At 38.8% G+C, this 125,377-nt stretch overlaps 3 protein-coding genes across 5 annotated transcripts; 2 read left to right on the top strand and 1 right to left on the bottom strand.

Annotated features, from left to right (window-relative positions):
• Positions 1-14,294: 14,294 nt before the first annotated feature.
• LOC146308230 (uncharacterized) lies at positions 14,295-42,340 on the bottom strand. Its single transcript, XM_084746546.1, has 11 exons — positions 41,719-42,340; positions 39,238-39,315; positions 38,558-38,642; positions 38,054-38,089; positions 37,587-37,726; positions 36,429-36,552; positions 35,201-35,345; positions 35,005-35,115; positions 30,510-30,637; positions 21,231-21,318; positions 14,295-14,599 (listed from the first exon to the last, which is right to left on the bottom strand). Exons 1-11 carry the CDS (start codon positions 41,906-41,908, stop codon positions 14,438-14,440), a joined length of 1,287 nt encoding a protein of 428 aa, XP_084602672.1. The 5' UTR covers positions 41,909-42,340; the 3' UTR covers positions 14,295-14,437.
• A 6,166-nt stretch (positions 42,341-48,506) lies between these two features.
• LOC146308229 (5-hydroxytryptamine receptor 4) lies at positions 48,507-103,658 on the top strand. Of its 2 annotated transcripts, XR_014772616.1 has the most exons (8): positions 48,507-48,745; positions 67,350-67,431; positions 68,507-68,680; positions 70,189-70,389; positions 71,541-71,694; positions 73,970-74,631; positions 102,966-103,254; positions 103,382-103,658. XR_014772616.1 is itself a non-coding variant. In XM_084745748.1 (7 exons), exons 2-7 carry the CDS (start codon positions 67,409-67,411, stop codon positions 103,057-103,059), a joined length of 1,308 nt encoding a protein of 435 aa, XP_084601874.1. In that variant the 5' UTR covers positions 48,507-48,745; positions 67,350-67,408; the 3' UTR covers positions 103,060-103,658. The 2 variants fall into 2 exon arrangements, 1 of the variants encoding a protein (XP_084601874.1); XM_084745748.1 differs by having other exon boundaries at positions 102,966-103,658.
• Positions 103,659-111,921: 8,263 nt separating this feature from the next.
• Positions 111,922-124,995, top strand: slc26a1 (solute carrier family 26 member 1). Of its 2 annotated transcripts, none has more exons than XM_084746439.1 (8): positions 111,922-112,061; positions 118,877-119,369; positions 120,088-120,288; positions 120,950-121,196; positions 121,323-121,554; positions 121,947-122,130; positions 122,693-122,980; positions 123,163-124,995. In XM_084746439.1, exons 2-8 carry the CDS (start codon positions 118,953-118,955, stop codon positions 123,742-123,744), a joined length of 2,151 nt encoding a protein of 716 aa, XP_084602565.1. In that variant the 5' UTR covers positions 111,922-112,061; positions 118,877-118,952; the 3' UTR covers positions 123,745-124,995. The 2 variants fall into 2 exon arrangements, with proteins under 2 accessions (XP_084602565.1, XP_084602564.1); XM_084746438.1 differs by lacking the exon at positions 111,922-112,061 and adding an exon at positions 114,243-114,413.
• The last annotated feature ends 382 nt before the right edge of the window (positions 124,996-125,377 follow it).

Raw genomic sequence — 125,377 nt, 5'->3', positions numbered from 1 at the left:
CGTGTGCACACACATATAGCATACACACGCATACGGTAATCTCAAAGCACATGTGCATGTAAAGACAAAGCATGTCAAACTCATGTTGACCTGCGTCTCATGCAACTATTTTCTGCTCATTTTCCCAGAAATCAACATGAAGGACAGCTGACCAGTGATGGAGGGTACAAGGGGAGGAGGAGGAGGAGGAAGGGGGAGAAGAGGAAGACAGGAGATGAATGGGGGAGGAACAAGAGGAAGCGGCGTGTCCTTGTTAATGTGACACGGTCACATTTAAGTGATTGAATTTCCTCTGTGTGAGTGTGTTTGTGTATAAGTGCATGGCCGCGAGTCAATTGCCCAACTGCTTGACAACCAACATGACTAGAGTTACACAACACACACAACTGAAACGTTTCCCTCCTCACCCCCTGCCGTGCCTGCTGGAGGCTCAGAATGAAGCTCGGGGCTCGAGGTGTTCTCTCAATCTGCCACAGCACAGCGAAACTGAATCATATTATGTGTTGTAACGTTTGACAAGCTTTCCCTTCCTGCCTGCTTCCTGCTCTCATGCTCTACTCAGCTGTGAATATGTGGCAGAGAAGTCAAGGTGAAATGTAAGATGGAGATTGTTACCAAACTTTCACTTAAACCTTGCGACGGAAACTGAACCAAACAGCCGCTTGCATGCTTAATTTTTGCCAACTTTATCTCATAGTTATGAGGATATTCTGTTTCTTTTACTGGCAGAAATGGGCATCAATACTGTTTTCATCATTTGTATAACTCACAATTTTTGAACAGCATTTCTGTGAATACAGATTGTTTAATTTACCTGGTTACCCCATATTGTTTCCTTGTAAGGACGAGATACTGTACATTATTGTTTCCTGGTACATTTGATTGCTGTGTAATGTTCAATCTTGTGCATCTGGTGTTACACCTTCTCAATAGATTATATTAGTTAGACAGGCACCTCTAATAGTACATAATGAGTCCAATAATGGAGTACTAATCCATTAGGGGTACACATACTGTACATATTTGTGTAATTTTGTCTATCACTGAGAGCTGCTCTCATACGTGCTGCTTGCCAGAATATTTTACTTTATTCTCCACAACTACCTGGTGACCCCCAGAAATTATTATTATTATCATTATACAGAAAATCTACAATAATTGGGGATCTGCACATATTAAACATTAACATGTAAGCAGATTAGTTTGTAGTAATATCAGCTGAACCAGCTGAATCCAACAAGAACGGCACTGGTCCAATAACACTAAAACACTTGACCATTAAAATTCATTAATTTCACTAGAAACCAGTAGACCTGCGATTACGGTAAATGCCTCTCACGGATTGTTTATCAAATTACAGGAAATGTTGCCTGAAAAGCAAACACACACTGTTGTGTAACGCTGCCTGAAGGAAAACTAACTCACAGCCACGTGTGAACCTGCTAACAATAGTCTGCTAACAGAACTAACCTGCCAGCTGCTGCCCACAGACACAGTGTGGGTGGACATGGTGGACCAAACAGTCTTTTGTTAACAGTACTTGCTCGTCAGTAAATGGAGGTTCATAGAGCATGAGGAAAACATAAACAGCTAATCGAGCTGATGTCAACAGAAGACGTGCATTTAACCATATTTTGGCAAATATATGTGTATTTTAGCATAAAAGATCTAAGTTTGTGAGAGTGACTGCAGCTGCTATCCTCGGTGAACAAGCAATAACATTTAAAAGACAGTTTTAGTATTTCTTTAAACTAACTAAACTAAACTAACTAACATCTTATTGTTTAGGTACTTCAAACAAAAGATATAAGACAAAGACTGACAGCTGGAATAGATTAGAACTAAATCTAATCATTAAATATTAATACATCTTTTGTTTGTATCTTTGAAAGAGAGAAGGGTGAAATGTAACTCTGGAGACAAGCTTTGTTTTCACCAGTTTTGCGTCAGAGCTTGGTTCATATACAGGAAAATACATCTATTGTTTTTTCCAGGGATAGCAATTGTTTCATGTATTCTGTAATATGACTACTGATTTCTGGGGAATGATGTGATTATTAAAGCAAAATGTATCAGCAACACACCTTGTCTAAACCAAGCACGTTGTTCAGTTTCATTTGAGCAAGTCTCTCCATTGATGCGGGCTGCTCCCTACGTCAGGTGTGTTTCTACATAACACAAAAAAATGTGTCAAGTACAACTTTAAATCATCGTACAAAGCAGGTGGTGGGGAATTGGGCTTGTAAGCTGCAAGATTAAGTTTGAATCCTTGGGACGATAAAAATACTGAGAAGACGGAGGCGAGGGCTGCACAGTCATGGCTCTGATGCAAGTATTTTATTTTTAATTCTGTGAATCAATGTCTCAGCACATACTGCCTTCTTCGGGACAGAAAATAGAAACACGACTCTTCAATCCTATAAAAAAATAGATTTTATTTCAGTGGTATTGGAAGACATAACTGGATGACATTTTCATACTGTTCCAAGATCAACTTGTTGCCTAATTAAATTTCCTAAAGACTTTTTCTGGGTTTATGTGGTTGTATGTGTATAAATAGATGCACGTTTCTGTTATATAATTTTTTCATTATTATATAATTAACTTGTAAATAAATAAATATTGTTTGCTGGTTCATAAAATGTGGACATAAAGATAATGATTAACTACCTGTATCGACTGTTTCTATCATACTGTCCAGTGAGTTCATTGATCTGATCTGATCTGTTCATTCTATTGTGCTTTTTATGTCCTGTAGAAAACAATATGTGCTCAAACACTGATTCACAGAATTACATAATGTCAATGTGCAGCTCCCTCCTCATCCACAAACATCTACCTGTAAAACCAGCACCTCACTGGAAAAATGGTGTTTCTTTCCCTTCAGTTCTTCATAAAATCCTGGGAAGGATACAGATGAAGCTGTTTCCTCCATCAACAAATAAACCTGCACAATAGACCTCAGCTATATTTCTATCTCGGTTCCAGTTTTGGGAAAGCTACTTTAAAGCTGTAGTTTACCTGCAACCTACTTCCCGGTGAAAGGCAAGCTAGTGAAACTAAATGTTAACTATCCTTGTAGCTTGTCAACTATTTTCAAAAACTACATCTAAGCTACATCACCTGAAATCAACTCAACCTGAGTCTGAAAAATAAAATAAAACCTTAATTCACCAAGGTAGATGTAAAAATATTGAGAGAAGACAGAAAACTACTAAAGTCTTCTTAAATGTAGATAAACCACCATTCAACTATTGCAAATTGTATTTAAACTAGTAACTGAACTACATGTTGTTTACTACACTCCAACTCTGGTTGGTTCACTGTCACACTGTTCTAGTTTACTGGGACACTCGGATAAAACAGAGCTGTTGTTAATATTATTAGTATTGAAAGATGTTAGTGTGTTTTTCCTACCAAGACAAGTCAAAATGTCTGCTATGAAAAAGACAGATGGTAGTATAATAAGGCTGCGTTCAACTTTTTGGCTTTTCTGTGAAAGAACATACTGTACACAGCGCGCCAAGTCAACTGTTCCATACTTCATAAAGGTCAGATTGCACTCTGCTGTCACAGGTTACAGCAATGTCACATCGTCTGAAAATCACTTTCTTACTCTGTTTAATTAAGTTGGACTCTGGACTCTTTCCTGCTAAAGTAACTTCTAACCAGACCACTAAATATCTTTATATTTCAGGTAATCTCATTGTGCTGTTGCTGATGTGACATGATATTTTGCTCTTTTAAAGCACACTGCACTGTCTACATTGACTGTATCGTGGATACCCACTGTCTGTTTATGCTGCAAGCAATACTGCCCATGCCCTTTGCTTGAACACGCTGTCTATAAATAGCCAACTCTTGGTAAAGAGCAACGTTTGGACAATATTTACTGGAGAGTTGGCCAAGAGGAACTTACATAATATTGAGGGTGGAACCATTTCTGGGAGCCAAAGATAGTTTGGGTGAATTTATTTTTTAAAGAGGACTGTATAATCCATATCAGATATGTCCTACTAACCAGCTCCCATTCAAGCTGCAGGGGAAATGCCTCCTTAGTTCAAAATGCTTCCCATGAATTATGCCTGAAGCCTGTCACGCATTTGCCTCAGCGCTGTGCTTTTATGGCGCTGAAACTTGTGGTTGCCAGGAAACGCTTGATAGTATTTTGGGATGTGTGCATCATTTGTTGTGTACTGCTGGTAATATTCTCCGTCATCACTTCGCTTGAACATCACCTTGTTTATCACATCCAGGAATACTATTGTGAGCAGTCCATTAAAACTTTATCTCATGTTCAAATCCCTCAACCATCAAACAAGGAACTTCACTTGAACTCAGTCTCATGGAAAAACATGGAGGCATGGAGGACTCAGTGATGTATCATCAAATTAAGACAACACTCTTACAAGTCTCAGGGCTTTTATGTCCAGAGAAGAACTGATTTGGTTATAACTGAACCTAAGTTTACGGGGTGACCATCAAGGAAGATCAACACCTTATTGTGGCTGGGATGCGCTAACAAAGATTAACATTTAAGACCAATTAAATTATGGCTAATATAGCTAATGCATCAAAACTCCGTAAACTTACACTTGAGCAGGTTTAACTTTTGTGGCTGCCTTTTTGAGATGCATTGGGCAATATAATTAAGTTGCTCAGCTGATCTCTTTAAACAATCCCTTTTCTTTTTTTAATCTTTTCAAATTTTGCCATATTTCTTTATTAATTAAGCCAGCTGTACTGCTGTGACATATTTGCAATCCATCTTTATAGGAAGTAGGGTACTGTATTTAAGTCTTCTATGCTCTGACCATTCTCTTGCTCTGCCATGCCAGCTGCTGCCCTGCTCACCTGAAAACTTGGCTACCACTACTGCTACTACCACCACTCATTTTTCATAAGCTACAACTTCCCATTCCCCTGGGGGAAAGTTATCATCAGCAAGTTTGTCGCATCTTTGCAGGGAGTATCGAATACCGACTGTACATATTCTGCATTCACAGAAGTATCCATTCCACATGAGTTGGCTGACTGAGTCAAAGACTGCAGCGAACTCGAGATGATGAATGGCTTGTTTCTAAACTCTGCACGTGAATTCTAATAGATAACATTATATCTTAAATAATGTGTGTTTGTACGTGACCCAAAATATTCTGCTTGACAAACACTTTGCTTGTTTGCTTACTTGAATGAACAGCTAAGTTCACTGTGTGTAATTCATGGTCAGGAGTGAAAGGGGGACTATTAGAAAACGGCCTGACCTCTTAATTCAAACTGTGTGAGCACGGCTAAAGCTGTAGAAGAAACAGACCTGCTATTGTTGTCTCTCTATCTGAGCGTGTTGGGAAGCCAGCTTTCCTAACAGCTGAGGATAAACATACTGAACTCTCTAACACCAAGCAAACGGCACAGATTGAGGGTAAGAATGCAGTGTGTCTGGATGGTGCCCTGGTCTGCTCGGCTGCTCGCTCAGTGTGTCTGCACAAGTGTGCATGACGGCTGACCAAGGTTTTTATTTTTCAGCTTTCATTTAATACAGGGGGCGGAAGTTAGATTTCCAGAACATGACCTTGATGACAGCAAAACGCAAACCAAAACACATATATCATCTGTCATACATGCTAAATAAGAAAAATCAGCTCCCAACAGTAAAGTTGTAGGTTGCTATGGTTGTCAAAAAACCCTCTACCATGTCTGTTGCTCCATCAGTTCCTACTGAAGATGTAAATCTTTAAAAACATGTCATGAATATATACTTTCATTTTAATAAAAGGTTGAAATCATTTGGGTACTGTAGTTTTTATCCAACATATTAAAAAACAAAAGTAAATAGTGCATTTGTTGGGGACAACTTTCAGAAACCGATTAATCCACATTTGGTCGGTTAGTGAGTCAGACTCAGTCTTTACCAGAAAAACAACTGTATGGGTTGTCTGTGCTGTCTGTGCAAACAGCTTATTGCGACCCATATTTACAGTCAGGCTTATTGTTAGGCAGTGACCTTCAGTGGCTGTAGTAATTATGATGGGAGCAAAGAAGGAGGTCAGATGAAGCAGTATAAAGAGCAACAAAGTATTTTTTTGGACGGACCTGAAACATGGCTTGGTGACATGCTGGAGCCACATAACGACAAAGGTCCAGCACGCCTGTTGTTGGTATTAATTTAAGTACATGTTGGGTAAGTATTTAGGCCGCAACACCAGGGCCCTATTTCAGAAAGCAGGTTTAATGAAAACACTTGAGTTTGTTAAGTCTTAGATGAAGAAAACTCTGGGTTTTCTGTTTCAGAAAGAGGCTTGAAATGTTGGTCAGCTACCATGGCAACTGACTCAATCAAATTAACCTATCATTATCACTTTATCCAACACTTGAGAAAACTTATGTTGTGTAAATGATGAATTAGAGGGCAACACTGAAGAATATGTAATAGAGTTAGCTTCTTCATTAACTTCTCCCATGTTTTATAAGATATAAATGTCATGGTCGGCGCTGGCTCACAATCAGATTTCTACCTCCACTGGTCGAAGGTGGAGGCTCTGCCTTTTACAGCCCATTGCCATGGTGAATCATAGTACCGAAGCTCCAGTGATGATTCTGATCAGCTGTTCTGAAACCGAAAACTCTTGATTTTTCAACCCTGAGTTTAGGATTAGAGTCATTGTTTACTGAACCTGCTTTTTGAAGGACAGTTCACTCAAAATAACGTTAAGTTTAATTACTGATTTATTTAAAATGGTTGATTTCTGAGAAAGGTCCTTGTGACCAAAAATAAATCAATGCAAAGTTTGTAAGTATGTGCAGGAATTGATTTTTTTTTCCCTTCAGAATTAGATTTTTGAGGGATTTGATCCCTACAACACAAAAGAGACCAAGCAAGTTGTGTGGGTGTGTTGCAATCCACAATGAAAGAAACATGTCTAGTGCACCAGTGTGGTGTTAGTGTGTTTTTAATTTTTTTTTGGACACAAAAGCAGTCTATGGTAAACCCCCGACCTCTCCCCTCATCTCATTCCTTCCATCCTTCTGCCTTTCTCCTACAAATTCCACCCCCTCTTCTTCTTCCCAAGTGCACGTCACCGGAGACAGAGCCATTACCCCGGCAGCTAAAAACGGGTCAAGTGTTGTTCCGTGATGCCGAAATTAATGACTGCAAGTCCAAAAGAGAGTTGAGGGGGAGAGATGGAGGGGAGCGATACGAGAGACAGAAGAGGAGGACGAGTGGTTGAAAGTGTTTAAAAGACAGAGTATGTCAATGAGAGAGGGTGGAGGCAGTTTGGAGAGGGATGCTTTTACTCAACTGTATTCCCAACCACTCAACCGACTCTCCTATTTCCTCTCTGTCTTTCACATTACAATTGCAACGTCATGGAACAACGCTTGATTTTAATTTTGAAATTATAATGGAAGTCATAAGAGGATGACAGCTGGTCCTGAAATAGTCCACATACATAGTAAGCTGTTGAGTTGTTTCAGTGTCAAGAGCATTTGGGTCAAGATAATGTCCAATGAGAACTAAAAGTAGCAGTTACCTTAGCTTAACTTCACCTAAATGACTTCTGTGGGTTTATATTTTGTGTAATTAAAGCATTTGACCATTTAGTAGTAAAATAACATAGTCTGTGATGATAGCAATTTATTTTGAATTTGGTTTAAACCAAATTTCTCTCAGCCTGGCTACCCACACGTCCATGTTTCTTGCTGTAAGACAACGTTTTAATTAAAAAACATCCTATTGCAATGATCTCAGCTCAGAAAATGCCTTTGGTAGTAGAAAGTGAAGGAATATGAGGGTAAACAAATGATGAACTGGGACTTTGTTGACCTGCAACTTGATAAACATAATTTATGTGATTAATGGCACAATTCAAAGAGTATCAAGAAATTTATTTGTCTCTCACCATTGACTGCAGTTAGACATATGTAATACATTTTGTTGAACTGTGTACTTATATTATCCCAAATGTTTACAACAATGTTCAAACGCAGATAACTCCATAATTTGTTCAAGGTAAAGACGCATTTTCTGCGAGTGGTGTCTAGCTAGTTGCTGTAACTTCTGGACAAAGGATGTTCACGAACATGAGTAAAGGTAACATGAATAAAAGCGTAGTATTACCTCATCCATGAACATGATTTCTGCCTGAGTCACGTCAGATAGATTTTCATCAGCTATGGTGGTTGTTGAAAAGTGAAGATAACAACTCCCATGATCCCACGCAATTCTGGTGTCATCAAACTACTCCATTTTGTTAGTGTATTAATGTGAGAGAAATCCCTAACAGAAGAATAAACACAAATTTATTGCATTCAAAAAAGTAAGCGTGGATAAACTGATTTTAAAAAACAAATAAAAAAAAATATTTTGCACTTTTTTTTTTTCAAAAATAAACATAGGCCCTACTACTCTACATGAAGGCGGTCACTTCACATTCACTTCACTATAGATTGTGTACTGTGTCCGTCCACTCATCCATCAACTTCCTCAGGAAGTCACAGGAAGTTCATTAATATTCTATGGAGCTGAGTGACCTGAAACTCAACTGATGTTACAGAACATCCGGCATCTAGCTGACCACTTCTCAGATTCTATCAGAGACACTTACATCAGAAGATATAGGACCACTAGCTGCAATAAATGATCATATACTTATATTTGGCGGAGTGCTCTGCTCCTGAGGGCTCCCTGGTGAATGTGAGCAGCAGCGCGGAGTTCAGCAGCTCAGGGAAGATAAATGAGACAATTAAACAGTGCTTGATGGCACCTCAGTGACTAATGGCTTTTCCTTCCTGCTTGTCAGAGCACAGACAAACACAGTAGTAAGCAGCGAGGAGTGTGTGTGTGTGCTACAATGACGGACACATGCTTGTGTGTCTGTGTGGGCTGGCGGTTTGTTGCAGGAATTGCCAGATAGATAAACACTTGTGGACATCAAAACTATGAGACTGAGATGATATGAAGGAAACACAAAGGCTGCACAATTTTCATTCAAAAACTAGGTAGCTATGCATAAGACTAAACCCTTTTCCTGTGTTTTCTGCTCTAACATAAACTGTCTTTTAGCATGATATGAAGAACATATAGAAATGAGGTTGCTCTTGTCTACCTCTGTCTAAAATCAAGAACCCTATCATTTCAGAAAGTTCAAAGAATCCATACTGGTGAATCTGCCACCGTTATTAACATCTGTGCAAGACTGCAGATGCTAAATTACATGTCCTTCTATGGTGAAGGCATGACCTGTCTTACTCTGTCTCTGATTGGCTCGTAGTACTCATTGCCTCCATTGGATTGGCTGATGAGGTTTAGGCATGAGGAGTTATGAGTGATCTGGGTTAGGGTGACAATATCAGGGTAAGCCAATTAGAGGCAAACTAGGCAGGTCATGCCTTTGCCATAGTCACATTTTAAAACTTTAAGACTGGAAGGCTTGACAGTGCTGATGGAATTAGCTAAACGTTATTAGCACATTAATATTCAACGCTTCATTTTAGATCTAATGTGCCAGAGTAAAGGCCCAATATAACAAATGTGTCCCTGTCAAAATGCTTGCAAGCTCGCTATAATTATACTATACAGTATACCAAGAGTGGAAGTAACAAATGGCAAGTACTCAGATCACTCAGAGTATATTTTCAATTCTGTATTTTTACTCTTATTTAAGAATGCAAACCCTTATGTACTTTGATTCTTTTACACTAATTTTGAGGGTTGATCAGGCTGTAATTTAGACTAAAGATTTGAAGAAACAGAGACTCCTTTGATAAAACACATAACTAATACTTTGAACAAGAAACTAATACTCTGCGTAGTTGTTGAGCAGAATACTTTGTACTTTAACATTACTATTTTTAACACCAGTAGTTTCACTTGTAGTTGAGGAATATTTCAGTAATGTAACAATATTTGTACTTGAGCACAGAATTTAAGTGATCTTTCCACTTCTGCTATATACTCTACATAGGACGTGAGTGTTTACATCTCTGTACGGTCTATTTTCACAGTCGACTGTGTGTGTAAAAATGTGCTGGGTGCATCTAACACACTTTGTTTACAGTGACTACTACAGTATATGTGTGTGTCCCGGCATGTGTGTATGTGGCAGGGGAAGGGAATGAGCCTTTACTTCCTGTTGTATACTATTAGAGGCCAACAGTCCACTGAGAGTGGACAGATAGGACAGTCATGTGGTAATTAGCTCTGCTCATTAAAACTGACCTCAGGCTTTGTTCTGCCATCTGGATACATTGTCCTACCTCCTGTTAGACAACTGTGTGTGTGTGTGTGTGTGTGAGAGTGACTGACATGATTTCCTTTTTCTCACAATCCTGCATTGAAAATGACTCCACCTGTAGTGTATTCTTCATTTCTAACTTCTAACTTTATTTCTAACTTATGTTTACTGATCTGTTCCTTCATTAAACATCACCTGGCAGACAGATTAGAAGTTCTCTGTCCTAGGAAAACAATAAGCCCACACATTTGTATCAATATAATTAATTTAAACCTTACACATCTTAGTTTTAATTGAATTAATTGTGTATGTAATGAATGAAGCATCCTGTGCACATAATAAACACTTAAGCATTTTGTTGTCATCTACACACAGGAAAGAGGAAATATGCCGCCTCATCGCATTCTTGAAATGCATTAACATGACATTCACGAGAGCAAATTCACAAGGCCATTGTTTGTGGGCACATGGTCACCTGATTGTTAAATTATGTTTTAAAATGTGAAGACGTGGACCACGAGGAGGCACGCAGACAGTTGGCTTAGCTGGAATGCAGGAGGTATGCCACAATGAAATGCTGACCTGTTCATCTGGTGACTTAAATTTCTTGTCTGACGTCAGTAATTACAGGTCCATATTTTACATGTTTTAAAACAGAATTTTCCAAACTGCACATATATGCGGCTAAACCCCCTAAAAATAGGCAACTGATCCATTTCCCACTGCTAGCAGATGAGTTTGCCTAATGTATGCTGGAGAAGTGAGACTAAACTCCTGTCCCTGCAGGAGAAGAGAAAGAAAAGCGTTTTTAAATGGCTCTCTTTGTAGCTTCTAACTTAATGTGGTTTGAAGTTTAATTTCTCTTCTACCAACATTTCCTGATATTGCTAGTTTGTAATAAAAGCTTTTCAACAGCAAAATAGCAAGGGGACTTTTATTGGGGGACCCTTTCCTATTGAAGACAAAAGGCAGATGTTAGTGGTTGTTATTGGGTGTTTTGTCCAGTGTAAAAGGGGCTTTAGGGTGGCAACCCAAAATGGATCACAGACCCATTCCATTGGGTCACCTATTAGGAGAGTAAAATGCATACTGTACTGACCAGCGCCTTTATTTACCTCGACATCAGGAGGTGTCATTCCTTTATTTGAACAGGCTTATAGAAGAAGGCTTAATTTCTGATTCCCTGATATATTTGTTGGAAATGTTTGGGATAGTACATAACTCAACAAAATCCATGTCCACAGTTTTTAGTCATTTTAATGTGTAAATGCATCATATTATAGCTTTAACTTAAATATGTGAGTGGTAATGATCCTCTCAGCCAACTCAAGAAAGCAAATTAATATATCCCAAAATGTTGAATTATCTCTTAAGTCCCTATAGTCAATAGCTGATATAATATTAACCCATTCAAGAACATTTAAAATCTCAGCAAGTGTATTTTTCACCATACAGGCAGGAATCTAAACATGCTTTACAAAACAGCATGACCTGCAAGAATATGTGATTTGTAGATAATGAGCTAAAACAATAAGTACTGGTACTTCAAGTGTTAAGTCTGCCAGTGTCATCTCAGTGTTTTACACCAGATCTGAAACAAGTTAAAGGGACCAATGACACGAAACACACTAAAATAAATCAAACAGAGCCACATGTCTCTCAAGGAGGTTTCACAGTAAGTTGCTTTTGCCTGTTGTGAACTGTTGTGAAGAGGAGCAGCAGCTAATGGACAAGTACAGGGAGAGCAAGCAGTGACTCATACCACTCTGTTCACAAGAACCCCATTTTCTGCAAGATCCTGTGTGATGTACGTATGTCTGCAAGTGTGTGTGACAGAAACAGAGACAACGGCTAGTTTTGTGTGCGTGTGAGAGAGAGAGAGAAAGAGAGCGGTACAGAGAAACACAGTAGGTTTGTTGAGTAGCTCTGCAGGACAAAAGTATCTTTCTGAGACACATGCCTATAGCTGATTATGCAGACAGCAGACAGCATTAACAGCATAGCTCACATTTTTATACATGTAACACCCTCCAGACTGTGTTCACACTGTACTTCAACATGTTCTGGTTCAGATTGACCATATTCTTTCTTCTGTGATGTCTTCAAGACTATATAAAATACTTTATGCTGCTGCTCATATTTATTACGTTTGTGTAGGTGGTCATGTTTTCGATAACATTTATTTGTTTATCAGCAGGATTACAAAAAAAAACCTACTGGCCTGATGTATTTTAACTATATTTTATGCTGTTTTACTGTGCTTACAATAGGTTTTGCTGGAGAATAATTTGTTAAATTTTGTAATTTAAATAAAATATCCATTAAAGAAAAAGATAATATTGTTTAATTTCAGCTGGCTTGTGACACCTTAAAATGAATTTTTTCATCACATTATGCAGATGTATTAAGTTGTGAGCAGTTCAACCAAAGAGGAACTTTTCTTGCTTAGATAGTGAAGGACTTCTACAGTGTTTGTTTTTTTAGGGCTATACGATACGGTATTAAAATCATATTGTGATTATTTTGACAGCTATTGCAATTCCTTTACAATTCATGATTATTGATGTGATTGATATATGATTCATCACAAATTTCATTTTCACAAAAAAAAAAAAGAATAAATAAAATCATGATGATGTGCTATTTGTTAGAGTCTGTACCAAACAAATGTTTTTACATACATCTGGGAAACAAGATTTGAAGACCAGGACATCTTTGCAGCACTACAGTACTTCATTGCTGTTTTGTCATGTATTTTTCCATTAGCAAAAAATTGCAGTTTCTGTGATTTGGATATTGTGCTTCGCCATATTGTGGCATATTGATTTCTATAATATTTATATTAACTGTGCAGCCCTTTTACAAAAGAAAAAGAACAAATTAAAGAAAATTCATCCATCCAACCACCCATCCAGAAGAAAAATCTGAAAACAAAAAATATTTTTTTTTGTGACTTTTTTTTTTTAAATATATCACACAGGCTCACAAAGTAACAATGCAGCAAGATAGCTGGAATATCATATAGTCTCAAAAAATGTTGTGCAATTGAATAACATTTCATGAAATCAGACACTTTCTCAAATCATATGAAAATATAAAAAAAGACATTTAACAATTACAGCACTTAAATGACTGACACATTCACAACATGTAACATAATACAAAGAATGTGCACTTCATTTGAATATTAATAAATTAGAAGTTAAAATAATTATTCTATGAATGAAGCAGACAGAATAAATCTACTTTAGTTTATGATTCATGGGCTAAAAATCATTCAGGTTGCTGAGATTATTAAAAACATAGTTGTGCGCTCTGAAACACCTTGTGGCATCATTTACATGTGATTCAGATGGTGTGCGTATCACTGCCAACTGCTTTCAAAAAATAACCAGGTTAGTGTGTATGTGTGTGAGTGTGTGAGACTTGCATACTAAAAGGAATCGAGTCAGTGTCGGTATGACGAACTGTTGCTAAGCAGTGGTGGTTGCTAGGTGGTGGAGGGGGGGAGGGGAGACAGGCTTGCAGTCAGTGATGGAATCTGAGGGGTTACCTCCGTGTGTGCACGTGTGTGTGCGTTACCTCGGATTATTTGGTTTGAATATTGATACTGCAGTGTGGAAATAAAGACTGCAGTTAATACCACATACAAGCTGCCGTTTTGGAGGTAATTTCAATTTACATTCACATCAAATTTCACCATAAAAAAATGGAAAAAAAGGAAGGTGTATCTCATCCAGCCTCAAAGCAATGTCCGTGGTGAATCTTTTTAAACTGAAACAAATTACTCATTAAAAGCACAGTCCAAAAATCGCTGTCTAGCAGTGTTAGATTCAACAATGGAAGAATGAGTCATTTATTTTTGTCTTGTGCTGCAGATTCATCAAGGAAAGCTGCAGAGTATCTGGCAGAGGAACACACAGAGTGAAACCAGAGCAGTCCTCGGCTTCCCCCAGGACGATTACTGTATTATACGCAGCGGGGGAAAGCCTCACAGTTTGCTGGCTTCCCTCTGTGTGTGTGTGTGTGTGTGTGTGTGTGTGTGTGTGTGTGTGTGTGTGTGTGTGTGTGTTTGTTTTCACAGATTTTTCAGCTCACATTCTAGACAGCCATATTTGGCCTCAAGCTACAGTTTTTAGTGCTTTTTTTTTTACCCTCCAACAAATTATGATCAGGTACATCACTGAACATACTGTGCATCCCTAGCTGGTGTCACTCCTGTCAGATCTGGTCTGATCCAGTTGGGTGAAGGAGATGGTGGGGGGGTTAGCAGGGCGAGACACAGGCAGCCACTTGTACTCCAGGTCCTGCGATGGAGGGTCCAAACACCAGTCGTAGTGCTTTAACAAGTACATGCACGCTTCCTGGAATCAAACAAGAAAAAAAATCTCCATGTATAACTTCAGTATCTTTCTGAATAAACATAAACACAACTTAATTTCTTATGGAAGCCCATCTCAACCAGTGTGATGGAAAAAAAAAACATCCTGTAAGTCATTATAATGAGAAACTTAATATCGCGAAATAATAAGCTAGTGTCTCAAAATATTGACTTATTGTCTCAAAGTAATCACTTAGTATCTCAATATAATGATTTTGTTTCTGAAAATGACTTAAAATTCCCAAATAATTACATCTCAAAATATTGAGTTAGTATTGCAAAATAATGATTTAGTACCATAGTCATTACTCTGATAAGGTTTCTCATAATAATGATTTAAAAGATCTGTTTTTTGGCATCACACTGGCAGACAGAGGATATTCAAAGTGAAAAGCAGTGGGGGTGTAAGTGACAATTTAATAATTTTTTGCAGCAATGTAAAAAAAAAAAAAAAAGAGGTAAACTAGAAGGCAGTTGGCAGAGTGAGAGCCTCCGCCAACGCTGAATATGCCTCTAACTTGTAAAGCTACAGCCTTCATAACACCGTACCGTTTGTCTGTCCGTATGTTGCTTGCAATGCAACACCTTTTAGCAGCCAAGATGAAACAGAACATTAGGTCCTTGGTTGAGGGCAGAAACAACTCAAATCATAAACGCTGTCTTTATATCTGATCATTTGACCATCTTATGTGATTAGTGTAGAAAAGTGTCATTTTCCAAAACTTGGCATCCTATTTTATGTAAAAGTTCAACTGTGATGCTAGAAGACAGGAAAAACATGATTTTCTGTTCTATTTTATTCTGCACACTAGTGCTCACAGAGCTCCATGGCTGGTGATATCACAGGCAGCGTTCGCCATTGGCTGATTCTCAGCCAAAGGGCCAACCAATTGCATCCAACAACCCCAGTTGCCCCGCCTCCCTCCATTTTATGAATGAAGATTTTCCCGATAGAGGGGGAGGAGCAGGATGAATGAACGGGGACGGAGGAAGGGAGGAAAGAAGTGAGGGAATGGAGGAAGGATGATGAGTGTGGGGGTGTGAGGAAGGAGGGAAGGGGAAGGATGGAGCAAGACGGCGATGAGTCACATCTCTGACCTAGATCCCTGCGGTCTACTTTCTACTCTGGTCACGCCCTCCTCTGTGTGTGTGTGTGTGTGTGTGTGACGGTATGTGCAAGTGGTCAGTCCATTGAGAGCGAACCAGCCAAATGGTCTGGCCGGTAATAACAGTTACAGTTTTTCAGTGAGAGATGAGGTTCAACGTGTGCGTCATTACTGCAAAATAAATCTTTACAAAGTTGTAATAATTTCTTGTAAATGATCACACACAGTGTTGGGTCAAACACTGCAGATGCTTCTCAGTGCTGCAGAGAGCTACTTTTGCTAAGGGACTCAGTGAAGTCCTGTACTAGGAGATGGAGTGGGGTTGACCCCGTTGCTATGGGTGACATCAGTTTTCTGAAATAGTTTAGTCTACAGAGATTGGCTGACAGCAGGTGACTGGCCTGCATCAGTGAATGTGAAATTAAATATTTATCAACACCTAGGAGTGTGAAAAAAAATAGACTAGATTGGATTATATTCAATTATATAAGATAATTTTTTTTATTATATTAAAAAATGTATGTAAATAAAAATATGAATTGAATTAAAGTGACATCAAGCTAATAAACTTGGGTATGACATCAAGTTTGATGTATGTAGACTGTTAAATGATTGCATCTACTGAATCATATAGATGCAAGTCAATATACAAGAAAACGTTGCTATAGTAGTATTTGTGTACGGACAAATATCCAAAAACAAGGAGAAGGAGACTGTGGACCAAGTTATGGCTAGGAAAAGGCGCCAACTAGGGATGCCAATTTTGCAAAACATGCTTGAGGTAAGTATTTGTAGTATGCTAAGTATGCTAAAACAGCATACATAAATATATATTTGTTAATTCCCAGGCTATCTTTGGTCACAAGACCATGTCTATTTTATATACACATCACTATACCTCTGATGTTCTCCTGTGCAAAGAGATTAGCAACATCGTGCTACAACAAGTGTGCTAACTTTTGGTTTTACTTCCAAATTAAGTTGGATGATCTGGATAAATTATTGTTATTTTTACAAGCTCTCTAATCACCACACTGATCATATTTGTTGCCCTGTTGCACCACTGTTTCCCATTATTACAGAGATGATCCACAGTACTTACTAATAGAACTGAAGGCCTGAGCTACTGTATGAAAATGAAACCCAAGATATAATTAACACTAGTTCTCCTTCAAATATTTATTTGTACAGATTTATTTGGTACTTTCTGTGGCTCTGTTATTATCTCATGTTGCTTTGGAAAGCCACATATCACAGAGTACACCAGCTGACACATTTTATTAAATGGTATTCAACCACACCTTTATAACAGGGTTTTAGCAATTAATTTACTTCAGAGTTTAAGCCCTCCTCCATGAGACATTAAAATGATTTTATGAGTGATGAGTCAGTATTAATACATCTTTAAATGATCTAAACAGTCTGCTGTTGACCTGAGAATGAAATCCATCACATCTTTCTCTAATATCACACTCTTGCATACAGTATAACCTGATGAAATGATGACTTAATATGTGCACACTTTTGACTAAGGTGTGCACATGAATTATTGTAACAGTGTTACAACATGGGTTAATTATTTCAACCTCAATTATAGCATTCCTATATATAGATACACATATATGCAAAAAGATGATTAGCCATTGTCCATCTGGAGAGCGTGAGTATGAGAGCAATGTTCTGCCTACATTATCTCCATTCATGGCGCATGCTTAAGCAATAAAACACAAGCAGCCTGTGGTTATCTGGAATAAGTAATCCAATTCTAAATAATGAGATATGATTGTCCTGCTCAACAATGAGGAGAGCTGAATGAGGAGAGAGCAGACCATTAAACCGCTTTGGACATTTCACCTGAGCTCCATTCAATCAGGACCAACGCTTAACAGTGACTCATGTGTGTGTGTGTGTGTGTGTGTGTGTGTGTGTGTGTGTGTGTGTGTATGTGTGTACGTGCCTGCGTGTGCTTGTGTGTGTCTATGTGTGTGTGTGTATGTGTGTGAGTCATCCCTTGCTGTGGCATGTTGGATAACACCCCCATCCATACTATGTTATATACGTATGTGTTGCTGTTTTTGTTCTTTGATAACCTGAGAAGAAGAACATCTTGATGCAGTCTGACTGACTGTAATCTACCAGCGAAGGTTAAATAACAGACTTTTAGTGTGTTAGTTAACAGTCTGAGTCAACGGATATGAACTGCTGAGATAAGCCTCTCATTGGCTGACTGGTGCAATCTGTTTCCTTCCCTCTGCTCGCTCGTCCGGTCTCTCTTGCCATGTCTATTGAGAAACAGCATTGATAAGCAGTTAATGGGGCGGCGAATGAAGTCATGAAAACAAGACTGTGCAGCCCATCGGTTCAAAATAAAAAAAAAGAAGTACATACTCACGCACACCTTTCTATTTCCCCATATTTCAATGAGATTAAAAATACTTTTCCACTTTTCTGATGTTTGTATGAGTTTTAAAAATATTTTCCTACTTTTTTGGCCCAATGAGATTGAATATACATATTAAATATGTTCCTGCCTTTTCCATGGGTTCATGATATTTACAAATCAATTTGCACAAGATTAAAAATATTCTGCTTATCCATGTGATTTAAAAAAAAAATCTGATTCTTAAGGGTTTATGAGATTTTAAAACATTTTTTTTCTATTTCATTCTTATTTATGTCAATATCTGTATTTGCAGTTTATCACAGATTGTGAATAGCCGCTGGTGAGAGCGGGATGTGCCCTCTAATGGGTTAAAATCTGTTACGCAGAGGTCCCTGATTGGCTTCACCCAAGTAGGTGTTGGCTTCATCTACCTGAAATGTTCTTTGTTTCTATGTTTTACCTGAAGAAGTTTTAAGGCCCAAACTTTGTATCCTAATAGTTTATTGCAAGTAAAGGATAGTGCGCAGGAACCGTCTCTTCTTTTGCCCAAGAGGTGGTGGCGAAAAATAGGCCTAATGGTCGAATTAGGCAAGCATTGTGAAATAAAACACACGCTCTTCAAAACTGACCTTTTGCAAAAGACGTCCTTGTGTGACTCACAGGAAGTAGGCTGTTAGAATAAGCCTGCCATTCGCCAACTACTTCAGTTGGCAATCACCTCCCCTTTCGCCATCTGCGTGTTACCATTTTAAAGTCCCTGTCATCACGTGAATCAACATCCTCTGAGCTAGCAACCTACACGCTGAAAATGTCAAGTTACCCTAACTAACTAGCAGCTGTTACCTTTTCTTTAGCTATTTTTAATACGTGGGCTCACCTCCTTGTGTAAAAATGTTCCACTAAATAAGTTAACCACATCACTGTTTCGCAGGGGCACAGTCGCTGCATCCTGGGCTTAGTATCACTCAAGATGATTGTGGTTGTTTTAAAGAATATTGGCTATTCAAGACTACAAACCTCCCAACAGCAAAAGGTTAGCATAAATGCTGCTATAACATCAGTTACATCAGAGCTAGAAATTATTTCTTCATTGCATTTTGCATGTTAAATAAAAGCCCCACCACTGTACAGCAACATTTCCCCACTGTGTTTAGACTGGTCTTGGATGGTGGATTTTGAAAGTGAATGTCAATAAGTGAAATACGCCATTCTACCCTCTGTCATCTTCACGTTTGTAAGCACTGAAACAGTTATTTCTGAATGAAATAACAGTCAGAATTTCTATTTTTCGTCATCATACATACAGAATACTGGGACTTAATGGGCTACCTTGACTGTGAAGAACAAGAACAATGTTTCTTTATTTCTACAGCTTCCACACTGATCATCATCTTGTGAGGATGTTGACTTTTTGCCTTGGATGTTTTTAGCATGATGTCATCTGTGTCGCTATCAAGAACTAATTAAGACTCTTTTAAATGGTTCTCCTTTCAAAAAGAGTCACCTGGAAACCCTTAGAAGGCAGCCAGACAACTTTTTTAACCAACTTATGGTGTTAGCTTAGCTACCTTGCTAGGAATAGCTGATAAAAAAAACAGCGAGCAAAAAAAGTAGTTGATAAAACTGCTCTCTTTATCACTGTAAACAGCATATATGCTGTGCAAGAAGTTTGCAACACTTAATATGGAAGGTGGGGCTTCAGAAAGAGTCCATTAAGTTTGTTAAAACAAAATTAAATATTCTATGCTTTTATCGGAGGTTTGGCTATGATTACTGAAAATCAGAGGGGATCCTTGCAAAAGTTTCCAATTAAAACAATGGGAATCCACTGGTTCACAGAGGTTGTTTTCACGCTGGTGTCACCCCCTACTCCCCAGTGTCAAGGCTCACAACACACACACAGCTGTTCCCAGAGGGAACATCCTCACATGGGAACTAAATCTCTCTCCTTCCTGTTGTCACACCTGTAACACACCTGTCTCTTTCTGGTGCCTTCCATAGAGTGTGTATACACATGTGTGTGTGTCTCTCTGGAGTATATAGGCAGTGGTGGCTATGGTGAGTGCTATCGTGGGGACTGGCAGGTGGTTCAAACAGGACAGTCTGTACCTGGGCTCTTTAGCACCCGGTCTGATATCTCAAATAAACAAACACACACACAAACACACCCTCACACAGCCAAGCATTTCATCATTCCCACGAGCAGTGCCCTTTTTACTGAATGACTGGGGATGGTTCACCTCTCTCTTTGTCACTGTTGGTTTCTCTCTTATTTGATTAAGTGGGTGTTAAACTTTAAAACTCTGAACTAATTAGACTGACTTGATTCTTTCTTCATATTCCGTATCATGTCAGTCATTGATAGTTACAGTAGTGTTGTGCCTTCAAGATTCTGAGTGAGATATTCAGCTCTAAAAGAAAATACTAATATGGACAGTTAACCCAGTTCTGTTACTATTACATTGAGTGTGAAGAGAACGTGTTCACACATGCAGGTGGAATGTAAATATATTAATGCATTGTATTTTTGTTTGGTCGCAACTAAACACAAGTATTTGGGGCTTCAAAGGCTCATGCTAATGATAACTGTTCTGCTTTGTTAACAACACGTGCTGAAAACATCTTTTTTCCCTCAGGTCGGCAAGTCTGATTACAGGCGCATGTAAAATTTTTTAAACAAAGAGAGGTTTGTTACATTGGTTTAATTACTGTGGACTAATGTGGACAACCTAACTAGTTGCCTCCATCTCACCCAAGTGTTATCGTTTGTATTTCAGTACTGTTTCTACTAATTTAAACTACACAGTCGACATTTTTTCAGCTTTGTTGCTTCCTCTCCTCCCTCCCTGGAGAGGATCAGCACATCAGAAGTAAATTTTCCATCAACCTTTCACTCAGTCCAGTGAGTAAACTTCCCTCCAAATGTGACCCAGAAGCTCAAAATGAAAAATGCAGAGCTGAGGCTGATACACCACAAATAAGCTAAACAGCATTCATTTAATGCAAGTCAGAAATAAAGTGGAAAAAATAAGACAATTTTATAGACTGAGTGAGACATGGCACTAATGAGAGTGTGTGTACATGTATGTATTTATTTGTGTTTTGAGCAAAGAAAATGGAGTCACCTTAAGGAAGACATCGGCAAGTTTCATCCCAATGCAGCTTCTGGGCCCACTGCCGAACGAACACAGAAGGTGCTCCTGGCCTGCATTCCTGCAGAAACAAAAACATAAGGTACATGGTTACACACTAATGAAAAACGTGTGCAAAGAAATCAGAGACGAATAAATCAATAATCTGACGAATCAGAGCGCTCAACAGGACAAAACCTGAATTCCATCCATTGTCTGTTCTCAGCAGAATAATGACCACTTCATGTTTCTGTTTTGCGAGTCTAACAAAAGAAGGCACTGTTCAGATCAGGTGATGACGGGCAGACATCACGTCTCTCAACCAATGATACAACTCAAAGGGTAGCCAGTGGTCACTGAACAAATAAGTAAACACTGTTCATATATAATTTATAACTGCATGCAGATGTGATCAGATCAGGCACAGTAGAGGGTGCATGTCTTGACACAAACAACAGCGCTTTGACTGTTTCATATCGTCAAAGTGTTGGTCTGTTGGTCAGTCGACCTCTTTGATCCAGACTGAAATATCTCGACAACTATTAGATCGATCCCACTGAATTTTGCACACATTCATGGTTCCCAGAGGATGAATTTTAATAACTTTGGTGATCCCTTGACTTTTCATGTGGCACCAACATCAGGTCCAATATTCCAATTTGTCCAATACTTTGTTATTGCTAATTAGCAAATGCTAGCATACTAAACCCATGCTAAACTAAGATGGTGAATGTGGTTGTCAAGTTGTCACAATAGCAGAATTTTAAACTCAGATACAACGCTACTATAAAAAATATAGTAGCACACAAAATATGACACTTTTTTTTTCTTGTTTTTTCAAGGTCTGTAACAAAACAGTTACTGAACACTGTCTGGCTTTGCTATGGTGCAAGTCGAATTCCAGGCAAGACAATAAAGACTGAGCTTTTTTTTTTTACTTAAAAAATATGTATAAATAAATGAAAATAAATACCTCATTGTACCAGAGGCAATAATTATCCATCAAATCAAACCATATCCATGATTCTGTGGTTAAAATGATCTATTTAATTAATTCTGTACCAGTTAATATAGTTTCCAAGCCCGTATAACCCACTGCATTATCTTGGCAAAACTTAATATGCACACAGTACCAATCATCTATCCTTTTAAAATCTCCTCAGAAAACATAGCTGGCATGCAAATACATGCTACACACAGAGTCTGTTTTGCAGGTAACAATCATTGTTCCCCAAGTTTTGTTTACACTCTATACTTTTTTAAATGTATTTTTAAAATATAAACTATGTTTTAAAACTGGTTTTGTGTTTTATGCTGACTTTAAGTAGCAGCCATCAAACTCATGGCACACATGAACGTACCTGTCCAAATTTGATTCTGGTGGAACCAGAGAATTTAAATGTGCCCTGTGCAGTTTTGTTTAAACAAACAAAAGTTATGATTGCATTCAGTGTAACAAAACACAATTAATTAAAATATGTTTTAAATATTTTCTTCATAAAAGCCATTTTATGTCTATATGTGCTAGCTTGCAGTTTTCTTTAACCATCTTTGTATGCAAACTGCTCTACTGTTCCTTCCACAGACAGAATAGCATTAAAACAACAGGAATGTGCACCATCCATAATACAAATGTAACATGGATCAACATTGCTCCATAGTGTTACTAGAGGTCAAAAACGCCACAGGGTACTCTTAAGTGTCAAAGCTCAAGGACTCAAAATTGTACCCATCTGAACTGGAAATGCATTTTCGAACAACAAACATCAACCTCTGACCTCTCTGTGGCATCAGAGCCAATAAAATGATAACCTCTCTTGTGGAAATCAAGAGAAAATCACTTGGGCTCTGTATAAAATGAATGAAGTCTGAGGGTGCACGACAACACAACGGGGACCTGAATCATCGTCACAACTTGACACAGTGATGTCTGTCTGACTCTCCCTGCCATACCTGCTGTATCTCCTCTAAAAATATACTTAAAATAAAGAGATGCTGGTTGTTTCCAGCCGACAGGTTTGTCAACAGCCTGATAATGCAGGCCATTTCTCCCCTCTCACCACTAATGCATCCTGTCTTCCTGAAACCTGAGCTCTGATTAAAGGCAAACAGGAAGCATTAGTGGTGTGTATAGTCTGGGTCCAGTGTGTGTGTGAGGGCTTTGTGTGTGTGTGTGTGTGTGTGTGTGTGTGTGTGTGTGTGTGTGTGTGTGTGTGTGTGTGTGTGAGAGAGAGAGAGAGAGAGAGAGAGAGGAGAATATTAGTGTTCTCTGTCTGATGGTTTAATGTTCTATTAGGCTCATCCTGAAACAAGATGTGCAGTGTACAATGTAGTCCTGTAATAGTGAGACACAGAGAGCGGGGAAGTCTTACCACGCAGACCAGCACGAGGCTGTATCAAATATGCTGAATGGACAGGAAGTAAATCAGAGAAGTATTATCTATTGTACAGTATAATTAATTTTTCTACTGTAACTTGTAATGAGAGAGGAGTCTGAAACGCCATGACCGAGCTCTGAGCCCAATTCATCCATTCAAGCGTGAGTTTTAATCGAAGGGCTACAGCTGAACACTAAAAATCTTTTATTTCTGGCTGCTCGCTGTTGTTCAGGGGTGTATTTGCTTCTGTCTTCATGTCCCATGTTTAACCTGCTGAACATGAATGCGTCTCACTGATATTCAGTCTGAACATTAGTGAACAGAGAAGAAGAAGCAGTTTCTGCTGTCAGGAATACAGCTGACATGAAAGAATATTTACAACTTGCTCGAATGAAAATCATTTCTGAAGACCTCTGTCAATGCAGACGCCCAAGGTGACCGGTTTAGGTTTGCTGCCAATTGACAAACAACTGGTTTTATTCCTCTATTTCTTCTACTCTATTTATTAATGTAGCTTATCCCACCAACTTCTGACAAAACTACGCTTTGGGTGGCCTAGGTCATTCACTAAATGTTAGCTTTTTTTTTTTTTTTCCTTTGATGTGGCATTTCAAAAGTTTGCTTCACATTTACTTGCAAATTCTTTGGAAACATGACTAATGTGAAAAATGTTAAATGCTTGTAGCTTGAAAATGACTTTGGTGGGATGAAGAGGTCACATGTTATTGATTATGTCCAGTAAGAAATTGTCTAACATGAACACAATTTGGTGCTAAATGAATAAAAAGAACAGAAAAGGGAAGGTGATAAAACACTGAAAAGGGATTTGAAAGAGGATTTTTCTAGAAAATGTTTAGAGTGTGGGATACCAAACTAAAAATCTGTAAAAACATGTTCCTTTGCATTTTAAATTTTTTTTAATTACAATAAACAGATTGTATTTCCATCTTCTGGGTACCAAAAGCAGTTTACTGATAATGCATTAAACATCAATGGTTAAACTGGAACTAATACTCTGTGTTGTTCTTCAGAAGTATACTTTCTACTTTTACTTAAGTATTTTTCTAACACTAGTACATTTACTTGTAACTGAGTAATATTTTATGTAACAGTACTTGTACATGAGTATTTTTTCCAGTACTCTTGCCACTACTGTAATTTGTAACTTCTGAGGTAAAACAGAGTGGGATCATCTGCTAGACTTCCAATTAATTCCAAATGCAAAACTAGCATCATCTTGAAACTTTATCTCAGTGCACAGCTGAAGGTCACAGAAGACAATGTCAAAACATCAATTTGAGTACAACCAAACATTCAATTGGGCATATAGACCTTTTGGCATTAGGTTTATGATTATAAATGAATTATGAATATGTACTTACATGGGTTTAAATTGAGCAGCTCTTTAAAGGAAATTCATCTGGAACCATGAGATTAATCTTGAACTAACTAAAATAATGCACATGTTCAAAACACTGTTTTTCCTGTAATTACTGAGCCAAGTTACACACTTATTTCTGGGAAAGTTTTACATAATTTTAGCAATTATAACAAATCATTTAATCTACTACCAAAACAACAGTTTGAATCAATTAAATGAGCCTGTAATGTCACCATGACGTACACAAACACCATGACAAACAGGCCTGAAGTTATCTTTATGGACTTATATGATTTCTTAGCATTCATACATTTTCAATCTATCCCAATGGAGAAAATGCTAATCTAGCAACCTCACTCTAATCTGAAGATTTGCAGTTCAAATGAAAACGTGTGTCAGTATTTTTGTTGACAAGAAGGAAACTCCCTGTTCTTAGATTTATCTGAAACTAGCAACACGACCCGCTGCAGTAGCTCGGATTTTTATCTGTGTTTGGTAGCGTTTCCGATTCATTTATCTACAGCCAGAGCCTGTGTGGGCGTCTGGCTGATAGGACGTTAACTTGCCAGCTCCGCTATTTGCTTCCAACTGGAAAAGCACACACACACAGAGGCTGACAATATGTACTGGGACACACACTGCGGACAATATATCACACAGAAACACACAAACACAAACAGACGACGTGGTTAAACTGTTGTTACTGTAGGTGGGCTCATTATGTAACAGGACTGCAGTCATTAAATTAAACAGGCAGGTGGCGAGGAGAGAAGCCGGGCAACTATCAAGGCAGACAGGGAAAAAAATCTCCAGGAAGACTGACAGATGGAGAAGCAGAGAAAGAAGCAGGTAGGAGGAAAAGGAAACAGACCGGAAGATAAATGGAGGGTTGGAAGGGTAGCTAAAGCAAACAGACAGGCATACGGAAAGACAGTTATAGACAGACAGACAGCTAATTTATTCAGCTTGATGGAAATTTACACATGATAGTATACACATACTCAAATCAAAACATAAAATTTTATACAGTTAAGTAAATATATTAAAAACGTGTCACTAACACAACAGATTTTGTTTTAAATTTGAATCTGGTGCACTGGTGAGTACTGATAGAAGCAGGATGGTGTTTGTGGGATCTTCTCAAAATAAACTACATGAAGGATTATGTCATCCAGTGTAACGAGTGACCCTGTGAGTGATCTCCATTTTTAACACAATGGAGACCTGATGCATGGTATAGATAAATAAAGCCACGCTGCAGCTCAGATCTACTTGAATCAACCCAGTTTTGGTATTAGAGTCTTTTCTTAATTGAAAGAAATTTAATTTCCAACTGTTTTGATAATCGATTAATCATTCCAGTCATTTTTCAAGCTAAAATGCTAAATATTGGTTCCAGCATTTTAAAGGTGAGGATCTGCCAAACAGAGTAATGTCTGCACTTCATCACTTGACCACGGTGTGGTTTTGTGGGCAAATTACAGTCACAATTTGTGGTTGATGTGCAGGATGTTCATGTCGTGCGAGTCCTTCTCTTTGACCATTCAGTGTTCTGCAGTGTTTTCACTCCACCTTTTAGTATCACTTGGAACCTCGATCGAGGGGATACCAGTAAAAGTATAGTGTACCAGGTATTATCCACAACTTGTGCCATGCAGTGGAAAAAGAGCATTAACTTTATTACTCGATAGTGGAATAAATTTATTTTTGGTTCAGTATTGTTGACTGATTACTTGCATATAGAGACACTACAATTCACCAACTGTGCAATATCCAATGCTTTTGTTTCATGTGTGTGTGCACCACTAGAATTGCTACTAAATTTTGTTGTATTCTGTGCAATGATAATAAGGGACTTCTGTGTTTTTATTCTTTTCTATTCTACACAGAATTACCAGATTCCAAGACTTACTCTTTACTGCCCAGAATGCTCACATGCTTCATTTCTGTATTTCCTTTTTGGTTTATTTGTATTATATGTTAGAAACTTGATTTTACATCATCTTGTCTGAAGGAAAATCTCCTATGACTCATTCCTTAACTCCATCTCATCCGGCAGAGCGCACACACACACACCCACACACACACACACACACACACACACACACGCACACACACACACGCACACACAAGCTGCAGAGGGAATCCCCATTGGTAAAAAGGGGTGTGAGGTGGCCAGTTACTATGGCAGCAGCACCTGTCTGTTCATTCATAGATTTTTCTTCAGCTGAGTGTTCTGTTGCTTTTATGCACACTTCAGTCAATGTAAAATGGCACTCATTACTAAGTTAACACTGTGTTGTATATGAGCAGATCATCAAAAACGTATTTGAGATCAACTGTCTTTAAATATTACAGTTTAAAAATGAATGTCATTTGTTTAATCTAATGTATAAATCATATGCAGTAGTGTTTACTTCAGGAGAATTGATGATGTAACCATAAAGATTTCCCTGAATGAGGTAAAAGAATGAAGCTTTACCCTTGATAAATCCACAAGGTCATGCAGTGGATGTTTCTGCTGTAGGAAAAAAAAATTAGAATAAAATAATAAAGCAGTATTGCACAGCAACACTTCACAACCAGACAAATCAACTGAGAAATTTAGAGTTTGACTATAAAAATAAATAATTTCATGACCTTGAGAAATGACTTTGTGACAGAGTTGTACAAGGTAATCAGAGACTGCTTTGTGTTCATGTTTGCAGCAGCAAAACAAGAAAAAAAAGAGGGTAATCCTTCCTTTGAAATTGCTTAAACTGATGCAGCGTGCTAGTGTGTCTGTTTTATTCATCAGTTTGTCAGTTCCACTAAAAGGGTTTTATAATGGTGGTTATATTTAACCGATAGAGGGAAGCCCCAAACAAAAAGAGGACTCTCCCTCATTTTGTTCTCACACACACGCACACACAAGAAGCAGGATCAGATCTTCTGACTCATTTCTCTATTTCCCCCCAGGACATTTTTCTCCCCCACCCTGCGCACGCACGCATACACACACACACACACACACACACACACACACACACACACACACACACACACACAGGGGGAATCCCTATTGGTAAAGATGGTGTCAGGTGACCTGTTTCCATGGCAGCAGCTACCTACATACATACATTCATAGACTTTTTTCCCCCTCTTCTTCTCTGTCACCTGAATGAATGAACAAGCATGAATGAGAATAAAAAGGTGAATGGAGGGAGTGGGTGAATAGAAAAACGACTGAATTAGTGAAGGACCCAGGTTGGGTTGCACTTGACCACAGCAGGTAGCAGACAGGTGTGAGTGAAGGATGTCAACCCACAGCTGGTCTTCTATGTTTATCTCTATTGTGTTCAAAAGCCAAACACATCTGTTTGTTTTATGTCTAGTTGTCTGTCTGTCTGTGCTGTTCAGCATATGTGAAAGTGATCAGATCAGATTTGTGTGCTCAGGCATTGTTAATCTATCTGCATCAGTTGCCATGGTAACAATGTGGGTGTATGTATGTGTGGCATTAATGAGTATTATTTTCCAAAAAAGAATTATAAAGCATGCTACAGTCTAGACCATGAGAAAAAAGTTGATAACTAGTTTACTGTGTATGGAATTAAGGGGTGAGCATACACAATTTGACTGAGGACATCTTTGTCTAAAACACATCCATTATTTTGGTCCATAGAACATTTTATCATGAATTACCACACTTCTATCACGGCCAGTGGCCTCAGGAAAAAGAGAAGCTGTATTCAATCATCATCTGTTTATTAACCTTTGTTAATTAGTCAGTAAATCTCATGGTAAGGTCAAAACAGCTGGATTACATAGCACCAGATAGTTGTAAATCCATCATTAAATTTGAGTGAGAATATTTCATTTCTTAGTAACTACTAAGGAGATCTCAACTACTGATTTACAACATTAAGAATAATATATAATATCTAACAAAGCTAACCAAACAATATTTGGTCATTAATCTAGAGTTATTAGCACATGGTTTGTAAGTTAAGATGTATTATGTTTTTTTGTTGTTTTTTTTGTAAAAAATAATAAAACGTTCTCCCAGTTCAAGTCATTATCTATCAGGTTTTTGATTAAGCATCAGCTCAGTTATGTTGACCATAAACTATAAACTATATAGCTTCTTAAAGACCTCACTCCAACTGCTAATATAGTATTAGCAAGATAATGTTAGCTTTATCAACTGGTTCAATTAGCTATGTAACAGTCACAGCTGGTGGTTACAATATTTAGTAGAAACAAACCTTTATGTAAGAACTAATTTGGGTGATGCAACCTGATTTAATCTAGTGAACTGTGTAAATATACAAAACACTTGCTCTAATTGTAATAGGCTAAATTTGAATGTAAGAACAGCTCTTAGTAGCATCGCATGCAGCAGAAGTACTGCTGCTATGGTTACCTGCACACAAGTACAGTTTCAGAGAGTCATATGGCTGCTTCCTGTCACTGTTGCAACTCTTTCCTTAAGGGCTATGTTTCTCAGTTGTTAGCTGAGTAAAATATTTCTCCTTTTTTAGCAGCATACTGCACTAAAATAAGGATCAAGTAAACACTACTTATATTTTCTGGCTATTTTTGTATCATGCATATTTCTGACACTTCAGTCTATACATGTTCATCATCTATTTGACTATCCCTTTCATTTTCTCTTCAGTTTTGTTCCTTCTCTTTTTAAACATCACCCAGTGCTGGCAAAATGCTATATTTTTCTTCTTTTTCTTTCAGTTTTTTATGAAAATGGCTTTTCATGACGCACTTCCTCGACCCTTAATGTGTCAGGGCACTGAAAGCTTCCTCCCTCTTACTCCTTCTAATGGTCAGAGTGTTTGTGTGTGTACATCTGTGTGAACCCAGTTAGCCACAGTGAATGGCAGGTAGGGTGTGTGAACAGACGATTCTCTGTCAATCTTTAAGGATAAGCCACTTAAAATGTGGTCATGAAAAAGGTACAGGTTCGGTTGTCTGAAACAGTTAATAAGAAGATCTCTTGGAAAAAGAACAACCATCATGATGAAATAAATTAAAATCACAGTTGTATACTCAATTTAATGACCATTCATCCATATTATTATTTACTAGACTATTCAATGACTATCATCATTCCCTTGAAAAGCTGTTTCATCAGTCTGGACAGTTCACTGCTTTCTAGAACCTGTCAGTTAGATGTATAGGTGAAGGCAGTAGTAACAACAGTAAGAAATCCAAACTTTTCTTTCCCAGTTTTAAAAGCTGAAGCACTTCATCATTTGTGGCATCAAATTCTGGTCTATTTTCTGCTCCTCTTGCTTCAAACTAGGGGTGTGCTGACTGCCATCTGCTGTCAGCAATACACTAATTGTTGATAAGTACCCCATACAACCCCACTGCAAATAATCCAAACTATCCCTTTAATGTTGTTCTTAAAAAGTCTGAACCTCTTTACTGGGAGGAGGAAGCACGTAAGACTATTAAGCCTTTCTCTGCAAGGTCTAATCTTAATAAACAGAAAGATAAATCTATGATCCTTACTTTCCGCTCCATCTCTCCGGCAGGAAGTTGTCCGGCTCTTGAAACACCTCTGGGTCGCGGTGGACAGAGTGGCTGATATAGATCGCACCATAACCCTTTGGGACTTGATATCCTGCAAGCGTGGAGTCCTACACACATACAGAGGGAGACATCACATTATTATATACAGTCTTATTTAAAGCTACTGAAAGGATTGTTGATTTTTTAGGCCCCTATGGTCAAAAGTTGTAGTGTTTTCACCACCATAACCACAAAATATTAAGTCAAAAATTAAATTATCTAAATAAAAATCTCATCCTGCTTCCTTTTAAATGGATAACATACTACTCACTATAACTTTGCGTTGGACAATGTAAACATATAGGCCTGATCAATCTTATTCTATGGAGAATCTGACCCAGTGGCAGGCCTTAAGAACACAGTCAATCTTCTCGCTAATGGTATCGCTTGCTTATGTAGGTGATATAGAGGCATCAGTATTAAATTTGAGACTGTTTCATAAGCAGTTAACTCCTGATAGTACATTAAAGTTAACTGACAATAAAATCTATTTCTTTGTATCTACTCAATATGGCTTGACTATAAACAAAAGAAAATGCTGGTCTAATAGTTCTGTGATAATCTCCGTCTCTGGCTTTGAAGCATCACTTTAAATGATGACTTAATACACAAATCTGTACCTGTCTGCACTGAGAATTTAATGAACATCCAAGTGTTGAAAAGTAGAGTTTATCCTTATAAAGGTCACCAAGATAATTCTGACACCTGGCTGGATGAACACACTGTACTGCTCACTGGGCTGAGACTGGTTTTCACCCCTTGTTACTGAACTGGGTAAGCAGGCAAAAGCTCAATCCTCCTTTTACAACAGATGGAGATTTACATGTTGTGTCATTGCTCAAAAACTGAACTGGGAGCACGGAAATGATGCAACTTTAGGAATATGCTGTTAACATCCCTTTGAACCAAAATTAATTGGAGGCTTCTTGAACCCTGATGTTTGGCTCAAATTATTTTTAAATCTTAAATAAAAATCTCCTGAGCTGTTTTTCTCCACTAAGCTCTGGTAAAAGGAGCCACCTTGGGGCAAAAAGACCACTTACCCAATTGCTGCCCTTTTAATTCATCTTTTCACTACTTCCATTAGTAGCTGCACTAATGGACTGCCAGAGAACATGATCACTGTTTCTCTTTGCTCTACCCTCTTTCTCATTTTTCTCTCTGCCTCTCTCTCTGTTGGAGTGGAAAATCTTTTACAAATCTCTTTCTTTCTCCGGTTCTTACTGAGAAATGTCGCTGCCCTCGCTTGGTTCATTCTGTCTCACTCTTGCTCTCAGACACACACACACACGCATGCACACACACACACGCATGCACACACACATACACACACACACACACACACACACACACACACACACACACACACACACACACACATTCAAGTTGCTCAAACTCTTGCATATCTTAGTTCCACCTGGATGAGGCTTCTACTTTTTCCACCTGATTGTGAATACTAATAATCTTCTCTCTTTCTTACACCCCCACCTGCACACATAAACATCTCATCGACTCTTTTCACCCCAGATGAAGAACTTCCCTCTGGCTTTTCTTTTTATCTGTAGTGTGTTTGTGGTTTTATAAAAGTACTACCTGGTGACAGGGCAACTGTCACTCTTTCTGTTTGTGTTCCTTGTTATTAATTCAATATCAAAACATCACTGCAGTGTCTTAATTTGACAATGTTTTGAACAAAGCACAAAGAAAGGAATAAAAATGTGCCATACTTTCCTATGTTGAATTCATTATACTATTCAACTTTTTAAAAAAGTATATTATATGAGACTTCAGAATGAAACACTGGAGTTTTGTATTCATCTGGATGTGGTTACAGTCAGGCTGCCATATTGGCACTTACACAAGTGGCAATATGTCATTAATTAAATGTAAGTGGTACTCAAAAGAGCTGTTTTTGTACTTTGACTTAATTACTTCCTGCAACGCCTTGTTTGAAGGAGTGTGCATTAGACTGACACGACAACATCATGACAACAAACAAGACTCCTGCAAAACTCCTTAGTCTTATGCACAGCCCTTCAAATAAAGCGTTACTTTGCTTTTCAACACAAATAATGTGGTCTAGTGAGCATCGATATTCTAGCACTCTTTCCTCTCCCAATAATAACAAATCCATCTTAATTTTTCATTTTCGTTGTTTTATATTATGACCTTTGTGGACTTAATGGCTTTAAAAATTAAATACAGCAGTTGTTTGAGTTCTTTCTTCTCTAAAGTTCTCTAAAACCCCACACGTTATGACCCTGTGTCCCACTGAGACCGTGCAGGAATCAAAGTGTACTGGTGCATTTCCAAGAAGTGACAAATGACTTTCCACTCGGCTTCACAGTGTCACCAGCATGCATCACTCCCACCGCCAAACCCTGACCCCCACACACCCTCCAACTGGCTTCCTTCCGGGGGAGCGGAGCCGATCAATCACAGAGACGGATCAATGCCTGATTGGGCTGTTGCGTAAGGCTGTTTGATGAGGTCACAATGATCAAAGACAGCCAAACGCCCCGCCCTCTGAGTAAGCAGCCATCCAATTGAGAGGACACAGCTTCGTAAAAGTGGCACACTATTGGCTCACAGTGGTGATGTCAAACAGAGAGCAGTCGTTATAATGAATGAAAATCAATGCTGAAACAAATACAGTAGGACACCAGGATATAAGATGCTTAGCATACAGATTTACACATCAATACAAGTTATAGACCTGCATAGATAATAAGTCACCAGTAAATGAAGCATGTGGAAATGATGGCTGCATGGAAGAATTTACGAACAAACCAGGGGTGTACAAAATAATGGAAACACATAATACCAGTTCAATGAATTTCACTTTTATGCATCATGTTCCCATTTTAACACGTTCACTGCTCAAATACTGATAGTCAGACCTCTGTTGAAACTGACATACAATGCTAATAGTAATAGGAATCACTTAGTATTATTTCTTTTACTGTAGTTTCTGCCTCACCTGCATTTTTTAATGCAGCCAGAGAAAGTCTCAAAAATAAAGAGGTTGTTACAGGACACCAACCAATAGTAGCTGAAAGCCTCATGAGATAGAATGACAACAAAAGCTAAACATGATTGAAGACTGACCAAAGTGGTATTTAGTGCAGGGCTCGTATAGTGTATTAAAAAGTGTTTGTGTGGTTTGTGTCTCTCTAACTGCACAGTGAAAGGACTTGACAGTGGAAGACATTTCCATCCATAATAAAATGTCGCCATCTAGAGGCAAAAAGTGCAACACTGCAAACAACATCCCGGCTTGTGTCACTTTTTAGTCTACAGGAGTACAAATACATTAAGTTACAATGACCATCACAAATCCTTCAATGTGAACAGAAATAGGAGACATCTTATACAACAGTGTTTATTATCACAGAGTTTCCTCTGGAGGGAATTAAGTTACCCTACAACAGCTAAACTTGGGGTGGTCAAACTATGGCCCACAGGCCAACTGTGGCTCATTGCCTATTTTTAAATGGGCTGTAAAGTTTTTAAAATAAAGCAGAATATGGCTTGGGCATGTGATGAACTGTGCTGCATACACATTACACATCACAGTTTAAACACTAAATTAAACTCATCTTGAAAAACTACTAGCAAGCCCTGTCATTGTACTTCTTAGGTTAAACACTAGATGTCACTGCCACACAACAACTTCACCTACAATAATTGATAACTAGTTGATGAAAATATTTACCTCAGTTGATATAATGGCGGAATGACCAATGGTTGATAATTTTGTTGTGAATTGGCTACCTCTGCCTGTTCAATACATTTTCTATAGATGATAGATCAGATGGGGCTTTCTAGTCTAGAAACACTGATTTTCTTACAGTGTATTTGAAATCAAAACTAGGTATTTTTCTATTATCTAGCCTGTGACACTATATTTTTCTGTTTATGGCCCACAATCAAAAACATAACTTTAAAATGCTTGTTCTTTTAGTAGTATCAGTATTTCAGTAACCTGAACATACTTGGAGTTTTAATAGTTTGTCTATTTAACGGCCCCACTAAAACAACCAGATGAAAAGTAAATCCTCAGCTTAAGAAAAGATAGGATTTTTATTCACGTTTCTTCTGTATATAAAACTCCAAACATTCTTTTTTTTCATTGTACTTACTTAAGTTTGCTCTTATTTTTGCTTTTTGAGTTGCTTATAATGTTCATGATCTAGGGACTAGTAGTTTATTCTGCTTTTCCACAGATGTGGTCAGACAGTGGTCAGCAGACAATGATGCCCCTATTTCTCACAGACCAGTGCAGATCACCAGTCATCACAACCAAATCTTTGTTATAATGGCTTCAGAGAAAGTGACACTGGATCTCTCAAATTCAGGATGAAAAACACAGAACACTCATTCAGTACTACATGAAAAGCAGTAAGCCAAACAGTCCCCTGGCAAGCAGTCCTACCTGATCAGCTATCCTACGTCCACCAATGAAAGGAGGCCAGAGTCTCTGAACCTCCAGCAGCACTCTGTGCAGGTAATCAGGGTCTTGCATTGCTCGCCGACGTGTCTTCTCCTGAATATGGAGGAGGATTTTTGTTTGATAATTTAATTTAAAGCACAAAGAAGCAGGCAATAACACTAGAGCTGTGTTTGGATACCTGTTCATTTCCACTGAGTGCCAGGGTGAAGGAGGTGAGCAGCGATGCCAGAGCTTTGGGGATCAGAGCTGAGATGAACAGCAGGAGATGCTGGGAGGCAGAGCTGTGGTCCGGCAGTGGCAAAGAGCCAAGAGAGCCGACAAAACTGAAAAAGCAGAGAGGAGAGAGCAGAATTCAGATTAAGAGATGCTACTTTCAACAAACCAGTACTAATTAATAGCATGGTTGTTATAAAACAGAGGTGGGATCAAGTCATTGTTTAGCAAGTCATAAGCAAGTCTCAAGTCTTTGCACTCAGTTCCCAAATGAAGTCCCGAGTCAAGACAAGCAAGTCCCAATTCAACTCCCAAGTCCTAAACTTTGGGTCTCAAGTCCTGAACAAGTCATCATCACTAATCTAAATAGCTTTTAAACAACTTTTTTAAAATAGATTTTTCTAAATCTGCCTATGTAGAAATGAATAGGATATTGTTATTATTTTAGCACCCAATTAATAAAAATGCTGTGGTGAAAGAACAAAGAAGTACTGGCAAATGTAGACGTCTGTGTTTCAATAAAGGAAAATAAGAAAAAAAAATTAACTTTCCAGTTTTAAACTACCTGTGCTTGAGTATAGATAGATGTCAGACTCCCCAATTCAGCGGGTAATGTAGCTGTCTTTCAAAACCCATGACCTGACCAACAGGATTTGAGAAAGCAGCAAAAGCAGGAGAAAGATAGTCATTATGTAGATTTCCACATACTTACTGTACATGTACATTTTCAATTTGCATATAAAAAAGGAACTGAATAAGCAAAATGCAATGGTTGGCTAAGGTGGAAAAGTTGGCATATTGAAAAAAAGAGGACATATTACAAGCCTGTCGATTTGTAGCAAGTGTGGTAATCATTTCTGCATCCTCTGGTGTAGATAACTGGTTTATGCCATGCTTGCAAACAAGACACAAACAAGGAGAAGCCCAATTCTTGCTTGTGCTTCAAATCTGAGAACACAGATGTGTGCCTGCCTCTATTGTATTTCATACATTGTCTTTGAGAATAATCATAAAATCGCGTGAGTATATCTGTATGCAAGAGAAAATAAAACAGAGACAAGAAAGAAAGAGGATGCAAGAGACCGATGGGGGAAGAAGAGAAGCAGCTGGGCAGTTCCTTCTGTCTTTACTAGGAACTGTATGAGTGCGTCTGTGTGTATGAGTCACAGGTACAGAGACACAGGCAGTCTCACCCCTGTTTGTCATTCTCCAGTTTGTCTTTGATGATGTCCATCAGTTTGTCTCTGGCGTCCAGAGCGGTGGAGAAACCTGACGACCACATAGGAACCTTAACGTTCACCGGAGCAGAGATCAGACCTGCAGACACAGAGCAGGAGGAGGTGTTCAGCAAGCATAATTGAAGAAAAGAAAAGAAAAGAATAGAAAGAAAAGTGTTGCTTGAATTGCAATGAAAGGGGAAGTGGGACATTTTGTAATACTGCATTGCAGACCAACAAAACTGACTTGCTAAATAGTCAAGAGAAAGAAAGATTCTGACTTTGTAGCTTAGTGTGATGAGTCCCTCTTTCAGTTAAATGGATCAAAAATTAAAGACATGATAATCAATTTCAGAAAAACTACTAATCCTGGCCTGTACTAACCACCACCAAAGGTACCGATATTTGGTTGAGTAGGTAGAGTTGTATTTTTTAGAATATGCATACTGAAATGTGTGTATTCTTGTTTTAGGAGTTGTATTTTTAATGATTGTGTATGTGGGGGTGTAGTGTGAGTACTGTTGTATGCAATACATACTGTATTTTTGTGACATATTTTATGGTGAAACCCACTGCAAATATCAACTGAATGAATTTTAACTCTCATATTGCTGCTTGTTATGGGAACAGATTTGGTAGCTTCATGCAAGTGGCAAGTAATAATTCAGGGAAGAGTTAAGGCCAGCTTACAGATCTGAAAAACTAGGAGGTGTTTAGGAGGACCACTTCCCTTCTAGAGTGCCAAGATCATCCCCTTCAGAGTTTGAACTGTTACTGTACTCTTAGGGTTTCATTTAAAGATTGCTGTTATGAGGACCAAGAAACACAAGGTTTCCTTCACTCCTGCAGGTATTCACGTATTAAATAGCATCCAGTATTTAACTGTTGCCTGTAGATTGATCATTTGCACAGATTGCTTATACTGTTTACTTGTACTTTGACCTGAACACTCTGAGCCTCCTACTGAAGCACTCTGTAAACAGTGTCCTGCTCTGTCATGGTTGCCCACCAGTGCTTAGTTGTTTTTGTGTTTTGTATGAGTCCGGATTGCAAAAAAGATACTTTGAGGTTTGAACTTTTCGAATGAGTGTCTTACATTATGTATATGTATTCAGCAAGTCTTTGTGTCCCTACCATGCCAGTGCTGGGTGCAGAGCTGCACAATCTCCTGGTAAAGTTCAGGCTGTTCCTCCGCTCGTACATTCAGGAAAAGGCCCAACACCAACTCTGTCCCGAGACGCTTGAAGGCAGAGTATGCACACTCTGGCTGGCCACTACACACACAGATCACACATCTATTAGTTACATAGGTTACATTTACTTTCCCAAAACAATTAGCCTGTAATGTAAAGATGAAGTGACTTGAATGAAATGCTGCGACTTCAACTGTATGTACATATATGAGGACAGAGGAACTTGAAACTTCAAAAGACAGACCAAAATAAGAAACCACAGCCAACAAGAATATGAGGAAGCACAGAGATGGTCTGCTGTGTACTTTTTGTCATTGTTTACACACACAGTGACGCATTGGACAAAAGTGTCTGCCAGAAGAATGAATGTAAATAACTTGAGAGCTGGAGGTTTAGGTTAAGTGTTACCTGAGAGAGAGCTCTTTCAGGCAACGCTCACATACACTGCAGAGAGAAACAGCCAAACACACACTTTAGAGTAAAACAAGATAAAATTATTGAAAAATATGTCCTGGTGGTGCATTCTGCTACACTCTGTACACTGAAACAATAATATGAGCAACATTCACTTGTTAATCCAACATTAGAATCACCGCATTGCATAATTATTGTCAGGGTCTGTGGCTCCAAGTAACAGAAAGTCAGAAACTTTGAACATGTTTGGACACAGGCTTTTGCAGTTGTGTCACAAATGTCTTTGGCACCATTTTTTAGCCATCATGGAAAACCATTGAGCAAGACATTCTCAACAGAAATCTAGACTAAGAACAAGGGTAAGCTTCATAGGCCAATTTAAACTCATTTAAAGTCTTCCTATGACTAACCACCAAATTCTTATAACATAACCACATTACAACAACAACATGTAATATTATTTAATGTTGCAACATTATTCTAAGAATTATCCCCTACCTGGTGATATAATCACTGGATGATTCCAAGCAACGTCCAGTGAACAAGCTGGTGAGAGACAGACGAAGAAGACATGCCTCCTCCCCTAAAACACACAAATACAGGTTACTCATTTTTTTTTTTTTTTGCAGCTGAATTTAAGCACATTTTTATAGTTTTGATCTTGTAATATAAGAGTGTATAGTATATATTATGGTATATATTGATGTGAGAGACAAAAGTGTGGTTTAAAAGCAGAAATCATCAGTAGCTGCTTTTTTTAAACTTTTAGTATTGTTTGCTTTAGTATCTAACATGCTTGACAAGGCTGAGCTTAAAATGTTTCTATAGAGCAAGAGAGGCTGCAACTAATGATTATTTTTATTAATGATTAATCTACAGATTATTTTCTTGTTTAGCATGTCCAGTATCTTCAAATGTTTTGTCCAACCAACTGTCCAAAACCCAAAGATATTCAGTTCAATAGAAAATAAAACCATCAGAAACCAATCATATTCGTGGAAAAGGTACCAGTACATTCATACAATTTTTGCTTGGAAAATTAATGGATTATCAAGACTGTTGCGGATTAATTTTCTGTTGATCAGCTAATGTAATGCTATAATATTTGAGCATCTAGGAGCTACCTTACCACCTTTATTTTGTGTGATTTGAAGGGTTTTGTGTGTATATGTGTTTACCATTAGTGGTGACAACAGTGTCACCGTACATGTTGGTCATCAAGTCAGTTGGATCCTTTAAAAACACATTGGACTTCTCTGAAACAAACAACATGGACTTTATTAGAAACACACAAACTGTATACACACTGCTCACAGAGTTAGTGCACAGTCAAACACACAATGTGCATTTCAGGGTTTAATTCTGCCTGCAAGTGTGCGTGTGCTAAAGACAAAGCAGGCTAGGAGGGTTATAAGCATGTTGACAGACCTTTTTCATTTCAGGCATATTGATAGGAAATAGTAGTAGTATAATAAGTAGTAATAGTAAACACAGGTGTACCCAATGATACTAATTAAAATCCATTTAGTGCCAACAGCAACCCTGACTCTTAATTAGTACCATTTGTAACACCTGTGTCTACCCTACTATTTCAGGTCAAAATGGCTGCTGGGAAAAAGGATATTAATATAATAAAAAAAATATATTAATATAGTTATTAAATTTCATATATGTTAATAGTGCAACTATTAGATTACATTAAAGGGTAGCAGGCAATAATAAGACCACATGAAAAGTTATTATGAGTTACATCCTCCCTCCCACTCGCCCAGCAACATCACGAGGCTCTCCCATGACTGATCAGACTAATCCTGGGGTGAATTCATACATACAGAGGAAACTTCCCCATTCTTCCTTTGCATGAGAAAATCTGACTCATTATCCTGAGGCAGCGGAGACAAGGTCACCATGAGCTCACCAGACACTCCAGACACACTCATTTAACTGTAAGAGTACATAGTGATACAGATAATTAAACCACACAGGTATCACATCTCATGAAGTTACCAATATTTCCCTTCACAATATTGTACCAAGGTTCCAAAATATAGATTTTCTTGCCCTCACATTGTGTGAATCTATCTCAACTGCAGATTAAAAGAGCCCTGTAATCACTCCCTCTATTCAGTCAATGTTTCCCATAGGGACTGGGTCAAAATGAAAAAAATATTTTCTTTGGTCATACAAGTCTAAAACCCTACTATGAATACCATTTTCTTTTCTTTTGTTATGCCACTGCTTGTGCCAATGCTCACATTAATTTTACTTGTCTTACAAAAACTCTAAGTCATATCACATCAGTATATGTTTTTAGTTTGTTAATGATAGATTAGTGGATACTTGCATGTATTATCAGTTAGTGTTTCTGATATGTGTCTAATGAATGTATTTGTGTAAAACATGGGTGTTTTTGGAATGCATGTTGTTAAAGGGACAGTTCAATCCAAAATCAAACAGATTTTTCGCTTGGCCTGTAGCGCTGTTTATCCATATAGATTTTTCTGCTGTGAGTAGCAGAGTTTTGGAGATATCAGGAGTGGAGGTGTCTACTTTCTCTCAAATATAATAGGACTAAATGGCACAGGTCCTGTGGTGCTAAAAGCGCTAAAAAATACATATGGAAAAATCAAAACTAGTGTCTCTGTTAAAAAATCATGACCTGGTTGTTCAAAATAATCCACAGACCTTTTTGTGAGCAGTTTATATAGAGGAGCTACTTTGTTTCTGCAGTAGAATCTACCAGATCTACTTTAGAATCTACTGAAACTATTTTCTTTCTAATATAAAGTGCCTTGATCACCACAGGACTTGTGCCATTTAGTCTCATAGTAGTCCAGAGAAGATGATAATCTCTATGGCCAATATATTACAAACTTGGCAATTCATACCAGAACAGTCTCTATGGATAAATAGCAGTATAGACCAGAGGAATTTAATTTGATTTTCAGGTGAACTATTGTGCTATTTTATTTTATTGATAGGTAGAGCTGCAACAGTTAATCAAATAACTAATCATCAACTTATTTGATAATCAGTTTGAGTCATTTTGAGTCAAAATCTGAATATTTTGTGGTTTCTTTACTCCTTTGTGACAATAAACTGGATATTTTAGAGGTTGTGGACAAAACAAGACATTTCTGGAAGTCATTTTGGACTTTGGAACACACTGATCGATACTTTCCACCGTCCTCTGACACTTTATAGACGAAACATTTAACAACTGATTGACAAACTAATCAACTGATTAATCGTTGGTTGCAGCCCTAATATATAAACACTGTGTATAATTCAGTACTGCATTTATTACCTGCAATATGTTGTCTGACGAAAGCCCTGTCGTATGTTTTTAAATTTAATATATAAATAAATAAACAAAAACTTTTTTCGGGACAGCAAGTTTAGCATCAAGTAGTACGGTACGGTAAACACAGTGTTAATAATTATAATAATTACAATCTGGTTGCTGCTGCTGGCACATTGGAAAGGCTCTGCTAAATGGAACGGGACCTTAATCAGTATCGTTGGTAACACGTGTTTACTCTGCTATTTCGTATCAATATGGCCGCTATGAAAGGTCTACAAAACCTGCACTTCCAGGTGAACCCTGTGATGCTGGCGCTCACCTGTGGCTCACAGACACACACAGACAGACAACATACCACACAGCAGCTCTCTCATCCCCTGTACGGAGCAGATGAAGGCGGTCGGTCTGTTCAGCAGCCGGCACTGAAACACTCTGCTTCCGTGTTTCTCGATCCTCTGCCGGCAGAAGCTCACCGGGTCCCGGTAAAACTCCAGAGACTTATCCCCGAGCACCGACACACCTGCATTTCCTGGTAGTTTAGACATTCAGAGCCGAAAACGGGATTTCGCGGAGGTTTCTCAAAAATGATAACGACTCTTTGTTCAAACAGTGACTCTAAACTTTATTAAGACTCGGTTCAGGTTCAGAATAAATCCTGCTGTCATTGCTTGTTAATCCTTTTTAATCCGCGTGCCTCTCTGCAGGAACGACCTGTGTGTCAAATTACTGCTATCTCATGGATGGTACTGTTTTTTCTGAGGTAACCGAAAGTATCCAGCTGCACCAGACAGTGACGCGTTCAGGTGCTGTCCGTAATTTAGGGTCACCTGTTATCTATGCGATACTGTTCGTTCTTTGTCGTTCCTAGTGTGTATTTTCTTCTGCTGCCACTGCTGGTACTGTACGAGAAGATCTGTGTGTGGCTCTCACTACCAGAGGCGGATCTAGAGGAATATTCATTTCAGGGCGAGGAGACTTTAAAGGGACAGTTCAACCCAAAATCAAAAATACATATTTTTCCCCTGACCTGTTAAAACAAGTGATGTGTGAGCTGTAAGATGTGATATGTGAGAGTTTTCAAATGCAGAGATGTCTGGCTTCTCCAATATAATGGGACTAAATGGCATGCTTCTTCATTTGAAAAACTCAACAGTAATGTCTCTTTTCAAAAATCATGACCCAGTTACCCTAGATAACCCACAGACCCTGTTGTGAGCAGTTTCATGTAGGAACTACTGTCTTTCTAGTAGAAAAGAAAGTAATTCAGGTGAAGACACAAAGCAACTCCTACAAACTGCTCACAACAAGGTTTTTGGATTATCATGAGTGATCAGGTCATGGTTTTTGGAACGAGACTGTGGTTTTGAGTATTTCAAATGTAATTGTTTTGGTGCTTTGAACACCACAAACTGAGTGCCATTTAAGGCCATCATACTGGAGAGAAGGCAGACATCTGTATAACATAACATAGACTATTAACCTTGTCTTACTAAGCCCTTTCTGGCAGAAAGATTTAAAGGCTTACTTCTCCCATGTGTGGAATAGGGATGTCACAATATAGATAACTGTGATGTTTTAAAAATTAGATATTGGTATTATGTTAATGATACACATGATAATATTTTGTAAAAAAAAAAAATAATAATCAGTGCTGGTCTTAAATGAGTGTTTCTTCTTTTTTTGTTCTCACATTATTTCTCTTCCCCAATGCCTCTCTCTTACTCTTACTCTTACTCTTACTCTCACACACACACATCCACATACACACACCTTTTCACTATTCATTAAGTGTAATTCGTCTCAGTGCTTGCTCTTGTTGGAAACAATTGGGTTTATAAAAAGTACAGTGTAGACCTGCTCTATTTAAATAGTGCCCTGAGATAACTTTATGATATGACAGAGCAAGAAAATTGAATTGAACTGAACAGAACAGAATTGAATTAATTGCCCTTTTTGTATGCTTCAGTGCAGTTATGGTTACAGACTCTCTTTCCACCTCCGTATAATTTAAGTGAAATTAGTTTGCCAAAAAGAGACACAACGCACAATCAACTAGAAGAGTCCATTCATTGGAGTGCAGACCCCGCCAGGCAACAGATGTTGAAGCAGCTACTGCAATACCATCACAACTGTCAGATGCAGGCAGCAGAGATTTGGTAAGTTCTGCCAACATTAACATGACCTCCATATATATTGTCCTGAGCTGAAACAAGATTTCAAAACGAAGCAGTTGTTGATCACTTGCAGCCTCTGGCAGCCACTGCCAATGGTCATATAAAACAGAGCTGTTAAAAAATAGATTTATTGCCTCACAGTTGTCTCCACTAGCCTGTCAAATTGCAGTTGTACTCGCAGAACTTCCATGTCTGTCCAAACTCATATAATAAATTTAGTGAAGACTTTGTAGGAGTTTCTTATACCACTATATTGACATGTAACTTTGAATTAATATGATAAAGGTACAAGTGTGATTACAGTGAATAGTTTCCAATTAAAGACTGTTTGTACACATGGTAACAGTCATTCACACTCTCACCTCATTAATTTATCTACACAGGTTCATTTAATCTGCAGCCAACCACACCGAAACAATTCAATTTACACAGTTTGTTTGATTTGCGATCTTGTTGATTTGCTGTTTAAATAAATTGAGTGCTCTTTAACCCTACAGTGCTCACACTGTAGGGTTAAACAAGCACTTTTCTGTTATATTAATTGCATGTTTGTTTGTCTTTGAATCACCGTGGTTGTTGGAGAAATCCCTTCCCGAAGGAGCAAAAGTTGTGACTTCTTTTCCAGCAAACAAGGCACTGTTTTGTGCATTGCTGCCCCCCACCAATGTCAGGCCGTCAATGTGTCATTTAGCCTCTGAGGTCTATATCGTCTGGTATAGACCTGTGACTCCCAGGAAGTCCATGATATCCCAGTTGCTCTCTTTTGCTGTTGGCATCCCACTGGGGCATCCAGCTGTTGGCATCCCACTCTTGCTACCTTGATTTACTCTATCCTTGAAGATGCTCCTGCACTCCACTCTGCCAACACCTGACACCTGAACATCAGCAGTTTCCCTGCCTAAATTTGCCTGAGCTGCCCTGTCCACCACTTCGTTTTCCTCCACCTTAATGTGTGCTGACACTGATAACAAACCCACACTACAACTTCTGCAATTTGTGCACCATCATTTGTATCTCACCAACTGTGTCTGGTCTAGCTATTGATTGGAAGTCCTGCTTCAAAACTCTTGAACTTTATTCAGTGATTCATTGCTAATTTTGCACATCACAACCTCAGTGGGACCTCCTGTTTCCAGCAGGAGTGCCGGGATTGGCGTTAAGACTGCTCTTATCACAGCCTTATGGATTATTAGCATTATGCTCTTGTCAGTTCCCCAGGAGCAGCCTGTCAAGCACTGCATAATATTTACAACTTTCTCACACTTACTCACCATTTTCTCAACATGTGTTCTATATGTCAAATTTTCATCTGGCCATATTCCTAGAAACCTAAAGACCTTGACTCTTTCAAGAGGCTCTCTATATATCTCAAGCTCTTGACCATCTGTCTTCCTCTTTCTGCCAAAAATCATATATTCTGTCTTTGCCACAGATATCCTAAAACTCTACTTATGAGCCCAAGCCTCCACCTTTCCAAAGCACTCTCCCTCAGCTTCATCAAATACCCAACATTGTGGCCTCTCTTGCATATTGCTTCATCAACTGCAAAAAGAGATCTACTGAAACCATCCCCCACTTCATCAAACCATATCATTTACCATTATATTAAGCAGGATAGGACTGATAACACTGCCCTGCAGGCTCCCGTTATCTGCATTTAGAGTGGGAACACTCTAAATGCAGCGTAAACACTTACCTCAACTCTTACCTGTATGAAATAGGATCTCAAAAAATCTTTTGTCCAGTTCATCATTATGCCCTGAATTCATGCAGCATATAACTTTATTACCATGTCCTCTGTCACACAGCATATCACAGGCCCTCTTTATTAGCTAGGAAGACACTAATCACCATCTCCTTGTTCACCAGAGCTCTCTTAATGTCTCTGTCTAACACTAGAACTGAATCCATTGTTGCTCGACCTAGGCTTAACCTACTTAATTAAATTACACATAACTGTGTAACTGCAGTTGGTCTATATGATCCAGGGCTGCCAACTTCCTTTCCAGGTTTTAAAATTGGAACAAGCACTGCATGCTTCTACTCTTAGTCTCAGACTGTATTTATCAAGGATAACATCTCCTTCAGTGCAAAGTCATCCATGTACTTAAATATTTCATACACCAAGCCATCCCTGGAGTGGTATTACACCCTTGTCTTATCACACCCTTAAACTCTTACATGGAGAAGAACACATTAATCCCATCACTGTTATCTGTGTTTATCTCAAGTTTATGTCCTTCCTTCTCAAGTATGCTCCCCTCCTCAGCTGTCCCTCCCCTCCCAAACTGTTAGCGCTGTGTACTCTCTGAAGTCCTCACTAATAAGTCAGCCCTCTCCCTGTTGCTTACAACCTCTTCATTTCCTTCCATCTGGACAGGAAAAATCTGCCAAGAGCAGCTCTTTAAACTTGTCCCAGTCTGCCCCACAGTGCTTTCCCTCTCCACCTGCACATCCATCAGCTGATACAAAAGTTAAAGCATGACAGACTCCCATTACCAACCTGAAATGTCGCCCTTACAAGTGAATATTTATCCAGAAAATCTTCTAGTAATGCACCGTTCTTATCTTTGCTTATAAAAACACAGAAAGCCTCCCTGTTGAGCTCCATACTTCTGTCACCACACATGCAAGATCTGATGTTACATTTGCTCTCTTGCACTGGATTCCTTCTCTTACAAACACTGCACAACCTCCCCCAGGAGTATTTCAATCTTTCCATAGACGCACAAATTCAAAGTTGGTGTCAGCCATCTTTCTTGTATACATATTAATGCTGCTTTTCCTTCAAAAGCACCTGCACCACTCGTCTTACCACATCTGAATTGTTTTTAGTTTGTTTGTACTGCTCACACTCATGACTTCCAGCAATGTGCCCTCCACCATAAGAGCCAAATTTAATCACCTTCTCCTTACAATTAGAGATCTCACGGCTGTACCTCTGTCATTTAAAGCACCTCAAAGGTGGCCTCTTCTGTGGATGAACTTTAAAGGACAAACACACAAGGAACACATGTTCTGGGAGAGCCTCTTCCTGAAAAGTTAACACCACAGCTGTAGAATAACACTTGGCTCCATCCTGAATACCTCTTATTTGAGTAGCCTCAGACACCTGTGCACCACCAACTCCTCCATAGAGATTTCAAGCAAAACCCTAAAATCACTCTTTACATACAAGCCTTTCTCCCTGGAACAAACCTTTCCACTTGATTATTCCTTATCGTGTCCAGTGCAACAGCTTTGGCCAACTGAGCAGCAGACTTACAAAATGCAATTAACCTCCCATCTGCCGAAATCCCCTGCATTTAGAATTTTTCCCAGCTCTTCTCTCAGAGCCCTAGCAAGCTGAATTTGTTAAACGAGCTAAACCCTGACTTCCCTCACTTCAACTTAAAGATCACTTTAAATTCTTCTGACTAGCTGCCAGCGTCCATTCTCATCACCTTTGCCATTCCCCACTGATCTCTCCCTCCTTCTGACTTCTGCAATGAACTAGTTTTACCCCTTCTTTGTCTGTTTTTCCCCCTAGTACTTTCCCACCCTCTTCCACCGTCATCATCAGATTGCATAGTTGGAACAACGGCTTAGTCCTTTTGTTTGCTTGCAAGACTTGCCACACAGTCAATGCAAGACAAATTGATTCACTCTCTTTACATGTCGACTGCCAGCTCGGCATCCCTCGTGCCCACAGTTTAGCTTGTGTGCAAATGAAAAGCCAAAAGTTGTGACTGAGGTAAAATGGTCTGGCTGAGTTCAGCCCACCAGAATCTTGTGCATGAATTAATGCATGAACAAATGCATGAATTAATGCATTACTTAACATTAACTGCATGCCATAGTTTACATGACTAGCATTAGTAAATGATTACTAGGCACATTAGTTAACTATTAATTAACTGTGAGTTTATCCTGTTAAGCATTAACTAATGTATGAATTGATGTCACAGTCTTTTACCACGAAGCCATGCTGTTATAACACGTGCTGAATGTGATTTTTTGTCTTGCTAAAACAAGCAGTAAAGTCCTTGAAAAAGACATTGGATGGCAGTATATGTTACTCTGAAAACCTGTATGTACCTTTCAGCATCAATAGTTTACAGATGTGACAGTTAGCCACCCCCAATACCATCATTGATGCAGGATTTTGAATTTTGATCACTATCTGGATGGTCCCTTTCCTCTTTGGCCCGGAGGACAGGGCATCCATCTATCAAACAATCTGGAATGTGGACTCATCAGACCCCAGGACACTTTTCCACTTGTCATCAGTCCATTTCAAGCAAGCTCAGACCAAAGACAAGTCTGTGGCATTCCTGGATGTGACTGTTTGGCATGACAGAGTCTTACTCACATTTGTAGATGCGGCAATGAGCTGTGTTTACTGACAAAGGTTTTTCAAGCTGTTCTCAAGCACATATAGTAATATCATGTAAGATTTACAATCATGTGGGTTCTTAATGCAGTGCCGCCTGAGGGGTTGATGGTCATGGGCATCCAATGTTGATTTTCAGCCTGGTCTCCCGTGGAATGTTTCAGACAGGTGTTTGTGGAGAATTACACAACTTTCCCAGTCTTTTGTTGCCCCTGTCCCAACTGTTGCAGGCATCAAATTCAGAATGATTAAAAAAAAAAAAAAAAAAAAAAAAAACAATTGAGTTAACAATTTGAACATTTAAATATTATGTACCATTTCCCACTGAATTGGGGTCAAAAAGGATTTGCAATTTATCATATTCTATTTTCATTTGCTTTTTATACAGTGTCCCAATTTTTTGTTTGTAATTTTGAATATCCAAAAATACATTGGACAAGTAAAAAATGTTATTACAGATATCCACAGTTGGCATTATCACTAGAACAAAAATGCAATTTAAAATATTTACGATTAGAATGACTAGGAACAAAAACATATTGACCTATTGAACATTTTTTGGGTCCTGTAGCTGTCTGTATCTGGTCTGTGTCATTGCACTATATGGCCACAAGATGGCAGCATCGATCATGTCTCTGTGTCTTTGTCTCTCTGTCTCTGTCTCTCTCCATGGCACGAGGCGGACTGTCGCCCAGTGTCACTCATCTGCAGCTCGTGCAGATCGGACTCTCTGGGCACGCGGCGTTTTCTATCCTAGTAGGAGCATGAGAGTGAGACGCACCAGCGCACAGTGGGGCTGCTGGGTCGGAGGAACGGAGGCGAGGAGCCCGGTACAGGTGAGCACGTTACATGATATTTCTTTGAAAAGTTTGACAAACAGAAACAGAAAAAAAAAAAAACGAAGAAGAACTGGTTTAAGAGGAATTTCAATTTGTGGTATTTTTGTTGTCCTTTACAGAGTCGTGTTTTGCTGCGTGTTGAAACATCCAGATGATAATGACATTTTAATTAATTAAAATTTAAAGAACTGAAAACTCGAATTAGACCTTTAAAAGACCGTTCATTGTGTTTTGAGTATATTTATCTACATTTTTTGTACGTTTCTAATTGTCGTTTATTTATTGACATGGCAGCGGGTTGTATGAGCTGTGAATTCATCTTCATCTTCACTTTTGGTGTTTATGAGTTTAAAATGGTCTCACTTCTTCACCCTGACACCTGTGAAAGACTTTCATCAGTTATCATTCACACACACACACACACACACACACACACACACACACACACACATACATATATATATGTATATATATATATATACATATATATACACATATATATATGTATATATATATACACATATATATATGTATATACATATATATGTGTGTGTGTATATATAGGCTGCACCTAACTATTGTTTTCATTATCAACTAATCTGCAGATTATTTTCTTGATAAATCAGTTAATCATTTGGTCTATTACATTTCAGAAGATTGTGAAAAATGTCCATCCCAGTTTGTCAGAGTCCAAGATGATGTTCTTAAATGTCTTTAATTGTCTGTCAAGAGCCAATGTTCAGTTTAATAGGATATAAAACAGGAAATCTGTTTCTATATTTGACAGGGTGAAACATTTTCTGCTGTCTCTGCATAAAAAACTACTTTGCCATGATTTCTGGAGAGACACTGAATTTTGCAAATTTATTTTTTATTCTTTTTAGCTTTGCATTGTTACATTTGTTGACCAATAATTTTTATAACAGTTTTAGTCAACATTTCTTTTTACCAAAAAAATTAGCTGATAATTAAATAAAAATTAGTTTATGATGACCAAAATATGATGAAAGCTTTTAAAGACTTAAGTTAACGAATAAAAACAAGATAAAAATGTTGGAGAGGGATGAGTTGGGACCAGATCCAAACAGAGCTCATCTTTGTGTGGCAAGGAGTAAGGCTGCAACTGTCGTTTAATCTTTCGATTATTTTCTTGATGGATTATTAGTTGTTTGGTGTTTAAAATGTTGGAAAATGCTGAAACATGTTAATTAGTGTTTCCCACTTGGCCATATTGTGATTTTGATATACTTTTACTAAACCCGTTAGAGTCAAAAACAAAAATCTTATATTTAGTCAACTAAAAGTAAACTAAAACTAAAACAATTGAGATGACTGAAACTAAATTGGCATTATACTCAAGACTATGACTAAAATTAAATTTAAATTTGTTGTCAGAATTAACAACACAAGCTGAGCGCTATCTCTAGTGCCATTACATATGAAAGAAGGCAGACATCTCTATGGCAAAACAATCTAGATGGATAAAAATCGCTACAGGCCAGAGGAAAAATATGTACTTTTGATCTGGGGTGGGAACTGTGCCTTTAAACTTGAGTTGAACTTTAAGTCTTATCACTTGTTTTATGGGAGGTGTGTCCATCTGTGAATATCGATGAGTAAATATACAGTAGATGTGCAAAATACGTGAAAAAATGGCAATTGTGAAGGGACGAGAGGAGGAGAGTTTAGGGGCATCCGTCCACTGACTCCTGGGTTTGTTGGAAAGATTACAAAAAGTTTGTTTCATATCAGCATCTCAAAAAATGTTTTCTGAGTGTCGGGACACATGAAAAGGTCTGCTGTTGTTCAATTATCCCGAACACTGTGAACTGATTGCTGACATTTCATGGCAGACATGCTGCAATTTCTCCGTCCTTGTTACTTTATCACAGTACAGTTTGTATATTAGGAACATGAACAACGCACACACTTACACACCTATTACTGTATCCACGCTGAAGCTCACATGCACACACACATGTCATTCATTGATGTAAATGTACTTCAGCAGGGGTAGGCGGCAGTGTGTATTTGGCTGCTTTTCAATTGATTAGGCTTGTAATTGACTGTAAACATTTTAATAGCGCTGTACAACAGTAACTGCCCTGATACACTGTAGATTGTACTGTTTACATTATGTGAGATTGTGAGAGTGTGTTTGTGTGTTTGTGAGTGAGAGAAAGATATAAAGAGAGGGATTGAGACAGGCAGAGAGATGGCTGCTGACAAGTTGTGAAAAGTGATTTTTATTTATGCGAAAAAAGTTGTGAAAAGAGCATGAGGACTGTTCTAATATTGCAATATTCCTGTAAGTAAAGGTGCAAAAATCAGGTGGCATGTGCAGGAAACATTTTTCCTCATGTCTGGTGATGTGTTTTCACAGTTTTTTAAACTTGAAGTAACCTGTCTTAAACCTGCCTAACTGTAATTTACTGAACACAAGCACTCACTGAGGTACACCCCACAGTGTGACTACAAGGTGACACAAAATGAACACAGTAACAAGCAAAGTGACCCCAAAAAGGGGCAAAACAAGCCCAAGGCCACTACGGAGAGACAATATGACCTCGAGGAAACCAAAACCAGAAAGAGAAAGTGGATTCACCTGCAAGAACTATGACGGCAGCAAAGAGATGAGGAGACGCAAAACAACCACAAAGATATGCAAAATGACACAGAATGACCACAAAATGGAAGAAAACAACAACAAGGAGACACACAAAACAAAACTAGAGATGTAATATGATCTCACAAAATGACAGCAACTACACAGAAACACAAAACAACGCAAAATCTTGTTGCTATCTGTGTCTGGGCCCTTTATCTCATAATCCATCCATGAAACCACAGTTCTGAAAAGTGCTATATAGATAAAACTATCCAACTTATTTACTTGCGGCCATAGTTTAGTGTCAAAATAATGTTTATCAACATATATTGTTTATATTCCTTATTATGGTGGTAAATATTTTGTCTTTTTGGAGAATTTTGATTGTACATAGATGATCATTTTGACAGATTTCATCCAGCACGCAGTTTTCATGAGTCTAATTTTGATCGAACGCATATTTGACTGGTCGAATGGTAGGGGTGGACAGTGGATTTATGGTCTTGTCCGCTGATCTCACTTGAAATATTTCCGTATTTCAGTAATGCAATCAAAGATAATAAAATGACAGGGCAGCTCAACAAGACGACCATGATAAGCCACAGCCTATAGCCTGCAGTCTTTGTTAAAGCATTAAGTACAACAGATATTAAGAAGGGATGATTTATATTTAGTAAGTATTTTCAAACGAGCCCAATGCAATGGTGTCGTCCAATAGCAGCTCCCTAGGCCATTGTTCAAATCCTCTCTCTGGTTATAAATCACTTTCCTTGCTCTCCCTTGACATGACTCCTATTCTCAGTAAATCTCGTCCAAACCAGCGTTAGCTTGCCAGCATCTTTTGGCTCGTCCACATGGACAAAACATATTACATGGCGTCCATGCTGTGTAATCCTTCAACCACACAGCATTGGTCCTTTTCAGCGTTGAGAATAAGAACCAATAGATCCCCATCACTCATCTTCCCTTAAGTTGTTTCCCAGGAATAAGTAGTGCTGATTGTGTAACCTCTGGCAGCATCTGGGAAGAAGACGGAATAAATAAAAGGAAATTTGTGAAAATAAGCATTCACAGTGATTCACCATTATTAGACAATTTATTATTATTTATTTGTCAAACAAAGAATCTGGATAACATTTAAATTGGATTTTGGTTATCTGAGAAGAAAATAAGCGCTTGTGCCTCATCCAGAAACTGAACCCTCAAAGACTGGCGAGCAGCCATGTGCAGACTGACAGCCAAGGCCACTGTAAAAGAGCATCTGTAAATGAGTTAGGCAGGCGAAACAGAATACCATTGAGTGAGAGTAAATACATTCATGTTACCTGCCTCTGGAAAATGAAGGTAAAAGGGTATATTTAGTGATTTGGGTGATCAGCCCTGTCTGATCCGTGCTTTGACCAGAAACGGTTAACGTCTTGTCCCTGCTATCACCCACTGTGCTGTCCTTATTAGCCACTCCCTGTAGACATTTACGAGCAAGCCGCCGCCTTCCGGCTAAATTTAGGCCGTCTGTACCCACGCCAACTCATTAGCCTGATTCCCAGGGTTAGCCAGGCCTTATTCATTATCAATGTCACCTCACCTAAAACAACAGATCCGTCTACACTTTTTGGCTCCTGGTTATCGCTGGAGATAAGTTATCATATTGTTGGTAGTAAACTCAACACAGTACTGTCACGTTGATACACTGGTATAAACTCTTTCTTTTGGTTCTGTTGCATGTAAATGATGGGTACATACCCATTTCTCTGGGTATTGTGCCCTCTCCCTTCTGGTTTTGTTTCTGGTTTGTCTGAACACAGTCAGCGTTGTCAGGCCTCATTTTAGAAGACATTTGCAACTGTTTATTTTTGTCCAGTATGAAAAGAACAACTAGTAACTAACCCCCCCCCCACCCACCCACCCACTCAAATACACACAACTGCACCTACACCTGAATAACTGTGCTAGTGCTCTCCGTCAGACTGAAAGCAGAAATTTGGCATCTTCCTGGGACACAAACTTATAAAAGTACATAATGAATTGCCATAACATCTGTATTTATAAACTGATAAAACAACCAACCTTGGTAAGTGTTCAAGGATTCATGAATATGCAAATAGTCCCTGCCCTCTCCACACACCCCACAACCCCCCGACCCCACCCCTACCTGGCACCTTCTCTGTTTTGCTAGCTGATAACTACATTCAGCTTCTCCTGTGGGCGGGGCATCACAGCTAAAATGTATAGCGCCATCCCCTCAATTAACAGGATTGGTTCATTAGGTCTATGATGTCATATACTCAGTCTGACTGAATCTCTTTGTTTGTTTGCTGTTGTTCTCTCTGCAGTTTTAAAGTAATAAGTGCCCACACACAGTGGTTTACTGTTTATTGCGCTCCTGATATTTCTTGTAACACATAAAAAGCACTATATGGACATGTTAACAAGGTTAAACATGATTTTCACGGGGGTGGTCATGGTGGTTGGGGGGGTCAGCTGTCATTCTGCAGTTGTTTGAAACTTCTTTGACATTCTCATGTATGAGCACACGCTTGGTTTATATCCCACATACCAATGAGAAAGCACAGAGCTCAGTTACCCCAAAGTAGATAATAGTCAGCTGTCGTTATGTGCAGAAGGGAAATCCGAACTTTGGCTACAAGCCCACTGATTTGCAGTGTAATTTATGTGGCTGTTAGTATGTTTTTCTTTCAGTGCAGTTAGAATTAAATTTCAAGCTCGTCTTGGAAATGTATAAGTCATTGTTGGACATCTATTTATGCTACAAGTTACACACTGAAAGAAACGGGTATAAGGATGACAGTGTAGGGTTTGTTTTCTAGAGGAACAAGGAAGATTTTTCTCTTCTCATTAAATGTGTCAAGTATATGAGCTGAATGAAACCTTTTATTCTGTAAGATTAGATGACGTTACTCAGATGTCCGTCTCTTCACTGGTGCCGGACAACTAATCTAGTTAGATTCAGTTAAATATTATCACATTCACATTTTTGTGGAAAAAGAATTTTATGTTTGGTCGGGAGTTTTATTTGAATATCTGGACTTGGAAGGAGGCCATGCATAACGTCAAGTTAAATATTATACATCTGAATGAAGAGGGACTGACAATATTTTAAATAGTTGTTGCTTTCAGTATTTATATTGCTGGATTTGGTGTAAAATCTTTCTATAAAAGAGCTTTTTTTAACATTCTTTTATATTGGGCAGTGTATAATTGTTTCCTTGAGCAAAGGCCTATTTTAAGCTCAATTTCGGCAGCACGTGTGCAGAAGGAGATATTGATGTGGACAGTGGTGCTATGAGAAAGTGGAAAACTGATCAGTCTTAACTAAATCCATGGGGAGGCACACGGTGGGTGATGGCCCTGCAGTGTAGATGCTTTATTTCCACAGCCTGCCTGTCTCTCACATTTGTTCACTTTGTGTGTGTGTGTGTGTGTGTGTGTGCGCGCGCACACTTCCATGCATGTTTGTGCGTTATTCACTTTATTCTGTAGTCTTTCTCCGTTTACCCCCATCATCCAATGAGCTGGCACTTTTATTGTGGCGAGCCCAGTATGCTCAATTACCCGCTCACAACCCATTACCTTCACCCACACAGCTGTATTCAGACGACACGCTCCATCCACTCAGAGTCGCATCTTGCTCATGAGTGCAGCCAGCCAGTGTGTGATTTAGAGCGTCCCTGTGAGCACATGGAAAAGTCCGCACCTCTTCTCTGAGGGAGAAAATGAGGGAAAATGACGGGGTTTTGAATATTCAGTAATTGTAGGTGACATTATTGATTTGTGGATACGTTGGGGGTTTTCTTCAACCTTGTCTGTTGCAGCAGATTCATTTTGCTCCACAGTGGGGATGATTTCTGGATGTAAAATGTTGACTTGTGGCTTTTTGAGAGTTTATTGTTTATTTGGATCCCCTTTAGTTATTACCCTAGCAACAACTATCCTTCCTGGGGTCCATATTAGGAAAATACGGGATAATTACGTGCAGTCATGTTCACACAGAACAAGTTTGTAGATGATGGAAAATAATTTTATTTATTTCAAAATTGTTGATAGTTGGGTGTAGGGTTGGGCGATTGGATGGCCATATCGTCTGTCGATTGACAGCCGCTGCTCTGCACCACACTCTCATCCAGCAGCGCAGTACACACTCACTCAGCCGAACCATGAGTGCACTGAGTCGGGTGACGAGTGAGAGGTGAGCAACCTGCAGAGTCAGACTTTTAAACTCTTTTCACATGGTAAAGTGAGGATTTATTTTGACCAAACCAGAGTTGGTGATTGCTGGAAGAGTGGACAGACTAACAAAGACAGTTTTGCTGAGTTTTACATGTTTTTATGTCAAGTTTAAATAAAGTGTGTTTTCTGAGGCATTAATGACCCAATTAAGGTCGTCTTAGTTCGGTAAAAGAGGGAAACTTGAATTCAGAAGGTGTACGGTTGTATTTCTCTGTTTAAAATGGAAAATAAGTGTGAGAACATGCAATTTCTAGGCACTTTATGAGTTTATTTTGTCTATTGGACGTAGTGAACATAAGCAGCATGCGTAACATAGTGAATTCACTGCTTGCACACATCTCCCAGCTGAGACCCAAGAGGACAGGAGAAGATGGGAGTGGGGACGATGATATTTCCAATCGGCGATGGATGGGCTGACGATGATCGTTGGGGTGTGCATAAGACTGTCATTACACTGTCATAACCATGTCATGACATCTGTCTTGAACATGAAGTAGTCTATATGAATGTTTATGACTGCTGTCATCAAGTGTTGTATTTCGTAAATTTTGCAATTTCTAATGCAAAGTTGACATAGTTTAAGATGTCTGTTATGACAACTTGACACTAACCAAGACATGACATTAAATTGCATAATTGACAAAAAGATACTTGATGACAACAGTCATAAACATTCATAAAGACTTAATGTGCCTGACAGGTGTCATGCACACCCATTTGAATAAAAGTTTATGGGGTTTTTTCAGTGCTTAAAACTATAAGAACTTTTATGATGAGTTTACTTCTTTTTTCTGACATTCATGACTGAACCTATTTGTTACAGTTAACTTTCAAATCTGCAGAGCTTATATGGACTCAAAAACACGGCAGCTGAAGTTGTCATGTTTTTTATTTAATCTAATCTTTTCCCCTCTCCATTAGACCCTGGTTTGCGATAATGAGATAATGCTTAGCAGACTTTGTCCACCAGGGTCTGTCATTACAGCAACTTCTCCCAGAGGGTTCAAGGTGCGCTGCTGTCACTACAGAAACATCCTGCACCTACAGATAAATGACTCCCCTCAGGGGTGCAGCAAGGATATTCCATCTTTATCTCATCTGACAAGTGCCTATTTTTAGTGGCTGATATAACAACAGCAGGTACTTGAAAAAAATGGACCTTTCCACCTGTGTAATGGAGCTGACAGGTGTGTGACAAAAATAATGTAAAGAGCCTAATGTATCTAATTACTTTTGCTGCTGAGTAATTAGTAAAGTACCTCAATTACAATGAGTAACACTTGATAAGTGCTCAATTATATTTTTCAAGTGACTATTCCAAAACTGGAGCTGGGTTGTTAGCATTAGCAGGGCAAAGTGTGAGACAGTCAATATGTGTACGTCTGTGCCAAACACTAACACAGGTTAGCTGATAATGTTACTGAGTAAATGATGCGGGTGCCTGCAGATTGGGAAAAATTAGAGAAGAGTTCTAGTTATGGTGTAACTATAGATTTAACTGTGAAAAATGTGATCATACTGTAAAACACCTGCTTTTAGAAGGAAGTTTTAGCAATGTGCCCACTCAAAAGACTGTCAGGAGCAGAGGGTAGGGAGCTAACCTACTCTGTAATAATAATAATAATAATGAGAACCTTGTAAATGACATAAACTAACAGAGGAAGTGGAGCTTTGTGCGGAATAAGCACAGATGAGAATAGCAGAATAGAGACAGTGGTGTGTCACTTTTGGTCTCTGCCGGCTGTGTTTACTAAGGAACCCAAGATTTGTGAAACTCTCCCATGGTTTCGGTTAAAATGATCACTCTCACAAAGTCTTCTGCAGGTCTGGGGTTCCTGTAGACACCGTTTCTTCTGTTGCCTGCTGACAGTGACGTTAGACAGTGGCCCTCAGTAACTGATGAAGTACTCCGAGTAAATCTATATAGAGAAGTCTTATGGTGTCAGGAAGGGGCACTCATCATGAAGTGAGGGCGAATGTATTTTGCATTCCGTTTTTGTTTAAAGTTGAAGTTTGTCACTGCTGTTTGAACAGCGGTTCCTCCCAACTTTCTAAACATAATTGTTAAGAGTAACGTTACATAAGAAGTACCTGTAAAAATAGGAAACTGTGCACTTCCACACCCTCAATCATGCACTCGCATACTGTAGGGAGACGTTACAGCTTGTTTACTTCTTGTACTTCCCCAGATTTGTCTATATGTCGGGTTCATCCACTTTGATGGAGGCAGAATGAAAGTACACTCATCAATCACTATTTAATTATTTTTTTCTAAATATTGTTAGACTTTGCACTTACAGCCTGTCAAATTAGAGGCTGCTTTCACTCAAAAAGAGGCAGGGCAGGGGCGTGAGGCAATGGCAAAGTACCCAGTTGTGCTGCTCTCATCTATATCAAGGCTCAACATAGAATCTAAGGCAGAAGACATTTGTTTGATCGATTGGTGATCCCTGCAGTGAAGTAAACAGAAACAGATTAGTGTACCACTTCAAACTGTTTTTCCACAGAGGGTTTTCAGTGACTTTTAGTTCACTCTAAATGCTGTTTCCACCACAGATTTAAAAACATAATGTGCTTTGGTTGCATTTGAGAGTTTAGTGTTACATGGTTCTACTGAAGACGCCAACCAGAGAAAGTGTGTGTGTGTGTGTGTGTGTGTGTGTTGTCTTGGTGTGCTGGCTGCTGCTCGTGGTGTTGGACAGTTATTTCATGGTTTTGATTGGCGTCCCAAACCAATTGGTTCTTGTGCAAACTTTACACGTTCTGTCATTTCTCCGGTTCCTCTGTTTCCTGCTGCTGCTTTCAGTTAATAGTGTAAATTCAAAACTCTGTGGCTCAGTGTGTGTGTGTGTGTGTGTGTGTGTGTGTGTGTGTGTTTGTGTGTGTGAGACATAGACCGGATGGTGTTTTCTGCGTGTTGGTTGATCATTCCTGAGTTAAACTGACAGGAGCTCTGCTTTCTGTTTTGCACTCTTGAAGTTATGCAGCTGTAAAAAATAGTGGCAAAATGAGTTTGTCATCTTTCCATAACAACCAGGGTGTTCAGTGTTTGCAGATCTTAAGTTATGAGCAAACAAAACCTCCACCAGTGAGTCCTAATCATATACCAACCATTAACATTTGGCAAGTGATTAAAGACATGCACACACACACACACACTCCAAAAATATTTACACACCTAAAAGAAAAGTGCAAGCGTATTTTTTTTTTTTCAGTGCCGTCATTTAGCACAAGATTCGTTGTAGAAAATGTATTCAGTCATAATAACAATAGCAGTTAAGTAGACTGGTATCAAATGCATCTCTAGCTTAAGAAGTGTGTTTATCTTCGAGCCCACACCATGCTGTTGCAATCATTTTCCACATCTGCACAATCTGCATGGAAACTGCATGGATGCAATGTACTGTAGGAATCACCAAATGAAGAAGAAGGGTCCACTGAGGAAGTGGGCCCAAGAAAATGTAATAATCCATGTGGATTTAAGTTTTGCTATTATGACTATGGGCATACCTCTAACACAGCTTTGGACTGTCATGCAGCTATAAGCTGTGTTTAAGAACCATGCCACTTTCTGATTGATAGATATGTCATGAGAAAGGTCTTTGCGACACCTTTTGACATAAATCAATGCAGAGGTAATGAGTGTGTGCAGGAATTGACTTTTTTCTTTGACGTGGATTTTGGGGGGATTTGATTCCCTGCACCACAAAAGAGACCAGCCAAGGGGTGTGCATGTTTCTTCTTCTCTTCTACTTGTGAATTTTGTTGTTGTCAAAAAATCCCATGAAAAGACCAACACCAATGCTATTTTAGTCTGTTTCTGCACACTGTACAATGTCTTCATCCTGTCTGTGGTGCACACCATTTAGGATTTATATCTTCAGTAGGAACTCAGTCCATTAGTTCCTACTGAAGACGTGAAAAAAAAAAAAAATCATGAATATATACTTCAAATAAAAAAATGCTAAATGTTTTCCTATAACAGCTGTGCACTGTAGTTTTTAGTAGAGACAGACTAATATTTTAGTCAGCTGATAGTATTGACCCAATACTGGCCTAGTACAGCCTATATTTGATTGGGATCACGATACTGAAGTCTAACACTGTGTCTCGTTGGTGTGTGTGTTATATCATTTTTTGAGAAAAATATGAAATGTCGTCCTACTTTCTTTGAATTCCACATTCTAATGCACAAGTAATAGTGATCAAAAGCCATTTCACAGACACTAAACACTTTGCAGCGCAGCGTCTGGTGAGAGAGCCTCTGCCCCGACAGTAGTTTGTTTAAGAGCCAGTCTTCCTTACTCAAGCATTTTAAATTACAGGAGGAGAGTCTGCAGAGCATGATACCTCTCAGTCTCCTTGGCAACAGGACCAAGGACTCCTCCTCCACATACAAACAAACAAATGTGCATATGAACACATAGACAAACACAGACACACGGTACAGCCCTCTCACAATCTGAGGTGTGAGATTATGTGAGAATTATTTACTTCCCACCTGACAAGAAAACAAGTGAGTGGAGACTTAAAAAGCATTTAATTTACTGCATGTTGTGATAACCATGGATACAATGGTCACACCACACACTACTGCTTAATAGGATTAATATAATTTGCAACCTTTAGACTTTTGTTACATTACAACTACAAATGATCTCAGCACACACTCATGGGCACATTGTTAAGACTCACCATATTGCAAATTATTCTTGTTTAAATGGGAAACCATTGTTTATGTAGAGTGGAATTTGAAATGAGGAAACAGAAACAGATTTACAGATGAGGAATTTAATTTAAGGTAAAATCATAAAATACTCAAGCCTGTATTAGGGTTGGGTACTGTTCACATCTGAGCTGATATGGTCCCAGTACCAGAAGTTTGGAAACCAACAGTACCTTTTTTTCTTTTCCTTTGCTCTCTCTCTAAAAACAAAAAATATATTTCAGTAGTAAAAACATCCAAACTTCTCAATTTCATTCTTGTTACTTACTTAGAACATTTTGAACAATAGAAACCCAGCTATTTAATGCTGTTGTATGTGTCTCAAAAGAAGCACATGTGATAATCGTCCTGTTATGTTATTGCTGTTGCTACTACATTAGTACTTGCATACTGCAATATTTCCTCATTAATAGTACTCCATTCCAAAATATTTGTGTCATGTCAACTTATCAAACAGAACTGCTTTTAGCTCGCCATTGTCCTGATGCTCTCTCTCACTCCATTTTGTGACTTGAAGAAGCTTCAGGGGTGACATGGTTCTCTGTTCTCTTTCTCTCTACTCTAGTTACTCTGTCACTCATGTACTGAACTTTGGCATAGATTGAATTGGTACTGGGTTATACCGATGTAATGCTTTCAGTACCATTAAAAGTCCCCCAAATTACCCTTAAAAGAATCTAGTACCTGACCCTAGTCCTGATGTGAAAGTAAAAGTAGCTCTATAGAGTGAGTCCAAGTGATAGCAAACACAATAACGTGCTTCAGTAAGTTAATGATTGTCAGCATGTCAGTGTCTTCTCACTGGCCTCATGACACTTTTTGAGAGCTTGAGGCTGATGTGCTGTCGATAAAATTGTCTTTTGGCAGACAAAATTCAATGTCCATCTTCTCCTCTTCATGGTTGACCCATTTTCCTTTAATATCCTTTGAATCACAATAATGTGTCCATTTACAGTTCCACACCTGTTAAGTGCGCCCGTTTTCGCAGACCGTCAACAGAATTCAAGTGATGCGGTGGTTGTTGAGGGCATGGCCAATCTGATCATGATGGGATAAAATCAACAGAAAACGAAATCCTCCCAGGGATGTCTTTGACAGGAACATAAGCTTTGTCTTTAATCAAGCAGATCAGGTTTTCAGACATGCATCAGGTAAGCAGTTTGTCCAGCTCCGTAGGAAGCTTCCCAGATGGCAAGTGAGCATCTTCTAATTACAGCTCACATCAGATGAGTCAGTCCGTCCTCCTACATCGTCTGTCTGCCTGTTTGTTTTTGTTTATCAGTCAGCCTCGGTCCACATCTATCAATCTGTCTGTCTCTGACTGTCTGTCTGCATGACTTGATATTGTTGGTTTGATGCCTTACACTTTTTAAAAGGGAAGGCAGATGTGAAAAATCTGTGGAATCTAAAGACAATGTCAGCAAGTTGACTGCAGCAGGGGATCGTGCCAGTTCATTTATGCCACAAAGCCATGCCACAGAGGCTTTTGGCTCTGCCCTCTGAGATGATTTCTTCTTCCAGAGCAGCACTACCTCTGACAAACTAAATCTGTATGTCTGCATTTTTCTTTTAGCCACACTAGTAGGCATGGCTCAAGTGGATACCAAAATTGGTGTCGGTCCAATGCTTTGGTCTGGATTGAAATATCCTAAACAAAGTTTGGATGGATTTGGTTCACAAAATGCTTCGAAATGACGATGATGATGATGATTCCCTGACTGTAAATTCAGCATCACCAGCAAGCAGGTTTTCATTTATACGGTGAAACATCTCAGCACCAGTTTGATGGATTGGCACCAGGTTTTGTACAGATATTCATTGTGCCCAGAGGATGAATCTCACTGACTTTTGCCTGACATTACCTTTAGCACTACCATGAGGTTCAGATTTGAACTACTGGATGGATTGCCATAAAATTGTTGGCCTGATGATGGATTGCTAGCGCAGTATCAGCAGTAGTGCGGGCGTGGACCTGGACCATCATGGTGAAGAGGGAGCTGAGCCAGTCAAAGCTTTCGACTTACTGGTCGAGCTACATTCAACTAGAGGTTGCCACTCGACAGATAAGCTGGGGGGAATAAGCAGCTTGAACATTTGACCTAGACGATCATTTTACAGGCTGGATGAGGATGCTTCCTGGACGTATTCCTGGGTATGTCCAACTGTGAGAAGACCCTGGGTGGATGCAGAACTTGCTGGAAGGATTACATATCTTATCTTGCCTCTGAATCCCACAGGAGAAGCTGGAAAGCGGTGCGGGGGAGAGGGACATCTGGAATACACTGTGTAACCTGCTGCCACCATGACCCAACCCTGCATGGAAGAAAATTGATGGATGGATGGATTGTAATAACATTAGTGATCCCTTAGTTTTTCACCTAGTGCCATCAGAATTTTGATTTGTCCAATACTTAGACTTATGATTAAGTATCCACAGAACTGACATTCCCATCAGCCTTAGCTGTAGTGTTGTTTAGTGCTAATGATAGCATGTTAATATGGGAAACTAAGATGATGAAGAAATTTAACTTAACAAGCTGATGTTAGCATTTAGCTGAAAGCACCCCAGTGTGTAAGTAGTCTCAAAGAGCTGCTAGCATAGCTATAGACTCCTCTCCTCAGATGCTCAGTTTTCACATCAGTAATGTTGTTCTGAGTTACACTTGAATTATTTATGCAACATCTTGTTGAAAAGTCTGCCAATCACAAGATCCCAATGGCAGTCCACTTCCTTGGTTTTGGTAGAGTAGTTTTCACACCTGATGCAAACCGTGAGTACACATGAACTAATCACTAATCACTAATCACAGTACACTAATCAAGGGAAACTGGACTTTGGGGTTAAGGTACCTGACCTCTAGTTCATCTGTATCTTGTTTCTCTTTCCTGCCATTCAGTTAGTTTCACTTCTGGTGCACAATTGAGTTTTAGTGTATATTTCCACAGCTTTGATCATAGTCAGTAGTGATGACAGTAAGGGTGAGGGTAAAATGTGAATAAAATCAAAATAACCTTTTTTGAATAGCAATAAAGACAATAATAACTTTGGGCTATACAGGACATAAAGTAGACAAAATGCAGCCTCTTCCTGCTCACTGCTCTCCAGAGTTCATTCTGTTCATTTCAACTCTGTGTCATTCAGATGTGAAATGGACACGGTGAGCTGTGAAAACACGCCTCCTTGGACGCACATCACACAGGAGAACCACAGCGACCTGTCAGAAACATCGCTCCTCTCCCTTCTCGCTCTCGTCTTTTTTCCTATCGTTGAAATTCAGATTGAGCAAATATTTTCTCATTCCTTAGATTCCGATGTGTGAGTAACTGAGTGAGCAACCGGTGTGACAGTGGGCAGTGTTAGTGTTGTTGTTCAGTGATGATTTCTGTGTGCGAGAGAGAAATTCTTATTACAGTTTCTCTACGGACCATTTAAGAGGCAAACAGTAATCAGTCATTTTCCAGTGTGTTATTGAAAACTGGGTGTTTTAATGAGAATGCAGAGCTGAACACTATCCAATCTGTGCACCATTGTCGAGCTGAATTATTCCTTCAGCAACTTGACATTTAATTATGTTTACTGTGTGTATAATCAGTGTTTTTGTGTCCTAATCATGGATACAGGTATAAGCCGAGGTACCCAAGGGGTCAGGGGCCCCTAAAGGCCTCAAATTAAATGCTTTTTAGGTCTCATGGCATTTGTTTATTAGCCAGGCGTGTGGAGGTGTGACATTTTGTTCATCGTTCACAAAAACAACCTCAGCCACTTTTCATATGTATTACTGAGTACAATGGCATGGATGCCTTCAAGTAGGGACTGATTTGAATTTTATTTTATTTGCTACTGTCATACGTCATTACAAAATGCCTCCATTCAAGACACAGTGATCCTGGGATTGTCGATGTGTAGGCTTGCTCTCTTTTTTTCTCAGTAGAGTTGGGCAGGTTTGCATTTGTACTTGTACCTCTTGTGAGTGCTGGGTGTCTCAATCATTTTTCATCATTTTTAACTTTCTATTTCTTGCTCGCAAACTAGTCTCGCAATCTCTAAACAGCGGCATGTGATATTCAAGACAAGTGACAGGCATGTCCTGTGCAGTCAGCCTGGTAGTAGATATTACAGTATATTACAGATATGGCATTAAATATACTAAGTGATCAGCACCATGCCAATTTCTAATCCAGTGTCTGTGTTTTTGTCCCCTAAACCAGCCTGTTCTCACTCTTAATGTGTCGAATATGGCAGCTTGGTCAGCGCCCCTATGCCACAAACTATGATGTCAAAGTCAGGTGGAAAAGAGGAAGACAGTAAAACAAACACAGAGGTTCATCTTCCAATGCTGACTCTTGATTTTCCATAATCAAGAGTCAGCATTGGCTTCTTTAAACTTACACAATGTATAAGAATTATGTAAGTTGCCCTGCAAAAGTTAAGTTCATATGTTCACTTATGTTTTCTTAGGTTCACTTGCATAACTAAACTACTTATTTTACCATGATCTTTTCCTTAACCTAACCACATAAAAAATCCAAAATACCATCAGGGTACTACTTCAGTTAAGGAAAAAGATCAAATTTACATAAAATCATGGCAATAAAACTGAAAAAGAAAAAAGAAAGAAAAGAAAATTTGCACTATGTTCTGTAAAAAAAATAAGTTTTCTTTAAAATAGTTCAACTACTCCTCAATCTTTCACTGTACTTGCCCCAAACTGAAGAAATACCCTCTTGGCTGCATGCAGCGATGGTTTGGGATCACTGGATGAAGTAATCATAAATCATCTGTGTGGGTAGTTGACCGGGAAGATGGTGGTGGCATTTTATAATCTGTCCCTGGTCCTCATGTGTACAGAAAAAGGACACGGTGTCTTAATGGCCCCTCTAAGTACAGATAATATGATGTAAGTACAATGAGGCTTTGGTGTAATCGGTCTGGCTTGTGTTATCTCAAGGAAGTGGAGTTGTTAACGGAAAACACCCTGAACTCTTCATGTCACCTCTGTTTTGGTATCAGTTTCAGCTCAATTTTCAGGACATTTGAACAGAAAAAAAAAATCACTGGTACATATTTGTGTAGAATATACATCTAAACCCGTTCAGAACTGGAAAAGCTGTTGACTTGGGCAGGTGTTCACAGCCTTTTTGTCTGTGGGGACCAGTAAGAAATCAATACCAGTCTTCCGGATGTGTAATGTAACTCTCTATTAAGACGAGTCAAATGATTCTCGACCGAGATTCAGTCTTAGGAAAATGTGTTAAGATAAAAATCAAAGCCTTACAGCCAACACTGCACTGAGAATTGTTACTGGACTACATGATACGCGCAGACGTGACAAATTGTAAATGGTGATCTTCCTGCAGGAAGGAGGTGTTGTTGACATGATTGCCGGCTGTCACCGGCTGTCAGGTGATAATATTGACCATGAAGTGCAATAAGACCAGACAGCTGTCATAAAAAGGCAGATAGACAGCAGATGTCGTAATAGGTGCTTAAAGCTGATAAGGCATCTTCAACTGTACCGATGAAAGGCGCTCTGCTGCACTTCAGAGCGTGACTCCAGCCATGTTAAACCACTTCTGTCATTTCCTGTCACACTGGTCGATTTTGACGTAATCCTCTCATTTATTGTAAATATAGTAAATATCATGAGTAACATTATGTAGTTGTGTCTCGCCTTGGTGCAATAAATTTCTCTCTATATTTTACAGTGAATCTATTTTAAGCCATAATAGCAGCATGGCTCCATGGACAGCAGTGTTTGCTCTGTCAGTCTGTCGATCCACCCCTGAATTGTAGAGGTGGGAATCTCTTGGCACCTCACAATTAGATTTTATTGGGATTCAGTAGGCTACTGTACGATGTGATGATAAAACATGTTTTGATGCATCAAAGTTTTTTATCTGTTCAGTTTTTTTTCAATGTGTGACAGCTTGCTACTTTTAAAACATGGAGTATTTGTAATGGTCTGTAATTAAATAAATTTATTTACTTATAACACCACTTATAAAGCAGTGATATCCTCTTCATAGAATAATAATTTTCAAAACTGCCATTAAGACACAGAATGAAAGATTGGATATTGATATCTGAACTAAATGAAAAAATATTGATTGTTGTCATAATGGGCCTTTTCTCTCCTCATTTCCAATTCAAAACCTTTTTTGTGCAAGCACCTATGCATCACCACTAGTGAATGGGCAACAACATCAGTCAATCCACACAGAGGAAAAAAGGTGGTGGCAAAGCTCAAGCCATAAAATACAAATGTTAAAATGGCTTTGTTCTTTGAGGATGGATTACAAATAATGTTCTTGGATTTAGACAGCTGTGATCAGCCAGGCACAAAGATAAGCTGTATATTACCCTGAATCAGAACTTATTGATTTGACGGAAGAAAGGGACGTAAAATGGACAAAGGTGGACAATGACCCACAATTAATGCATTGACCTCCCTCATCTGTTTGTAAAGTAATTGTCCTCTTGTCACCTCGGGCTGTTGTTGGTAAAATCACTATGTTTACCTTATTTACCGGGTTAAATAAGGGCTGCAGGGTCAGACACACTGTCCTTCAGCTGAATCCCTACCTGTCCCAGAAGTGCTGATCAGGAGATGACCTTTGACCTCTCCTGACAAGGGAATACGAAAAGGAGAATTTCCCTTGTGGTTCTCACTAAAGCATGGTGTTATTATTGCATTACACAGACAAACTAACATGCTGATGGAATCTGGCACACACAGCTGCTGCCTGTTGCAGCCTGTTTGTCTTATAAATATCACACGCTTTCAAGCTGCGATCCAGTTACTTATTTGAGGTACAAATACCACATTTTTGGTCGAGCTGGAAAAATATCAAGAAATCTAGCTTGTTTGTACACGCAAGCTGGATACTATTTTCAGAAAAATGCAGACTTATTGCCAGCACAGTTACATGAATGTGTGTGTGTGTGTGTGTGTGTGTGTGTGTGTGTGTGTGTGTGTGTGTGTGTGTGTGTGTGTGTGTGTGTGTGTGTGTGTGGACAGGGCCAGAGCATGGGGTGATGAGGAGTATCCTCTGCTGACCTCAGTGCAGATGACCAGTGATGGCCACAGCATCACCTGAACAGTAAGTCATAATTTTAACCAGCATATATTTTGTCCAGTATGATTTTTTAATACAGAACATAAGGTAGATTGATTTCATTTTTTAAAGCTTTATAGACACCATTTTATATGTATATCATCATTTTTCTTAAATCGGCATTAATATGTGCATATATTTTGTTCTGGTTGCATTGTATTTATTAAAAATAATTATGATTACTAAAAATAACAGTGAAAGTTTGTGCTTTCACTGTCCTGCTGTCCTTTTTGGCAATAATTATTAGTATCACTAAACTGTAAAATATTGTTCCTCAATTGCATATCTTACTATCTGTCCGTTGTTTTGTGTTTAATAACCACATTTGAGGAATCATTGCAAAAAATATGTGTTTATATACATATATTCTATATTCTCTATCAAGAATAATGGCTGACATATCAAGATCAGAGTTTTTCTAGCCCCTAATATCAGATCGGTGTCACACTTTTATCAACTGCTGATTTTAATGCCTGGTTTTAGGGGGTGCTGTAGGCCCCTCAGCACCACCTACTTTCTGCATCAGTGGAAGTTATGGGCCACTTTGCAGTTGGATTTAGCAAAAAGGAAATACTTGAGAAACTATTAATTTGTGGATTTGTATTATCGTGTCCAGCTGTACCGCAAATCCCTTGCATCTGTTCTTTGATTTGTAGTTCCTGATACACAATCAGTCATGTTACATGCAAAACAACATACCGATTCAATCCTGATCAGGAACTGCTAAAGTTAGATCAAAGCCTTGCAAAATGACAGAAAGTTGTTGTTTTTTTTCTTGTAAATTTGCAAATTTAATCTAGGAAATTTTGCTTTTTTTTCCTGGAAATGTAACTCCCTCATGGCACAGTTTTTTTTTTCTTACCTGCAATGGCCCTAATACACTGTTGTAGTATTCTGCTCTAAAGAGTTAAAATTGTATTTTTGTAGTTTATGACAACCAATAAAACAGTTTTTAGTGCACATGAGCAAAATATAACCCCAAAACCCCCAAAAATCTGATATCAGGAATTTCAAAAGGCTGATTGACATCTTGTGTTTTTTTGCTGTTGTTTTTTTGCAGTTTGTTGGATGACAGAATAAACACAGGACAGAAACAGGAACAACAGCAGGATCAGGAACTCTTGAGCTCTCTGGAGACGATTGTTCTCACCATCTTTCTCTCCATCATTATCATCATGACAGTGTTTGGAAACCTGCTGGTCATGGTGGCACTCTGTAAGGACAGACATCTACGGTGAGCCTGATGTCTTTGTCTCGGGTGGAGAGCAGAAACAGTGTTTGGATCTGGCTTTTAAGTCGCAGTGAAATGACAGGGTTCTGTCTGCAGCTGCTAGAATCTGTAAAAACCACATTCAGCCATAAAATTCACCCTGTAAAGTAGATCTTGTATGCCACATTTTGCTTTCTTTAACTAGCAAAGTAAGAAATTGATGTAAAAGTTGTGGTACATGTTGGAAAGTTTTTGGCATTAAGGTCAGATGTTGAAAGATTATCCTGTTTGTATTGAAAACGCATTCTGGGAAACAGTGTTAAAAACTTCTACAACAACAGTAACAATGTTAGCATTGTCTCTGTAATCAAACTGCATATGTATTGTTGTACTAGCAAATCAGGTTGGGCTGATATTTAGTTTCAGTTTTTTTTTGTTTTTCCACACTTAAATGAAACCTGTTTTGGGGTGTTTGATGTGCAAACCCATCAAATGTCAAAGCACTCACATTACAGAGAGCCTGTCCTCAAACACCCTCTTTGGACAGGTAAGGTATTTGGTATCTGTGACATTTCATGACTTTCCTAAAAACAAAGGGTAACACTTTCTAACTTTATAACTTAACTAAATGCTTTATAAACCAATGAACTAATCCTTTACAAAATATTGATATACATTTGCAGATATTATTTAGTGTTAACATATCACTAATGTGATGTTATTCATCTATAAACTTTAAGTAAATCATGAAATGATCATAAACAATTTACAAATAAATTATTAGCAAGTAATTAAATAATATATTCTGAATTACTGAAAAATCAGATATTTCACAAATCTGTTGTAAGTCTGTAGTACCACTGTCGATTTAGTATCTATTTACACATCTTTACAATCAAATAGGACAAATGATGAACAAAACATTAATAAATGATTAGTATATTATTTACAGATCTGTTATTGATTACTTCAAAGAAAGCTTTATAAAAGCACAAAAAAAAATATATTGATCAAGCTATTTTTAAATTAATGGTAAATTGTTATTTGGTAAAGCTACAAGAAATCCTGAAAAACCTGATCTATAAATGAGGAGTTATGAAAAGGTATTTAGCTCTCATTTAATTCTCAAAACATAAAAACAGACATCAGTCTTTATTTATTAATGTTAAACTGGACACCGGCCAGCCGCTTCATATTTCTGCAAAGTCACACTGACAGCTGGCAAATGAGCAGCAACACCTTGAAAGGTTAGAGATTTAAACTTATTGAAGTCACAGGAGACATGCTGGTACTGTACACCACACAGTACACCATGTCTCACTGACTGGACATTTGTGGATAATTTTATGTTGTTTTTATGTTATGTTTATTTAATTTAAGAAGGGACAAAAACAGACCGATGGCATGTACAACAAATTAAAGAATACATACAAGAGTACATAACCACATACAGAAAATACATAAGTGCAGACAAAAGCTCATGAGCACAGATGAAATAAATAATTTTGTCTTCTTGTCTCCTCCCCTCTTAGAAAGAAGAAGACAAACTACTTCATTGTGTCGCTGGCGTTTGCTGACCTGCTGGTCGCTTTGGTGGTGATGCCCTTCGCTGCAATCGAGCTGACCACTGGCCACTGGCGGTACGGAGAGATCTTCTGCCTGGTCCGAACGTCTCTGGACGTCCTGTTGACTACAGCGTCCATCCTGCACCTCTGCTGCATTGCACTGGACAGGTTTGTGTGTCAGTGTGTGTGTGTGAGACAGAGATGTTAGAGGTGAAGTACAAATATGAGGTACTTGTTCTTTGATTGTGTCTTTTCTTTTCATGCTGCTTTATACTTTTTACGCCACTACACTTATCAAGCAGCTGTAGTCACTAGTTCCTGTAGAATTTTTTTTTTTTTCATACAAAATATATGAAGCATATTTTTTATTGAACTATGCAACAATTTAGACATGTACAGCTGAAACCAAACATTAGTTAATTAACCAATAAGTTGATTGACTGAATTTGTTATTTCTCATGGAAAAAACATTTCAGGGTTCCAGCCTCAAAAATTTGAGAAGTTTCTGCTTTTCTTTGCTATTTTTTAAAAATAATCCGAAAAATGTAGAAGTCTTACTTTTGATAATTGTGAAGGCATTTCTTATTATTGTCAGAATTACAAAAAGAAACCAAACCAAAAGGAAAGAAAATAATTAGCTTATTTGTCTATAATGAAATATGGATTATACAGTATAATTCAAAATAAACTAACGTAACTCAACCAACTACAACAGTAAAATCCTGCTTACACATTAATGCATTAGTAATAATAATATAATTATATAATATATAACAATATAACAGTCACAAGTGACATTTTTCTGCATTGAGTACTCTGACCTGTAATATTTAAAGTAGATTTTCCTGATTATACCTATATACTTTTACTTAAGTGACATTGTAAGTGTAAGATTTTTCCTTGTTTTACTTGTTTACTTTTACATTGAGGTATTAGTACTTTTACTCAAGCAGTTAAACCTAATTCATAAATTTTCCTTTTACATTCCTTTCATTTCTACTTAAGCTCTGAGATGTAAACTTCTTAAATCACTGTTATTTAATACCTATATTCAGAAACAAGAAAAAGCACATAAAGATTCCTCCATATAAGTCCACTAAAATGTCAAATAAGTCAAAAATAAGTCAAAATAATAATGATAAATTAATAAAAATAAATAACGAATACGTCTCCTATGTGTATCATTTCATTTTGAGTTAAAGACTTTATTTGTAGATGACGCATTAAAACAGTGAGGAAGTTTAATTCTCCGTTTACAGATGATCAATTGAAAAGCTAAACTGTACAGTATGTTTATGCCCATGTGTGTATCATCCCAGGTATTACGCTATCTGCTGCCAGCCTCTGGTCTACAGACACAAGATGACCCCGGTCAGAGTGGCAGTGATGTTGAGCGGCTGCTGGCTCATCCCCACGTTCATCTCCTTTCTACCCATCATGCAAAGCTGGAACGCCATCGGCATCGAGGACATTGTGAGTCCTCAGCAGATAAGATCAGAAATCAAGGAGGTGACGCTGTAATGACTCAAAAAAAAAAGCTGGTTACATTATTATTATTATTATTAAAAACTGTATTACATCAACAAAATATACTGTATATTTTAACAAAGTATCACACTGAAGAGTTCATGTACCTCCCTCAAACGCCTCAAGAGAGAGATGTTCTTTCTGTGAGGGCAGGTGCAGCACAAACCTTTCCAAGCTAATATTCTCTCTTTCTAATAACGTTTCCAATCCCTTGAACAATGACAAGGTAATGCAGTGATCACAAAACAATTCCAGTCCCTGTGGAGGCTCTCTTGCTGCGAGCAAAGACAGCACTTCAACAGGCATTTTCTGCTGCTTTGGATATGTTTTGGCGTGAGGTTATTTCAGAGCTGCCTTGAAATGAGCTGCAGGACTCCCAGAGGCAGACCGGGATGGATGAATTTATTCAGCCAGAGTTAATGAAATACGCAGTTCTTTTCTTTGTCTTTCAGTCAGCCAACATCCAAACAACAATCTTCTGTTTTTAAAAGCTGGCTGGATGTCTTAAAGTCATAGGGCACAGAGAAAAATGCAGAGGACCTCAAATGACTTATGTCTGCACATTTAAACCAGGTTTTAGTTAAATATTTTATATGTTGTGTGTACGTTTATCTTGTCTGTCTCTCAGAAATTCCAAAAATGTCCATTGCACTCCTGTTCCCAAAAAGGAATTGTTTGAAACTGAAATTTCTTCTCCCTCCAGCTCGCACAAACCCACAAGAACTGATTCAATAATTGTGACACAAGTTTAATGATGCAGGACAGTATATGTGCATGGTTTGAGTTGTCTGCACTATTTTCACCAAAAAAATGAGGCTCATGCTCTTTGAGCATGGTGATTAGAAACGGAGGAATCTCTGCCTTCTCTCAGCCTGTGTATTATGTGGAAAATATCTTTTAAATGCTTGTAGGATGGGATTTTACTGCTCCATTACACAAAATGACCAGTTTGATGGTGTACAGAGCTCAGATGGTAGTTCATCAGTACTCAAGTCCAGCCACTACACAAAGAGGATGAGATAAAATTCAGCTTGAGGCGCTTCTTAACTCGCAGGATTTTCAATTTACTCTGACCTGCTCATGTTTTCAATTGAGGACAAAGACACGGGCAGCTGGCCAGATAGGTTAAAGCTTTTGTAGAGGACTTGTAGAAAAGGAAATAACGATTAAAAGCACTACTATATTATTATAGTGTTTACAGTATTACCTCTTTGTTGAGCCAAGCTTAGCAGCTAAGTTCAAAAGCACTCCTACCATCACCTCTAAAGCTTACTGATTAAAATGTATCTTGTTTGTTTAATACTTAGACAAACAGAAAAGTAAAAATACTTTTTGAACTTTAGAGCTGGGTTAGCAGTTTTCTCTTGTCTTAATGCTGAACTAGGCTAATCGCCTCGTGGCTCAAGATCAACACTTAAGAGACCAGTTTGCAGGATTCAGTGGCATCTATCATCTGAAAAGGAGAACCCAGGTTGCAAAACTTGCAGAAGGCTCTCTTTAGTGCCTTTGTTTGTTTTTTTCTGTTCTTTGCCACTGTAGAAACATGGTGGTTCAACATAGAGAAGTAAAACACAACATAACATTAATAATAGACAACTGGCTTAGTTAACATTTACATGACAGTTGGTTGAACATTTTACTAACATCTGTTGTCTGTCTTGTCAGCTAATCTAAAAGTTGTTGCTATTACTACAATCTATATTATGATTATGATTATGATGATTGATTATTAAATCCCTCCTCTCCTGACATGCACTTAATATCATACAGCATATCAAGCATTAACAAATGAATAGCTCACGATAAAGTGACATTTGACCTGATATTATCCAGTAAGAAAACAATATGAAATAAGATACAAAGTTGCAAATGTAGTTACAATGACCCTTTGCAAAGTGCAGATAATTGCTTGAATGTTTCATTGTTTACAGCCAGTCTAAATGAAAACACAATTATTATTTTCAGGTGATGAAAATAGATTTTACACAGTGGTTCTTTAACACACAAAATATTGAACTATTAATTCCCATAACTTCCAATCATATTCATAATGATGAAATTTCAGTTGCATACAAGTCGCACTGAAAAGTTGTCTAATTCTGACCTTGGTGTGTTTTTTATATAAAGTTCCCGTTGGTCACCAGTGTCAGCTAAAGTCATACATAACTTGCTCCTTGTTCATGTTGATTATTTTTGTGTCCCTGTCTTCTCTCCTTTCCAGATTGAGGAGAGGCGAGCATTGTCCGGCTCCAACGACACAAGCTGTGTGTTTCTGGTCAACCGGCCGTACGCCCTGATCTGTTCTGCGGTGGCCTTCTACGTCCCATTAGCCCTCATGGTCCTGGCCTACCAGCGTATCTATGTCACCGCCATGACCCACGTGCGGCAGATCGAGACACTGCAGCGGGCCGGCTCCGCTCCTGTCACTGGGACGACTCCAGTGATCACCGTAAGGGCCTCCACTTCCTCAGATCCATTGGACCACTACCGCATCAGGACAACGACGGGCTCCTCCTCCTCGGAGCACGCTCCCATGTCGAACAGCCGCATGCGTGTTGAGACTAAGGCTGCAAAGACGCTGGCAGTTATAATGGGTTGTTTCTGCCTATGCTGGGCGCCCTTCTTCATCACGAACGTAGTGGACCCCTTCATCCATTACTCAGTGCCCTGGCAGCTGTGGACAGCCTGGCTGTGGCTGGGGTACATTAACTCAGGGTTGAACCCTTTCCTGTACGCCTTTCTGAACCGGGCGTTTCGAAGGGCGTTTCTGGTGATTCTCTGCTGTGGGGATGAGCGTTACTCACGGCATGGGAGCTGCTCCTATGGACACACCCACAGAGCGTGCTCAGCGGCGTCGGTCAATGGGACTTCAATGGCACTGAGGTAAACACACTAACTTACTTACTAAGTGGAAACTAAATATTTATTACTTGTACCAGCTGTCTGATCGCCTGTCCTTTTTCACAATTTTTATTTATTTATTTAACCAGGTAAAAGCCTCATTGAAATTAAAAATGTCTTTTTCAAGAGTGACCTGGCCAAGAGGGCAGCATAAAACACCATTGCAAGTTCTGTCACACACAACAAATGAGTAAAAAAAAAACACAGTATGGAATTAGCATGGAAGACAAGATCAGGGACAAAAACATAAATGTTGTGTGTACAATTTCTGAAATGATTTAGGTAAGAATTTTGGAACAGTCACATTGACCAAGGGAGTTGGTCTGCTCTGCACAGTTTGAGATCATTCTGTGGATTATTGCAGAACCAAGAAGCAGCATATTTAAAAGTTCTGTTCTCACTGTCAGAACCAGCGTTTGTAGAATATTACGAGAGTGAAGGCCATATTGATCTTGGTTTCTACACATGAAGACATGAGAATATGAAGGAACCAGGCCAACAATAGATTTATATATAAAGACCAACCAATCCGAGAGCCCTTAGACATACAGGCTCTCGCATTGGTTGGTTGAGTGCACTGCATTCTTGTGGGACTGACGACAAATATGACAACCTCAATTCTGCTGTGAATAACAATATGTGTGAGTAAATAAGTCTAAGACAGTGTGTGTATAGTCCTCTCTGTTAAAAGACCATCAAAGAACAGTGTTGACTGACTGCCAGTGGGCTACTGGACTGTCTTTTGTCTTTGTATTTGTATGTCTCAGTTGCACTTTACTGGATAGTTTAGGAGAGAATTTCAGAATTTAGACTAGTCAGCCAGCTGCTGATATTAGTGGAGTATACATTTTAAATCAACAACTCTGATTTTTGAGTTCAGTTTACCTTAGAACAAAGGAAAACTTTGTTCATCTATTAGATGAGAAAAGTGCAGAGGCAAATAGACCAAAAAGTTGCAAAACGACTCCCACACACTGTCAAACTTGCAACATACCATTTATTTGTGACGTTTCAGTGTTAAACCTTCATCAGGCAAAAAAAAAAAAAAAAAGAAGAAGAAAAATAGACCTGATGAAGGTCTAGTACTGAAACTACAAATAAATGGTATATTGCAAGTCTGACAGTGTGCAGGAGTCCTTTTGCAACTTTCTAAATTCAGTGTATTAAAATTTATAAAGCTGATACAGCCTAATTAGTTGAAGACCATATACACTGCGCACTGAGCATATGTTTTAATAGTTAATATAGTTAATAACTGATTCTCTAATATACATCAAGATAAGTTTTGGTTATTTGCTTTCACAATAATGGCAACTTTGCAAACCACAATGAAGGTTAGTGTTGATTTCAGTCCATACTTCCTGACACTCACAATTTAATAAAGTCACTGGAAGCAGTTTGACATATTGTCTTTGTGCCAGTGTTGGAACAAAGTAGCTCCAACAGGAGCAGCTGCAGCTGGCAAGTTCTTTGTGTGAAATGTGGAACTGACTCTTCACACAGAAAATGTAAAATCAAATTTGTAATGTTTGTCAGTATGACAAGTTGAGTTGTTGGTTCTACTTAATATCTTAAACCTATTGAACATATTTCCCCAGTTCAGTCAACACGAGTGGCTTTTCAAAACATAAATCCATCCATTATCCATCCATCCATCCATCTCCAACCGCTTATCTGAAGTCGGGTTGCAGAGGTAACAGTTCCAGCAGGGGAGCCCAGACATCCCTTTCCCCGACCACATTAACCAGCTGTGACTGGGGGATCCTGAGGCGTTCCCAGGCCAGGGTGGAGACATGATCCTTTGGCCCCACGGCCTCCTCCCAGCTAAACGTGCCTGGAACACCTTCCTAGGGAGGTGACCAGGTGGCATCCTTACGAGATGCCCAAACAACCTCAACTGGCTCCTTTCTACACAAAGCAGCAGCGGCTCTATTCTGAGTCTCTCACGGATGACTGAGCTTCTTACCCTCTCCCCAAGGGAGATGCCGGCCACCCTCCTGAGAAAACCCATTTTGGCCGCTTGTATCCACGATCTTGTTCTAATTCAACCTAAGTTCAGTTACCTGACATTTTTAAGTTGAATCAGCTACAAAAAGGTGTAACAAGGACACTGCATTTTAATATTTGTACAAGGTGACATACTGTATAGTTGACTGCACAGATTAGGTTAGATCTCTGCTTTTAGAAGACATTTTTAATAATAGAAAATTTTATTTCAGTTATCCTTATATCCTGTCAAGTAGATCAGAGATTGACGGCACATGAACACCAGCAGGAAGACATGATGTCATGGTGCAACCATAACCTTCATTGAATTAAGTCATTATTTATTCATTTAGGCCATGTGTCATGCCTTAATGTGTAAATGACAGGTATGAACAAGCCGGTACTTCTCTAGAAATAAATGTTCATGGTCAAAGCAGCTGTGGTGTTCTGCGGATGGAACATTTTACTGGAAAAACATGTCCTGGACTTGTGTAAAATGAACATAATAGTCAGATCAGTCACTTCTGGAGCAAAGTGTGTACTTGTATCGCAGATATGAAGTCTGTGCCATATGCTTTTCTATCTATCACATCCCATCAGGAAATATGATCTAAGCTAAGCTTAAAAGATAAAATTCAGGCTGTAGTTTTGGCACACGTGCAGTATGTTTTGTGTACATAGTTTCCTTTAGATTAATGTAATAAGGAAGTGGAACAATTGAAGCTTAGAAGACAACACAGACAGTAACAACAACATGCAGCAGATAGAAGAAATGAACCAGCAGCAGACATTACTATGTCTTGTTTGAATGAAAGATTTAGTTTTGTGAAGTTATGCAGTTTAGCCTTCTGATTAATCTTATTAAGGCTTTTCTTGAGTTGATACATATTCAAATATACTGTGAATTTAGGTTGTAGTAGGTGTGACATTTTTCAAAGAAATGCAGTGGAGGCGTTTTAACCTCACTTGTGGTTATTATGTTCTTGGGTCATTCAACACCTTGAGAGAATCTCTTCAAACTTGGCACAAATGTCCACCTGGACTCAAGGATGAACTGACCTCACAAAACATGTTTTTAGCCATACCTCAAGAATGATAATTGTGACAAAATCATTCAAAAAGGGTAACATCCAAACGTTCTTTAAGGATTGCCTTATGGAGATCTGCACTCTATTGAATGCACTCTTCTAGTTAAATATAATTTGACATAAAAGCTGTCTCTACTAACTGAATGTAAAGTGCCTATTAACAGACTTTATTTAACTATAATTATATTGTCTGTTGTACTTAGACTAAAAGGATCTCAGGTGCTTTTCTATGAGTATTATCGCTGACTTTAAACTTTATTGCCTTTTTATTTATTGCCTTTTTAAAGCCCTCAATAAAAAAGAAAACACTGACACCTCCTCTTATGAAATGCTTGTTCGCTTGAAAGTAAGTCACTTGTTCATGCAACTGTGACATTTCAGGGTCAGCTAAGGCGTTGAAACGGGAGGGTTCGATTGATTTTCTTCAAATTTGTCTTTTTTTAAAGATACATATCTTTAATTGAAATATAATTTATGATATCACGATAATAGTCCAGCAGTCTTGTTTTCTTTAGAGCAGGGTTTCTGTTGACATTAATGGTGGTGATTTAGTTGACGTCTGTGTTTGTGCTCTCAGCTTCTTCGAGTGGGGATGATGGAGGAGATGACCTGCTTGTGTCTGCACTGTTTAACTTTAACACAAGTACTTCACCACCACAGAGAGACAGAGGCAACACACACGCACACAGTCAAAGAGACAGCTGACAAATGAATTTATACAAAATATGCACAAGCAAAGGCACGAGCGAGACCTTCTGATATTGTCTAACATGACGCTCTCCACAAATTCTGGATTTTCTTCTTTTTTTATTGCCTGTTAATTAGTGCTGACAGATTTTCTAAGCAGTGATTTCTTTTGTCATAGCTCCACGGTGCTGTGTATACACATGCAAGTGTGTGTCTGCAGTATAGAAACACGCTGACCTTATGACTCTGCTCTGGTCATAGTGGGTTTTGTCATGACGTGTCTAATGTGTGTATGTGTTTCCGTGGTGTCTGTGTGCATTTTTTGGGCTTTCTGTCTTTGTGCGTAGGAAACAGAAAGGCAAACAGTGTTAACGCAAATCTGATGTCCTCTTAAAATCTGTCTCGGACAGAAAACAGACTCAGACAATCAGATTACAGCCAGCAGGATACCGGAGAGTGAAATTACTGGAAGAATCCTGTCAAATTATTTTGTCTAGGTGTTTAGGCACAGTCTGTGGGCAGACAGTGATGTGTTCGTGTGGGTGTTTCTCTGCTGTGTCGTTTTTAAAATAACAAAAAGGTGTCTTCTGTTCTTTATTTACCTTCACCATTTTAACATTGTGATTTAAAAGAAACCCCCCTAGATCCTTGCATCTGATTTACTAAAGAAAAAACTTTCTTTCTAGTGAAAGTGTTTCAATTTAGCTGCAGAAATAAAAATTATTTTACTTTTTTTAATATATTTGTTTTTTAAATTTGAACATATATCAAAAGTTGTACCATGTTTGCTGAAGCTCATGACAGAAATATAGCAGTGATATCATCCATCATGCTGTTGAACCGTGGACCTCAGTGTTTAGTAGACATTGCCCAAGCCTACCTTCAACTTGTGACACCTTATAAAACAGTTGTTCTACTAAAGACTGACTAAAGCCCATATCGTGGCAGGAGAGGATTTCAGCTTGGTGCTTGCCGTGTTTTTGGATTATAAGTTTAAAAGGTTGATTTTTCTATAACCAATCATTTTGCATTAGTTTTGTTTAAAAGGTAATATTTTAGTGGTGGTCTCATTTTTTCTTTACAAACTATCTCTGCAAGTCGCGTCACATTTTAATGCCTTTCTTCATCATTTGTGCGAACTGACATTCAAGTGGACAAAAGTTGCTGAGTACAGGGAAGAAAAACAACAGAAAACTAAGAATACTTTGGAAACTGATCAGCAGTAATATTGAGTGTGTAGTAGGTGAAACTATATGGAAGAACCTGAAAACCACCAGTATGATCCGATAAAATGAAAATGAATTCAAAGCTGCTCTTCCTGTCTGGTTTATCCAGATTTAATTTGTAGCTGTAACGTTCCTGAATCCTTAAATGAACCTTATTGACTTGTGATGTCTTGGCATTGATAAAGGTTAAAATAAGATGAATCTGCTTTCCATGTTTATGTTGTATATATTGAATGTAGTATTTCATTACTATTTTTCAGTAACAAATGTGTTTTAGCTTATGATTCCCTGCACTTTTCTGCTCTGCTAGCAAAACGTGTTCGTGGAAGAAACAGCATCAGTGTGATCTTTTTCCACTTGAAAATCCTGAGGCCGTTTTTCTGAGTGGTCCTGACAGCAAACAGGCAAACACACTCAGACTGTAGACACTGACAGCTCCAGCAGTGGATGGTGGACACTTGTTTGTGGTTAGAGTCATAACAAAGACCTTGTGTTGTGCCCTCCAGTAGAGAAAGAGGGTGGGGGGGAGACACCTAGACCATCTGAGACAGGTTAAAGCTGTTGAGTAAATATAGTCGCACCGTCCCCAGGGTCCTTGTTTTGACTCCCCTGGGTCCATCCTTTTTGAAAAATTCTAAAACCAGTGTTTGGTTTGTCCATGGCTATTGTACAGAACTTGCACTGTGCAGATCCAGGGGGGGGGTGGGGGGGGTGGGGGGGTGTTCACCCCAGCTTGTAAAAAAACATGTTCCAGCGCCCTTTTTTAGATATAAACAGCTTATTCTAAGGTAACAAAAAACAAGGATTCTTATATTCAGGGGATTATATACTAATGAAAATATACATATGAATATCAATTCCTGCCAATAAATCCCTTGAAATCTTACAAACTGGACCTTTAACTCAGTTTTGTTTCCTGTATTTACATGTAAATAACTGCTGACAATCTGGGAACAATATAGTTGCCTGCTTAATCTTCAAATTGCAGTGTCAAATAGGGCCCACAGCCCCATGTCTACCTTTATCCTAATTAAAGGTTTAGTTTGAGGTCAAAGCGTAGGTAGACAGCTTATTTTTGGCATTAAGGTTCCATAATCACCTTTAAGGAGAATGTAATAGAAAACTAGTCTTCTGCTCTTCCTCTTGACTCTCTTTTTATTCTGTGGAAAATCGAGCCTGTGACGGGAGCCTCAACAATCAACAATCTTTCTCCAGAATTGCCTAGTGACCCCTTTAAAGGGCCTTTCATGTTAAGTAAAGTAGCTGTCCTTTAAGCTGATATTAATTCAGTGACCAAACTCAACTCAACAAAAACTTTCATATTAGACAAAATAAACACATCATCAGCACAATGATTGATTCTGTAGGTGGTTAAAAGTGACTGTAAATGCTGAATATTTGCTTTTTATAAATTAGCTACAAAATCATCTGAAACAGTGGATTTTTTTTTTGTTGAATCTCACTTTTCCTCTGGTCCTCAGTAGTTTCTCTGTCATCTTACCTCCTTCGGAGCAGCTGACATCAGTGCTTAAAACAGTGTGGGCTGAATGTGTGAGTTTGAACTCATAAATAAAAGTATGGGAGTGAGTCAAAGAAGGCTGAAAGGTGTAATATAAGTGGTTGATTTGGGCTGAATGTGCAAAGTACCTGCCTAGCTTTAACAGGCAAACCTGTGCAGGTGAACAGGTCCATTTCTGTGCTTATTCAACATCATAAAGTAGCCTGTAGTTAGACATTTTAGGGAAGCCAGGAAGTGCTATTATGGAAACTTGTTTCCTCAAAGTGGCAAGTGTCTGGAGAGGAAAATAACAAGCTACAAATCACAATGTCGAACTCTTCCTGTACCAGTTAAATTAGGGTCAGTGTGATTCGTCCTGAGTTCACCTTCGGCTCAGCATGGAGATCATAAGTCTTGTGAGATGCCATGAATATGGCTGCAATCAGCCATGTACAATCAGCATGATTGTTATGTGATTCAACTTTCTGGCAGTCGATCCAAAGTAGAGCACAGCTGTTTAGTGATATGAAAACAGCAGAATTTGAAATTTCTCTGGAATGGAGGTCATGTGGGATTCGAGAAATGACTCTTTGGCTCGGAGCCCTGCCGCTGTGCTCAATCAATGCTGTTTTTTTTCCATCCTGAATGTTTCTGTGTTTTGATTGTTAAGATAAAACATTCAGCTCCATGTAGGGAAATTAGGTCCCTGCAGACGGTTTCAGCAGGGAAGAGGACAAATGAGCTGTGAGTGCAAATATACAACATAAAATAGTTGTTAAAATTCTGAAATAATGAAACTGGAAAAGTATTAAACACAATGTAAATGATCTGAGGGTTATATTAAAGGGGCACTAATATTGTGAATTATTATGTCTAATGCCTTCTGTGGCTCTTTAGGTACTTTGTCAAATCAGAGAATACAATCCTTGTGATGATGCCATAAGCCCCTTTTGTCCACGCACTGCAACTCTGCACTTATGGCAGAAATTACCCAGAGGAGCTCTACGTGTGAATGCAAATATCTGAATTGGACCGGACAATAAATTTATTTGAAGCTGCCAGCTCTTTTGTCCAAAGTCCGTGCGCGTATTTCTACTGTCATGTAGCGTTAAGTCACGAGTCTTTAAAGGCCATGGCTCAAGTTCAAGCTGTGGTTATACAAAACCTTTTATTTGTTCTGTGATCTTCAAGGCCTAGATTTAATAAGGCCTAAAAAGGAGGAGGAGGAGTACAAGTCTAGTTGTCACTCAGACAGCTTGTATTACATTATGCTTAAAGGTTATTATAGAACTTTTGCCCAATTATGCAAAAAATAAAGAACTTACCCCAGCTTTAAGTCTGGTAAGATATTCCAGGAAAAAGAACCAGAACCAAAGACTAAGCTGCTTCTTGTCTTGGGAAAATAGCATCCTAAAATAGTTTTGTCCATCTTGGTTGAGGTTGCGTGGTTTCATCCTTCAGGACTGTGTGAAAATTCCGTGTGATTACGGACGATCGCTTGTTGCTCTCACGTGGTTTGTCCTCCACATCATCAGGAGAGTGCAACCTTGCTAGATACCTGAAAATCATTATATGAATGTTATTATGGCTCGGATTGTGGTTGTACAGGCTGCGACACTTTCTGCAGGTGTGAAGGTGTGTAACTGTATGAATGAGAAGCGGGTCACAGGTGGAAAGGAGCGTGTTTTGTCGACCACAGATGCTTAGTTTGGACAGACAGGCTGGAGAAGTGTAAACACTCCGGTCTGTGATTTATTATGAGACTTGTATGATTTATTATTGTTTGATTGAAACCTAAAAACCTCCAGATGCCTTTTCTCTCTGTCACTCTGTCTTTTTCTTACCCAGAGGAATTTTATCTCCTTTTTAACATCGGTGTGAAATGCCTGTCTTGTTTCTATAATCACCTTTTTTTTCTCACACTCCTTGCCTTGTTACTTGCCACCTTTTTCTGTCTCTCTTTACCAAGTTGATGTTTAGAATTATCTTTAAAAAATTATGATTGAAAGTTTTTTTTTGAAAAGACATTTTTTCCTGGCATTTATGTGTTGAGTTATGACATGGAAATGATGTGCAATTAAGGTCTCCACTGGCGCAGCAGGGCGTCCCTGCCTTTCTCATCTCTAGCTGTAAAAAACAGAATTAATGTCAATCATCTTTTTTACTAGAACAAAAGATAAAGAAATGAAGGAAAGAGCTTACATATAAATAATAAAAATATGCAGCATAATAAAAAAAACATATGACTGTTGTCATGATCTCTGCCTTCTCCACTTTGGGTCGAGAACATCGGCTGCTGTCACGACTCTTCCTCCTCAGTTTTAGACTCGGTTTGGCGCTCTGAACTCATCTGTGATTCTAAATGAAACTCATCTCTCCCTCGGTCTCTGCATCCGCCTCTCGCTGCTGTCCTCAGTAACAGAAACATAGTTTCCATGGTGACAAATTGGAGCACAGAGTGGACCCACCTGGGCAAATCAGCTCTTTGAAATTCAATTAAGGCATTTTTTTCCTGTGACAGACAAAAGGCTTTCTTTGTTTTCGTTTTCATTGCTTCCTTTAAAAATGATTTTGGGCACTGGAGACCTTCTGGGTGTTTCATGGACTTGAAACTCAGCTTCACAATTACTCAGCCTTTAAACAAAAGCTGAATTAGTTAAAATAAGTATTTGTTAAATTACAATCTGTCCATGTGATTCAGATCTTGTGAAGCATTGTACAGCAAAGTGCATAGACCAGTTTCATGGTTTTGAGTAGGAAAATCACAAGTTTAATGATCACATTTGATCCTAGTGGGCTGTATATGTTTATATTATCAGTAATATCTGTGTTTTTCCTACTATGACAAGTTAAAATTTCTGCTGTGAAAAAAACCTGGGGGCAACAGAAACAAACTTTAAACACATAACATATTATCCCCTTTTAAGCTGATTTGACAAACTTCTTACTTACACATCCAGCAGACAGTTTCTAGACACTCAATGTCAGTCTAATATCCTGCTCTTTTTGCTCTCGTTTTGGTCAATACCAACTCCTGAGGGAAATATCTAGCTCTTCAGCTGGTGATTGGTTCTGGGCAGACAGTACACAATAGATTAATCAGAGGGTTTTGCATAATAAAAGGCCACCTGCTCCAGTTGTAAACAGCCCTGTGAGAGCTGTGAGAGTGAACCAAAACGGTAAAGTTGCAAAAGCCAGAAGATGAGCTGAAAGACTCTAAGATGCTCCATGGCGCTGAGGAGAATTGCAGAGTAAGGAGATAACTTTCTGTGGGCTCATCATGACAAGTAACTTATTTTACGTGCAAGTAGTTATTTGATTCATTGTTAATATAAAACAGGCCTGCACATTATAGCATTATAGTACAAAAATATTTTTTTTATTCACAGGGCATCCTGTTGTTTATACCATTTGATGATAATCATTTCCACCACTGTTGTTCCACAACAGCAACAATACCAAGTTTGGATGCTGAAGTGTCATATGGCAGGCGGCATAGGCATTATGTCACCTTTATTGTTTTTTTTTGTTTGTTTGTTTTTTAATCAACTCTGGGCCATCCAATCTCTGTATCCCACTGTGGCATACCAGTTAAAAAAAAAAAAAAAAATTGGATGATATGGCAATTTAATTTGGTCTAACTTTAGCAGCCATAACAGCAACAGCATTTTTTTTTTACTCCAGGGGCAGATTAGCTGTAGAGGGCAAATGGACTGTCGCTCAGACAAGTAACTTTAGCCTTGTGCATGTCCTTACCTAAGCATATTAAAGCTATTTGTGGACTTAATGTAATCATATGCCATTTATTTTAGTGTAATGACATAGTATTTTAAATCACTAAGTTACTTAGACATGCTTGTCCTGTTAACTCTTAAGTCAGAGATTGACGTTGTGTTTTCTGTGTTTGGTTGTAGAGATTTAAATCCATTGTGCTTCCCAAATTCTCATTTAGATCCAGGATGTGTTAAAGAGGCTGAGATTTCAGTGGTCCTATTTTTAAAATTACTCAGGAAATTGAGACTATACCTATATACAAAAAAGGATGGTGAAGTCAGTGTGTCAGTCGTGTCTTTCAGCTATCTAACTTTTTGATTGGCCAGATTGTAATGAAAATCCTTCATGCTAGAAATGTCACCTGCCTGCAACAGATGCAAAATATCTGATAAGCAGAACACCAAGAAATTTGTTGTGCATATTCATACATTAGAGGAAAAACAAATTTAAAAAAATAGCAAAAAAATAAGGAACACATTAGACTTGATAAGGAAGCAAACAGGAAGATGTGCAGCACTCTGTCACAAGCAGATTATTTATAACTGATTTCATTTCATAGTATTGTCAGTAGAAAGTGATCCTCAGCCAAAACTCCTCCAGGACATCACCTCAGCTGACTGTCGGCCAGACAGACAGAGAGATATGGCTAAAAACAACACTGAGCAGGAAAAATAACTTCATTTCAGTTCGTTGAAACATTGTGATTGAACTTCAGATCTGTTTCCAGGCCTCTGATGGGACTTTCACTATCGCAGCTTACCATCGTACTGTAAGCAGATTCAGTCCCTCAGTGTTACGAATGCTGGACTACTCTACATGTTTTCCAGCTGACGTCACCAACAACACAAGGTGGACAAATGCTGTGCGTGATGATGAGTAGGGCTGTGATCACACCTGCAAACTATCCAAAATATTCCAGGAATGTCAGCTTTGTTGCATTTTGTTGTGTTACTTACTGCCTCATTTTTCTTAGCAGAGCAGGACCAGTAAGCAAAAATCACATGACTCACCAACAGTTTATTTACTGGAAAAAGTTTTGATAATCTTACATCGTGCCAGGTTGGACATTTTAACAACAAATGAGTTGAAACAAATCTGATGATTTGTTTAATTTCTGCTTTACTTTCCAAGCATGAGCACCTGCTGCTAATTATGTTAGCGCTGATCTTCTGCTACCCATAATCCCTTTTATTTTTGGGTTATTTTGTGTAGTTGATGTGAATCACATGTTCATTCTGCACAACTGCAGGTAGAGACATTTAAAGAGTTTTTGTAAAAGATAATATTTTGCCTTGAGTGTATTTTCGATTTGTTTGTACGATAAAAAAGATTTATGCCTTTATGGAAAATATGTCCATGTGTTTAAAGCCAAAATGAAAACTAAGACTATTACAACAGAGAGTTTTTATAATGAATAACCATTGTTTTCTTTATAATAAATCATCATTTCACCAATTTTCTGTTTTCTTTACAGAATAGACTGTTTCCTCCTTTACCTCTGAAGACAAGATACAGGTGTTAGTAACTGTTAGTGTGAGTGTTTTCGCCCAGTGTTAAATTAGTAAAAATAGTAACTGCACTTTTCTTAGCTTGTTACATGTTGATCTTGTATTTGAGGACTTGTCTTAACCGTTAGCAGTATTATCTAGTTAGCTAACTTTGTCATCATCGTTCAAACTCGACAGAAATAAAATAAAAAGTGTCTGAAATAACTGACACTCAAAGATTTGCAGAGATAGACAGCAGTGTGTGTGTGTGTGTGTGCGCGCGCACGCATACAGTATATAGATGTAAACAGTTTGAACTTGTGTCCGACTCCCATATGTCATTATACAATGTATGTTCAGCTTTACAACAGAGCAGTTGGTGGTGTTGTAACGTCAGAAGTTTCTGTCAATCTGTAACTGCTGTCCTTGTTTTAGCTTCAGGTGAATCACATACTTTTCATTTCTCCGTCTGATCAACAGAGAGAAAAATAACAGACTCAATATAACGGCTCAGTTCAAGTCTGACACAAACACTGGCAGTCAGCATGTGCACTGTGCAGAGCTGATATTAAATTTGGGGATCATGCATTCTTTGGATTTGTTTGCACATTTGTTTTCATCATTCTGATCATGTGCTTTTCCTTTCAGCTCTGTCTGAACAGCCAATTTTCCCCAAAGGAGCGATGAAGACACAGTAATTCAGTTCATCTCAGTCCAGTTTAGTTCAGATCAGTTAAATTGTTTTCTAGGAAACTGACAGACGTGTGTTCTCGGAGCTTCAGTAGCCTCTCCCTGCATGCCAAACATTACATGTGACTTTACTGTCCCTCGTTACTTAATGAACTATAAACTGTCTCTGTGTGTGTGTGTGTGTGTGTGTGTGTGTGTGTGTGTGTGTGTGTGTGTGTGTGTGTGTGTGCGTGTGTGTGTGTGTGTGTGTGTGTGTGTGCGCGCGTGTGGAGGAGATAATCTGGTAGCTCATTGCTGTAAGTGTTTAATGGGTTGTAAAATGTACAGTGAGATAAATGTCAGGGAAGAAACTATTCTGAGGAAGGGCACTATAAACTCAATTTAAGTAGGCACAGCAGTTAAAAAAAAGACTAAGAAAAAAGGCAGAAAGAAAGGAATCTAGGACAGAGACAGAACTGATCTCTGTCAAACAAGCATGTATCTGTATCTGTCTGATTATGAACTGCGCTTTGTTCACACTTACTAACAAATATTTTTGCATCACATGGATGGTACACTACTATTATAGCATGGAACATAATCTGAAGAAACCACTGCATTGGAAAAACTGTTATTTGTTTGTTGGCCTAAAGTAATTTGATAAAATAGTTGCATGATAATATTAATGATGTTTTTGAGAAGATTGTCCTTGTTTCAGGACGTTAGTTATGATATACTCCAGTATGAGAACACACAGGCGCAGTAATATGGACTGCCACGACATTTTTACATACGTTCATGGTGCCCGGAGGATGAGGCCTCATTTTGGAGATCCTTTGGCCCTCTCAGACACAATGTGATTTGAGCTCACACCCAATGTTCAGCTGTGCTGAAGCTTGCCAAGTGCTGTGCGTGCCACCTTGCTTGGCAGTGATTAACCAAAGTTTCACATAAATAACACGAAACAAAACATAACAAAGGCGCCGGCCTTTGTTATGTTTTGTTTCGTGTCCCATTAAATTGGTTCCCCTGAAAGGGGAGTTAGTTTGTTTAAGAGTTCTAGTAACTATTGGAATCTCAATTTCCAGTTTTCCTGCCTGTATTTCTTTATTTTGCTCAGTATTTTGCAGTGCTCAGGATGCTTCATCAACCCATATTGTAGGTATTTGACATCCTGGTATCATTCTGGTGTGTTCACTACAGCTCAGACAAATCCAACTGATTCTACCTTTAACTTATGTCTTGATTTGAATAAAAGCCACTGCTTATTATTCTGTTTTAAATATAACCATCAGGCTCATTGGCTGATTTTTGTGTGTACTATACTTATTCAGAGAAATCTGCTGGTGCATTTTAACAACAGCCAGCTTTTCACTCAGTTGAACATACTCACAGAGCTCACTTCAGTTTCGACCCTCTGCTGTTTGGTTGCTGAGCGGCTCCACTCTGTGGTCACGCACTTTGCTGAAATCACTCTGAGGAGAGAAAGACCACCTCCTGACTTTCTACCTCCAGTTTCTCTCCATCTTGCTGTGATGTTCTGTGTGCTGTAAGCCCCCCATTGAACCAGACATTTAAAGAGATTTCGTAAAAATAATATTTTGCCTTGAGTGTTTTTTCTATTTGTTTCCTTAGCAACAGCAAGCAGGTTTTCGTAACTCGTGGGTTAGTCATCGAAATGGATCCCAGACAGATTTCGCTGTAATGTACTTGAAAGGTAAGACAGAATAACATCTGACAGGTTTAATGATAAGAAAGATTTATGCCTTTATGGAAAATATGTCCACCTGTTCAAAGCCAAAATGAAAACTGAGACTGTTACAACAGAGAGTTTTTATAATGAATAATCATTGTTTTTTATAATAAATCATCATTCCATCAGTCTTCTGTTTTTTCTTTTTACAGAATAGACTGTGTTTTTCTTTTTTAAAGAAAACATACCTATGAATATTAGAGTCAATTTCTACCAATAAATCCCTGCATATCTTACACACTGGACCTTTAATTTTGTAAACAAATGTCAACTTCCATCCTCCTTCAGTTCTTTATTTGAAAGAAAATGGGGATCATCAGAAATAAATAATGTGACAAAGTCTTTCAGTGCTGTGGTCACAAGAATTTTGTTTCAGTAATATCCAGCTTCACACTGTGCAGTTTTGGGCTGTCCCAGATGAAAGACGGACCACCATGAAAGAAACGTGGTGCTATCTTTGGTCGTGACTTCCAAACGTTGTTCTGACGTTACGACGACGTTGAGAGAGGTTCAAGGATGAACCCTCTCACAGTTTGACTGCACGAATGCACAAATGTTTATGAATGCAATTCTAAGATACTTAGCATACTACAAATACTTAACTTCAGCTTGCACAATTGGTGTCTCAAGTTGACCTCTTTTCACCCACCATGACTGGGTCCACATTCTCCTCTTCTTCTTTGGATTTTTCCAGAAACAAATACTAATATTGCAAGAACTCAATTCTTGCTGAGCTTCATTGTTTTCCACTATAGCCTGGGATTCACCCAAGTTCATTAGATCAGTGGTTCATATTGTGGCTTGCAAAAACTTGTTGGGTGTAACACTGCCCTGAAAAAACTGCATAGATTTGGATGCCATCAGAAATTAGTAACAGGCAACCAGTCTTTATGTGAATGAATGCTAAGACGGGACAATGGAAGATGACGAGCAGGTTCAAGCTCATGATGGCCGCCTCTTCCGCTGTCAGATCTGCCATAATCTATCAGTTCTGATGTTCTTCTGCTGCTTTCCAGATGGATTTTGGCTGCAGCTTCTCACTGTTTCAGGGTTTGCCAAAAGATTGAATCTGGATAGTTGTGTTTTTCATACTAAAGTTAGAGTGACTGACAAAGCCGTGCGATTGTGGGTGTTTGACTGGCAGGCAGGTTGCGTGTTTTTGTCTGAGTTTGTGATAGGCCAGTAGTCCTGGAGCCTTTAGAGTTTGGTCCAACATTTCTGGTGCAGCCAGATAAAACTCCTGGCTAGACTGCACGTCGATCACTTTATTTTATTTTAATTGTATTAAACATAAACAACTGCCACTCTTGGGTATTGATTGATAAGCGATTGAAAATCTGAACAGATGGGAGAGACTTGCTGAAGCTGCAGAAGCTGACACAATGGCTTCACACACACATACACACAGGTTGTTGTTTTTTTTAATTAATTCCTTTCTTTGAGACAGACAATGTTTTCTGTTCTTATCACTGATGACAATCCATCGCAACCAAAGTCACTATAAGCCTTACCAATACATTCTGGTAGTAGTTGATTCATGACCATTTTTTCTGCCATTTATGCATCACCCTTTATCATCTTGACACTGACATTATACACATGTTAAAACTGTATAAATAAGAAATACATTCTCGGGCTGCAGTTAACAGGTTCTTTTCTCCTTTTATCAATAAAACACGTTTAAATGTGTTATAAAAGGTGTACTGCAGATAGAAATCTCAAATAGTATTTTATTTATTTGGGCACTCAACTGGTCTAATGGACTGGTCTAATGCATCAAACACACTTGGTTTTGAGCTGAGAGAAAACACACGATTCGGTTACTTACAATAAAGTCTGTCTATTTAGCATTTATAAGCCCTATATAAACATTTAATTAGTCCCTGACAAAACGTTTAGAATAAAATAAGAAAGATAAAATAAGAAAAACTTGTCCTTTACTTTCAGCATTCTGGCAAAACAGTGCATGACAGACAGTAAAGAGCAGCCAAAATACATTTTCAGCAGCTTCAGTGCTCAGGCTCTGTGTAGATGGCCACAGCAGAGGGCATAACTGACTGCTTGGTTTTGTAGTGGGACCTCGAGTCATGAACCAGTTGTATACAGTAGGTTCTGGAGTTGCTGTTGTTTATTTCCAGTGATCTTGCTAACCTGGTTGACCCTCTGGTGCTCAGTGTTGCAAGCCCTGTACTTCTGGAAAGTACTACCCTACAAGCAAGAACTTATAACAGGCTTTTGTCCCTGTGGTGGAAAGTTCCTCCAAAGGTTCCTAGCCCCTGGGGAAATTACCTTCGGTGGAAATATGGTGAGTGTGTGACCTGTAAACCGTAGTCAGGGTGCCTTTTTGAAAATGTATTCCACTGTGTGTTGGTCTGAAAGGTCAATGATTGTTCCCAGATATTTAAAGTGAGTGACCTGTTCCTCTTCCTGTCCCTTCATAATAACAAGTTTGAAGACTAGGCCAATGTTGCCAACAAAGAGAGTGTAACTGATTGACTCAGTTCTCGATTTCACAGTTAAGTCCTGCCACTGTCATACAGGTACAGGAAGTGATGAATAACAGCAGTGGCTAAAAGCATCAGACTGAACCAGGCAAATGGAATAGAGGAGAAAATAGAGTAGGTCTGAAACTTCTGGTAAAAATGTGGGAATCTTTGAATGTACTAATAGTCCTGAGGAACAGAAGAAGCCCACATGATGTTTTGTGAGATAGTTCAATCAAGCTAGTTTGACCTCTCTGCAAACCACATGTGTTTTCTAATATAAAATCAGTCTAACCATTGATGGTAAACCCCCAAAAAGGATGAGAAATGCTGCTATAATATATTCACTGTATCATTTTCATTAATAATTTGCATTGAGCCACAAGATAGTTGGAAAGTTTTAATGATTGCAGGCACAATATAATCCAACAAAAAGGATATAATGTTAAAAAATGCAAATAAAAGATAAATGAGATCATCTTTCATGTGAAAGCACGCACACATATGCAAACACAGACTTAGAGTGTCTAAAATAGAAGCAGCAGCTCTCTATCAGGTGGTCCATCTCTGAACAGGAAGTGAGTTGGTTTAACTTTAATGGGATGGAAGGAGAACAGGACTTAAAGTCAGATGAAATCATTTTCATTCTTCTCTAACAAAGCAAGCTCTGTTTGGAGAGAGGAGGGGATTTACTTTGTTTTCTTAAAGCCGGTGCTTGCTATATGATGGGAAGCAGCAATGAAGCAGAGTGATATGGACAAAATATCTTTAATAATAATAATAATAATGATAAATTCAATATAGAATAAAATATGATATGCAGACCCACATTAAGAAAATATACTGAACTCACTCCAGTTAACTACATAGCACTCTAAAGTATTATTTAAACAATTTTTTCTTATAATGTTTGCTTTTGATCTGGAAATATCAGTTTTTCAGTATAGTATGACATAATAGGAAATTACAGAAACCCATACATGGATTTCTAACACAGAATGACTGAGGTCCAAGTTTAAAGGTCCAGTGTGCAGGATTCAGTGGCATCTACACAGTAAAACAAAGAAAAGAAATGGTGAGAAAACTTAAAAAAGTAACTAGCTGCAAAGCCTTTTTTGAGTTCACTCAACTAAAGGTTAATTTGTTGTGTCAACTTAGGTTAAGAAGTTTTTTCAAAGTGCTGTCTTAATCAAACTTAACTTTATTATTCTGACCAAATATGTTTTTTTATGCAGTGCTGATGTATGTTTTCAGTCTACAAGAACACACAGTTTATAGGAAATAGTTTTCTTAAGTACATGAGTTAGTAAAATTATGTTTGACAAACTTTACACTTTGAGTGAACTTGTATACATAAGTAAATATATGTAGTAAAGCATGAGTGAACTATTTAACCTAAGTTGACACATTAAATTAGCCCTCACTTGAGTAAACAAAAATGGTTTTGCAGCTGGTTTCTCCCAAGTTATGTGTTTCTTTTTTTTTCTTTTTTTTCTTTTTTTTTTTACAGTGGGTGAGATTGTAGATCCAGCCAACTGACTGCTTCGATATTCTGCCGGTAGATCCATCTAAATCTCACACACTGGATCTCTAAAGGAAAGAACACTCACACAAACCTGAGTGATCCAGTCAGACAGTCAACATTTGCCAGTATGATGCTAATAAAAATAACATCTTATATATTAATGAAGACTGTGCTGAATTTATTCCTTGTAAGATCTGTTGGGAGATGGTGTCAGGTCATGCATAAAAAGATTTCTTCTTTAGGATGGCTGCTTCTGTACCATCCACAGCAAAATAACAGAAAACCAAACATGAAACGCAAAGGGTTTTCTGTCCTAGAAACCCAGATCACACTCAGAGAGGGGGCTGCAGGACAACAGTGTGGACTGATGCCAAATCATGCAGTTTCTGGTTCAGTCGGTCAGTGTCAAAAGTTTGTTTTCAAAGGCGCGTTTGTGCCTCCAGCTTCATTTTAAAGGCATCTTTAGCGCACATTTGTCACTGTGTGGTTGCTATTTTTAATTTTCTGAGGCAAAAACACTCCAGTTGAGCGTCTCAGATTTCTCAGAACATGTTTTGATGTTAGAAGACGATGAGGGTCCTGAGCCAAATTCATTCCTCCTTTATCACTTTCTGTTCTCAATTTTATGAGCTTCTGGCATGAAAGGTTCACACATAATAATACCAAAATCACTTAGTCACTTAGGACTTTTTGTTGTGTGTATTATTTATGTACCATTCTCAGTTCATCCATAGTTTTTGACTGATGTTTTCATTCAGTTTGGTGTCAGGTAGAGAGATGTGAAATCTTAAAGTTTGTGTGAATCTGCCTGGACAAGAGCCGCAGACATCTTATAGATTTAACACAAGGAGCAAAACAAAATTTAGGGAAGGGGGAAGTGACATTGTTTATAGTGTATAGGAAGCAACAGACGTAAAAGTCTGGGTCTCTAAAAGGCTGTAATAATATTATTAATATGGCTGAGTGTCCTGTGTCAAAACACAAATCCTGGTTGCCCTGCCATAGATTTCCATATTGCACTTTGTTTACCACAGGAAGGACTTATATATCATAGCAGTGTTTACTGTAAACTCTGATTTGATTTTAAGTTATATAAAAGTAAAAGATGTTTTCAGTTGCCTTGAAAACTTTAAGTTAAAATCAGTCTTATGCCAAGTGAAATTAACTTGTAATGTGCTTCTAAATGTAGGTGTGCTTAGTGTGTCAACACACTTCAGGTCAGTTCAGGTTCTCCTAAATTATAAAAACTAGATCCCAGGGTACTCGGATTTTGGCTCCCAGTTGATCTGTCCGACATATTTGTTGTACTGGAAACAGTGAAGCCTTACTGGCCCAGATTCCAGGGTATCGCAGTGAATTCACACGACCAATTAGCCAATGAATTTCCCTCGGGTTCTGGAACGGTCCAAGCAAGGGTTCAGTCTGTGCTCGTCGGTCTATATCTGTGCAAGTGTGGACACAAGTGTTGAAGTGTGTGCACAGACAGAGAAAAGAAAAGTGAAGTAAAAGTCTTGATTTACTTTGTGCCTCAACATGACCTGCGTAACCAAACAAGACAATCTGTTTTCCTTAATGCCTGCCACCAGGTCGACTTCTCCTTGAAATCAGATGAAATGAGCCTGCGTTTACATTTTGCCAGACAAAATTACAGTGAGTCGTATGTTAGCTAGTTAAAAGAAGCAGGGGGAGATTTATTTTAACATAATGTTAGTTTTGACCTGACATTTTTTGATTATAACAGTAGAAACACTACTGCTTTTGTCCACAGGGGGCTCTAAAATCAACAAAATATGAAACTTCTTTGTAGAAGCTTTAAAGTGCTTCTTCTTTTCTTCTATGATAAAGTAAAATAAGTATGGTCCTGCTCCTCAGTGTTCCTGTGGGAAAACACACCTTATCTGTCTTCTCCATCAGCACTCCTTCCTCACTGCTTCAGCTCCCAAAGACAGGAGATAAGAGTGAAATTTGATTATTTAATGTCCTCCAAAGATATTAGCACAAAATTAAAGGAACACAAACCTCGTGTCGGTCTCTCTTAAGGTCACATTACGGATCAGATGATGTTTTTCACACAAGTTACTTGTGTGGGACAGGGAGAAAGCTACAGGGAAGTTTTGGAGGATGTGTTTGATACGATTGCAAACATATGCATCAGTCATGATCACAGCCTTATAGTGGTCATCAAAGACATCTTAGGGTCAGAATTTCATGAGACCTTGGGTAGGGAAGCATCCTTAATTAAATTCTCATAAAACTGAAGGACTTAAGCATTTGTATTTTTTTCTGTTTTCCCATTTAAAGGAATGCAAAACCCATTTTGTTGGTCAAATATCCACCTATCATAGCAAGAGCAACCCATCAGAAAATAATCAACAGCCTGAAGCAGCAGAAACATAGCAGCCAACATACACAAACCACCATGTAAACAATAAATAAAACAATAAATATCTTCAAAAACCTCATCTGAAATGCCAGCTGTCAGTTGAAATCCCCACTACAATCCCTTTAAAAATCAGATCAAGGAGTCCTCCTTTCTCACGATCTTTTCCTGCACATGTAGCTTTTTGATGTGTGTTTTGATCTACTGTTTGAATTTTTCAGACTGGAATTCACAGCCACAGATCAAACTAACTGACGGATAACAGCAAATCTGGCAGCGTACAGGCGCCAGATGCAGCTAACAGCGAGCTGAATACATGACCTTTACTGGGCTGTTTTTAACTGGCCTTTTTTTTCTGCTGCTGCTTCTCCGGCACGCAGGCATGTCTCCACTGAAACGTCTTGAGTTTGAGGAATGATGAAATTATAGTAAATGGACACCTTGAAAGTTAATGGATGACTTTGAAAGTGCAGCTCAGGAATATAATATTCTCACATTGTCAGATGAAATACTTTTCTGTTTTAAAGTAACTTAATTTCTTCGATTCATTTGCACAATCAGGACTAAAAAAATAAATCTTCGTGATGTCTTATTTGAACCAGTGTCAAATCTAAATCTCTCTGTTTGCTGGTTTTAAAGTTGCGGTCTTAGAACAGATAGAGGAGCAGATGGTTTATCTGTTTACAACACACCCAAGCAAATTCATTTGGTTTTAATAAGGAAGTCAGTCAGTAATAATTGCAACTGAGATCTGATTTCATGGTGCACACAGCGGAAGTAATTTCCCACACAACAGCAGACAGTAAACTTGGTTATCTTGCTGAGGAGTTGCAGATGATTTGGTGAAAACTGCACCTCCCTGTGTTGTTATTTGTTGCTCCTTCTTGTTGCATTACTCCCTGCAATATTTAAAAAATGATCCAGCATGACCAAAATGACCACATCCTGTTTTGCAAACTAAGTTTTAATGAATGATTGTGGGAAATGCTGATTGCAGTGATGAATGCAATGTGCTTATTGTGGCAATTTCCCAGGAGCCACTGGACCGTTGACATATACTAGTGTAGTGCCCGATCGGAGCACATGCCCGTTCAGACAAATTGCTTGGTTGCTTGGTATGGTTGCTTGCAGCTTTCTCAAGAACCACACATCCAATTGACTTCACACTCATGTCTTCACTCCCTTGGGTCTTCAGCAATACACCTGCCAAGTATGAAGTCAATCGGATGAATTGTTCTTGAAATATGCAAAGAGCAAGAGATTCTTTTTCCTGGTCACTCAGATAGCATGTTAACACATATCCAACAATGTGGTGGGAATAGCACAAAACATTCAGGAGATATATAAGCCTTTCATGTAGCAAATTTCAAACAGCAAAATTGTACATAATATCAATCGGGTCCTCAGCAATACTCATGTTGAGCGTGAGGACAATCTGATGAAAGGTTGTTGAGAAAATCAAAGGACATGCATACGCACAGACAGAGCTTCCTTCTTTTATAGTTAAATGATGAAGATGCTCAACATGACAGCTCTCTTAAAGTTAAACGTCTTGATCGCCCCCTGGTGGCTGGCTGCAGTACAGGTCATAAATCCATAAGAGGGAGCAGCAGAAACAACTTGCTTCAATCATAGACTTTATATTAAATAGGATTTCAACCTATTTAATATATCATCTATGGCCCCAACTGGCTGTTTGAACAGTAGTACTAATTTTTGGACTCACAATTGTTATATATTGCTCATTTAAGCTTAAGAGTACATCAGCTCTGCAGTCATCAGCCCTGCTGCTCTGTTCAATTTCAGTCACTTCTTATAGAATCAGAATAGAAACAGAAACATATTTTAAGATTCCCATGAGAGAAATTAGTCAAATACCACAAGTCGTCTCTCCTTTCTTTTCCTCCTAACCATGCAGGAGGTTTTTGCTTTTTCTCTTTATTTTTTATCATAATTGACAGCTGACACAGCCTTATGCACTGTTTCACTGCCCTCAAAATTACCAAACTGCACATGTATTGCAATACAAATCACTTTCACCTTTTCCTTTTCCTATTTGCTTACTGTTGGGACAGTGAAATAGCAGAAAGTGAGACAGATTAGAGGAGACACAGGAGGGAAAGCTCTGGTGGGAGTTAACCACTAAACTATCTCTGGACAAAGCGTTAGCCCTGCGGTTTCTTCATGAAACTGATGTTATAGGATTTGATTTAAGTTGTGGGAAAATTCCAACACCCCCCCCCCTTTTTTTTTTAATGTTCTGTTATATTAAGCTGCAGTGCTTGTGGTTAAAGGCCAAAAAACACTCAATGTTTGAAGGACGGTATGTGCTATACACTGGAATAATATATTTAATGTGTATGTATTTAAGTGTCATATATCATCTGATATGTGTAATCAAAACATCTGCTTTAGCCTTACAGATAACGTGTATATAACATGTCTCGCTCGTGACTAATACCATATATGAACGTCTAGCAGAGTGACCTGTGTCTCAACTGAATGTGATTCATTTGTAGCACTAGGAAGCATAAACAGCATCTTAACTCATGAAACTGAATCCAAAATGCCCCAAGATGTTGAGGAAAACATTAATATAATGACAATAAATGTAAGCATGAATTTATTTATGATTGAATTAATGTGGTTTTGATTTCATCCCCGCAAAGACACTGCATGTAGTTTTCACATAATGTTGAGCAGGGTCTGATCTCTGGGATAAGCCGGGTTTTGATTTGCCTCATAAAGAGCAATAGATGGGGGGGAAAGATTTTGCAGGAGGGTCTATTTAAGGATTTCTGCATGACCATTCAATTAAAATAAACTCAATAAACTTCTAATCTTCCTCAAGGCAGTTGGGACAGCTGTTGCTGGCAGAGGTTTGTTGTTGGTTCTTGTGGTTCCAAAGAGAAGCAGCCAGTATCATTTTTCAGACCACTTAGTTACTCAAGTTGAACTCTGTTTATGCAGAGAATACACAGAACAAGCCCAGGACACTATGGATGTCAGGGGTGTAAACACATATGAATACTTTATTCAGATAATGTGGTCTGAACACACTGATTGACACAGTTTGTCACGAATATAGCACTGTTTTTCTCAGAGTTATAGTCAAATCTACACATACAGACGTACACGCTTTCTTACAATCAGGCAAATTCACTCTCTACATGTTTTGTAGGAAATGTATCACTACCCACAATTACTTTGCAGTTGTGGGGACTCGAGCCAGATGACTTGAACTGTAGTTACTTAGACTTCAGCTGTTTGTGTGTGAGTGTGTGCGTGTGTGTGTGTGTGTGTGAACCAACCATGACATCACTTATTGGTTTTTGCAACCTGTGCACGCACAATACCAAAGAGAGGGTGGAGCTGGTGGGTGACACACTGCGACTTGGGTTGCTTGGGTTTGTCTCTCATATTACAACAAAATGTTTCTTAAAACATTTTAGGCAAGAGATAGACAATGTAGTAACAGAATATTGATCAGCACTGCCTAGTTTAAAAGTTTGATCAAAACTTTGGGAGGTTCTGTTGGAAGCTGGACGCAATCTTTCTCATATTTAAGCTAAACAGTACACCAAAAACATTTTAACCCAACAATCAAGTTACAGGAGAGAATCATGAAGAACTAACATTACTGAGCTACAACTGGAAAAAATGAGACCAAAGGGGTTTTTTTGTTTGTTTGTTTGTTTGTTTGCTGTTTGTTTGTTTTTACAAATTGCACCTATATTGACACACAACTAACTAAATTGGGTGACACGGTGGAGCAGTGGTTAGCACTGCTGCCTCCCAGCAAGAAGGTCCTGAGTTTGACTCCCCCAGCCAGCCGGGGCGTTGGGGAGTTTGTGGCTGGGGCAGGGCCTTTCTGTATGGAGTTTGCATGTTCTCCTCGTGTCCGTGTGGGTTTTTCCGGGACATGAGTGTGAGTGGTTGTCTATCTCTATGTGTCAGCCCTGTGATGAATGTCCAGGGTGTACCCCAGGGTCAGCTGGGATAGGCTCCAGCCCCCTGCAACCCATCAAGGATATGTGGTAACGGACAATGAATGAATGAACCATTGTAAACTTTGTAAATCAGTGAGGTTGGAAACTCACATTATGGCTGGTGAAGGACTAAGACGTGCCTTTTCTTGATTTCGAGACTTGAGATTTGTGACTTGCAAAACAATGACTTTGTCCGAAAAGTCTTATTGAGAACTCCTGGACAGGACACTAACACCGGTCTCTGATATCATAGACCTATGCTTTTTAACCATAAGTCCTCCTGAGCTCCTCCTTGTGACGTTTCTCTTGGATGTCACACGTGCCACACTGCATTGGAACAAAATGTCGCTGCAATTACATTTCCTCCAACATGCTCGCCAATTCAAATTAGTTGTGTGTAAATGTAATTTGTAGGGCTGGATATTTGTGGTTGAGGTTTTTGACCTCAAGAGTCTCATTCCATGTTTGTTTGTAATCCAGATGCCTGTTTCCCTGAATTTCCTCCTCAGTATTTCAAGCTGGTGTTGTCTAATACTGATCCTTCTCTGGAGGCTATTCCCATCCACAACTGTGTGACAGACAGACGGACAGACGGACAGACAGACAGACGGACGGAGTTGTGTTTGGAAAGTAAACAGACTTTCTGTACAGAAAACATGCTAAACAGAGGAGCTGAAGTTAGAGAACATTTCTGTTTATGTTCCCCCGTCACCTCCTCACCCTGGACATACCTCTACATGGGACTGTGTGTGTGTGTGTGTGTGTGTGTGTGTGTGTGTGTGTGTGTGTGTGGTCATTGTAACGAATGGTCTGATAACAGCTAACTACAGGGACTTACCAGAAGTAATCCACCCGGACGTCCGTTCAGGTGTGTGTTTGCCTGTGTCTGAGTGTGTCTGTGTGTTTTGTACTCGTCCCTTGAGGTCATACAGTCGTCACACACAGGGGACACGTTACTAAATTTCTCCACAGTAAAGGACTTTCTGCCACTTCGGGCTACATTAGATTTGATTTGTACTGGGATTGAGTTAATTCACAGTTTAACCAAAGACACACTGGTGGAAAGACAAGCTGCTCTCCATTCTCTCAGTGGAACGCTCAAATGGTTAACAGTGAAGAACGTGCTGGACTGAATGGAGAATTTAAACCACAGTTTTTGGGGTTTTTTAACCTTCAATGCACATTTCCCAAAATGGCTCGTCACTCTGGTACTAAGTTTTCTTCCACACAGTAAATAACCATCACTGTCTCATCAGTACTGAATTAAGTTAACGGCACCAGATGGAAGAAACATTTGTTGCTGTCAAGTGAAAACCATGTATAGATAAATGAGATGCTTTATTGATCCAATTAGGACATTTTTGTGTTAAAGCAGTAAGTTATGCAGGCATTACACGGGATATGGTCTGATATGTTTGGAAAAAAAGCTTGCAGAAACATACACAAATTAGTTAGAGCCAGTGGTTAATTTGCACAATTGCTGTTTAAGATGTGAAAATTGTCACATTTTTATGTGATTGTTGCATATTTCAAATTGCTCTGTACATTATACATTTTTGTTTGTAGAAAAAGTTGAAAACGGTGAGAACTTCAGCCACTGGAAGTCAGAAAAAAAAGATTTTCAACTGGTGGCAAGTTGTTGTTTAAACTGACAGTTCACCCCAAAATCAAAAACATATTTTTCAACTGACTTGCAGTGCTATTTATCCATCTAGATTTTTTTTGTGTGTGTTGCAGAGTTTTGGAGATATTGGCTGTAGATATGTCTGCCTCCAATACAAAGGGATTAAATAGCACTAGTCGTGTGATGCTCAAAGCACCAAAAATTACATTTGAAAAAATCTATACCAGTGTCTGTTTCCAAAAATCATGACCTGGTTAGTCAAGATAGTAAACACACCTTGTTGCAAGTAGTTTCATGTAGGAACTGCTTTCTTTCTGTAGTAGAGTCCACTGGATCTTTTTTTCTTCTATTGCAAGGAAAGTAGTTCCTACATGAAACTGCTCACAACTTTGAGCACAACAGGACAGTGCCATTTAGTCCCATTATATTGGAGAGAAAGCAGACACCTGTACAACCAAGAATCTAAATGGATAAATATCACTACAAGCCTGGGGAAAAATATCTATTTTTTTTTTATTTTGGTGTGATCTGTCCATTTAAGTAGATCTACTCTGTATATAGTGACTAGGGCATATTTACAGATAAGGTATCAAAGAGTGTGTGAGCTAAAATAACTGGCATCATCCTCTTGTAGTTTGCTTTTGTGTTATCTGACTGACAAACTGCCAAGATCTTTAATAAAAAGTCAGTATTAGCCTGATGTATGTCTAACTTTGGTTCCTACTGGGGACGTACTGCAAGTCGTCTCTCTTTTTTTGCTCCTAACCATGCAGGAGGCTTTCACTATTTCACATTATTTTTATCATAATTGACATCTGACACAACTGTCATGGCTGTAAAACTGCCAGAACATCTTTTACAAACAATCATTCAGATTATAAATAAATCCATTTTGCTGTTTTTTTAATGACCTCAGCCTAAGTTGGTTGTAAATAGACTAGTGAAAATATACAGTATACAGGAAATCAATAAATATTTAACTTTTTTAGATTCAAACGTTGCACTTAATACCTAAATTGTAATTGCAAAAACAAATGTTAAAATATCCCTTTGACATTTTTATGTACAAATATCTGATTGTATGCTTCAGAAACTGGCCCGTCTCCCTCCTCTTCCTCCCTCTTCGTAGAAGACTTCGCTGCCGTCTTTGAGAAGAATGTCAGGAGTGGTTCCCAGTCGTTCTTCATTAATTTCCCATGCCTATGTCCTCTTCTGTTCCCACTGACTGTGCTACAGAAACTCTTCTCTGCCAGCAGAGCTATCATACAATTGTGTCTGCCTTGACATTAAGCCTTTGTCCTGACCTTTTCCTACAATACCAATCAAATCTTTCTGCTTGAGGCAGATTTCTTATTATACTTATTTATTTAATTTGCACTGTGCCAATCTTTGTGATGATAGATGTCCTGAGATCAGAGTACTAGCAAAACTATTTTGATCAATCATCTAATTATTTTGCATAATTTCTCCAGACAAAAAGGTCCAAATTCTCTGTTTTAGGCCTCAAATGTGAATATTTTCAAATCCACTGTCAAAAAAAATGCCAAAATGACTGTTGTCTTGTTTTGTAGATGCATTTTTGATTAGCAATCACGGCCAGTGATAACCTCATGAGTTATTTGCATTTGCACCTTTAAACTATGAGAAATGTTGGGTTGGCATTTATGTTGACTTAATACAGCTCTGTCACAGCTGTGGGAGAGTGAACAGGGAGGCTGATATCACTGAGATCAAATTACAAACGTAACGTTCAATTACATGCTAAAACGTGAATCCCTTGTTTGTAGGTAGGCAATTTTAACCCTGCGTGGGAATGGCAGACTCCACCACTAACACTGTAAACTACTTAATACTGGGGCTGAACACTTAATCAAAATATTAAGTTCCACCACTATGAAGGAAATTAAATGGTGCTACAAAGACGCCCCACCCTACTAATCATAGAAATCATATATATTTTTTATAATGTAATATCTTCCAAAATAATTGTAATATGATTTTTTGTATATAGTTATTTCCCTAATACAGATGTACTGTAATTACAGAGTGTAAAAAATGGAATGGCTACTGCTGAATAAATATGCTAAAAGAATTTTTAAGAATAGGGTTTCATTTAATCAGGTTTACTAAAGACGTCTCTTTTTCAGACTGTCCTTCCTGCCAAACCGGAGCTACAGCGACAACGGACGGACGATACTGGCCAACGAGCAGGAGTCCCAGGACTCTCTTGGACCACTATGAGGACAACTTGACAGAGCTGCAATATCATCAGCTGATGTGGGGGGACTTGGAGTTGATGTAGAGACAACGCCGTCTTGTCTGTGAATTGATGTGACCTGTTTATGAGGATGTTGTCATACCTGGACATACACTCAATGATCCAGCGTCATCAGACTTTTTTACACGTATGTTGATGCCGTCTGGGGTCGTCTAAAGGTTAGAGCCATCAGACTAGTGCTCAAATCTGACTCTTTGTGAGAAAAATCCAGCATATTGGTGCATAATTAAAGTACCGGCTGTACTTGTGTCCGTGGATTGACACACACTGACAATTTGTTTCCAGGTCTTTCCTCATTCTAAAACCCAAAGAACTGTTCATCTCAGTTGAACATCTGGATCACAGGACGTAAAGATCAAGTCAGCAGTCCAGTGCCACCGATCTCAGAAAACTACAGCAGACTCCGAGCCCGACTGGCTAACATGATGAGAGAAGCAGGAGGCCTCTTCCCTTCTTTTTAACCTCAACGATGACAACCCACCATAGCTTCAAAGCGGCATTTTCAGGGCCATGTTGTGAAGGAGAAACAAGTTCAAATATTAAAGATTAAGATTTAAGTTCAGTTCATTGTGCAGCACTTTCTATTCTTGCCTTTTACCAGCATTGACCACACCCTGCGTCTGCTGGATGTGACCTCAACAGTGGATGTATTCATTACAATCATTTAAACAATTTGTGTTCAGCTGTAAAACACCAGAAGGCTGATGATGCGAAATTAGAAATTAATTACTTAACAGTCAGGCAGTTTGTGATGAAATATAGCATCATACAGACTTTTCTATAGTTCACCGTTGTGTTGAAACACTCGCCTAAACCTGTCACGGCACATAAAATATTGTTGCACTTACCTCTGTGGGTTTAAATTTTCAGCTTGGTTGCATCTCCGACCACAGCCGACTGTTGGTTTTGTTGTGCAGCTCTACATCGCTGCAGCGAGGGAACTTACTCTGTATTCTTTTGTAAATTATTAAGTCACGTTTCAAAGCACTGAAAGTACAAAGCATTCACACACATCGCCATACAGCAGATTTATCTCATAAAGTAAAAGTTTCAGGAATCTGCAAAAAAAAAAAAAGGTCTGGATTGAAGCCTTGTGAAATGAGCACAATTCCTTTAAATGTACATAAAGTGTGCTGTGCATTTAAAAAATCCCATCATGAAAGAGAGACACCTTGAAACATGAAGTTTGACAAAAATAAAACAAAGTTGGAGTTAATTTAGCACTGACACACATTCTCCAGCACAAGTGCTGTTTGTTGTTCTCCCCACAGTGAATTTCAGAATGGAAAATTGGAACATTTTGATAAACTATATTAATATTTTCTTCATTAGGCAGAGGTGAATATTCAGGTCTGATGTCTCTCAAATGAAGAGGCTTATCTGCATCTTGAGTTGGTTGATAGTTGGACTGTGTTTTAAAGCAGTGATTTTTGACCACTAGAGGGCAGAAAAAAAATCTGTTTCTGGCCCCTCTGTTCCAATGTTCACTCTGATTAGGTCTTTGTTTTTACTTTACCAGCCACTCATTTTGGCTCTCTTCGGTTTTGTGTTGGGTATTTAGCTATTCTGCTTTCAACATCTTCCTACATGGGGCGACCCATGAGAGCCAGAGCTTGAAAAAAACAAAATAATGAGTAAAAAGTGCCCTAAAGCAGCTAAATACATCTAAAATTAATATAGAGCTGCAGAGTTGGCTGTGTTTCTCAGTGAGTTTGGCAGCACTAGTGACTAGAGATTTGATTCAAAGGCAGATTCAAGAATTTCTTTGTAACACCGGTTTAATTCTCCTCCGACATCTGATGCTCATTTTCCATCTCTGAACTCTCTCTGTCTATCACAGCTCATTTAGGAGATTGACACACTGAGGTGTGAAGCCAACTCAGCCGCCTACAGTCATCACTGATTATCTGCATTTTCATTTCCATTTCTTTCTGCATTTCTGCCACAGAAAACAAGTTAACTCATCATGTTCCCTTTTTATTTTCAGTGCACAACCCCAACGTCCAGCTACAAAGACGATGAGCTAAATGAATGTCTTGTTACAATGTGACAACTTTTAATAGTCCACTGTGTCCTGTACTTCATCTTTACTGTGTGTGATGGAGATGATAAATAAACAGAAAGTTTGACAATAATTTGGTGTAAACTGATTTATTTCTAGGTGCAGATTTTGGTGCCTAAACTGTTGGATAAACTGAAAGACCGAAGAGGACAGAGTTATGTCAGATTTATCATGTCTTTTGAACCATGTAAATTTTTCCAAGAGAGAGAACCCAACATAAGTGTTAGTTTAAATTTGGCAGAGTAACGAAGTTGTGGCTCATTAAACCTGCATGAATGTATTTCTTCATTTGTTGGTGGAAGCTGTAAACATTTTTACATAGTAAAAAAAATAACTTTTTAAGTTTCACAAAGTAATTAGCAAACACAAACTTTTTCACACATCCAGCAGCTTTGGAGCAAAAGTATCATTCATTTATAGTCACGTCTCTGGAACGCTGATGAATGGGAGTGAAATATTCACTGCCTTTTAGCTCTGTTTTGGTCTCCACCAGCTCCTGAAGGGAAATATCTGGCTCTTTAGCTGCTAAATTCCCCATTATGCTCACCTGCTACCAAAGTGTCTCTATTGTTTCATGGCCCATAAAATGTATGGAAAAAAAAAAAAAGATGGCTCCCTCCCTTCAGTCACTGGGCATGCATTGACTGAAAGTAGTAATAATAGTAAACAGAATAAAAATAAGTTAACTCATGACTTTACACATCCAAGTTATAAAAACAAGACAAATACACACTTCAATAAATCTGCACAGACGAAACACTGTCCTTTCCTACTTATGTATCACATCATGACCCCCATAAATTCACTTTGTGATCACCTGGAGGGGTCCCAGTCTCTATTTTGAGAACCACTACCCAGCACCTGTCAAATATGGTAAATACTCACATCTCATCAACTCACTTTTTTTTTTCAATCAAATACATTTTTGGCCATTTTAGGCAGGTGGATAGCTATTTTAGTCTTTGCATATCTTTTGTCAATGATTTACACATCATCACTTGAGCTCCGTGATGTGCTCATGTCTTCAGTAAAACAACACGAGCATCAAGCGCAGACTAACATTATTATTATCTGTGTGGGCCTCAAACACATTTAACAAGCCTTTATTACTGTTGGCGGTGGCAGGCAGCAATTACACACAAAGCCCCTCGTCAGGGAGCCTATTTGGTAACAGCAAATATGATTATTCCCAATCATCCCCTCCGCCGCTGAAAACAATCTTTGAGCTTATTTGCTGGGTTGATTGGTGCTGACCCCTGAGTCTGCTGGCTATTAACCAATCAGGAAAACTCCAGAGGTGGAATTCATTATTCCGTGAGCCCTCTCAAACCTCACTGACTCCAACACAATCTCTGCGGGCTTACGTACCATCTAAAGCATGAAGATCTCCAGGCTTTGTGTCAGAGCACAGCAGTGCCAGAGCTGGACCTGCTGGGTTTTCTAAAAGCATCTTGGCTCTGAGATTTGTCTGAAGTTAACACAGGAACATGAAATTATTTTTAACCCCATGAGACACAGATCCGGCGTTTTATCCTTCTATGGGCTGCAACAAATTAGTCATGTAAGTTTTTGTTCTTGTGTGAATCCATCCTAATCTGCTTTTCTAACAGAAATGTCCACTGAAAAAACAATTTGCTCTTGGATTTAAAATGTGATTTTTGAATAAAGCCTTCTGGGGGATTTATTACTTAACTCCTTCCAGGTGGAGGGAAGAGGTCAGCCCACAGACTGTATGGTCAGCCTCAACATCAAAGCAGTAACCCTGGGTCTAACCACATTCAGGATGTTTCCCATAGAAAAGCTCAGGGAAGCAGCTATGGGAAGTTCATGGCACGATTGCCAAACCAAGCAGTCAATCTTCATATTTTTTTTTCCCTTGTAGAACTAAAAACTGGTGCAGCATCTTCTTTCTGCCATCCTGTCAAAGATTAATTACTGCCCTCTGAGGCCAGACAATAAACAACTGCTGCTCCTTGTCAGCATAAAATACATTAAATAGTGGTGTAGCCTCTATGTCTGAAATGTGAAGCCAGTCTGGAAGTGCCTTAAACCTGCACTCTCTCTATGGCCATCAGGGGGCGACTCTGCTGTCTGCAAAAAGAAGTTTGATTGTATATGAGAAAATGCCCCCACTTCTCACATGATTTATTACCTCAGTAAACAGTTCCCTCACAAATTTACAGTATGGCCTCAATCAATAGTTTCAAGTCTTTTTTAATAGAGCATCATGTTCATTTTGGAGTAAAACAAGCAGGATCTGCTTTAGGTTATGGCTACCTTATGACTGACATGTTGCTACCACAGTGTACTCGGATTCTCAGTCTGATCCAATCAAGATCTAATCAAGAAAGAGAAAACACGATGGTGATGGCCATATTGCCTATCTCGATTTTTCAAAAAGAAGTCCACCAACCAAGTGGTGATGTAACTGTGGCTACAGAAATATCCACTATTCATTATACAGTCTGTACTTGACAAGGTTTTTTTCCCCAAAAAACAGCCACAGGGGGCAAATGGGCCCATCCCACTATCAAAAACAAACTGTGACATGCAACACAAAGGGTGACATTTATTTAAATCTATATTTTTTGTTTTTTAAAAAGAAAAGATTTTAAGATCGACAAATGAGTGGTTAGTTTTGCAAATGTATGTCTAGTTAACTTTCCCACCTCAGCTAAAGACCAGTGCACAGTTTTCTATATGAATCCAGGACTGGCTGTCACACAGTGGATGGGAGCCCCAAACAGGGTTACCCTGTGTTTTGTGAAATGTCTTGCTTACCTTAAGGCCACGTTTAACAAGTGAATTTATATAAAGCAGCAACACACACACCGACAAGGAGGGCCACACCACCTTCTGCAAACATAATGCTTCAATATAAACTTTCACAAAAAAGCAGCATAAGAAACAGTTACTGGCAGCTGATGGACTGCTCTAATGAAGCTGCTTCAAATGAGGCTTAACGTTCACACAGTTTCTCTTAACTCTCTCAGTTTGACCGACATCCCCTCAGCCTGTGGGAATATACAGCCACATTAGCTGTACAATATGCTAAAGCCAAGTTCAACACTTTAATCTACATAATAAGCACTAAAACAACATAAACTTTTGAGCTTGAAGCCGGGTCTCAGTATTAATCTGTCACTGAGATTGAACGGCTGATAAAGTAAAAATGCATACACTCATTTTATCATCAAAAACAAACTTCATCTGCTCAGCTACAGTGAATGGTGTAGTGTGGATTGTGGCAATTGTTCAGTAAATAGCTTCTCACTCAGAAATAAAATACATCAAGACTGTGCATGTCCCGCCCCTTGACAAAAATGACTCAAGACCAGCACCATCAACTGTCCAACCAATGAGAATTTGGTCGGACAAGAACATAACCAACTAATCGATCAACTGACCTGAAGATGTCAGCTCTACAGAGGTCCAGTGAAAATGTCTTAAATGAACTAGTCAAGCTACATTACATGGCAGCTTGTAGCTACAGTGTTGCTTCCATGTGTAAGTCATATGAGCCATATGGTTCCCAAATCCTGCTTGCAAATACTGTCATCCTGACAGGCAGAGGCTTGAAGTATCACAACTGTTTTTATGTAAATAAATAATGTAATTACCACACAGCACTGACACTGAGTGTGTATCAGCCTGCAGACAGACAGAGCAGCTGTAATATCAGCTCCAACATCCTCCCTGATTCTCTCCTTACTGCCACTAGATGTAGCTACAACACCAGCAACTAAACCTGGCTTTTGCATTTTAAACTTGTCCACTGGTGTGTTCAGACTGGTGAGTGACTCATTTTGTCACAGCGGGAAAAGCACAGGTATAAATTATATACTTAATGATGTCATGCTGTCATGGGTTTCTGGGACACTTGGACAGAACTGAACCATCATTAATGTTATCACTAACATCTGTGCTTTTCCTTCTGTGGCAAGATCGAATGTCTGCTGTGAAAATTTTACACTTTATGTTACAAAAGTAAGACACATTCTGAAAGTGCAAAACCTAAGCAGCCATTTATTGTTTTGGTTTTACTGTAGCATTGTTTTATCATTGCTGCAGGTTTAATTTGCTGATTTTATCCTTTTTTCTCCAAGGCTTCTTCAATTAAATAAAGCAACACTAAAATGATTCAGTGGGTCATATTTTAACAACTTCATTGTCCTGTCCAAAAATGTATTTAATGCACCTATGCACACATATCAATGGCAAATATTGGTGCTTAAATATGCCAGGCACAGATCAATAAATAAGCAATCAAGTCAAGAGAGTAGAAATAGAAACTTAGCTGTAACAGCACACTAAAATTAAAAATTTAAACAAAGAAAGAAGAAAGAAAGAAACTGTCTCTAGATAATTGAGATAATGTTTTTGCCTGTGAAAGCAAACGACCTTCTATTTGGTTACAAGTTGTTATTTTCCAGCTTGATGCAAACAGCAAAAGTTTCCTTTTTTCATGCTGCTAGTAACTATTTAACTAAAACATAATTATTACTCTATGTCGGGAAAGATGTTGAGTAACAGCTGCACTACATCTCCATTGGTTAGATTGTGAGAACAAGTACATCGTGCCTTTCACTTCACTAATTCGTCCAGCTGAGTCATGTAAACCAAGACTAAAACTTTTTTAGAGGTCATCCAAGTCAGCAACAACTTGACAACAGGCATTCTGTGTGCATGACTTTTCCGAGGTTGCAGCTAATCTTCCTTAAACATTTATGTTCCTGACAGACAAGTGGTTTCTCAACTCAAGGAGTTAATAATTAGAATGACTTAAGTCTTGCGCTCTATGTCTGCTGTAGGACCCTTGAGAAATGCTGGAGAAGAGAAGGTTAAGTGGTGGTGTGTCATGGGGTTATCAGGATGTTAATTTGGAATTTTTTAGATTTGAACACCACAAGCAAGGATGGATAAATAGCACTACAGGACAAGGAAAAAAATTGTGTTGTACCTTTAATATAAAAAGCAACTTCAAACTCCCACAAGAACATGGAACTTTTTTGTTTCCAGCTGGAATGTAATAAAAAAAAAATGTCTTTACCGAACAGACACAATTTAAATCTAATGATCCCAAAAAACCTCTCAGTTACCAAACTTGGCCCTTAACTAGCTGTCTGAGCTTTCTAAGCCACATCAGATCTCACACAAAAATTAGTTCCATAAGGAGTTCAGATGAGAACATGTGTTGGATCATAACATTCATTAATGTTCGTCAAGTCTAACTCTCTACTGAGTAGATGTTGGTAATTTGAAAAGTAGTTTGTTTATTTTATTCAGTCAGTGTAAATATATTCCAGGCTTAGCCCTTCTTGATTTTGGGGGAAGATTTTGTTAATATGTAAGTAAAGTTTTCTGCACATTGTATCTCATATATTTGGAGTTTTGTTTGAGTCTAACAGATTAACTTCCTGTAACTTTGGTAATAAAATGTTGAGAATGTGACCCAACACTGGCTCAACTTACCCCAGGCTTTGTGGCTCGAATGACCCCATCCCCACCATTTAAACAAACCTGTATCATCCAGCAGTTTAAAGCCAATGTCATGCTAACAGTATAGCCTCATACTGTGACTACAGTACTGTAACTATTGGTTAGAGCAGCTTATCCAATACCACATATTCAGTATACATGTAGTATTATTGTACAATTAGTTGTTACTGAAACTTTTAGGGAAACTCACAGGTTAATACATCACCATCTTATCTTATCTTTTTTGCCTGTTCAGTTCTTCAACTGACACTCTGACAATAAAATCCAAAAGCACCCAAAATGTTCTGGTGTGCATGCCAGAGGCAGAGTTTAGAGTGTTAAACTGGTGAAGCCTGTTTTGCAAATAAGTAACAAGAATGCTCCAGTATTAACTTGATGATTGCCTGGTCCCTGGAAGAGAACCACTCATCAGCTTCGCACTTGCATCTTGTGTCCTCAGCAACACAGTCACGTGTGTAGACTTTATCAGGTAAACAACAACAACAAAAAACAGCAGAAAAATCCATTTACATACAAATGGGTGTGACTTATATGTATAGATTCTTTGTTATAGCTCCACCATCTGGCCAAATCACACCAAATTAAACGCTGCACTTCCTCGGGTCTTCAGAAATACACCGGCCAATTGTGAAGTCGATGGGATGAACGGTTCCCAAGATGCCCAAAGGACGTGCATACATACAGAGAAGTCTGATAGTGGGATTATGCTGTGTTGTTCATGTGTAGTCAAAATTCTCATTGTTTTAGTGCACCGTTTTAAAAAATCAATCTGAGCAGCTGCTGAAATAGATCACTTTTGAGTTTTATGATGCCCCAAAATACAGACAAATACAGTTTTAGCAGTATATTAGTTAAAAGATATCGTGAATACCTTCAAAGGCATCAAAATCTGTGCAGATGTGAGGAAAGACACAAACACACCAAATGGAAGCTTTTATGAAAACTGTTTTTGTTCACTGCGACATCATTATGTTATGAAACATCCTTTTGATCCATTTTTACTTTCAATTAATGTGCAAGAGTGGAGCAGGAGTTTTGGAGATGATGTTGTCCATGCACACACACACACACACACACATACACACACATCAGCTGGAGCTTAGTTACCATGGTAACTACCATCCACTGCCAACAGTCCCTGCTCCCTCCCTCCCTCCATCTCCTCTCCTCTCTACCCTCCCCCTCCGCTCGGCTCCAATCCATGAACAGGGACGACACGGGGGGTGCTGCTCCCATCATGCTTTGCAGACGGAAGCAGGAAGAAGACAAATGCAGTGAATGAGCAGCAGAGTGGACGGCGGTACAGAGGAGGAGAAGAGACTGATGGTGGATGCAGAGGCACCAGACAGGGAGGGATGGCTGATGCTGCCTCCTGTTTGCATTCAGGCTGCTCCTTCTCTCTGGGTGAGTTCTTCCTCTTTTGTCTTGTGTCTTACCAAAAATCATGATGTGATGAAGCAGACATGTAGACAGACAGATGCTGCCGGTGGATTTAAAGGGGCAGTGCAGTAATCCTCTCAGGTCAAGTGCCTTTTTGTTTTGCAGTGAGGGCACAGAAAATGTAACAAGACAGATGGACACTTCGACCATCTTGGTATTGCCTGTGACTGATTGCATTAGACGAACATAAAAAAGTGAACTGCAAAGTCTTCATACTGACAATGATGCCATTCAGTCCAGTATATAATGCACACAGGGGCACACCCACACACTTGCACATGCATAGACCCACTTTTGTCTCAGACTGTGAATTTTTACCCTGTTCTTTTTAAAATCAGAACATCAGTTAACTCAGCCTTATTTCCTATAATGATACATGTTACACTGACAGAATTTGTTTAAAGGGTGTCTTTGCCGTCTGCATGTGTCTGCATTGGTGGTTCTATACCACAGTGGCTTAATCAGATGGGAAAGACAAAAAAAAAGCACTTCACATTCTTCAGACTTTCAAAAACCCCCAACATACATTTGGCATTTCTTTCAGTTTCAGTGTCAGTACCTTATCATTGCAGAAAAATGATAACATTAGTGTTATTGTAGACCGCTCACACCCCACCCCCGTGTAGGGCAAAGAGGATTCCAAACTCTTACGGGGGACTGGCCCCTGTTGGCCTGTCTTCTAAAGCCACCTCTGCTTGCTGGGTCCAGATAAGTCTATTCATATGAGCCACGCAATTTGGCGTCTTGATCGATTTCTGACATTTTGAATTTTCTCCAAATCTGTTTTTTGCCTATTCTACAAACTCAGTAATTGTCACCAAATTTGGCACAGAACATATCTGGATCAGGCAGGCAAAAAGTAACTTTTTCAGATTTTTCATATTTCATATGGTGGCCCTCAATTTTTGCTCAAATGCTGTGGGCAAGGCTTATATTAAAAAAATGTTTTTGTCTAGACCGCTTTGTGCCATACAACATGTGTATGACTGTTCGCATATCTCAAGAACTGTACATCCAACTGACTTCACACTTAGAGGGGGCATTGCTGAGGACCCAGGGGAGAGCTGTGTTTAGTGTGAAGTTGATCAGATCGGCGGTTCTCGAGTTCCTACTCGGGTGCTCGTCCAGTGGACAAGGTTATAAAGGAAAGGGGCACATTTTTTTCTAAGAGCAGTCTAACTTCAGAGAAACATTTAATAAATATTACTTTTCTTTGTTTCTGTAATCAAATTTGAAAGTGGACTGTGTGATACTGTGGGACTGTGTTTTCCAGCTAATAAGTACCATTTATAGAAAAAATGAAAAAGTGAAAAATGTTGGTTATTATTTTGTTATTTTCATTCTTTAAAAGTTGCCAGAATTCAAGAAACAAAGTCTATGAAACTCAGATTTTAGGACCTCCAGATCCCCCACCTTGGTTTCGAAATCCTCCCTTTTTTGAGGTGTCAGGTTTAGCAAGTTGTCATAAGAAAGACATCTTAAATAATGTCAGCTTTGCTGACCCAATGACACTTAATGACTTAATGTTCATGACAGGTTTCATGACATGGATATGACAGAATGATTACAGTCTTATACACACCCCTTCAAATAAAGTGTTACCACAATTATGATAAGTAACAAAAAATCTAATCCATCGCATGTGTGTTAGTTCTTAATCCAACCTGGCAGGTATACACAACCTGATATGAGTGTATTTAACACATTTATGGGTTGTTTCCTGCGCACTTCACACAGATAACAGTGACACCTCTTTGCTTGTTGCACCGCAGACCCAGCTTATCTTCTGTTTGCTGTGTAATCCACTGTTTCTGCAGGATGTATTTAAACAGTCTGACATGCTGACATACGAGTCTCTCATTTTCACTTCACAAACACGAATGCAGGACCCGGCCGGCCTCTGGGCAGATAAACACTGTGATCCAGTAAAAAACTAACTGCATTTAACCTCTTGCCCAGAGTTGGCCCATCTACACACACACACACACACACACACATACACACACACTCACAAATGCCTTTCAGTTGGTGGAAGTGATGTCAAGCCCCACCCACACTTGGTGATCAAGCCAATAGGGAGGAGTGTGAGGGTGAGCAAAGGGCTGCTCTTATCTTCCTATTTATCCAGCAGAGATCACACTCAGATCTCTTGCTGTCTGACTGCTCAGATGACATCAGAGACAGACAAAGAGTGACATATAGAGAGCAGAAGACAGAGATAGGCAGAGAATGAGAATTAGTTAAGGCAGAGCTGATTTAATTACGACACATCAGATACTTGAGCTTCAGTTTGTTCCTGTGGCCGTGACTCTTCAGGTGAGTGTATTATTACACATTACTGACTGGAACTGTGTGTTCTGTTCATTTTGATTTAGATGTTCAAGAAATGAGCGCTGATGCTTTAAAAGTGGGTTTTTAGTCCATCTGGAAAATGCCTGAAGAATAGTTATTATGTATGTTATTATGTTATTAATACGTTATTATTATGTATTAATGTGCAATTGGCATTTTTCATGTACTACAATCTAATTGTCAGTTATGCAAGTTATAATGTCTACATCTGGACAGGTAAGACTGACAAGATATCCTACCATTTTGCTGCAGTTTGATTTCTATTTTCAGTCTGTGGAGAGCATTACTGAATGACAGAGGTGTTGTTTGGTCATTTCATGATGACCATCTGGAACAAAGTAATTGTATCTCAGAGTAGCAGTTCTTCTGTCTTCAGGTCTTGTATTTTGTTGAAACATTTTCAACATTCAGTCACTGTTTCTTGCCCTGAAAGTAGCCTTTATGATTTTCCTGAACGTTAAATCCATTCCTTGACTGTTGGCTTTGCTAGTTGAGTTAAACATGGAGGTTCTGACAATTATTAGCATCTCTTTAAAACCACCTGTTCCCTCTGTAGCAAAGCAAACGTGAAGTCAAGAGTGTTGGACCCTTCATGCTGAATGTAGTACAAATTTAATTGATTCATCTTTGGTTGTCAAGTTGTGAAACTAACAGCTTTCATGATTACATCATGTTCTATCTTTATTGTAGTGTTTTGCAATTGAAAGTCTATTGGGGCAATAGTATGGAAGTCCATTTCCACCAGTGTGATGAAAAAAAGATCCTGAAAGTCATTATAATTAGAGACTTTCTAAAATAATTTCTTTATCTTAAAATAATGACTAAATATCTAAAAATAATGACATATTATGTCAAAATGATGACTAAATATCTCAAAATGATGACTTAAGTATTGCAAAATACTAAGTCATTATTTTGAGAAGTGTCTCATTATTTTGTAATACTACATTAGATTACCAGCAGGGCCAGTCCTGGGATTTTGGTGGCCTCAACATTGTCATAACAGAATGGACACACACACTTTGCCTGTTAGCTATGCTACCATAGTAATGTTTCCTTGCAACATTTCTTGTCTTGTTTTGATTTTTAATTAATTAAACTGGACATAGCCACAATAATTTTAATCTGGCAAGCTGGCTAGAAAGTAAGGAATGTATTATTAATTTTAGTTTAAATATTTTTCATTAGAACATGCCTGGAGCAGGCCTGGAATTTCATCATTTTAGGTGCACAAACGCCACTTGGCCATTGGTGTTGTCAGTTTTTTTAAGGGCACAAAGTGCAAATGCCAGGGCAGTAAGTCCAAAGAAATACTTAAGGGTTTAGGATGATTTTATACACTATTTTTAGATACTATCCCAAAATAATGAGTTGGTATCGCAAAATTTGACTAACAGGATCTACATATTGGCTTCAGCAATGAAAACTCATAAAGGAGACAAACAAATGTAATGTGGATTTAGCTCTTTGTCACTGATAACAGAGACTCCAGTCTGCAGTGTAAACCACAGAACTGTGGAGTAACATCAGGCTTCGTGATCAAAGAAAGTTTATATCATGTTGGTACTTCTGCTGATATTTGCAGCTCCCTTTCCTCATGCTCGTCCGAACAAGCACCTTCTCTCTCTGCCTCTCTCTGTAACACTTAATCCCCCAGTTTCCAGCAGTTCAAGGCTTGAAATCTAATCCACCACTGGTTATGTGCACAGCATTTCACTTGCTGTTGCCCAATCTGAATCACAACAAAAACACTGGTGCCTAAAAACTGTATCGACAGAAAAGAGGCAGAGGAGAAAATGGCAAAATCCGCTGGGGCAGCAAGGGGCGGGGCATCAAGGCTACTGTGGCCCCAAAGTGAGCAACCAAAGTTACAGTGATCTTGTGTGCCCCCAATAGTGGTTGCTGCCCTAAACTACTGCACAGAGTGTCTGGCCCTGGAAAGCAGCTCATTATTTTGAGATCTGTCATTATATTGAAATACTTTAAGTACTTATTTCATGAACATTTCTTATTAGAATGACTTACAGGATCCCTTTTTGTAGAAATGGGATTCCATGTAATAGTCCTGGCTTCAGTAGTTTAGCATTGTCTTTGGGGACTCAGCACATGGACTGATACTAAAGGATTTTAAAAGTCACTGTATTCCAGCATAAAAGCTGATGTATCATATATCTTGACACTTTTGTCCAACACAATCATACTTTATTTTTTCAGTAAGTATTGCACATGTAAGATGAATCCAGAACAATGACCTTTGGGCTGTTTCACGGCAGTAGACTGAAACAAAGTTGATACTGTTGCTGTGACACTGAAGACCTTACATGACTTGATGTAAATTGGTGTGAAAAAAAGACACCAGCAGAGTCATCTCTATGCTTTCTGTACTATTTAAGCTGTGAGTAATTAATTTTCACTTCTTTAGACTCTTCAACATGACTGGAAAGAAAAGATCTCATCTATACATGAAAGGCGAGCTCCGCCCTCAAAGGAAGTGGTGGGAGGCTTTCACATGATTAAAGTGCGGAGAACATTGATTAGAAATGGTTCACAGAAACAGCTTTAATCTATTGTTGTCAGTGCTGTTCAGGGTTGACAGTGAAATAAATCGAAGCTTTTGGTTCTGAAAGGTCCTTAGTGTGACTTTTGTCGTGTTCAGTAGTTAATCAGGTGTGTATGTTTCTCTACTTGAAAGAAAACTTTGTTTAGGTGGACAGTTTGTATCTGTTGGCAGGCGCGTTAAACACTAATGTTCAATAGTTCTTCTGTTCTTTCACTTTGTGTGTTGTACCTCAAAGCTACGTAGAATTGTTATTTATCTCCTGTGTCTTTTATCTGTTAAAAAAAAGTCAGGTTGGAATTGCAAGACCCATGTGGAGACAAACTTGGCTCTGTGTTATTGTATTTAAAGGGTCAATTCCATACAACGTTAACAATCACTGCCCTGCAAAGTAAAACTGCTGAGAAACAGCGAGTAGAAAAATCAGCAAAGAAGAAAAAAGACACACTGAAACTTAAATCTGATTAAAACAACTGAAAAATAATAAATAATGTAATGTGAGTACACATTCATCCCTCCATTCTTTACCCCACTCTCATATCAGTCCATGAGAGTTGCCAGCATTCCCACAGGAAGTCGAAATCACAGCAGCACACAACATTGTTGTTGTGATGTCAGTAGCTGATAAAGTGTCATTTATAGTGTTTTATGGTTTATATAACATGGTTATCTCAGCTAAGACGCGGCTGCTACTGACAACAATGGAAAAGGCCTTCCATTACCTGCCAATCACATTCCTGAGTGTCATAAATGTGTTGATCTCTTGTTTTCATTTGGAGGTAGCGTCATTAGGGTTTTTTTTAAAAAAGCCGTGAGGGCTGTTTGAAAAGTGGGAATTAGTAACCATTTTAAAATGGGGTTAACAGAGCACATCCATGCTAGCAGGTCTGTGAGGCTTTTATTAGGCACAGCAAATACAGCAGAGGCTACAGGCATTAGTTTTGCAGGATTTTGGTCATTAACCAATATTGGACAAATTAAAGTTGTGACCTGATGATGGGGCTACATCAAAATTAATCATTATTACAATTCATCCTGAGGGACACATAAATGTAGCAGCTTAAATCAACTTTCAACTGTTGGTGGCATCACAAAAGTCATTGGATTCAACCTTTGGGAACCATAGTTGTTGAAATATTTCACTAAAAAACAAATATATCAGCTTCAGCTTCATCCTCTTGGAACCATGAATGTCTGTGCAAAATTTCATAGTATTCCATTCAACAGCAGTGGACCAAGTGATGGACATTTCCATATCTGGAACCATTCTGCTCATTGTGGCTAAAATATTTAAAAGTTAGCATCATTTTCCATTTTTAAATATTTCTATTTCCCACATAAGCAGCACAAAAATGGATTTCATGGTGAAAATGGTCACTGGCTTTCTTGCTCTATATAGACATTTTCTTAGTGCTGTCATTGCTCTGGCATATTTTTATTATTAGGCTGTCCTTACTCAACCTCAACCAATATATCAGACCACAGTACCACAAGGGTGCCTTGTACACTGACTTGGAGAGGTGTTGGCTATGATACAAAAGATTATCTGGTCAAATGCCAATGAAGAATTAAGTTGAAAATTCATTAGGCCTATGCCTAGATACTGAAAAGTCTTAGTCTTAGTCATAGCAGCTCTCTCAGAAGAGGACAAAAATAGCACTGTTCCTAATACAAAGTAAATGTGTAAATGTCCCAGAATTCAAACCTACCACAGCAAACATGACAACATGAAAGTGATCTAACAAGAAGATACAGTATCTTATCTACTGACTGAAGTCATCTCCACTGACTGTTAAAATTTCCCTGTCTGTCCTGTATATCTACCCCTCCTCTCCCCCTCCCTCATTTTCTTTTGATGATGCTCTCCCAGGAGCACAGCTGACCACGTTATCCACATCCCCTCCCTCTTCCTCTCACCGTGCTGCCTCCTCTTCCACCCTAACACCATGGAGGAGACCACCAAGGTCACAGGGACCACACCGGCACCGGCACCTCCGCCACCTCTCCTGGAACGGCGGATTCGCCAGCGACAGCCCACAGTTTCAGCCCTCAAATCCAAGCTGAAGCAGGGGGTGATCTGCTCTGTGCCCAGAGTCCGATCCACCCTAACCGGCTTCTTCCCTGTGGTGCGCTGGCTGCCTAAATACAAGCTCAGAGAGTACATCTGGGGAGATTCGATGTCGGGCTTGATTGTCGGTATCATCTTGGTACCACAGGCAATCGCCTACTGCCTGCTGGCAGGAGTGGAGCCCATCTACGGTTTATATACATCATTTTATGCCAACATCATCTACTTCCTTATGGGGACATCCAGACATGTCTCTGTGGGGATCTTTAGCCTCATGAGCCTCATGGTTGGACAGGTAATGAATCACAAGTGGCAAGCATTGATTGTAGAACTTAACTCTTTGATTAAATGTTGAAGGAAATTTCCCATGAACACATTGTTTTGCATACAGACTCTTTGTAGGCTAAACCTATTCATTATTCTTTATTGTTTTGTTTATTTTGAAATGTTAATGAAAAGTAATGGGTAATAATTCATGTTGCTTGACTAACAATTAGTTTTGACATATCATTAGTATCAGTGTGTCTGTGGCAAAGTCCCGCCCCATTTGTAACAAAATTTCTCCTTTCCTGTTTCCCATGTGCTATTGTCTATGGTTAAAAATGTTGCTGGAGACCTGTAAAAGCTTCATATAAGCCTACAGTATACATATTTGCATCATGAGCAAATGTGAGCAAAACAATTACTTAGCTAATCTACCTTAATCATTAGCAAGCTAGTTGTCTAGTGTCTAACCAGCTTGTTGTCAAACAGTAACTTAGGATGTGACTATATGCCACTTTTACACATCCCAGAACAACATCTTTTAATCATCATCAAAATTAGTTTTTTTTTTCTCAACATAGGTTAACCTAGTGCATAGCACACAGGAAACAGGAAAAGAGGGAGTTGACAGAGGTTCCACCAGGTACTAAACTTGGTCAGCTGATATTGTTGCTATTTCTGCTACTACTGGTCACTGGTAAGAGGTCAGATATGATAACTGATCACAAGTGGGTTCTACTTGCCTGCAGGTGGTGGATAAGGAGTTGTTCCTGGCAGGTTTTGACCTCAATGAGGACTCCACATCGTATGGGACTGTGTCCAATGTCACGCTTGGCACTAACCTGACAAGTAACCGTCACAGTGTGGAGCTCCTGGGTCTGCAGTGCGAGAAGGAGTGTTACGCCATCAGCATTGCTGCTGCCCTGACATTCCTGGCTGGCATCTACCAGGTAAGGAACAGTTGTGTTCTGATTTTACTGTCCTGAAGCTCTACTGCATGAAATAAAACACTGTAAATCTGAATTAAAGGATTGCAGGATGCAAAACGTGCAGCTAGAAAATGAACTAACAGTGACACAACAACTATCATTAACTTAAGCACCAAATAACTTTGTAAATCAATGAGGCTGGAAAATCGCTGTTATATTGTGACTTGTTTAGGACTCAAAACTCAAAGTTGCTCATGTTTCATGGGAATGTTTACTGTGGTCAGTATCTTAGCATGTTAGCATGCCATTTCATTAGACCTACTTATTTAATAGATTTGGTCACAAACCAAGGTATTGAACAATATGAAGTGTTGAACAGATGATGGTGCTAGATAAAAAATCAGGGGAGAACCAGTTATTAGCCAACAATTCATTATGTGGGAATGCAAATGCAAATGTCAAGGCTATCCATCCAACAGTGGCTGAGAAATTTCACACTGAACCAAAAATGTGAACCTCATGGTGTCGAGATGAAAAGCCACTGTGGTCATCAAAGTCATTGGGGTACATTATTTGACAACTATGAATGTCTGTACAAAAGTGTGTACCTTTCACTTTCTGAGTCAATCCAATCTCCCTCTCCCTCCTCCTGTCCTCCTCCACCCCCCGATGCCCTCACTAGGTCATGATGGCTGTGTTTCGGTTAGGCTTCGTCTCTGTATACCTTTCAGCTCCTATGCTGGATGGTTTTGCCACTGGAGCTTCTTTTACCATCCTGACCGTGCAGGCCAAATACCTGTTGGGTCTAAAGATTCCCCGTCACCAGGGCTACGGCACAGTCGTCGTCACCTGGATCAACATCCTCACCAACATTCATAAGACCAACCTGTGTGACCTCATCACTAGCGCCATTTGTATCTCTGTATTAGGTAAAGAACTCTGTTTTATGTGTTAGATTTATGGATGTCAATTGTTTAGTAATGGCCTTAGATATAGACTAAATTCAAATTCTTAATTTTCTTTAACATAGAATAACATTGAATTTTTAATTATAGTGGCAGGAAAGGAGATCCAGGAGCGCTTCAAGGATCGTCTAAAGATCCCTCTGCCAACTGAGCTGATCGTGGTGGCAGGAGCTACACTGGCCAGTCACTTTGGAGAGCTGAACAGTCGTTACAGCTCCAGTGTCTCTGGTCACATCCCCACAGGATTCATTCCTCCCCAGGTCCCCAGCTTTGGTCTGATGGCACAGGTTGCACTAGATGCCATTCCTCTGGCAGTCATTAGGTAATGTACAACAAATTTAACAACACATTAGCTTGGCATCAGCATGTGTCTCATATGTGTGCTAGAAGCTGGACTACCGTCCCGCAGAGTTATGTGCTGTCACTGTCCAGACCGAGATCTAATTGCACTTTTTTCCCCAAAATACACACAACTATGGACATTTCCTCCTTATTATATATGTTCTTAAAAAAGGAAATGTGTTAATTTGAATGATGGTTGGCACTCATCAAGTGACTTGGCTTAAATATTTCTTGAAATAGATTAAAGAGACGTTTGTTGGATGATTCTTGAATGCTAATAATTACAAGGTCAGGAGATGGGTCAAATTTTTATGAGGGTAAATATTAACTCACAGAGTCCATTGGTTAACAAAATTTCTTTTTGTCTTGTAGTTTTGCCTTCACAGTGTCGCTGTCTGAGATGTTTGCTAAGAAAAATGGCTACACCGTTCGTCCTAACCAGGAGATGCTAGCCATTGGCTTCTGTAACATCATCCCCTCCTTCTTCCACTGTTTCACCACCAGTGCAGCACTGGCAAAAACTATGGTGAAGGACTCAACAGGCTGCCAGACACAGGTAAATTTCATACTTTTGAAAAATGTCCAATCATTTTCTTTGTTTTGAGGATTCAGATTGATGGCATGCTTTCTTTGAATCTATAAGGTGACATTTTCACATACATATACATTTATTGAGCTACATTCTGCTGCAATAATGGAATCTTTTATAGATTTTAGGTGTGCAATAGACTTAGTATGTCGTCACAACTCTTTCATGCTTACACAGATCTGGAAAAAACATTCGCACTATCTTATTTACTTAACAATCAGATAATGAATCGCTCAATGATGACAAATGGGATGCCCCAGGGATTGTGATTGTATGAAGTCTCTCATGTCAAATACACCTTGGGGAAAAAGTTCTGCATAAGGCAAATACTGATCTACTTTTCTTTTTACACTGTTCTTGCTTTCCTGCCTGAGGAAATGGTCTCTAAGAATATCACTTTCATAACTCTATCCTTGGTTATGTGCAGAACCTACTGTTCATATTAACTTTATGGAAGGCTTTCACTAAAAACATCTCTGTATTTCTTTCTTAGTCTCCATTTCTCATCATTTCTCTGTTCCTCCATTAGGTATCAAGTTTGATCAGTGCCCTGGTTGTCCTTCTCGTCCTCCTCTTCTTCGCACCATTCTTCTATGATCTCCAGAAGTGTGTTCTTGCCTGTATCATCATTGTCAGCCTTCGGGGGGCACTGAGGAAGTTCAAGGACGTTCCGGCCAAGTGGCGTGCCAGCCGGAACGACGCCATCGTGTGGCTGGTCACCATGTCAGCCACGGCTCTGATCAGTGTGGAGATTGGCCTCCTGGTCGGCATAGTTTTTTCCATGATCTGTGTCATCTTTAAGACCCAGAACCCTAAGGTGAGTAATGCACTTGATGCTGATAGTGGCTTTTGAAAACTGATACCAAAGACAAAAATTTCAGGATGTGAAAAGTACTGAAAATTGATTGCAGGTTTTGCAGATCAGAAACAGCCATGACTTGTATCAGATATTTAGTGAAAGACAAATTGGCCTTACAGTCTCATGTAATCTGATGTCAGGTCTCTCTCCTGGGCCGGGCCAATGGCACCGATCTTTACGAGGACATGGATGAATACGAGGACCTCATGCCGCCACCTCGGGTTCAGGTCTTCCGCTTCCAGGCTCCTCTGTACTACGCCAACAAGGACTCATTCCTCAAATCCCTCTACAAAGCTGTCGGAGTTGAACCTTTCTTGGAGATGACTAAGAGGAGAAAGGCAGAGAAGAAGGCCAAAGAGATGTCCTCAAAACAGGCCAAGGCAAATGGGGATAAAAACAACGGAGAGGTTGTTATTGGACTTGTCCAAAGAGAACTGGATTTCCACACTATAATTTTAGACTGCTCTATCATCCCCTTCATAGACTCAACAGGCATGGCCACATTTAAAGGGCTGGTCAAGGAATATAAAGAGATTGGGGTGAGTGTGCTCCTTGCCAACTGTAACACCTCAGTCATTGATACCCTGCAGAAAGGACAATTCTTTGGGAAGAATGACGAAGACATGAGCACCATGCTGTTCCATACAGTTCACGCTGCAGTTCTTCATGCAAACAGTACATTTGCAGCAGCAGATAGCAGGTCAGAAGACTCTGTGGTGTAGAGCAGCTGGAAAAAGAAGCTGGGGATACAGAAAATAATGTGGTTTGTTCCATTTCTCCATGTCTTTTCCTTAGAAAACCTAAAAGTAGTTTTGTAAGATTTAAAATGTGATATTACCGCTGGAAAGACAGGCATTTAATTAAACAAAGTAATAAGGAGAAAAGTGCAATTATTTTTTAAACGTGTGTCATGTGACTAGAGAATGAAGAAAAAAAAAGGGTGGAAATCCAACAAAAGCCAGGATGGTGCCTTCGAGTGCCCCTTTCAGGACACGCCTTCAAGGGTACAGAAACTGCAGAGGCCTCTTTCTTAATATATGTTTCCTAACTCTCGTTTGTTTAAGTAGCCCTGCATATTAGCAGTAAGAAATTTCTAAAGCAACACCCCATCTGCAAAGACAAAACAGTTAACACAAACAACCATAACACATTTATTGAGGTTCCATTAGCTGTCTGGTGACTAGAGGTTAAGCTAGGCTAGGCTTGGAGCTAATGGTGCGTTCTATTTTAACTCAGAAATTCCAGCTGGAAATTTCAACTGGAACATGGAATCCAATTTGGAAAGTCTCAACAGCCCAGACTTCAATATCCAAGTTAGCTGCTCCGTGCCTCAACAGTAGTGAAAAGCTGTTTATTAGCACTTCTGTCTTTTTTGTCTCATTAAATCAGTTGTACACACAGTACTGTCCGAGTTCCATCTGTGGACATATTACTTTGGTTTTTATATGCACAAAATACAGCATAACAGAGGCTAGCTCATGAGGCTAAGATCATTTTGAAAATAAAAGGTTGCAAGTCTAATATGCTATGGATTTGCACAGAGAGAATGAGAGATTAGATAAGAAGAAGAGTGAATATCGAGGATAGTGAAGAGATTAAAAGAAAATTGTCTCTCTGAAGTCACGATTTGTGTCACAGGAAGCAGCATTACACTCTCCACATCAGAACAATGAAAATCAAGTTGAAAAAAAGTGAAGTTGGCCTTTGAATACAAGTAAAATGAATGGAAGGTAATGAAATATATTCACTGATCAGCAAATTTTACCATGGCTGTCAAATGGCTTCAAATTTTTACAAATTTCCACTTATAAAAGCAGAAAAATGGAACCTTTTCATATGATATTAAGTTGTTACTGCCTTTGTTTACCCATAAAAATCACACTCAGTGGCCACAATTGTTTCACCTTTTGTTGGTGTGTAATTCTGTTTCAAAAATAGACACAAATAAAGAAAAGGAGACAAATTTTTAAGTTGGTTGTTACTTAATCTGTTATGGGCTGTCCCAACTGTGGTGCTTTCTCTCTTTCCTCCCATACTTTACTTACTTGCCCTGAATGACTTCCTGATTGTAGGAAAGAGAGGGAAATGAGCAGTAGGAAATACAAATGGAACACACCCATAGTTTTGAACTTCAGACAGAAGTGGCCTATTTTGAATCACTGAATCTGAATGCTGGGACTCACAGATCACAGTTTGTGTCTCATGACTTTTCAGGGACTGTCCATGATCTTCACTATCAGTGATATCACAGACTGATGTCTAGTAAAAGTAGCATGGTAACTTACATTTAATCTGTACAATGTGTTAGATTAGTGCTTTATTTTACAGTAGTTTAGTATGAATGTTCGTAATCAA

Source organism: Lutjanus erythropterus, chromosome 20 (assembly GCF_056507025.1).
Source record: "Lutjanus erythropterus isolate fLutEry1 chromosome 20, fLutEry1.hap2, whole genome shotgun sequence".
Classification (NCBI taxonomy): domain Eukaryota; kingdom Metazoa; phylum Chordata; class Actinopteri; order Lutjaniformes; family Lutjanidae; genus Lutjanus; species Lutjanus erythropterus.
This window is presented reverse-complemented; position numbering and strand designations above follow the sequence as displayed.

Coding starts and splice junctions, on each gene's coding strand:
- LOC146308230 (XM_084746546.1), bottom strand. CDS start 41,908: ATGTCTAAACTACCAGGAAATGCAGGTGTGTCGGTGCTCGGGGATAAG. Junction 39,316..41,718: donor GATGAGAGAGCTGCTGTGTG/GTATGTTGTCTG, acceptor TGTTTGTTTCAG/AGAAGTCCAATGTGTTTTTA. Junction 35,346..36,428: donor CTGGAGAATGACAAACAGGG/GTGAGACTGCCT, acceptor CTGCTTTTTCAG/TTTTGTCGGCTCTCTTGGCT.
- LOC146308229 (XM_084745748.1), top strand. CDS start 67,409: ATGGCCACAGCATCACCTGAACA. Junction 67,432..68,506: donor GCCACAGCATCACCTGAACA/GTAAGTCATAAT, acceptor GTTTTTTTGCAG/TTTGTTGGATGACAGAATAA. Junction 68,681..70,188: donor TGTAAGGACAGACATCTACG/GTGAGCCTGATG, acceptor CTCCCCTCTTAG/AAAGAAGAAGACAAACTACT.
- slc26a1 (XM_084746439.1), top strand. CDS start 118,953: ATGGAGGAGACCACCAAGGTCACAGGGACCACACCGGCACCGGCACCT. Junction 121,555..121,946: donor ATTCCTCTGGCAGTCATTAG/GTAATGTACAAC, acceptor TTTGTCTTGTAG/TTTTGCCTTCACAGTGTCGC. Junction 122,131..122,692: donor CAACAGGCTGCCAGACACAG/GTAAATTTCATA, acceptor TTCCTCCATTAG/GTATCAAGTTTGATCAGTGC.